Source organism: Emys orbicularis, chromosome 21, assembly GCF_028017835.1.
Source record: "Emys orbicularis isolate rEmyOrb1 chromosome 21, rEmyOrb1.hap1, whole genome shotgun sequence".
NCBI classification, from domain to species: domain Eukaryota; kingdom Metazoa; phylum Chordata; order Testudines; family Emydidae; genus Emys; species Emys orbicularis.
The window spans coordinates 16,439,426-16,583,604 of NC_088703.1; positions in this window are offsets into that span (position 1 = coordinate 16,439,426).

Here is a 144,179-nt window from a genome sequence, read left to right on the forward strand (position 1 = left end):
TGATAGGGTGACCAGATGTCCTGATTTTATAGGGACAGTCCTGATTTTTGAGTCTTTTTCTTATATAGGCTCCTATTACCCCCCACCCCCTGTCTAGATTTTTCACACTTGCTGTCTGGTCACCCTAATATATGAGTAGCCTCAGTAGTTATGTAGAAAACCCTACAAGAACAATCCCACATGGAAAGTGGGACAGTGTTCATGGATGCACCTACAAAAATAAATCAAAATGCAACCCCAACTGTCACAGGCCTTCAAACAAACCTCTTTGTGTATAGTCCTAGCACTCACAAACAATCCCACAACAAACCAGTTTGTGTTCTCACAAGCAGAGCTGGGCAAAAATTTCTGGATGAATAGTTTACTTGCCAAAAAATGCAGTTTTGGCCAATGCAAAACTATTCACAAATTTAACCTGATCAGTTTTAGCTGGGCAAAAGTTCTTAATACATTATTCAGGCCAGCTTCAGAAGTGTATGTCTGATCCCTAAACAGCAGCCAATAATTTGCTATTCTTTAGACCACAGAGCATGAAAATAACTCTCCAACCCAGGGATTAAGGCACACAGGAGGTAGGAGACGCTGACCCAAATCTACTCTCTTTCTCGTTCAGAGTGAGAAGGGATTTGAATCCATAGCTCCTACTGCGCAGGTGAGCTCCTCAATCCTCAGCCTATAGAGTCTTTCTCACTTGCTTGCTCTTTGGCCAATTAATATTTAAGTAGTTATGCAAAGTGGAACAGCCTCCACTGGAGAACACCTCACCCCAGAGTGGCCTGTGCCCTGGGGGATAGGATGCTCATGCTGAGTTCAAGACCCTGATCCAAAGTGGGTTTGCAAATGTGGGTCTCCCACATCCCAGGAAAGTGCCCTCACCTGGGGCAAAGGTTGGAAGGGGCAGACACTATTAGGAAGCTGCCATGAAAGAAACATTTTTACTACTCAAAGCAGACTTTCCTGATTTACTGAGAAATTCCAAATGCATTTGGAACTGACCCAAATACCTGCTCTGAGTTTTCAGGTTGCAGCTGGCCTGAAACAGCAACTATTCACCCAGCTCCACCCACTGGTGACCTGCAATAACACACAGATGCAGTGACATCGCAGAAGTCTGTAAACTCAGCAACGACATCCACAAAATACACCCCTCAGAAATGGATGAACCCCCCAGACACTGACCCTGTGGCAGATGCTCAGCTCCAGGATATGCCCTGTAGCTTCAGTGTTGGGGGTCACCTCTTCTGAAGGCAGCATGGAGGGGGGTCTCTGCTGTACACATCTCAGTAGCTTCCCCTGGCCTCTGCTACTTGGAGGTCCCAGCATATCGCATGTGACATGAGAGACCTCCTGACATGGCCACCTCTCCCTACCAACAGATCCCTGCCCCACTTTATTTATGTGTAACCCTTCTGACTGTCTGAGTTGTCTGAGTTGGCAGCAACAAGGGCCAGGTTCAGTATCTAGGGGTTGCGTTTCAATAACACAATGCAAAACCTTCTCAAGCCCCCACCCAGTGACCTGGAACAATTACATGCCACCCCCCGGGTGCCTCTAAGAGATTATACTGCCCCTCTCCCAAGCACGGAGTCCAAGTGTAGCAAAATCCTTTTAATAAAGGAGGGAATCAATGAAGCATTATGTTGGGAAAACAGGATTCATAACACAAACAATGAGCAAAAGACCCACCCCCAAGTAAGTTTGGCAGTGTCCTTTTCCCCTCAGGGTCTTAAGTCCAGCAACCCAAAAAATCACCCAAAGTCCCAAAAGTCCAACACCCCAAAAGTCTGTCCCTGGTCAGTGCAGCCCCAGAGTTCAAAAGTGTATCTGCAGCGTTCCCCCCCCCCCCCCCCTCACAGCCTGGGTGGAAATGGCGGGGGGCATAGGGGTGTTAAGGGGCACCTTACGTGGTCCAAGGCCAACTGCCCTGCCTCTCCGTGGGGTTCTGCTGCAGTCTTCTGCTGCAGACACTCTGCTCCACCAGCCATCCCATGAGCCACTCCATGACTGCTCTACTCACCATCCCATGAGCTGCTCTAGCCATCCTGTGAACTGCTCTGCCAGCCACTCAACAATATATCTTCAGCCCCCCGCCACACTCAGTGATTTCAGCTTGTAGTAGGGGAGCCCCTGAGATGGTGTATTATTAGCTCAAAATGAATTCAGATCAGCACCCTCTAATTAGACTCCTAATGGAATCAAAATTAGCTCCAATATTCTATAGTAGAGAGAAGATAGTGCAATTTGTGTTTCAGGCCCTCAAACAGGACCAGTCCTATCATGCCCATGCCCAGCCTCTCTTAATTCACTGGGTTTTGGAACCCATGTCCCTTGTCTAGCGAGTGCTACTTAGTTGATGGCGAGTCCCTCTGTCATAAAACAGTTCCACTGTCCTTGAGTCATATAATCAGGGTAACAATTCTTTATTCTTCCTGCCCCAATAACAGAGAAATTGGGGATCCCACAGCAGCCAAAGTGACCATTTGGGCTGCTGTGGGCTCATGCTATGCGGGTGGGTGTGCTATGCAAACAAGATCGGCCCTTGAAGTTCTTTTCCACAACTCACCATAATTCACCACCAGATGTCAGGGTAGAGCTCATCCTGACTCTGCTTACACTTACAATAATGAGACTCAAGCATGAAGCCTCTACACCACTGGTCTGCTTGCAGGCATCCCCTGCTATGTCTTCTCTACCCTGGCTTGGGTGCCTGGCCTTGGCTGACCAAGGGACAACTGGTGGGGAAGGAGCCTTTTGGCTGATAAAGTGAATGAGTGCTGGATTGTTAAAGTGCCGGATTGCCAATCTGTTGTGCTCTGCATGCCTGGTTTCAAAGGGTATCAAGAGCGTCACAGTGGATCACAAATTGAATGTGAATCAACAATTTGATGCAGTCACAAAAAAGGCTAATGTCATTCTGGGAAGTATTAACAGGAGTGTCGTATATGAGATAAAAGTAATCACTGTCCCATTCTTCTTTAGAAAACCTGACCTACGAGGAAAGGTTAAAAACACTGGGCATGTTTAGTCTTGAGAAAAGAAGACTGAGGGGAGACATGATACCAGTCTCCAAATACATGTAGTGCTGTTATAAAGAGGACAGTGATCAATTTCTCTCAGTACCCACTGCAGGTAGGACAAGAAGTAATGGGCTTAATCTGCTTCAATGGAGGTTTCAGGTAGCAAGTAGGAAAAACTTTCTAATGATAAGGGAAGTTAAGCTCTGGAATAGGCTTCCAAGGCAGGTTGTGGAATCCACATTGTTGGAGGTTCTTAAGAACAGGTCGGACAAACCCACTGCCAGTGATAGTCTAGGTACACTTGATCCTGCCATCATCACATGATGATTTCTTGAGGTCCCTTCCAGCCTGACATTTCTATGACTGTACAATTACCAACTGTTCGTTTTGCTAAGTGCTGCTGGTGCTGCAGGATTGACAATGCTACTAGTGTTGCTGTTCTCAGAGCTCCAACGTCAGCTGCACTAGCAGACGGTGCAGCATGATGACTCAGCAGTCTTCGATGTTACTCGAAGTAAAAACCACAGGCTCGGTTCCATGGCGAAGATGCTCGGCCAGGTTTATTGTTGACAAAGCATGGTGTTACGAAGTGGGGGCGTTTCTTGTTTTTCCTTGTTTCCTATGGGGGATTTTCTTGGTTTACCTATGGTTTGCATGCAGAGGGGTTCGGACTCAGTTTCCCTAGGTGCTACGGGTTTAACGAGGTGATGGGAGAGGCAATTTGTTGTTCCAGAGGTCCGGCGAGGGAACTTGGGACCCCAACCACTGGCGTGGAGAATGGAGATCCCAGCGACTGGTGACCGGGTGACCCAGAGGCCCAGCTCAGGCGTCACAGCCAGTTCTGGTCAGTGGAAGGACAATGGGCTGCCAAGAGAGGAGAGGAGGCCCAGGCGAACCTGTTTACCTGGAGAGAAGTCAATGGACAGAGGCGGCGGCTTGGGTCCGGTGATGTCAGATGCCAAGCTGGGAAGCAGGGGGGCTCGGGACTGGAGAGAAGGAGCAGGCAGAGCCCACCTGGATGCTGGGGAGACTTGGATGTGCTGTGCTGAGGGAGGCCAGGCCTGAGGCCCTGAGAGTTTCCTGTCCTGTGTTCAATGCTGTTTTATGCTCACTGAGAGTCACTCTGATCTAGAGAACAGGGTTGCATCATCCCCTTCGGGGGGGTGGAGGCCCCGGAGGTCCAGAGTGAGTGGACTCCCTGAGGGGACCCACGACGAGAAACAGGATACTGGGCCGGATGGACCTTTGGTCTGACCGAGTATGGCCATTCTTATGTTCTTATGTTCAATCAGCACATCAGAGTGCTGTGTATAGACTACTACAAAGATGCCTCTCCTATGACTTCTCCTTTTACACACTGATATAAATAAGTCACATATTCCACTTAAGATCTTATCAGTTACTACCCTTATCACCACTGTTTCTTATCCATTATTGTGTCATCCCCTCTTTATCCTTAGGAGCAGTAGGTGTGTTTCTGTGCCATCTCTTAATCCTGAACTTATGAAGTTACTTGAGAACTCTGTGTGTCTCTGTACCATCCTCTCAGGTCAAAAGTGTGATTACTTGGTCAGCCAATACCCAGTGTGTTACTATTCTGTCAAGGCCAGGCCTGCTTTGGTTAGCAGCCTTTGGTTCATACTGTTAGTTATGCCTAGGGCTCCAGCATGGGCAGCATGTAATGGAGGTTGCGGGAGGCTAAGCCACCAGAAACCTCTACTAATGGTTCCCGCCACGGCCCCAGGGCTGGGCCACAGTGGGGCTCATAGCTCCTCCAGGCAGCCGGGGCTTGCGGCTCCTCCGGTTGGCCGGGATGGCTCACGTGGGGCAGCTGGGGAGGCTCAGGCAGGCAGGCTGAGGCACTGCCCATGGGCTCCAGCAAGACCTGTACCCACATGCCTCCCCCAGCTTCTATTAAAGAGGCCTGCTAACCAAAGCAGGATAACTAACCTCTCAGAGATCACAGGGGAGTCCTGTGGGCATAGGGCTGAACAGAGCATTGGCAGAGTCCACCTGCAACCCTTGAGGGCTTAAGCATAGTGCACGCTGGGGCGGGGTGGAAAATGGACATTTTTTTCCTGTGCAAAATTTACATGAATTTCCCTGGAATTTTTCAGCAATAAAATTTTAACTTAATTAAAAATCTAATCACCTGAGAACTGGCAGGCTGCAGGGAATATTAGGTTTTGGCCACTTCCAAAATATTTTGGGCTTTTGGTTTTCCAACAGAAAATCAAAAATGTTCAAAGAGAGGAGAGACTTCCACAAATAAAAAAGTAACATAAAAAAATATAATTTAGTCAAAATTTAGTTTTCTAGCCCAAAAAAACCCCTTGATGTCAAATTCTCAGCTGGACCCGGTGCAGTCGTCATTATGAATGAGTTCTTTCTTCAGTGCTATTGGTGTGCTGGTGCTGTACAGTTAGGTATCGTATAGCATGGGCCCTGCCCTGGTAATCTGCCGTGGGTTATATTCTGAACTGGAACATTAAACTTCCCACTATCATTTGTTACAGTCGATCCTGGTCATGTCTGGGGCCTGGCCTAGCTGCCCAGTCAGTCTGTCAGTGTTGGGCCTTGGGTACAAACCAGATCTGCACACTCCACTGAACTACCTGAAATCTCTGCCAAGACCAACAGCTCCACCTCATCCCTCTTGCCCATTTACTCTTAGGTAGTTCAGCCATCCCAGATTGAGCATCTTCTTACCCTCCTCAGTCAGACTCTGGATCGCCATCTCTGGTACCTATTGCTCAGAGGGAGAGTCCCCACACCCAGACTTTGGGGCTGTCTCTACAATAAACTCAAACAAGAAGCCCAGGTCCACACCCCCAAACTCTGGGGAAAATCAGATTAAGACCCACATATGGAGCTAAACCTCAGGGCCCATCTCCAGTTGTTCTATCCCAGTCCAGCATCTCCCTTATCCCTGGTCTCTTCTTGCACTGATGAGCCACAACCATCTTAGTGTTTAGAAATATGAGCCGGCTTGGAGTCTTTAATCCGAGAGGGGACGTCTCTTTCTACCAGACAGGCTCTAGCTCAGCCAGAAGTTAGCAGCTCAATGCAGGGATCCCTGGGGGAGGCTCTCTGGCCTGGGCTGTGCAGGTGCATTGACTAGATGGCCCCATTTGTCCTTTCTGGCCTTTAAATGTACGACTCTGAAAATAAACTGCCCTGGAAACCTCATGAGAACAGACTAAATGGAGAGCGAGAGAGAATGAGGCAGGTTAAAGTGTGGGGACAAAAATAACATTGAGTGAGCAGGTTCCTCAATCCCACATCACAGCATTTGATACACCCCCGCCCTGCTGGGCTGCTAGCTCGGGGTCAGGCTGGGGAGAGCTCACTGCTGGGTGGGGGAAGAAGAGTCTGCACAGGAGACTCTGCAGATCCTCAGGGTGCTGTCGGCTCAGCCTGCAGTGCCCACCCTATGCGGCTGCGTGGAGCAACTGGACTGGGTGTGCAGAGAGTCACTGAGCAGGAGCTGCTACTCATGGCACCAGCTCTCCTCTCCCTTCCCTCTTCTGAGCAGCAGCTGATCGCTCTCTAGTCCCGCAGCTTCTGGCTCCATTAATATCCCCTGCAGAGTTGGGGAACTGGGTCTAATTCTGCCCTGCCTGCCCTGGGGTTTGGGCCAGGGGAGGGAGGCAGGATCTAGCCCAGAAGCAACAGGGAATGGGACTGTCTGTGAGATCAATTAAATCCCCTGGGGCAGATTTCCCAGCTTGGGTCTCTGACATTTTCCCTGTTTCCCAGTCCCATCCCATCCAGGCTCTTCCCCTCTTTGGATGAAATAGCCCATGGTCATTGGCCTTCTAGGCAGGTACCCAGCTGGTCATTTTCACTCAGACTTTTGGGACGGCCGGGGGCTGAGGGGAGGAAGAACAATCTTGTGCCTACGGCAGTGGACTGGTGCTTAAGAGCCCTGGGTTCAACCCCTGACTCAGCTGCAGACTCCTGTGTGCCCTGCGCTCAGTCAGTGTCTCTCTGTTCCTCGGTCTCCCCTTCTATGAAAGGAGGATGGACTTCAGGAGTGTCTGAGGATAAACCCATTAGTGATTATGAGGGGCTCAGATACTCCAGTGACAGGGGATGTAGAAGGAGAGGCAGAGCATTCATGGGAAGAGCTGTTTATCCCAGGGCTTCTCTATACACAGGGAAATTTGCCAGTATAATTAAACGGCTATCCCTTTGCTGGTGTAACTCTCACGGGGACTCTCTTATTGTGGAATCAGAGCCTTTGTCAGGTGTATTCATAGATTCTAAAGCCAGAAGGGGCCACTGTGATCTTCTAGTCTGACCTCCTCCTGTATCACACAGGCCGGGAGAACTGCCCCCAAATAATTCCTGTTTGAACTTGAGCTTCTGTTTAAGAATAAAATCCACCCTTGATTTAAAATTGTCGGTAATGGAGAATGAAAAATTAAAACTATTTTTTTGGGGGGGTTGTAAAAACAAATCTGGAAAATTAAAAGGAAAAAATAAAAATGTACATTTAAATAACCCTCCATTTTTATCATTTTGCAACCAAGAGATGGGAAAACATATTTTTCACAAAAGATTTGAAACAATCATTTCAAAAAACTTGCCACAAATATTTACCCTTTTTCACACTGGCATTTTCTGGGCACTGCTTATGACAGGTAGTGTCAAACTCTGCTCCTCTGACCCTCACCTGAGCATCTGAGCTCCCCCCGTACAGCCCTGTCCAGCTGCTCTGCAGAGCTGACTCCATCCCAGGGGTGAAATGTGCCCAGCCACCATCCAACGACAATCTGTTTCTGCATCAATTACTATGAAAAGTTGCTCTGCAAAACTGCTCTGCCTTGTGCTCCTGACAGATTTCCCTTGAGGCCCTCTGGTGGTTTGGCTCCACAAGACTTTCTTTCTGTAAGTGGTGGAATGGTCCCACTATTGTGGGGAACTTTCTTGGCATAAACAACAAGGAGTCTGGTGGCACCTTGTTGGCACCAAGTGAGGTGGCACCAATATATTATATTATTTTATTATATTTATATTATTCACCTTAAAGACTAACAGATTTATTTGGGCATAAGCTTTCGTGGGTAAAAACCTCCCTTCTTCAGATGCACAGAGTGAAAGTTACAGATGCAGGCATTATATACTGACACATGGAGAGAAGGGAGTTACTTCGCAAGTGGAGAACCAGTGTTGACAGGGCCAATTCAATCAGGGTGGATGTAGTCCACTCCCAATAACAGATGAGGAGGTGTCAATTCCAGGAGAGGAAAAGCTGCTTCTTTAATGAGCCAGCCACTCCCAGTCCCTATTCAAGCCCAGATTAATGGTATTAAATTTGCAAATGAATTTTAGTTCTGCTGTTTCTCTTTGAAGTCTGTTTCTGAAGTTTTTTTGTTCAATGATAGTGACTTTTAAATCTGTAATAGAATGACCAGGGAGATTGAAGTGTTCACTTACTGGCTTTTGTATGTTACCATTCCTGATGTCCGATTTGTGTCCATTTATTCTTTTGCGGAGGGATTGTCCGGTTTGGCCAATGTACATGGCAGAGGGGCATTGCTGGCACATGATGGCATATATTACATTAGTGGATGTGCAGGTGAATGAGCCCTTGATGGTGTGGCTGATGTGGTTGGGTCCTCTGATGGTGTCGCCAGAGTAGATATGGGGACAGAGTAGGCAACGAGGTTTGCTACAGGGATTGGTCCCTGAGTTGGTGTTTCTGTGGTGTGGTGTGTAGTTGCTGGTGAGTATTTACTTCAGGTTGGGAGGTTGTCTGTAAGCGAGGACTGGCCTGCCTCCCAAGGTCTGTGAGAGTGAGGGATCATTTTCCAGGATAGGTTGTAGATCGTGGATAATGCGCTGGAGAGGTTTTAGCTGGGGGCTGTATGTGATGGCCAGTGGTATTCTGTTATTGTCCTTGTTGGGCCTGTCCTGTAGTAGGTGATTTCTGGGTACCCGTCTTGCTCTGTCAATCTGTTTCCTCACTTCCGCAGGTGGGTATTGTAGTTTTAAGAATGCTTGATAAAGATCTTGTAGGTGTTTGTCTCTGTCTGAGGGGTTGGAGCAAATTCAGTTGCATCTTAGGGCTTGGCTGTAGACTATGGATCGCGTGATGTGTCTTGGATGGAAACTGGAGGCATGTAGGTACGTATAGCGGTCAGTAGGTTTCTGGTATAGGGTGGTGTTTATGTGACCATCACTTATTTGCACTGTAGTGTCCAGGAAGTGGATCACTTGTGTGGACTGGTCCAGGCCGAGGTTGATGGTGGGGTGGAAATTGTTGAAGTCCAGGTGGAATTCTTCAAGGGCCTCCTTTCCGTGGGTCCATATGATGAAGATGTCATCAATGTAGCGCAAGTAGAGGAGGGGCACTACGGGACGAGAGCTGAGGAACCGTTGTTCTAAGTCAGCCATTAAAATGTTTTCATACTGTGGGGCCATGTGGGTACCCATAGCAGTGCCACTGACTTGAAGGTATAAGTTGTCCCCAAATCTGAAGTGGTTGTGGGTGAGGACAAAGTCACAAAGCTCAGCCACCAGGAGTGCTGTGGCCTCATCAGGGATACTGTTCCTGACAGCTTGTAGTCCATCCTCATGTGGAATATTGGTGTAAAGTGCTTCTACATCCATGGTGGCCAGGATGGTGTTTTCAGGAAGAACACCAATGCATTGTAGTTTCCTCAGGAAGTCGGTGATGTCTCGAAGATAGTTGGGAGTGCTGGTAGCGTAGGGTCTGAGGAGAGAGTCCAAATAGCCAGATAATCCTGCTGTAAGTGTGCCAATGCCTGAGATGATGGGGCGTCCAGGGTTTCCAGGTTTATGGATCTTGGGTAGCAGATAGAATACCCCTGGTCGGGGTTCTGGGGGGGTGTCCATGTAGATTTGTTCCCGTACTGTAGCCGGGAATTTCTTGAGCAGATGGTGTAGTTTCTTTTGTTATTCCTCAGTGGGATCAGAGGATAGTGGCCTGTAGAATGTGGTTTGGAGAGTTGCCTGGCAGCCTCCTGTTCATAATCCGACCTGTTCATTATGACTACAGCACCTCCTTTGTCAGCCCCTTTGATGATAATGTCAGAGTTGTTTCTGAGGCTGTGGATGGCATTGTGTTCTGTACGGCTGAGTTTATGGGACAAGTGATGTTGTTTGTCCACAATTTCAGCCTGTGCACATCTGCAGAAGCACTCTATGTAGAGGTCCAGTCTGTCATTTCGACTGTCAGGAGGAGTCCACGCAGAGTTCTTCTTCTTGTAGTGTTGGTAGGAGGGTTCCTGTGGGTCAGTGCACTGTTCAGTGGTGCATGTTCTTGGCATACACATTACCCCGGTGGAATTGGCTAGTGAAAGGATCTGAGTCCTCGCTCCCACTCCCTTTACCCAGAGGCCTCCCTGCCCTCGAGGTCTCCCCTTCCACTCTCCTGCATGGCAGAGTCCTTGTAATCCCAACAGGTCTGGGCCCAGGATTCCTGGGGGGCTCCTGCCCAGGCCCTGGCTGTGCTGCAGGGATGCTGCAGTTTGGACACTTGCTCTGGCTGTGGCCACACGCCCTGAGACTCTAAGTGGCAGGATCCTTCCTACCAGTGTCAACCCCCCTATCACGGTCGTGATTCCCCTCCCAAGTCTGGACTACAAGGCTGCTCGACTGGTAGCATCTCCCTGCACTGGGTCCTCTGCCCAAGGGTCCCCCTTGCTCTCCCTAGCTGCTCACCGCACCCGGCACTGGACAGCTGCAGCCCCAACTCCAGCCCCAGCGCTGCTGCTGCTCTACCTCCCCTGGCCTCTCTGGCCCTGGTTGCTGCCCTGTCCTCTGTGCACGGATCTACTCCCTGGGCTGCTTGTCTGGCTCTTCTCCCAGCACAGTTTTGCTCCCTCAGCTACTTCTCTGGTTCTCTCTGGCTCCGGTTGGTGTGGCTCTGCCCCCAGCTCAGCTCGGGCTCCTGCTCTCTCCTTAGCTCTGCCCCTCTCTGACCTCACATGGAGGACAGGAAGAGTGCAGACCCATGGTAGGTGTTCTCTGGGGGTGAAATTAACTCCTGTGCAGAAGGTCAAGCATGAGGCCAGACCCCATTTATGTTCCTGTTAAGCCCAGATGGTCAATTTCCCCCTGGGGGAGCTGGGTCCTTCTCACCAGGGACTGGAGGCAAAAGATTCAAACTCATCCAACATTTCAGGCCCCCCAGTCACCCAGAGACCTTTCACCCTGGCCCAGGTGTGCCTTTAGCCAGGGGGCTGTCTTGGTCCCCAGGCAGTGAGATGGGATGGGAGTTGTTTCCTCTGTGATATGTTTAGACTCAACTAAGCAAACCAGGCCCCTTCGGTTCGCAATCTTGCAGCCCTAAATAGAGACGCTGTGGCCGGAGCACAGAAGGGGGGCGGCGCAGGGCAGGAAATGGGGAGCGATGATTATCAGACCCAAGGAGGAGACAGAGCAGGCCAGAGAAAGGCTGCAGCATCTCTGCTGCCTGAGCCCTGCAAACCCCAGGGTGTCTGGGAGCAGGGAGAGGGGCTGGCTGGAGCATCCAACCCCGGGGAGCAGACGGGGCAGATCGGAGCAGAGAGAGAGACCGGAGCTTCCCTTCTGCTCTAGTCAGACAGAGCAGAGGGGGCAGGTGGGAGCAGGGAGCACCTGTGGATTGTTCCCTCCAGACCCCATCAAAAGCAGAAGCTGCTGGGCTGTTTCCATCCCGATTGGTTCCCACCTCTGCCCTGATGATCCTGTCTCTGTGCCTCTTGCTTCCCTGTGAGTATCCGGGAATCCTGTGCTAATTTGCAGCAGGCTGGGGGGAAACAGAACCAAGAGCAGCCCCTGGCCCAGACTGTCGGCAAATCCTCTTCAGTGGGAGAGAAATGGGAACCAGTGTAAACACTGAGTGTGAGAACTACTGGGCCAGATCCCCAGTTGGTGTAAATCAGTGTAGCTCCACTGGAGTCAGTGCCATTTTACGCCAGCTGAGGATCGGGCCCTCTAGAGAGCTGAAGGGAAAGGTGGTCCCAGCTCAGCATTAGATCTGCCCTGCCCCAGATCTAATGTCCTACCTGGTTTGCTTCTTCACTGAAACAGAAATCAGGAATTTTTTCCTATTAAAGACAGTTTTTGTCCCTGAAGAGGGACCTCAGAAAAAGGGGGATGTTATCTCCAGCACTAACCACACGGCACCTTTCTGTTCCCAGCGCTGAGTCCCAGCAGCCAGATCTGTTCAGCTCCCGGTGAGTCCATCTGTCTGTCTGTCCCCAATCTACCCATGGCATTTACCCCTCCCCCTCCATAGCATACAGCCACCACCACTTGGGTCGCTCCCTGCTCACTGTGGTGTCAAGGGAAATGGCACGGGAAGGCAGACGGGGCTGTGTGGGATCTGACCAGGGTGAGCAGATCTCCTGGTCAACCCCTCCCTGTCCTGCTACCTCTCAGCTCTGCTCTGATCCAAGGCCAATGTGACACACCGGTCAGAGAGTCACATCCACAGCCCGTCCCACCCCCGGGGCACTGGCCCTGGGAAGCAGAGAATGCTACGGCTCTGATCTCAAGGGATTTACCTTCCCATGGCACCAGCTCCCATCCCTTTGCGGGCACAGGTCTCTCCCCTGGAGCTCATCCCACACATGGACTCAGCCTGCACCTCATCCTTAAATGTCAGCAGTACTGTAAATAGTCAGCCCTGGATAGGCAGGTGGTGCTTGAGAGGGTACGGACAAAAGGGACCATTATATAACCCAGATTGAGCTCATGTATGACCCGGGCCAGGGAACCACATCCAGTGACCCTGTGCCCAGCCCAGCAGGGGCTGGTGGAGCCATTTCTTTGCTGGCTGCCTGGGAAAGGCAGCAGCAGGGGGCACCATTGGGGTGGGGAAGGTGGTGGGCAGGTATTGACCTACCCAGAGACAGCAGCAATTATCCTGCAAGTTCAGAGCTAGGTCCCATCGCCCTGGCGATTCCTGGGAAAGGGGGATACGGTCCCTGCCGCTGCTCGAGGACCTTCCCTTAACCAGGGCCTGGAATTGCTCCTGGTGCCTCCTGTGCCAGCCGGGGACTGGGGACAGGAGGGGCACAGGGACAGGGAGGATGTTAGAGCAGACATCGGAGGGGTTAGGGACTGGACACAGCTCCTTGGCTGTCAGCTGGTGAGCTCCATGGGGCAGCAAGTGACCTTCACTGCATGGGCTGCTGGGGTAGGCTGAGGTCCCTGCCTAGTCAGCCCTCAATGGCCAGGGGATGGCCACGCTGAGGGGTTGCCTCTCTCCCAGCCATACTGCCCCAGCTGGGTCAACTGGGTTCCAGCACCAGGGCCCCTTATTCTAAAAAAGAGTTCACAGCGCCAGACAATGGGAACCAAGCTGGGAGCCTCCAGGCTCTTCCATAACCCAAATGATCCCAGGGACTAAAGCTTCCAGTCACCAGAGAGCGTTTGTGCCCCAGTCTGCCCAGCTGGCTATAATCAGAGCCTCCATCTGAGATGTGGCACAGACCCACCCGCCATTTATCTCCTGCGCCATTTACCTCCTGCCCCATCAACAGTGCTGGGCATCATCAATTCCCCACCTACAGCTCTGACCCATTCCCCTTCCCAGGCGCTCTACGTGCCCCCACCCTCCACCTGAAGCAGACGTCCGCCCGGCCAGGGGACTCCGTGCGGCTCCAGTGCTCCGTGTTCTCCCAGTTCCTGGTCACCCGCATCGTCTTCTGCAAGAACTGGGAGGAGGTTTCATCCCAGAGGGGCTTGGAGAAGAAGGCCATCTACGACTATGACCACGTGGTGTCTGGAGTCAGCCCTGGGAATTACACTTGTGGGTATGAGATCAAGGACAGTGACAACCGGGTGAACAGATCCCAGCTCAGCCCTGCCCTGCAGCTCAGCGTCAGTGGTGAGGCGTGTGTGTGTGAGTGTTTCTGTGTGTGTGTGTGTGTGTCCATATCCTCGCTCAGTCCTGCCCAGCAACTCAGCATCACATGAATTGGGGGGTGAATGGAAGAGTGAGAACAACAATTCAATAAGGGTCTGTCTTCTCTAGCAACGTTAAAGCGCTGGCTGCGACAGTGCTTTAATGTGGCTGTGTAGTCACGGCATAGCGCTGGGAGACAGCAGCGCTCGGGGGGTGTTTTTTCACACCCCTGAGCGAGAAAGTTGCTGCACTGTAAAGTGCCAGTGTAGACAAGCCCTAAGTGGGGAGCGGGTAAATGGCAGAGCAAGAACAATTCAGTAAGAAACCCCTGAAAATTCAAATGCTGAAATTCATCAAAATCTGAAACGAAAAATTTCTAACAAAAAATCTTTCTTCAAAATTTGACACAGGGAACCCAGGCCCCAATTTTCACCATCTCAGCGCAGATGGCCCAACACAGACAGGTGGGGGTCAGGGACATCATAGAAATGTTGGGCTGGAAGGGATCTCAAGATGTCATTAAGTCCAGCCCCCTGCCCTGAGGCAGGGCCAAGTAAACCTGGACCATCCCTGTCCAATCTGTTTTCAAAAACCTCCAATGACAGGGATTCCACAACCTCCCTTGGAAGCCTATTCCAGAGCTTCACTAGCCCTATAGTTAGAAAGCTTTTCCTACTGTCTAACCTAATCCTCACTTGCTGCAGATTAAGCCCATTACTGCTTCTCCTACCTTCAGTGGGACTGAGAATTGATCATCGTCCTCTTTATAACAGCCCTGAACAGACCTGTCTGTTATCAGGTCCCCCCTCAGCCTTCTTTTCTCAAGCTTAAACATGCCCAGTGTTTTTAACCTTTCCTGCTAAGTCAGGCTTTCTAAACCTTTCATCATTTTTGTTGTTCTCCTCTGGACTCTCTCCAATTTGTCCACAACTTTCCTAAAGTGTCACACCCAGAACTGGACCCTGTACTACAGCTGAGGCCTCACCAGCGCCAAGCAGAGTGGAACAATGACCTCCCGTGTCTTACATACAACATTAGCCCTTTTCACAACTACCTCGCACTGCTGACTCAGATTCAGTTTCTGATCCACTCTAACCCCAGGCTCATTTCAGCAGCACGTCCACCAGCCAGTTATTGCCCATGGTGTCACTTTGCTAGGGCAGTGTATGGGCCTGGAGTGGGGCCATGCTCTGCTCTGATCTCTTGTGTATTTATTGCCTAGGTGATGATTCCAGCAGCGGCAGTGTCGGGGGTTCCTCCCCACAAGGTAAATGATTCTGAATCATTTCTTTATTCTGGGGACTTTATTTAGGGAAAAGTGGGTCCTGGGCTGGGCAACCACCAGTCTGAGTGTGATCGCTGTGACAATGACTCTTGTGTATTTATTGTCTAGGTGATGACTCCAGCAGCAGCGGTGGCAGGGGGTTCTCCCTACAAGGTAAATGCTTCTGAAGTGTTTCTTTATTCTGGGGACTCTACTTAGGGAGAGGTGGATCCTGGGTTTGGCAACCCCCAGTCTGGATGTGATCGCCATGACGATGGATGTAGAGGAAACACACAACCACACAACAGGGTGACAAGCTCATCCAATGCGGCACGTTCTCCCTGCAGCTCTCCCAGGCTTTAACCAGCATTGCTGAGCTGGGCAACATCTTTGCAGGACAGGAAAATGCTCTTTCAAAGGGGGAATCCCAAAACCTTCTGATGGGAAAGAGTTTCATCTGGAGTTCACTGACCCCCTCTGCTAAACCGGCAGTCAGTGAATTATTTCTTCCCTCTTCACTCACTGTATTTAGTGTTGCTCTGGCAGGAGGCACCAGAGGCAACATCACACCTGTGCTCATAAGGTCTGTCTCTCAGTGTAATTAATTATTTACGCTCTGTGCTCCAGTCCTGAAACAGAGGTGTTACAAACAGTATGCAGGCAAACCCCTGGTTCAGGAATCTCAGCCCAGCATCTGTGCCCGGTTCCCAGGTTGCAAAAGTGTCCCAGGAACCGACGTTAGCATAACCCCAACCTGGCTATTTGCCTCAGCTTCCCACAAAGCATTTGTATCAGCAAACTAACCCACTCTCTCCTGAGGACACAGCTGGAGAGGGACAATAGGGCCTGGGCTGCTGTGTCTGTCACTGGCTCTTGTGAGGCCTTTACACAGAATCCTGGTGCAGCCTGAGCAAACTGGGGCAAGAGTGACCCTGTGCTGGGGGGAAAGAAGGAGCCTCCCCAACAACCTCCCATCAGGGGAAGGTGCCCCCCTGCAGCATGATCCCCCCTGTTAGATGTAGGCCTCTGGGAGCTCACATGGGGTCCCCATTACAGAGCTGGTGCTCTGTGTCTAGTGTTGGCACTGCAGTCCCACACGTTGCTTTGCACATGGCCACCACCATGTCCCTTTCCATGTTGCAGGGCCAGACATGTTGTCCATCACCATCTGGGTCAGTCGCTGCACCCTGGTTTTGCTCCTCCTGATGTCTGCACCCGTCATCACCTTCATACTGGAAAAATGGGACCTGGGACCCCAGCCTGCAGGACTGGAGAAGACTCGTGGGGGGAGCACCAGCATTTTGCGGGGAGGGGGGGCAGGGAGTAATGGGGGATCCCCATTGAGCAACTGTGAGCATGAGGAAGTGTGAGGAGGGGGCTGGGGAGATACCAGTGACCAGCTCTGAGCAAGTGTTGGGGAGACACCATTGGTCAGTGCTGCAGAATAGGCCCCTGCGGTAACAGTTTTTGCCCAGGTAACAAATCCAGTCTCCTTTAGTCCCCCTCCCTTCCCCCATCTGTGCCCACTATTTGTGATCCTAAGTCCCTCAGGTACTTTTGAAAATTCTCCCTTAGCCTGTGAACTCTTCCATCCGGAGGCTGTCTCTCACAAAGGGTTTGTCTGCACAAGGAAATCGACCAGCAGAACTACACTGTAAATAATCTCTGCAGTTATCTCGGGATAAGCACCTGTGGGGACACCTTGAGGTGAAGATGGTGTAAATTAATTGCATTCTCCCTGCAGCTCTCCCAGGCTTTAACCAGCATTGCTGAGCTTGGAAACATCTTTGCAGGGCAGGAAAATGGCTCTTTCAAAGGGGGAATCCCAAACCCTTCTGATGGGAAAGAGTTTCATCTGGAGTTCATGGACCCCCTCTGCTAAACCAGCAGTCAGTGAATTATTTCCTCCCTCCGCACTCACTGTATTTGGTGTTGTTCTGGAAGGAGTCACCAGATGCATCATCATACCTGGGCTCACAAGTTCTTTCTCTCCATATAATTAGTTATTTACACAATGTGCTCCAGTCCTGGAACAGAGGTGTCACAAACAGCATGTGGGAAAACCCCTCTTTAAGGAATCTCAGCCCAGCACCAGTGCCTGGTTCCCAGGCAGCAACTGTGTCCCAGGAACTGACTTTAGCAGAGCCCGAACCTGGCTGTTTGCCCCAGCTCCCCCCAAAGTGCCTGCATCAACAGACCAACACCCAAGGAGTATGCCTGCAAAGGCTGCATGCAGAGCTTCAAGGGCAAGGAAAACATGATGTCAGACTTTGTGTAACAGCGTCACCTAGTGACTCTTGCCAGAGTGATACTAATGTTATTTGTGCCTCAAGAGATCCTGGGGACACAACATTTCTGTCCTGTGAGAAATCCTGAATTAGGATGAAAAGTCAAAATTTCAGATTTTGCATGGAACAGAAATTCAGGAACATTTCGATTCCGAAAGACTGAAGAGCCTTTTCAAAAGGTTTTGATTTTGAAGAAACAGCATTTTCTGATGGAAAACTCTTCTGCACATGTCTCTGCATGCTGTACAGATCTCTGGCCCTCACTCAGGAAAGCTCTCAAGCGTGTGCTCCAGTCCATCCCTATCCAGGACAGCACCTATGTAGGTGCTTAACTTTAAGCACCTGCTACAGTCCTTAAAATGGGTGTTTGAAGTTAAGTTTGTTCCTGGGCGCTGTCCCGAATAGTGATGCTTCCCTGAAGCAGGGCAGTTCCCACAGGAATGTTTCCTGCCTTGAGGAGCTCACCCTTAGAGCTGGGGGGAAATCCAGATTTGTTGTCACAAAAAAATTGTGAAGAAAACTATTTCATTCAAAATGTGTGATGGGAAATTTCAGTGTTTTGATGAAAAAATATTCATGAAGCTAAACACACATTTTTCATTTGGCCTCATTTTAACTTGACAGTTTCCTTTTCTGGAAGGTTTCGGAACCAAAAGGAGACAAAACTGTCAATTCAAAACTAAACAAAATGCTGTCTTTCATTTCAAAATTATTTTTGTAGAAAGACTAAGATGGTCCTTGCACGTGAATTGTTTTGCCGAAAGTTTTTGATTTCAGTTAAACTGCATTTTGATTTTTAAAAAAAGTTTGGCAAAAAAAAATTTTTTGGAAAAACTTCACGAACTTTACTCACAAAGAACAGCCAATAAACTTGCCCTGCAGATAACTGTGGGGTGAGATCCCCGAGTATGTTCATGAGGACATTAGCGGTCACTTACCACGGGATTCAGCCAGCTCCAGCCCATGGGGACTTGCTGGTGGCTGCTTGGAGAGGCCATTCACAGCAAGGTTCTTTCCTAGGGCCGGATCTGAAGCTCCTGTTGGGAATTACAATCCCTGCCGTCCTGGTTCTGGCTGTGGTGCTTTATCTTCTGGGAAAGAAAGGTGGGTATGAGAGTGAGGCTAAGCAATGTCAGCAAATGTACAGACAGACGTGGCAGAGACAACCCCTTCGATCCCCTGTACCCAGAGAGATGATCAAAGACACAGTGAAACTGTGGTTTTGGGAGGCTGGCTGGGGAGAAAGATCAAAGAGATAATGAAAGGGATTATCATTGTGAACAATTATTTCTATTGCAATAGGACCCTGGAGCCTCAGTCATGGATCAGAGCCCCACTGTGCTAGGTGCTGTACATTATTTATTAGGTGTGTTACTGTAGTGCCCTGGAGCCTTAACCAGAGATCAGGACCCAACTGTGCCAGGCGATGCACAGATCAGTAATGAAGGGGACAGTCCCTGCCCCCTAGATGGTCACAATCTAGGACTCAGTCAGGGGCATGTGTATGGCTGGAATATCGACACGCAGGTAGCTAAGGCTGCAGTTCAGGAAGGCATCCCCTAGTCAGGAAGGGCCCTTACACCTGTGCCCATGTGTAAGTGGTTTCCTGAATCAGGATCTAACAACTCTGAAAATAGAGCTCTGGACACAGCTCTGCCCTGCCAACCTTTCCTCACACAGCGTCCCCAGCCCCAAGCGTTCACAGCACTCGAGTCACCCCAACAATCTCGAGATTGGCTTAAAACTTGGGATATCCAAGAAGTCACCAGTGTGAGGTCTTTGTATTTGCCTGGGGGATTTGATCTTTGGTGACCTTTGAAGGGGTCAACAAACATGTGGACAAGGGGGATCCGTTGGAAAATAGTGTACTTAGATTTCCAGAAAGCCTTTGACAAGGTCCCTCACCAAAGGCTCTTACGTAAATTAAGCTGTCATGGGATAAAAGGGAAGGTCCTTTCATGGATTGAGAACTGGTTAAAGGACAGGGAACAAAGGGTAGGAATTAATGGTAAATTCTCAGAATGGAGAGGGGTAACTAGTGGTGTTCCCCAAGGGTCAGTCCTAGGACCAATCCTATTCAATTTATTCATAAATGATCTGGAGAAAGGGGTAAACAGTGAGGTGGCAAAGTTTGCAGATGATACTAAACTACTCAAGATAGTTAAGACCAAAGCAGATTGTGAAGAACTTCAAAAAGATCTCACAAAACTAAGTGATTGGGCAGCAAAATGGCAAATGAAATTTAATGTGGATAAATGTAAAGTAATGCACATTGGAAAAAATAACCCCAACTATACATACAACATGATGGGGGCTAATTTAGCTACAACGAGTCAGGAAAAAGATCTTGGCGTCATCGTGGATAGTTCTCTAAAGATGTCCACGCAGTGTGCAGAGGCGGTCAAAAAAGCAAACAGGATGTTAGGAATCATTAAAAAGGGGATAGAGAATAAGACTGAGAATATATTATTGCCCTTATATAAATCCATGGTACGCTCACATCTCGAATACTGTGTACAGATGTGGTCTCCTCACCTCAAAAAAGATATTCTAGCACTAGAAAAGGTTCAGAAAAGAGCAACTAAACTGATTAAGGGTTTAGAGAGGGTCCCATATGAGGAAAGATTAAAGAGGCTAGGACTCTTCAGTTTGGAAAAGAGAAGACTAAGGGGGGACATGATAGAGGTATATAAAATCATGAGTGATGTTGAGAAAGTGGATAAGGAAAAGTTATTTACTTATTCCCATAATACAAGAACTAGGGGTCACCAAATGAAATTAATAGGCAGCAGGTTTAAAACAAATAAAAGGAAGTTCTTCGTCACGCAGCGCACAGTCAACTTGTGGAACTCCTTACCTGAGGAGGTTGTGAAGGCTAGAACTATAACAATGTTTAAAAGGGGACTGGATAAATTCATGGTGGCTAAGTCCATAAATGGCTATTAGCCAGGATGGGTAAGAATGGTGTCCCTAGCCTCTGTTCGTCAGAGGATGGAGATGGATGGCAGGAGAGAGATCACTTGATCATTGCCTGTTAGGTTCACTCCCTCTGGGGCACCTGGCATTGGCCACTGTCGGTAGACAGATACTGGGCTAGATGGACCTTTGGTCTGACCCAGTACGGCCTTTCTCATGTTCTTATGTTCTTATGACCTTTGGGTCACATCTTCAGACTTTTCTCCTCAAACACACGGGTTATAAACTTACTTTTTTTTTTTTTAATGGAAGCTGAGATTCTCACTGAAGCCCCTGACTCTCAGACCTGGAGATTTACGTAGAACATGAAATGCCATGAGATTGCCACTAAAATCATCAGACTTGGCCACACTGCTCCCAGGGGCAGTCAGTGGGGCTGGCACAGGAGAGAGCTGGGCTGGGTCATGGGGACAGGCTCAGCATCAATATGATGATGAATTTGGGCCCTGTCACTCAATTTCAATCTCTCTCTCTCTGCCCATGAGGAAACGTGGCCACATCTCTGATCACATCGTCTCATTGCTTCCAGTTGTGTCTCTACCAAGGGATCAAAGGTAGGAGGAGATTATTTCCTCTCCCATCTCATTTTCTTTCTGGGTCTGTTCTCTCTGCGTTAAGTAAGGGCCAGCAGCTCTCCTTCTGCGGGGGGGGTAGTTCAGTCTGGTTGTTGTGCAGGAGTTTTTGAAAAGGCCAGAGAAGGGTGGATTTTACCTAGGGAGGTGGTGGAATCTCCATCCTTAGAGATTATTAAGGCCCGGGGTAGCGGGGTGCTTACCCCGCTCCTGCCCTGAAGGGCTTAAAACAGCCCTGGGAGAGGGCTGTGGCAGGGGAGAGGCTGGGCTGATGGGGAAAGCAGCACAGCTGCAGCCAGTGCAATCAGGGCCCAGCTGGCCCTTATAAGAGGGCGGTGGGCCAGAAGCATGAAGAGACTCTCTCGTTTCAGAGAGAGAAGGACCTGGCTGTCTGGGAAGCTGAGGAGGGTACCTAGGGTGGAGCAGTGCTGGGGAAGGGCAGAGGGAGCTGGGGAGCTCCAGCCTAGCAAAGCCCCAGGCTGCAGGCCTAGTTAAGGGCCCGCAAAAGGTACTGGGGCTGCAGAGGGGCAGCCCAGAGATAGGCAGAGGCAGCTGGTCCAACCCACCCTTGCAAATGATGAGTGGTTTATAGACTGCAGTCTGCCCCAGTGAGTGGGGCTAGATGGAGACTGGCAGTAGCCACTAAGGCAAGGTGGGTTTAGAGGGTTGGGGGTTCCACTGGGTGGGGAGACCCAGATTGTGGGTTACTGCGGGGGCAGAACTCTGACATTGAAGGGCACCGGGGTGCGGGAGGGATATGGGGGCCAGCGGCAGGCGAGACACCGGCCTGCAGAGGGAGCTCCTGTCTGGAAGAGCTAATTCCCTGGATGACCAACAGAAGGTGCCATGCCAGTGAGTCATCACCCCGCCACACCCGGCTTGATAAAGTCCTTGCTGGGATGATTTAGTTGGGTTTGGTCGTACTTGGAGCAGGGGTTGGACTAGATGACCTCCTGAGGTCTCTTCCTTCCTTAATCTTCTATGATTCCCTGGTCGGGGTGGGCTCAGGAGGTTAGATTCATAGATTCATAGATTCTAGGACTGGAAGGGACCCCGAGAGGTCATCGAGTCCAGTCCCCTGCCCGCATGGCAGGACCAAATACAGTCTAGACCATCCCTGATAGACATTTATCTAACCTACTCTTAAATATCTCCAGAGATGGAGATTCCACAACCTCCCTAGGCAATTTATTCCAGTGTTTAACCACCCTGACAGTTAGGAACTTTTTCCTAATGTCCAACCTAGACCTCCCTTGCTGCAGTTTAAGCCCATTGCTTCTTGTTCTATCCTTAGAGGCTAAGGTGAACAAGTTTTCTCCCTCCTCCTTATGACACCCTTTTAGATACCTGAAAACTGCTATCATGTCCCCTCTCAGTCTTCTCTTTTCCAAACTAAACAAACGCAATTCTTTCAGTCTTCCTTCATAGGTCATGTTCTCAAGACCTTTAATCATTCTTGTTGCTCTTCTCTGGACCCTTTCCAATTTCTCCACATCTTTCTTGAAATGCGGTGCCCAAAACTGGACACAATACTCCAGCTGAGGCCTAACCAGAGCAGAGTAGAGTCGAAGAATGACTTCTCGTGTCTTGCTCACAACACACCTGTTAATACATCCCAGAATCATGTTTGCTTTTTTTGCAACAGCATCACACTGTTGACTCATATTTAGCTTGTGGTCCACTATAACCCCTAGATCCCTTTCTGCCGTACTCCTTCCTAGACAGTCTCTTCCCATTCTGTATGTGTGAAACTGATTTTTTCTTCCTAAGTGGAGCACTTTGCATTTGTCTTTGTTAAACTTCATCCTGTTTAACTCAGACCATTTCTCCAATTTGTCCAGATCATTTTGAATTATGACCCTGTCCTCCAAAGCAGTTGCAATCCCTCCCAGTTTGGTATCATCCGCAAACTTAATAAGCGTACTTTCTATGCCAATATCTAAGTCGTTAATGAAGATATTGAACAGAGCCGGTCCCAAAACAGACCCCTGCGGAACCCCACTCGTTATGCCTTTCCAGCAGGATTGGGAACCATTAATAACAACTCTCTGAGTACGGTTATCCAGCCAGTTATGCACCCACCTTATAGTAGCCCCATCTAAATTGTATTTGCCTAGTTTATCGATAAGAATATCATGCGAGACCGTATCAAATGCCTTACTAAAGTCTAGGTATACCACATCCACAGCTTCTCCCTTATCCACAAGACTCGTTATCCTATCGAAGAAAGCTATCAGATTGGTTTGACATGATTTGTTCTTTACAAATCCATGCTGGCTGTTCCCTATCACCTTACCACCTTCCAAGTGTTTGCAGATGATTTCCTTAATTACTTGCTCCATTATCTTCCCTGGCACAGAAGTTAAACTAACTGGTCTGTAGTTTCCTGGGTTGTTTTTATTTCCCTTTTTATAGATGGGCACTATATTTGCCCTTTTCCAGTCTTCTGGAATCTCTCCCGTCTCCCATGATTTTCCAAAGATAATAGCTAGAGGCTCAGATACCTCCTCTATTAGCTCCTTGAGTATTCTAGGATGCATTTCATCAGGCCCTGGTGACTTGCAGGCATCTAACTTTTCTAAGTGATTTTTAACTTGTTCTTTTTATATTTTATCTGCTAAACCTACCCCCTTCCCATTAGCATTCACTATGTTAGGCATTCCTTCAGACTTCTCGGTGAAGACCGAAACAAAGAAGTCATTAAGCATCTCTGCCATTTCCAAGTTTCCTGTTACTGTTTCTCCCTCTTCACTAAGCAGTGGGCCTACCCTGTCTTTGGTCTTCCTCTTGCTTCTAATGTATTGATAAAAAGTCTTCTTGTTTCCCTTTATTCCCGTAGCTAGTTTGAGCTCATTTTGTGCCTTTGCCTTTCTAATCTTGCCCCTGCATTCCTGTGTTGTTTGCCTATATTCATCCTTTGTAATCTGTCCTAGTTTCCATTTTTTATATGACTCCTTTTTATTTTTTAGATCATGCAAGATCTCGTGGTTAAGCCAAGGTGGTCTTTTGCCACATTTTCTATCTTTCCTAACCAGCAGAATAGCTTGCTTTTGGGCCCTTAATAGTGTCCCTTTGAAAAACTGCCAACTCTCCTCAGTTGTTTTTCCCCTCAGTCTTGATTCCCATGGGACCTTACCTATCAGCTCTCTGAGCTTACCAAAATCCGCCTTCCTGAAATCCATTGTCTCTATTTTGCTGTTCTCCCTTCTACCCTTCCTTAGAATTGCAAACTCTATGATTTCATGATCACTTTCACCCAAGCTGCCTTCTACTTTCAAATTCTCAACGAGTTCCTCCCTATTTGTTAAAATCAAGTCTAGAACAGCTTCCCCCCTAGTAGCTTTTTCAACCTTCTGAAATAAAAAGTTGTCTGCAATGCAGTCCAAGAATTTGTTGGATAGTCTGTGCCCCGCTGTGTTATTTTCCCAACATATTTCCGGATAGTTGAAGTCCCCCATCACCACCAAATCTTGGGCTTTGGATGATTTTGTTAGTTGTTTAAAAAAAGCCTCATCCACCTCTTCCACCTGGTTAGGTGGCCTGTAGTAGACTCCTAGCATGACATCACCCTTGTTTTTTACCCCTTTTAGCCTAACCCAGAGACTCTCAACACTTCCATCTCCTATGTCCATCTCTACCTCAGTCCAAGTGTGTACATTTTTAATATATAAGGCAACACCTCCTCCCTTTTTCCCCTGTCTATCCTTCCTGAGCAAGCTGTATCCATCCACACCAACATTCCAATCATGTGTATTATCCCACCAAGTTTCAGTGATGCCAACAATGTCATAGTTGTATTTATTTATTAGCACTTCCACTTCTTCCTGCTTATTACCCATACTTCTCGCATTTGTATATAGGCATCTAAGATACTGGTTTGATCTTTCCTCTCAGTTTTGTCCTGACCCTCCTTTCTCTCTGCCAATATAGCCCACACTCCCTCTCGTTTCCGACCCATCTCCCAGGTCTCCATGTTCCCCACTTACCTGTGGGCTTTGCTCACCTGTCCCCGTTGAACCTAGTTTAAAGCCCTCCTCACTAGGTTAGCCAGTCTGTGTCCAAATAGGGTCTTTCCCCTCCTCGAAAGGTGAACGCCATCTCTGCCTAGCAGTCCTTCCTCAAATAGCATCCCGTGGTCTAGGAAGCCAAAGCCCTCCTGGTGACACCATCTTCGCAGCCAGGCATTCACCTCCAGGATGCATCTGTCTCTGCCCGGACCCCTACCTTTGACAGGAAGAATCGAAGAGAATACCACCTGCGCTCCAAACTCCTTCACCCGTACTCCCAGAGCCCTGTAGTCACTCTTGATCCGCTCAGTGTCACACCACGCAGTATCATTTGTGCCCACATGGATGAGTAGCATGGGGTAGTAGTCAGAGGGCTGGATAATCCTCGACAATGCCTCCGTAACATCTCGGATACGGGCTCCCGGCAGGCAGCATACCTCCCGAGATGAAATGTCAGGGTGACAGATGGGCGCCTCCGTCCCCCTCAGCAGAGAGTCTCCGACCACCACTACCCTACGTTTCCTATTCGCAGTGGTGGCAGCAGACCTCCCAGCCTTAGGGGTACGAGGCTTCTCCTCCTTTACTGTAGGGGGTGATGCCTTCTCTCCTGTATCAAGATGAGCATAATGGTTACCTATTACCACAGCGGGAGGGTTCGGAGCAGGGGTGGAGCACTGCCTGCTGCCAGAAGAAACCAGCTGCCAGTGTCCACCCTGAGCCATCTCCTCCTCCACCAGTGGTGTATCAGCAGTCCTGTGTACTGGGACAGCTACCTCAGCTGTCTCCACATGGACACTGTCCAGGAATTGCTCGTGGATTCGGATGCTTCTCAACCTAGCCACCTCCTCCTGTAGCTCTCCCACCTGCTGCCTGAGAGTTTCCACCAGCAGGCACCTTTCACATTGGATGGTCCCCCCAGCCTGGATATCAGTAAGTGGAAATTGCAAGTTACAGTCTCTGCAAAACCACACCAGGATCTGGGTAGAAGCATCCATGCTCAGGCACTCTGTCTGGCTACAGGCGCAGGTGGAGGAGACAGAAGCAGTGCTGGCACAGGTGTTGCGGGTCTTCCTAACCATCGTAAGCCTCCTTCTGTCAAACTCCCGTCTGCAGCTGAAAGGGTTGTTTAAGCAAGAAGTTTAAAGTTTTAAGGGGAATAAAGGGAAAACAGATAGAACCGGCAAGGGACCCTCGCCCCTTCCCACTCCCCTTCCAAACTCCCTTGCGAAACTCCCTGTTAGCAGCCCCTGTTTGGAAAAGCTCCCTGGTCGCTTGTGCGCTGCTTTATAAAGCCTTGGCCTGTATGAATGCCCCGCCCACTGATTAAGGCTCAGCCAGTTACCAGAGGCTTCTAGGTTTCAAACCTTCCTTTGAAGCTCACAGCTTCCAACTGCCAGCCACAGCACACGGTCCTTCAAACAACCAAACAAACAGACTGACAAACACAAGCTCAGCACACAGCAAGTAACCCCCAAACACAAACAAACACACTACAGACAGTCACTTACCCCAAAAGGGTGCTGTATTGCTCCTCCTTCACCTGGAGAACTCCCTTGCGAAACTCCCTGTTAGCAGCCCCTGTTCGCAAAAAAGGTAGGAGGAGACTCTTTAAGGAAGGAGTTTGCCAAAGAAGCGTGCTCTCATCGAATTCACCTGCAGCAGAATGAGCGTGTTTGAAAATCACCCTGAGGTGTTTGAAAGAATGAAAGTGACCCTGTTTTACACTCAGGGGGTGTCAGTGCTACTCACTCACAAAGCCACACCGACCGACCCAGCCAGTTCCCTAGAACTGGGTCTGTTCTTCCAGGTTGGGGCTAGGAGTGGCCAGGCCTGGCTGGGAACCAAGGGTTTCCAGTCCATCTAGCTGCAGTGGGTAACATGAAATGTTAACTCCATTGGCTACAGCTGCATGGGCAGCATGTGAGTCCCCCGTTCAGGGAGACTAGCCCTGGCCCCACCCCTTCCTCCCAAGACCACACCCCTCCCCTCCCTTTGTCCCCCCCCTCCCCAGCCAGAGCCTTGAGCCCCCCACCATGGCCAGAGGAACCCCGTCTCAACCGTCCTGAGTCCAGACCACCGGCCGACCCACACCAGCTGCCCTGGGCTGCCAGCTGGCCCACCCGCCCTGCCTGCCCTAGCCTCAACCCCATCTGGGTTCGGGGGAGAGGCTGAGCAAGGGCGGGAAGAGGAGCAGCGTGGGTGGGGCCATGGGGGAGGAGCAGGATGTGGGAAAGGGGCCTCGGGGAAGAGTGTGGGTGGGGCCATGCCTGGCTGTTTGGGGAGGCTTAGCCTCCCTGGCCTATGATACCCGCCACCCATGTGCAGCTGGTTTAGTGCCAGGCAAGGCACATCCACACATGGACTCACCCATAAACACCCACAGTGGGTTCACTCACAGCATTCATGAATTTGGTGCAGGTCTGTGTGTGGGGTGGCTGAGGCGCTGTTCCTCCCCCCCCCCCCCCCCGCCACGCCATGCCACGCCTGCTGGGGAGAGCCAGGAGGCAGGGATGCTTGTGGGGATTCAGAGCGCACTGTACACGTGAATAACACACTGGGCAGAGAGGGAGCTTCCAAGTGCTCCTGGCTCCCTGTCTGCCCACCACCACACACAGAGACCCTGCAAGGACCCTACAGAGAGTCTCTAAGGGTTGTTGCCCATTGTTCTGCAGCCAGCACCTGCCGCTCAGGGCTCCCCTCGACTACTGCTGCCTTCCCCCTCTGTCCCTTCTGCAGCCCGCCGGGCTCACTGCAGCCCTTCTGAGAGCCACGGGGCCCATACGCTCATTCTAAGCCATGTGGGTGGGGCAGAAAGAGGCAGGTGGGAGACCAGGGAGTCCATGGGGTGACCAGGTGGACACAGAGAGGGAAAGGTGCATGGGGAGACTAGAGGCAGTTTCCAGTCTCTGCCAGTGTCCTGCCCATCCTGGGTTCCCAGTGCAGTAAAACTGGTGGGGGTAAGGGGGGGACGAAGCACAGACCCTCAGTACCGGGAGTCCTCTCCCCTGACTCCCAGCAGTGTATGTTCCCTGCCTGCCTCCTGCACCCCCCATCCATAGGGCTTTGTAGCTGCCTCTCCCCAAACATTCCTTCACTCTCTGATCCTCCCATATGACCAGTCTATCCTTCCAAACTCCCCCACCCTGCCCTCCTGGGTCATGGGAGCTGATTAGCAGATTGAGCAAGAAAGGGGGCTCGGAAGCTTCAATTCCAGATTATGCAAAGACATTAAAGTCAAGCTTTAAGGATGAACATTCAGCCTTTTTACACTGTGAGCAGTCATGGGCCAAAAATCCAGTTTTATTTGGGTGAAAAAATTTCAAATAAAAATTTTTGTTTGAAATTTTTCACAGCAAATGTGGGGGTTTTAACAAAAGAATTTTTTTGACAACAGAATTCAAAATGTCCATTCAAAAGAAAACAAAATAAACATTTTCTTTAAGTATTTTTTTCACTTAAAATTTCATTACATCAAGCAATTTTGGCCAAACATTTGACTTTGGTTAAAATATTGTTCATGAAATAAATTCCTGTTGAAAAGGTCACCCAGTTGTAACTTTGTGAAAACGACAGTGTTCTCTTCAACTTCTGTCCTGAGATGTCAGGGATTTTCAGTTCCCCCCCAATCTTAACTCCACGCTGACCTAGTGGGGTTTTGAGTGGTTGGTTTCTTGGCCATTTTGCTGAAGTAGAACGGGATGTTCAAGTCTCATCTTTATTAGACAGGTTTCAGAGTAGCAGCCGGGTTAGTCTGTATCCGCAAAAAGAACAGGAGTACTTGTGGCACCTTAGAGACTAACAAATTTATTTGAGCATAAGCTTTCGTGGGAGACAGCCCACATCATCGGATGCATAGACTGGAACATTCAGCAAAAAGATATTTATACATACTGTGACAAAGTTCCTCCTCTATCTTGGTGGGTCCTGCGCTTATTGGTGGATTTTCTTGCCTCAGAGATTCACCATGTGGGTTGGGGAACAGCCCAGAGACCTTCCCCTCTGGAAGAACCCACAGTCCAGGTCAATTGGGAGGTTTGGGGGGAACCTGGGCCCGCCCTCTACTCCGGGTTCCAGCCCAGGGCCCTGTGGACTGCAGCTGTCTCCTGTAACAGCTGCATGACAGCTACAACTCCCTGGCCTACTTCCCCATGGCCTCCTCCAAACACCTTCCTTATTCTCACCACAGGACCTTCCTCCTGGTGTCTGATAACGCTTGTGCTCCTCAGTCCTCCAACAGCACACCCTCTCACTCTCAGCTCCTTGCGCCTCTTGCTCCCAGCTCCTCACACTCGCACCACAAACTGAAGTGAGCTCCTTTTTAAAACCTAGGTGCCCTGATTAGCCTGCCTTAATTGATTCTAGAAGCTTCTTCTTAATTGGCTCCAGGTGTCCTAATTAGCCTGCCTGCCTTAACTGGTTCTAGCAGGTTCCTGATTACTCTAGTGCAGCCCCTGCTCTGGTCACTCAGGGAACAGAAAACTACTCATCCAGTGACCAGTATATTTGCCCTCTACCAGACTCCTGTACCCCACTGGTCTGGGTCTGTCACAATACGGAGAACATGAAAAGGTGGAAGTAGCCATACCAACTGTAAGAAGCCAATCAATTGAGATGAGCTATCATCAGCAGGAGAAAAAAAACTTTTGAAGTGATAATCAAGATGACCCATAGAAGGTGTGAGGATACTTAACACGGGACCTCTCCTTTTGTCCCTCCAGGCCCACAAACATGTTACAGTTCTGCAGTGACCTAGAATCCTACTTTCGCCATCTCCGACTCAAAGAATATTTCCAATACACCTCTGAACAACATACTAACCCACAGAATCCTTCCTACCAACACTACAAAAAGAAGGATTCTGTGTGGACTCCTCCTGAAGGTCGAAACAACAGACTGGACTTCTACATAGATTGCTTCCATCGACATGCACGGGCTGAAATAGTGGAAAAGCAGCATCACTTGCCCCATAAACTCAGCCATGCTGAACACAACGCCATCAACAGCCTCAGGAACAACTCTGACATCATAATCAAAAAGGCTGACAAAGGAGGTGCTGCCATCATCATGAATAAGTTGGAATACGAACAAGAGGCTGCTAGGCAGCTCTCTAACACCACATTCTATAGGCCATTATCCTCTGATCCCACTGATGATTACCCAAAGAAACTACACCATCTGCTCAAAAAACTCCCTGAAAAAGCACAGGAACAGATCTGTACAGACACATGCCTAGAACCCCGATCAGGGGTATTCTATTTGCTACCCAAGATCCATAAACCTGGAAATCCTGGACGCCCCATCATCTCAAGCATTGGCACCCTAACAGTCGGATTGTCTGGCTATGTGGACTCCCTCCTCAGGCCTTACGCTACCAGCACTCCCAGCTATCTTCGAGACACCACTGAGTTCCTGAAGAAACTACAAACCATCGGTGATCTTCCAGAAAACACCATCCTAGCCACTATGGATGTAGAATCCCTCTACACCAACATTCCACACAAAGGTGGACTACATGCCATCAGGAATAGTATCCCTGATAATATCACGGCAAACCTGGTGGCTGAACTTTGTGACTTTGTCCTCACCCATAACTATTTCACATTTGGGGACAATATATACCTTCAAGTCAGCGGCACTGCTATGGGTACCTGCATGGCCTCACAGTATGCCAACATTTTTATGGCTGACTTAGAACAACGCTTCCTTAGCTCTCATCCCCTAATGCCCCTACTCTACTTGCGCTACATTGATGACATCTTCAGCATCTGGATCCATGGAAAAGAAGTCCTCAAGGAATTCCACCATGATTTTAACAATTTCCATCCCACCATCAACCTCAGCCTAGACCAATCCACACAAGCAGTCCATTTCCTAGACACTACTGTGCTAATAAGTGATGGTCACATAAACACCACCCTATACCGGAAACCAACTGACCGCTATACATACCTACATGCCTCCAGCTTCCATCCAGGACACACCACATGATCCATTGTCTACAGTCAAGCTCTAAGATACAACCACATTTGCTCCAATCCCTCAGACAGAGACAAACACCTACAAGATCTCTATCAAGCATTCTTAAAACCCACCTACTGAAGTGAAAAAACAGATTGACAGAGCCAGAAAAGTACCCAGAAGTCACCTACTACAGGCCCAACAAAGAAAATAACAGAACGCCACTAGCCGTCACCTTCAGCCCCCAACTAAAACCTCTCCAGTGCATCATCAAAGATCTACAACCTATCCTGAAAGATGATCCCTCACTCTCACAGTTCTTGGGAGACAGACCAGTCCTCGCTTACAGACAGCCCCCCAACCTAAAGCAAATACTCACCAGCAACCGCACACCATACAACATAAACACTAACCCAGGAACCTATCCTTGCAACAAAGCCCGATGCCAACTCTGTCCACATATCTATTCAAGGGACACCATCATAGGACCTAATCACATCAGCCACGCCATCAGGGGCTTGTTCACCTGCACATCTACCAACGTGATATATGCCATCATGTGCCAGCAATGCCACTCTGCCATATACATTGACCAAACCGGACAGTCTCTACACAAAAGAATAAATGGACACAAATCTGAGATCAGGAATCATAACATTCAAAAACCAGTGGGAGAACACTTCAACCTCTCTAACCACTCAGTGACAGACCTGAAGGTGGCAATTTTGCAACAAAAAAACTTCAAAAACAGACTCCAAAGAGAGACTGCTGAACATGAATTAATAGTCAAATTAGATATAATTAACTTAGGTTTGAACAGAGACTGGGAATGGTTGGGTCATTACACTAATTGACTCTATTTCCCCATGTTAAGTATCCTCACACCTTCTATGGGTCATCTCGATTATCACTTCAAACGTTTTTTTTCTCCTGCTGATGATAGCTCATCTCAATTGATTGGCCTCTTACAGTTGGTATGGCTACGTCCACCTTTTCATGTTCTCTGTATGTATAAATATCTTCTTGCTGTATGTTCTAGTCTATGCATCCGATGAAGTGGGCTGTAGCCCACGAATGCTTATGCTCAAATAGATTTGTTAGTCTCTAAGGTGCCACAAGTACTCCTGTCTTTATTAGACTTTCCCTTCATAAATGGTGAAGCTGCTACCTTCCCTGATTATCCAGAAGTAGAGTTTGCTGCCTTTCCCCTGAGTGTGAGCTGAATGGAGATGTAAGGTTCTAGCAGGAGAACCAGCCATGGGAAGAAATCTCCTCACAGCTGGATCTCTGAAAACAGACTCAGTGTCACCAAGGTGACACACAGAGAGCACACGGCATCACTGATACCCCCTGTACTTATTACTCCCCACAGGGAACAAGTCCAGCATGACACCAGCAACACTCACGAAGATCATATTGAATGTAAGAGATTTTGGAGAGTATTGGGATTACTGGGGTCACCTGCACATGAGGAAGAAATGCAGGGGCTGGGAGTAAATGTGTTAATTGGTGGGGGATGGACAGATCCCAGCTCAGACTGTCTGGCCAAAAGTTAGAACAACAAACTGCCTGTGATCAAAGTGAATGAGGAGAAAAAGTTCTCGGGCTCCCAGGGCTCGTGCATCTGAGTCCCTGAGGTTCCTTTGTCCCACCCTTTGGCTGTAATCCCCAGTCCTGCATTGCCATGGTTTAGGGGACTGAGCCAAAGTGTTACCAAGACCCATCCTTCATGGAAAGGACACATCCTGGGGAAAGCTCCCATTGGAAAGTGTTCCACCCCCTTCATTGGGAGCTGGGTACAAGAGTGCCTCATAGGTATAGTTTAGGTGCCTCATGCTCCTGGTCTCTTCTTTGAGCCGGGCTCTCTGACTCTCCCATGATGCACCACTTTCTCTCCTCTTGGTGATGGGAAGTAGTACATCATGGGAGTCCCTGGTTGCAGTGCATCATGAGAGATGAAGCCCAGCCAGCCAGTCCAGCCTGTAGAGGAGAATATGAGCATGAGTCAACTGAATTACAAGTCCCATGCGGAACCATGCTGGTATTCTGAACCAGAATATTTCTGGGTTTGGGCAAAATAGTTCAGTTTTGGGGCACTCATTTTTTGAACAAAATGTTGAAATTTTCTGCTGAAAGCCACCTCTGTTTGTGACAAAATAGCTCTGTGGAAACCCAGACAGACAGTTTCCACTGAACATCTTCAACAGCCGCATTAAATCCTTCTGTTCCTGTATCCCCTAGCGACCCTGATCAGGGCCAGACTCCATTGTGCTCGGTGCTGCCTATAGAGGAGCCCTGCCCTGGCTGGGGGAGAGGTGGGAACTGGGGCGTTATAATTCGTGCCCAGCGAGGTGCCTTCCCTTAAAGGCATTTACACCCAAGTGACAAAGTGTAACTGTCATTCTCTCCCCAGATGCCTCCGTGAATTGGGTGGGAAGCATCAGGGTGAGTCTCAGCTTTTATTAACAAGAAAGTGAAGTGAAAGAAAAGAGCGATTCGTTTGCCTGTTCTAGCTCGGCAGTGACCCGTGGGCTTGGGACATGGATTTACTCAGGATTCCCAGGCTTCTGGTTGTGTCTGTTACCCTGGTCTCACTACTGCTGCCCCAGATCTCCACCCAGGAGCAGGTAGCTGCCTCCCACATCTACTGTTAGCCTGGCCAGTCAGTGGTGCACACACCCTGGGTATCATGTTAGTGGCAGGGAAAGCTGCTAACACAGAGCTTCCTTCCTCCAACTGCTTCCTTATGATAATTATTTGTCCATACTCCAGCTGATACTGGCAATGAATAATAACCGTGGATTTTTATTTCTCCTCCTCTAAAGATGCATGGGAGGAGTTTGGGTGACTCAAGTGATCTCAGAGAGTTGGAGTCTCATTCACTTTTCAGAGATTTTCCTAGTATTACTTTGGCTGTTCTTATACTAACAAATGCTGATTTATCCTTTAGAGCTTTTAGTAAATGATTGTCGGACAGGGTACTACTTACAGAGATATTTATGATTCTTGTGAATTCAGAAGCTGGTTTAATCCTATCAAAATTATATATATAGGTTTCCCTTTGAGCCAAGCAGTTAGTCAATATTCTGGGTCTTGTGCATACTTACACTGAGAGGAAAAAGTGATGACAGAGTCAGGTATGTTTGTTGATGCAACCCCATTTATTTACATAACATCTAAAAAGTCCTGTTTCCCTGAACACAACAGGAACCAAACAACAGGAGGCACTGTCTTTGATCCCAGCTTCAAGCCTCTTTCCAGCCAGCACTCTGCCCAAAAGCTCTCGCTCGCTCGCTCTCTCTCTCAGCTTTCAGGGTCCTGCTACAAGTTCTCCTCTGTCTGTGTCTGGTTTTCTTGTTGCTTCCTCTGGTTGTTTCTGAGATGTTTCTGCTACTTTTCTCACACAGCCTGACCCTGAGGAACCCTGACCACACGCCCCTGCCATGCCCAGGCTTTTCTGTGGTCTACTCCTTGGGCGGTGGTTTTCCATTGCTTCAGCTGAAACCAAATAAAGGAACATTTAGTGGTTCCCTTATTTAGCTTGAATAGAAGGTGGTTATCACAGCCAACAATTTCAGCAAGGTGCTGCGATTGCCCATCGATCAAAGACACGCTTGTTGGGAGTCACACAATCTCCAGCATAATAAAATAATAAAAAGTGCTTGGAACCATTATAAATATCGCCATTCATAACATCAATTATTAAGATATCAAACTGGACAGGAAAAAAGGACACTGTCTGCAGCACAGAAGAATCCTTATTAAAGATAAGATAAACTGTGAAAAAGGCTAATGCAGTCCTAGGATGCATCAGGCGAGGTATTTCCAGTAGAGACAGGGAAGTGTTATTACCATTATACAAGGCACTGGTGAGACCTCATCTGGAATGCTGTGTGCAATTCTGGTCTCCCACATTTAAGAAAGATGAATTCAAACTGCAGGGCTGGCTCCAGGCACCAGCGCAGCAAGCAGGTGCTTGGGGCGGCCAACGAAAAGGGGCAGCACGTCCGGCTCTTTGGCAGCAATTCGGCGGCGGGTCCCTCAGTCCCTCTTGGAGGGAAGGACCTGCCACCGAATTGCCACCGAAGAATGAAGCAGCGGTGGTAGAGCTGCCGCTGAAGTGCTGCCGATGGCGGCTTTTTTTTTCTTCTGCCGCTTGGGGTGGCAAAAGCGCTGGAGCCGGCCCTGTCAAACTGGAACAGCTGCAGAGAACCCACCTTATGAGAGAAGACTCAAAAAGCTTGGCTTGTTTAGCCTAACCAAACACAGGCTGAGGGGAGATATGATCGCTCTCTATAAATACATCAGCAGGATAAATACCAGGGAGAGAGAGGGATTATTTATGGGAAGCAAATGTGAACACAAGAACAATGGATATAAACTGGCCATCAACAAGTTTAGGCTTGAAATTAGATGAAAGTTTCTAACCATTAGAGGAGAGGGTGGGTGAATTTCTGTGGAATGCAATATGCAGGAGGTCAGACTAGAGGATCATGGTGGTCCCTCCTGACCTTAAAATCTATGAGTCTATAAGAGCCCATCGCAGGGAGAATCTGGCACTACCTCAATGGGGCGGCTGGCATGGAGAGAGGGAGAAGGGCTCCTCTGCCCAGCTGGCAGGTGTCAGGGCTAAGCATAGCTGTCCTAACTGGGGGGCAGAAAAGGGCCAGTCCAAGGCTGGGGAGGGGGAAATCTGAGCTGCCTGCCTCAGAGGGGGTTATGTAGGAAGTGAGGTCGTTGGTGTTTCCCAGCCTAGATGCCCATTAGAACAGCCCCTGATGTGTGTACAGCAGTGCTGTCAGACGGACATTTTCTGGCTTCATTTCTCTGGCTTTAGGCTGGCTTAGCAGAAAAGTAACATTACTGTGTTTTATCTCAAAGCATCCACGGCCCCAGAGAGAAGAGACGCCGACATATGCGACCATTGGTCTGCAGCGGGACAGATGTCATTAATGCTCCACTTGCTGAAATGCAGGACTCGTCAGTGCACAGCCGCATCACAGAACCTCCAAAGGGGCCATGCAGCAAAGACTTGTGGGACCTTCTCAGGTACCACAGCAGGACAATGCACAGCACCCAAAGTGTTGTAGGACGTTGGAATATTCTCAGGGCAAATGCTGCCTGTTTGCCTTTTGGAAAAAAAGTTTCTTCTGAATAAAATTGGAAAAAATACCCAAACTCTGTATTCCTACCCTCTGACTCTTTATATCGACAGTTCAGCTCCCAAGTCCTCTCAGCTCTGTTCAGAGATTCCATTGCCAACCCAAAGTATACAAAAATCATGAGGCAGACACCCCAAAATCCCAATATTGCCTTAAGAATTCATGAGATTTTTTAAAAAAATTCTGCAATTTGCTTGCATCTATTTGACTTCTGGTATTTGACCTTTTGGAGGTCAGGTTTTCCAGGTGTTCTTCGCAACCAGGAGGGCTAGAAACGTACGCATTTCAACAAAACCCAAGATTCTCACATAATCCCAGCACTTCAGCAGCTGGTCTTTAAAAAAGCAGTCAATGTTATGAGATGTGCTGTGAATGATGAGAACTGACAACAGCATCAGGGTCCCCTTTGAATTTGCAGGTCTGTTTAATGTCATGTAGGTTTGTAGGGATTTGATGAAATATAAATGTCAAGCAAAAAATATTAGTCACAAGGTATTGCTTTGTGAAACTTTGTTAGCCTCCTCCAGAGAGTGCAGCCATGTGGATGCAAGAGAACATCATGCCTGTATTTGGCTCCCTGGAAAGCAGTCACTGCATGAAGCAATTACATCGCTTTGGTGTCTGGGTTTGAGCTGATGTTTGGCAGGAATTCTAGACTGATGGCCAGGTTTCTAAGTGCCAGCACCCAGCAGCTGATAAAAAGTCGCATTTGAGAACAATGATTTGACAGCTGCTGGGTCCTGGGTGCTTTGGAAAATCTAACCACTGCATTTAGGTGCCTGAGAGCCCAACTCTGGAAAATCTGGCCATGTTGTGAGCTTTGAAATGAGTGATATTGGCCCTGCTGCTGGTAGGGTGAGCAGATGTCACGATTTTATAGGGACAGTCCCGATTTTTGGATCTTTTTCTTATATAGGCTCCTATTACCCCCCACCCCCTGTACCGATTTTTCACATTTGCTATCTGGTCACCCTAGCTGCTGGTACAATCACACCTGAGTGATGTCTCTGGATCATGCTGCAGACACTGGTGGATTTGGGAATCGTTCTTTTCCCCTTGTACCTTTGTTTTTTGTTGCTAGTTCAAGCTCTTTGAACCATTGTGAGTGTGTTTAACTATCCAGAGAAGCACTTTTCTGCAGGGCTTTGAGCTCCCTGGCACATTTCCATAGCGACTCGGGCAGCTTTCAACTTTCAGGTAATTAAGAAAATGAATTGTGTCATGGGAAAAAGCATCATCTTCTTTGTGATCGGACTTTTCTGCTTCAGGTTCATGCAGATGAGAACCCACCTGCTTTCCTCCCTGTCAGCTGGCTTTAATTTAGCTTTGCCACCTCCAGAAGTCAGGCCACCCAAATCATGAGATTGGCTTAAAAAACAAGAGACTCTCAGAAATAATTAGTGTTGGGTTTTATATTTGCTTCCTGGTGTTGGAGCCTTTAAAGGTTTATCTACACAGTGATGCTCAGGAACATTAATCTGAATTAACTAAAGATATGCATTGGCCATGTCTACACTACAAAATTAGGTCGGATTTATAGAAGCCGGTTTTATAGAAACCGGTTTTATGCAGCCGATTGTGTGTGTCCCCACATAAAATGCTCTAAGTGCATGAAGTCGGCGGACCGCGTCCACAGTACCGAGGCTAGCGTCGACTTCCGGTGCATTGCACTATGGGTACCTATCCCACAGTTCCCGCAGTCTCCGGCAGTCTCCGGCGCCCATTGGAATTATGGGTTGAGATCGCAATGCCCGAATGATGCAAAACAGTGCCGCGGGGGGTTCTGGGTACATTGCGTCAGGCCCCTCCCCCGCCGTCACAGCAACGGCAGACAATAGATTCGCGCCTTTTTACCTGGGTTACCTGTGCAGACAACATACCACGCCAAGCATGGAGCCCGCTCAGCTCAGCTCACCGTCACCATATGTCTTCCGGGTGCCGGCAGACGTGGGACTGCATTGCTACACAGCAGCAGCAGATAACTGCCTTTTGGCGGTAGACGGTGCAGCATGAGTGGTAGCCTTCATCGGCGATCGGGATGCTGGTAGCTGTGGGGCTGGCAGCCGTAGGGCTGCATTGCACCAGCCCCTTCCCTTTTGGCAGTAGATGGTTTATTACGACTGGTAACCGTCCTCGTCGGACAATCATGGATATCAGTCATAGTATATTATTTTCTGCCAAGTATTCTCTGCTGAGCACCCAGAAGAGGCCGAGGGCGATCTGGGTGCTCAGCAGATCTGCAAGAAGAGCTTTCCTCAGGTCTGAAAGCAAGTAAATTTACAGGTTGCCTGAAATGCTCATAGATTATTGTAGCCTGAGCGCCTTTACCGATCCTTCTGGCTACTGTACAGCAGCAACCCCTTGCCTTTAACCGTCCTCGTTGGACAATGATGGCTACCAGTCGTAGTATACTATTTTCTGCCAAGTATTGTCTGCTAAGCACCCAGAAAAGGCCGAGGGCGATCTGGGTGCTGGCAGAGACGTGGCTGGCACACGTGGGGCTACACTGCTACAAAGCAGCAACCCTTTGCCTTTTGGCAATAAATAGTATATTATGATTGGTATCCATCATCGTCATACTGGTACGCGCCCAGTATTTGCTGCCAAGCACCCAGAAAATGCCGAGGGCTATCAGTCATGCTGCACTGTCGTCTTAAGATGTAAAAAATAGATTTGTTCTGTATTCATTTCCTTCCCCCCTCCCTCCATCAAATCAACGGCCCACTAAACCCAGGTTTAGGAGTTCAATCTCTGGGGGGGGGGGGGCATTCTGTGTGATAGTTGTTTGTATTTCTCCCTGATGCACAGCCACCTTTCTTGATTTTAATTCCTTGTACCTGTACGCCATGTCGTCACTCGCCCCTCCCTCCCTCCCTCCCTCCCTCCCTTCTTCCCCTGGTCTTTAGATACTAGTTTCGCGCCTTTTTTCAGACCAGACGCCATAGCTATCACTGGGATCATGGATCCCGCTCAGATCACCGCGGCAATTATGAGCACTATGAACACCACGCGCATTGTCCTGGAGTATATGCAGAGCCTGGACATGCCAAAGCAAAACCAGGACCAGCTGAGGAGGAGGCGATTGCAGCGCGGCGACGATAGTGATGAGGAAATTGACATGGACCTCTCACAAGGCACAGGCCCCAGCAATGTGGAAATCATGGTGTTACTGGGGCAGGTTCATGCCGTGGAACGCCGATTCTGGGCCCGGGAAACAAGCACAGACTGGTGGGACCGCATCGTGTTGCAGGTCTGGGACGATGCCCAGTGGCTGCAAAACTTTCGCATGTGTAAGGGCACTTTCATGGAACGTTGTGACTTGCTTTCCCCTGCCCTGAAGCGCCAGAATACCAGGATGAGAGCAGCCCTCACAGTTGAGAAGCGAGTGGCGATAGCCCTGTGGAAGCTTGCAACGCCAGACAGCTACCGGTCAGTCGGGAATCAATTTGGAGTGGGCAAATCTACTGTGGGGGCTGCTGTGATCCAAGTTGCCAGGGCAATGAGAGACCTGGTGATATCAAGGGTAGTGACTCTGGGAAATGTGCAGGACATAGTGGATGGCTTTGCTGCAATGGGATTCCCAAACTGTGGTGGGGCGATAGACGGAACCCATATCCCTATCTTGGCACCGGCGCACCAAGCCACCGAGTACATAAACCGCAAGGGGTACTTTTCAATGCTGCTGCAAGCCCTGGTGGATCACAAGGGACGTTTCACCGACATCAACGTGGGCTGGCCGGGAAGGGCACATGATGCTCGCGTCTTCAGGCACTCTCTTCTGTTTCGAAAGCTGGAGGAAGGGACTTTCTTCCCGGACCAGAAAATAACCGTTGGGGATGTTGAAATGCCTATCGTTATCCTTGGGGACCCAGCCTACCCCTTAATGCCATGGCTCATGAAGCCGTACACAGGCAGCCTGGACAGGAGTCAGGACCTGTTCAACTACAGGCTGAGCAAGTGCCGAATGGTGGTGGAATGTGCATTTGGGCGTTTAAAAGCGCGCTGGCGCAGCTTACTGACTCGCTCAGACCTTAGCGAAAAGAATATCCCCATTGTTATTGCTGCTTGCTGTGCGCTCCACAATATCTGTGAGAGTAAGGGGGAGACATTTATGGCGGGGTGGGAGGTAGAGGCAAATCGCCTGGCCGCTGATTACGCGCAGCCAGACACCAGGTCGGTTAGAGCAGCACAGCAGGGCGCGGTGCGCATCAGAGAGGCTTTGAAAACTAGTTTTGTGACTGGCCAGGCTACGGTGTGAAACTTCTGTTTGTTTCTCCTTGATGAAATCGCAGCCCCCCCACCCACCCGGTTAACTCTACTACCCTGTAAACCAAGCACCCCACCCTCCCCTACCCTCCCCTCTTCAAGCACCACTTGCAGAGGCAATAAAGTTATTGTTACTTCACATTCATGCATTCTTTATTAATTCAGCACACAACTAGGGGGATAATTGCAAAGGTAGCCCGGGATGGGTGGGGGAGGAGGGAAGGAAAAGGACACACTGCACTTTAAAACTTTAAAACTTATTGCACTGGAAATCATCTAGGCTGGAGTGATTGGGTGGCTGGAGGCCCCCCCACCGTGTTCTTGGGCGTCTGGGTGAGGAGGCAATGGGACTTGGGGAGAAGGGCTGTTGGTTACAGAGGGGCTGTAGCGGCGGTCTCTGCTCCTGCTGCCTTTCCTGCAGCTCAACCATACGCAGGAGCATATCACTTTGATGCTCCAGCAGCCGGAGCATCGACTCTTGCTTTCTGAGTACAAGTTGATGCCACTTCTCCTCTTCAGCCCGCGTTTCAGCACGCAACTTCTCCTCTTGAGCACGCAACTTCTCCTCTTCAGCCCGTGATTCAGCACGCCACCTCTCCTCTCGCTCATATTGGGCTTTTTTAAAATCAGTCATTGACTGCCTCCACGCATTCTGCTGTGCTCTGTCAGCGTGGGAGGCAGTCTGTAGTTCAGTGAACATTTCGTCACGCGTCCTTCGCTTCCTTCTTCGAATATTCACTAGCCTCTGTGAAGGTGAAACATTTGCAGCTGGTGGAGGAGAAGGGAGAGTTGTTTAAAAAAGATACATTTTAGAGAACAATGGGTACACTCTTTCACGTTAGATTTTGCTGTTCACATCACACAGCACATGTGCTTTCGTTACAAGGTCGCATTTTTCCTCTTATATTGAGGGCCTGCCGGTTTGGTGTGAGAGATCACTCACGCAGTGCCAGGCCACAGATTTCAGCTTGCAGGCAGCCATGGTAAGACACAGTCTTTTGGCTTTTTTAACCTTGTTAACAAGTGGGGATGGTTTAAAACAGTACTGCTCTCATTAACCATACCAAGCACCCATTGGGTTGGCCATTTAAAATGGGTTTGCAATGTAAAAGGAGGGGCTGCGGTTTCAGGTTTAACATGCAGCACAAACCCAACTAACTCCCCTCCCCCACACACCCAATTCTCTGGGATGGTCACTTCACCCCTCCCCCCCACCGCGTGGTTAACAGCAGGGAATATTTCTGTTCAGCAGAGCAGGAAGGGGCACCTCTGAATGTCCCCTTAATAAAATTGCCCCATTTCAACCAGGTGACCGTGAATGATATCACTCTCCTGAGGATAACAAAGAGCGATAAGGAATGGATGTTGTCTGCATGCCAACAAACACCGGGACCATACGCTGCCATGCTTTGTTATGCAATGATTCCAGACTACGTGCTACTTGCCTGGCGTGGTAAAGTGTCCTACTATGGCGGACGGGATAAGGCAGCCCTCCCCAGAAACCTTTTGCAAAGGCTTTGGGAGTACATGAAGGAGAGCTTTCTGGAGATGTCCCTGGAGGATTTCTGCTCCATCCCCATACACGTTAACAGACTTTTCCAGTAGCTGTACTGGCCGCGATTGCCAGGGCAAATTAATCATTAATCATTAAACACGCTTGTTTTTAAACCATGTGTAATATTTACAAATGTACACTCACCAGAGGTCCCCTGTGTGCCCACAGGGTCTTGGGTGAGTTCGGGGGTTACTGGTTCCAGGTCCAGGGTGACAAACATATCCTGGCTGTTGGGGAAACTGGTTTCTCCGCTTCCTTGCTGCTGTGAGCTATCTATGTTCTCTCCATCCTCATCTTCCTCATCCGCCGAACCCGCTTCCCTGTTTCCAGCAAGGGACTCATAGCACATGCTTGGGCTAGTGGTGGCTGCACCCCCTAGAATGGCATGCAGCTCCGCGTAGTAGCGGCATGTTTGCGGCTCAGCCCCGGACCTTCCGTTTGCGTCTCTGGCTTTGTGGTAGGCTTGCCTTAGCTCCTTAATTTTCACGCGGCACTGCTGTGCGTCCCTGTTATGGCCTCTGTCCTTCATGGCCTTGGAGACCTTTTCTAATATTTTGCCATTTCTTTTACTGCTTCGGAGTTCGGCCAGCACTGATTCATCTCCCCAGATGGCGATCAGATCCCGTACCTCCCGTTCGGTCCATGCTGGAGCTCTTTTGCGATCCTGGGACTGGGACTGGGACTCCATCACGGTTACCTGTGCTGATGAGCTCTGCATGGTCACCTGTGCTCTCCACGCTGAGCAAACAGGAAATGAAATTCAAACGTTCGCGGGGCTTTTCCTGTCTACCTGGCCAGTGCATCTGAGATGAGAGTGCTGTCCAGAGCGGTCACAATGAAGCACTGTGGGATAGCTCCCGGAGGCCAATAATGTCGAATTCCGTCCACACTAACCCAATTCCGACCCCCTAAGGGCGATTTTATCGCTAATCCCCTCGTCGAGGTGGTGTAAAGAAACTGGTTTAAAGGGCCCTTTAAGTCGAAAGAAAGGGCTTTGTCGTGTAAACGTGTCCAGGCTTAAGTCGATTTAACGCGGCTAAAGTCAACCTAAACTCGTAGTGTAGACCAGGCCATTGAAAGTGGATTGGTTAAACTGCATTAAATTCCTGTGTGGACACTCTTACTCAAAATTAAACTCTGAATTCAACTGGTAGCTAAACTCACTTCCAAAGTGAACTAAACTGTGAGTGGGAGAGTGAAAAGGGGCCTGGGGAGATACTATTGAGCAGCTCAGAGCAGGATGTTAAGGAGATACCATTGCTCAGTGCTGCACAATAGGCCCCTGATGTAATAGGTAACTCCTGCAACCTTCTTAGTTTCCCCCTTCCTTCCCCGGATGGACGGTGATGCTGTCAGTCACTCTGCCCTGCAGCCTGCAGAGCTCTGCTCACTCCCAGCCAGGCCAGGGCCAAGCTGAGCTCTGTCAGATTTTAGCCCCCATGAATGCCCCAGCCAGACAGCCCAGCCCAGCCCAGCCCAGCCCAGCTCCTTCCTTCTGAGAATGGGCTCATGGTTAAGGCACCAGCATGGGACTTCTGGTAGACAGGGATTGAATTCCCAGCTCGGCTACATGTAAGGAGACTTTTGGTTCCCTAATAAAACTCAGTGGAGATTTTTTGGTTGGGTAGCTCCCAGTACCAAGTGGAAGGGTCAATGGGAAATCAGGACCCTGAGACTGACAGTCCCCAGGGGCAATGGACAGAGGCCAGTGCTCCAGGTCAGCCTGATTGACAGCGCAAGCAGGCCGATGAGGGAGTCAGGAGGCCAGGGGGTCCCATCCTCCGTGTGAGCTGGAGCTACCTGGGCCAGAGTGGGGCAGAGCTAAGGAGAGAGCAAGGAGCCATGGTCGGTGGGTGACCAAGGTCTTGGGGGGGCTAGCCCCGGCCAGCCCACCCCTTCTGCCTGGGGCTCTGCCACTCCCCCTCTTCCCCCGCCAGAGCCCAGAGGTCTCCCTGTCAGCCTCAGGCTGCCCGAGCACCGGCCCTCAGCCTGAGCCCCAGAGCGGCGGGAAGGCAGGCAGATGGGCACGGCCCCCACTCCTGTGGGCAGGTGGGCAGCACGGCCCCCAGCCCTGAAGCGCCGTGTGGTCGGGTGGCTCCAGCCGCCCGGCGTCTCTGGCTGCAGGCCGGCCCCCAGTAGCCCCAGCCTGGGGCAAGGGTGCCAGAGCCCTCCCAAAAGTGGAGGGGGGCCGGGGGCCCTCGCCTGAGGTGGAGGCAAAGGTAGGCAGCCCCCTGCCTTTGTCCCAGGCCCCCCCGCCCGGGGCAGGTGGAGGGACCGAAGGTCCCCACAGCTGCCTGTGCAGCTCTCCCTGACCTGGCTCTGGCCAGGGGGTGGGGGGTCTCAGATCTGCAGCCCAGCCATGATAAGAGCCAGTCGGGCAGCCGTGGGGAGCCTTGGCAGCCCCTCCACCTGCCCGGTGTGCGGGCTGAGAGCAGCCCCCAGCCTGTGTCCCCACCACCCGGGCTCCCCACCCGCCTGGCAGGTGGCAGGAGGAGGGTCCACGACTCCACAGCTGCCCGTGCATGACTCTTACCGTGGCCGGGCTGCAGCTCCAAAGCCCCAACCCCGTCCGGAGCCGGGTCAGGGAGAGCCGCACGGGCAGCTGTGGGAGCGGTTGTGAAGTTGTGGATCCTCCTCCTGTCCCGGGCGGCCAGGGAGCCCAGGGGGCAGGGACACAGGCTGGGGGCTGCTCTCAGACCCCTCACACCCCGGGCAGGTGGAAGGACTGCCACGGCTCCCCACAGCTGCCCGACTGGCTCTTATCATGGCCAGGCTGCAGATCTGAGACCCCCCTCCCCCTGGCCAGAGCCAGGTCCCGCGCATTCAGCGGCATGCCTGCAAGAGTTCCGCCAGTCCCGCGGCTTCGGCGTACCCGCCGCCGAATTGCCGCCGAATCCGCGGTATCGGCAGACTTCCCGCAGGCTTGCCGCCGAAGGCTGCCTGACTGTCGCCCTCGCTTGGAGCGCTGGTGCCTGGAGCTGCCGCTGGCTTGAGGGTGTGTGGCCAGAGTAAGTGTCTAACTTGCTGCATCTCTACAGTACAGCCAGGGCCTGGGCGGGAGGCCTGGCACATGTGAGGAACAGACTGTGAACTGCCCATACACTTCTGTGATGGCTGTTTGTGATGTTCCCATACCACAGAGCGGGGTGATGTGTTTTCCTTTAACCTTTCCCATTTTTCTTTATTTTTAAATTGGTGGCTGTTTAATAAATTGTATTTGCTTGAACTATATGTAATGATCAGTGGGTCAGGGAAGCGTCCAGAGCAGAGAGAGTACTCCAGAGTGGGGACACCCTAGCCCCTGTCCTAAGTAACCACGACAAGATTGGGGGTTGATCCCCCCAGGAATCCTGGGCCCAGCCTTGTCGGTGTTACGAGGACTCTGCCAGACAGGAGAGTGGAAGGGGAGTCCTCAGTGTCAGGCAGGTCTCTGGGTAAAGGGAGTGGGAGTGAGGACTCAGATCCTTTCACTAGCCCATTTCACCGGGGTAGTGTATACACTAGGAAAGTTCCCCACAATAGCAGGACCATTCTTCCACTTACATACAGAGTCCTCGGGCCTGCCACTTCATCTCTCTGGGCCTCAGCTCCCCATCTGTGAAATGGGGATAATAATTCTGCCTTGTCTAAGGGGACAATTTTCAAAGCTCACCAGGGATTCAGGAGCACAAGTGTGTGACTGTGCTCTGTGCCCACTGCCTTGTGCTCCTAAGTCCCACAGGTGCTTTTGAAAATCTCCCCCTTAGATTGTGAACTCTTCTGGGCAGGGGCTGTCTCTTATTAAGGATTCATCTGCACAGGAAAATCAGTGTTAGTCACTCTGAAAAGTGGTGTGGTGCAGTAAATGACCAGAATGGGATTTCTCCTTAGAGACCTGGGTCCTAGGCAGAGCCATAACTAGGAATTTTAGAACCTGGGGTGAGCATAGCCCCTCCCGCAAATTTTTTGGTTGCGCCCCCAACCCAGACAGGCTGGGTGGCCTGCTGAGGTGAGTCAGGAGGTGGAGGTGGTGCTCCCTCCTTTAGCCTGACCACATGAGGCTGGCCTGACCGACCCCTGTCGCACGGAGGTTTACATGTCACCTCTATTTCTGCCCCTTTTTCCCGCCCCCGTGGCTTTGTGCCCTGGGTGACCACCCCACTCTCACTGCCCTGGTTATGGCCCTGGTCCTAGATCTCTCTCTCTCTCTTTCTCATTTTATAGTCCTTTTTGCCGTACCACATTTTTTGTCATCAAATTAAAACTCGGCAGCTTCAGATTGGCACACAAATTTAACGTTACCGTTTTAAAGTACATTTTATATGCCATGCATTAACCTAAAATTGGTACTCTTGGAATTCCCATTATAAAGCAATGATATAGTCAAATGTGGGCCATATTTGTGACTGGATCTTTCTGCTAGAGGAATATATAGACAAGTGAGACATTCCCCAGGAAAAAAAATCACTAAAACAACCATTTTCAATGGCATCTCATACTTTCCAGAACCTCTAATTGCACAATCAATACACCAAACAGTCCATCACTGACTAAAGATTTTAACCCAAGTTTTGTTTCATTAAAACTTATTCAAAACACACAATATTCACCGTACTTTCCACTGTCAAAACACCAATATCTTTAACACAACCCTAGCTATGGTGTAACTACCGGTGCACCCTAATCCAGACAGATTCCAGCCCCCAGTTATGTTTTGCTTCCATGGCCAATGGTGTCGGTTCCATACTCTGACAAGACATGAGACTTGCCATTGTACAGGGTGGGAAGAAGGATCTTGGGGCTAACGCCCAGGGCTTGGTGTGTTCCTGGGTTCTATTCCCAGCTGTGGCACTGACTCACAGTATAAGCTTGGTAAGTCCCCTCCTGTCTGGGTGCCTCAGTTTGCCCCTCTAAAACCAGGGCAAATAACATCTGTGTGCTTCACAAAGGCATCAATAACCAGCAAACATATGAAATAAGACATGGAAATCAGAACAAACCAGTGTGTGCACAGACCCAGTGTCTGACACTACAATAGCAAAGTAGCATGTGCAGCAACCAAAAGAAAACCACAACCTAAACAAGCCAGTGTACAGAAAAAGCAACATTGATGCAAAAAAAAAATTAAAGCAGCACTGATACCCAGAATTGGACAAAGTCCAGTTCCAAGGAGAGCGGGACAATGACCTCCCATATCTGACATACGACACTCCTGTTAATCCCCAGAATGGCATTAGCCTTTTTTGTGACCTCATCACATTGTTGACTCACATTCAATTTGTGATCCACTGTGGCGCTCTTAGTACCCTTTGAACCCAGGCATGCAGAGCACAACAGATTGGTAATCCAGCACCTTAACCGCTTGGTCACTTTATCAACCAAAAGGGCCCCTTTCCACCAGCTGTTCCTTGGTCAGCCAATGACAGGCACCCAAGCCACGGTAGAGCAGACATAGCAGGGGAGGCCTGCAAGCAGACCAGTGGTGTAGAGGCTTCATGCTTGATTCCCATTACTTTAAGATGGTTTTGAGTCCTAGCCGCTGTAGGAAGTGCTTTGGCACCCAATTTGTGGGGATCTTTTAGTCTTCTTTTGGTGACCGTACGGCTTCGCTAGGTGAAGAGGTTCAGAAGAGTGACTCAGTGACTGCCTCCACAAAAAGAAGACATGATGGCTCACAACCAAAGGGGACAGCAGCGCACAATAGATTAGTAGTCTGGGGCCTTAACCACTTGGCCATCTTGCATGATGTGGCTATGGGCTTGGTATGCTTGCAGGCCTCCCCTGCTATGTCTGCTCTACCGTGGCTTGGGTGTGTGGTCTCAGGTGATGAAATGACAGCTCATGTGAAAGATGCCCCAGTAGGTAAAATGGTGGCTGAGGAGTTAAGGCTGATCCTTTGTATTGGGCATGGGTGGGTTTCAATCCCACCTTTGTTGCTAGCCAGCCTTTTCTTTGGCAGTGGTGGCCACTGGTTCTTCCTCTTCAGGCCCTCGCTACCCCAGCATCCCTTACCACAAAAATAAAAATTGTTGTACCCATGTAGGTCCCAGGATAGCAGAGCTGTGTATCTGGAAAGTGTCTCTCTCACCAGAAGTTGGTGCAATAGAAGGTTTTACCTCACCCGCCTTGTCTGGCTAACAAAAAACAGACACACCCTACAAACTGGGGCCCCACAGTCCCTGGGCCAGCTGGACTCCAGGCCAGCTCACAAAGGTGGGAATTTTGCATGGTGCCTCTCCAGCGCTGACACCTCAGCAGGCAGAGCCTGTTTGTTCCCCACGCTCGCTCGGGCGTCTGGCCGTGACTGAGCAATGCCAGAATAACCACCGTGTTTGCATTTCAGGGCATGGTGACGTCACTAGGGGTATGTCTACACTATGAGAGTAGTTCGATTTTACTTAAATCGAATTTGTGGAATCGATATTACAAAGTTGAACGTGTGTATCCACACTAAGGACAGTAATTCGACTTTGTGAGTCCACACTAATGGGGCAAGCGTCGACATTGGAAGTGGTGCACTGTGGGCAGCTATCCCACAGTTCCCGCTGCCCATTGGAATTCTGGGTCGAGCCCCCAATGCCTGCTGGGGCAAAAAATGTGTTGAGGGTGATTTTGGGTAACTGTCGTCATTCAACCGTTACTCCCTCCCTCCCTCCCTGAAAGCGCCGGCGGGCAATCAGTTTGCGCACTTTTCTGGTGAGTGCCAGCGCGGACGCCACAGCACTGCGAGCATGGAGCCCGCTGTGATCATCGCTGCAGTTATGGCTGTTGTCAACACCTCGCACCTTATCGTCCACATTTTTCAGAGTCAGATGCTGAGAAATCGGGCGAGGAGGCTACGGCAGCGCAGTGAGGACATTAAGTCTGAGGGTACGTCCATAGTTATCCGCTGGTTCGGCGGTAAGCAATCGAACTTCTGGGTTCGATTTATCGCGTCTTGTCTGGACGCGATAAATCGAACCCGGAAGTGCTCGCCATCGACTCCGATACTCCTGCTCGACAAGAGGAGTACGCGGAGTCTACAGGGGAGCCTGCCTGCCGCGTCTGGACCGAGGTAAGTTCAAACTAAGGTACTTCGAACTTCAGCTACGTTATTCACGTAGCTGAAGTTGCGTACCTTAGTTTTAATTGGGGGGTTAGTGTAGACCAGGCCTCATAGGGGCACAGACCTCTCACAAAGCACAGGACCCCACGCCGTGAACATCATGGTGGCAATGGGTCATGTTGATGCCGTGGAACGGTGATTCTGGGCCCAGGAAACAAGCACGGACTGGTGGGACCACATAGTGCTGCAGGTCTGGGATGAATCACAGTGGCTGCGAAACTTTCCTTGAACTTTGTGAGTTGCTGTCCCCTGCCCTGAAGCGCAAGGACAGCTGGATGGGAGCAGCCCTGACTGTCCAGAAGCGAGTGGCCATAGCCCTCTGGAAGCTTGCAATGCCAGACAGCTACCGGTCAGTCGCGAATCACTTTGGTGTGGGCAAATCTACCGTGGGGGTTCGTTCTGTGGATGGGTGCAGGGTTAATTCGACTTAACGCTGCTAAATTCGACATAACCTCCTAGTGTGGACCAGGCCTAGGGGAGCAAACAGTCAGGGGCCCTTTGGCCTGTGGGTTGGAGAGTTGCTAGAGCCTGGCGGGTCCCTGCTGGGACGGGCCGAACCCTCCAGCCCTGGGTGCGGCAAGCTTGGGGGATGTCCGGAGTCGCCTGCAGCGACTTGGGAAATGCCTGTGGGGGGAGGGGCCTGGCGAGCAGAGTCAGCGACGGGACCGTCAAGGGGGGGAATGGCCAACTGTCACCTGGGGGAGATGGGGGGAGCCAAACTGTCACCTTGGGGGGGGGGAGCCCAACTGTCACCTGAGGGGGGAATCTCAATAGGTGGGGGAGTCAGGAAAAGCCCTCAGATAAGAAGGGGGCAGTGGGATGGAGGGAGGGGGGGGGTTGGGCAGAGGAAAAGGGGGTAGAAATGTGGATGGGGGAGGAGAAGGGAATGGGGTGGAGATGGGGGAGGAGAACAGGGGATGGAAACAGGATGAGGGGAGGGGAGGGGAGGGGAGAGGAGCAGGGTAGAAGCAGTATGTGTGTGTGTGTGTGGGTGAGAGCCTAGACAGGGGCCAGGGGAACTGCCCTTTTTTGTCCCTGAGCACCCTGGGGTCTCTACCAAATGCAAGAGCATAATTAAAGCCCTGTCTTTCCCAGCTTCTCCCATAGTATGGCAGGGATCTGCTGACAGGGAGGGGGCAGCTTTGTCAGGAGATCCCTCATGTCTCATGGGATATGTTGGGACCACCAAGTGACAGAGGCCACGGGAAGCTGCTGGGAGCCATGGGGCACACAGTCCCCCGTCCCCATGTCCCCACTGTTTTCAGAGGAGGTGACCCCCCACCCAGAAGCTACAGGGCACGTCTTGGAGCCGGGTGGCCACTCCAGGGTCTGCATCTGGGGGTTTCATCAGTGTCCAATGGGTGTGTTTTGAAGATGTCTGGGGTGGATTTACAGGCTTCTGCAATGTCTCTGCATCTGTGTGTTATTGCAGGTCACTTGTGAGTGGAGCTAGGTGACGAATTGATGTTTTGGGTGGCAACAAACTGAAAAATCAGAGCAGATGTTCGGGTCGGTTCCAAACATGTTTGGAATTTGTTAGTAAATCGGGAAAGGCTGTTTCTAGTCATAGAAAATGTTTCATTCAGAGCAGCTTCCTAAAAGTGCCTGCCCGTCTCAACCTTTGGCCAGTGGTTCAAAATTTGCCTGGGATGTGGGAGACCCACATTTGGAACCCCACTTTGGAGCAGGGTTTTGAACTCAGCATTTAAGAAAGATGTGAACAAATTAGAGAAAATCCGGAGAAGAACAACAAAAATGATGAAAGGTTTAAAAACCTGAACTATGAAGAAAGGTTAAAAAAACTTGGCATCTTAAGGTTTGAGAAAAATAGACCGAAGGGGAACCTGATAACCATCTTCAAATCTGTTAAGGAAGGAGTGTTATAGAGAGGATGGGGATCAATTGTTCTCAGTTCCTCTGAAGGTAGGACAAGAACTAATGGGCTTAATCTGCAGCAAGGGAAGTTTAGGTTCGATACTAGGAAAAACTTTCTAAGGAAAAGGGAAGTTAAGCTCTGGAATAGTTTTCAAGGGAGGTTGTGGAATCCCCATCCTCGGAGGTTATTGACAACAGGTTGGACAAACCCCTGTCAGGGATGCTCTAGGTCAGGAATTCTCAAGGGGGTCCCCGGCCCCCTGGGGGTCCGTGAGGCCTTTCAGGGGGGCTGCGGGACCCCGCAGATGAAACCAGCGCCCGAGCCCTGGCCCCCCACATCGCAGGGCTGAAACCCCAAACACCTCGTGTCCCCTTGTATAATGAGTGGCAGTCCCCAGGGCAGCTCCATCCCTCCCCCACTTTCTCCTCTCCCCGCCCCCGAGCCCCACCCCCTGGCCAGGTCGGAGGCAGGACGCTGGAGTCCCGCAGTACAAGAAGCTGCTGCTGCAGCTGGTGTCATGGAGCGGAGCAGTCAGGGCGTCCCCAGTATGCTGCTGCTGCCCGGGGATGCGGCTGTTCCTCAGCTCCTGCAGCCGGTAAGAGCCGCCCAGGCAGGGGGACCCCGGTCTGTCGCTGGCAGGGGACTCTTCCTGGCACATGGCCCCAGCTAATCCCTCCATGCACCCTGAGCTACCCCCTCCCTGCAGCCACAGCTACCCCCCTGCCCACAAGAAGCCCCTAGCTACCTCCTCCCTGAACCCTGAGCTACCCTCTGCCTCTACCCTGACCTACCCCCTCCCTGTACCTTGACCTACCCCTCCCTGTACCCTGACCTACCCCATCCCTGCACCCTCAGCTACCCCCCTGCCCACAAACAGCCCCTAGCTATCCCCTCCCTGTACCCTGACCTACCCTTCCCTGCACCCTCAGCTACCCCCTCCCTGCACCCTGAGCTACCCCCTGCCTCCACCCTGACTTACCCCTCCCTGCACCCACAGCTACCCCATGCCCGCACACAGCTCCTAGCTACCCCCTCCCTGCACCCTGACCTACCCCCTCCCTGTACCTTGACCTATCCCCTCCCTGCACCCTCAGCTACCCCCTGCCCGCACACAGCCCCTAGCTACCCCCTCCCTGCACCCTGACCTACCCCCTCCCTCCACCCTCAGCTACCCCCTGGCCACAAACAGCCCCTAGCTGCCACATCCCTGCACCCTGACCTCTCCCCTCCCTGCACCCTGACCTACCCCCTCCCTGCACCCTGACCTACCCCCTCCCTGCACCCCCTGGCCACAAAGAGCCCCTAGCTGCCACATCCCTGCACCCTGACCTCTCCCCTCCCTGCACCCTGACCTACCCCCTCCCTGCACCCTCAGCTACCCCCTGCCAGCACACAGCACCTAGCTACCCCCTCCCTGCACCCTGAGCTAACCCCTCCCTGCAGCCTCAGCTACCCCCTACCCACACACAGACCCTAGCCACCCCCTCCCTGCACCCTCACCTACCCCCTGCCTGCACCAACAGCTACCCCCTGCCCGTACACAGCACCTAGCTACCCCCCCTACACCCTCAGCTACCCCCTCCCTGCACCCTGACCTACCCCCTTCCTGCACCCTGACCTACCCCCTCCCTGCACCCCCTGGCCACAAAGAGCCCCTAGCTGCCACATCCCTGCACCCTGACCTCTCCCCTCCCTGCACCCTGACCTACCCCCTCCCTGCACCCTCAGCTACCCCCTGCCCGCACACAGCACCTAGCTACCCCCTCCCTGCACCCTGAGCTAACCCCTCCCTGCAGCCTCAGCTACCCCCTACCCACACACAGACCCTAGCCACCCCCTCCCTGCACCCTCACCTACCCCCTGCCTGCACCAACAGCTACCCCCTGCCCGTACACAGCACCTAGCTACCCCCCCTACACCCTCAGCTACCCCCTGCCCGCACACAGCCACTAGCTACCCCCTCCCTGCACCCTGACCTACCCCCTGCCTGCACCAACAACTACCCCCTGCCCGTACACAGCACCTAGCTACCCCCTCCCTGCAACCTCAGCTATCCCCTGCCGACAAACAGCCCCTAGCTACTCCCACCCTGCACCCTGACCTACCCCCTCCCTACATCCTCAGCTACTCCCTGCCCGCACCCTCAGCTAACCCCCTGCCCGCACACAGCCCCTAGCTACCCCCCTGCACCCTGACCTACACCCTCCCAGCACCCTCAACTACCCCCAGCCTGCACCCTCAGCTGCCCCATGCCTACAAACTACCCCTAGTTACCCCCTCCCTGCACCCTGACCTACCCCCTCCCGGCAACCTGACCTACCCCCTCCCTGCACCCTTAGCTACCCCCTGCCCACACACAGACCCTAGCTACCCCGCTCTGCATCCTGAGCTACCCGCTCCCTACACCCTCAGCTACCCCATGCCAGCACAAAGCCCCTAGCTACCCCTCCCTGCACCCTGAGCTACCCCGTGCCTGCACCCTGACCTACCCCCTCCCTACCCCCTCAGCTACCCCCTGCCTGCACGCTCTGCTACCCTCCTGCCCACACAAAGCCCCTAGCTACTCTCCCGCACCCTGGGCTACCCCATCCCTGCACCCTGACCTACCCTCTCCCTGCACCCTCAGCTACCCCCTGCCTACACTCTCAGTTACCCCTTGCCCACAAACAGCCCCTAGCTACCCTCTCCCTGCACCCTGACCTACCGCCTCCCTGCACCCTGACCAACCGCCTCCCTGAACCCTCAGCTACACCCCTGCATGCACACAGCCCCTATCTACCCCCTCCCTGCACCCTGACCTACCCCCTCCCTGTATCCTCTGCTACCCCCCTGCCCGCACAAAGGCCCTAGCTATCCCCTCCCTGCACTCCGAGCTACTCCCCTGAGACCACCCTGAGCTGCCCTCTCCCTGCACCCTCAGCTTCCCCCTGGCTGCACCCTGAGCTACCCCCTGCCTACAACCTGAGCTACCCCATGCCTGCAACATGAGCTACCCCTGCCCCCACACCCGGAACTACCCCCTGCCTCCACCCTCACCTACCCCCTCCCTACACTCTAAGCTACCCCTCCCTGCACCCTCAGTTACCCTCCTGCCCTCACACAGCCCTTAGCTACTCCCTCCCTGCACCCTGAGCTACCACATGCCTGCAACCTGAGCTACTCCCTCCCTGCACCCTGAGCTACCCCTCCCTGCACCCTCAGCTACCCCCTGCCCGTACACAACCCCTAGCCACCCCATCCCACCACCCTGAGCTACCCCCTCCTTGCACCCGGACCTACCCACTCCCTGCACCCTCAGCTACCCCCTCTCTGCACCCTCATCTACCCCTCCATGCACCCACAGCTACCCCCTGCCCGCACAGAGCCCCTAGCTACCCCCTCCCTGCACCCTGAGCTACCACCTGCCTGCAACCTGAGCTACCCCTCCCTGCACCCTCAGCTACCCCCTGCCCACACTCAGCCCCTAGCTACTCCATCCCACCACCCTGAGCTACCCCCTCCTTGCACCCTGACATACCACCTCCCTGTACCCTGAGCTACCCCACTCCCTGCACCATCAACTTCCCTCTGCCTACACCCTCAGCTTTCCCCTCCCTGCAGCCTGAGCTACCCCCTCCCTGCACCCTGAGCTACCCCCTCCTTGCACCCTCAGCTTTCCCCTGCCTGCGCCCTCAGCCACCCCCTGCCCACACCCTGACTTACCCCCTGCCCGCACCCTGAGCTACACCCTCCAGGCACCCTGAGCTACCCCCTTCCCTCACACCGCCCTTAACTACCCCTGGTCTGCACTCTGTGCTACCCCCTCCCTTCACCCTCAGCTACTCCCTGCCTGTGCCCCGAGCTAACTCCCTGCACCCTGAGCTACGCCCTTCCCTCACACAGCCCTTAGCTACCCCATGCCTACTGAGCTCCCCGCTCCCCGAACTACCCCCTGCCTGCACCCTCAGCTACCCCCTCCCTACTCCCTGACCTACCCCTCCCTGCACTCTCAGCTACCCCCTACCCGCACACAGCCCGTATCTGCCCCCTCCCTGGACCCTAACCTATCGCCTGCCTGCACACAGCCCCCAGCTATCTCCTGCCTGCACACTGAGCTTCCCCCTTGCCTGTACACAGCCACTAACTATCCCTCTGTCTGCACCCTGAGCACCCCCCCTGCCCACACATAACCCCTAGTTACCTCTTCCCTGCACCTTCAGGTACCCCCTGCCCGCACACAGTCCCTAGCTAGCCCCCAGCCTGCACCCTGTGCTACTCCCAACCTGCGCCCTCAGCTACCCACCTCCCTGTGCCCTCAGATACCCCCTCCCTGCACACAGCCCCTTCCTACTCCCTCCCTGCACCCTCAGGTACCCCCTGCCCGCACACAGTCCCTAGCTAGCCCCCAGCCTGCACCCTGCGCTACACCCAGCCTGCACCCTCAGCTACCCACCTCCCTCTGCCCTCAGTTACCCCCTCCCTGCACATAGCCCCCTGCTATTCCCTCCCTGCACCCTCAGCTACCCCCCTGTCCTCACACAGCCCCTAACTACACCTGTCTCTGCACCCTGAGCTACCCTACCTGCAGCCTGACCTACCCCTCTGCCTGCACAAAGCCCCTAGATACCCCCTGCCTGCATCCTGAGCTACCCCCCTGCCCTCACACAGCTCCTAGCTATCCTATCCCCGCACTCTGAGCTACCTCCTGCCTGTACACAGCCCCTAACTACCCCCTCCCTGCACCCTCAGCTACCCCCTGCCCCCACACAGCCCCCAGCTACCCCCACCCCACACCCTGAGCTACCCTAACATAGAAGCATAGAATATCAGGGTTGGAAGGGACCTCAGGAGGTCATCTAGTCCAACCCCCTGCTCAAAGCAGGACCAATCCCCAGCGAAATCATCCCAGCCAGGACTTTGTCAATCCTGACCTTATAAACCTCTAAGGAAGGAGATTCCACCACCTCCCTAGGTAACCCATTCCAGTGCTTCACCACCCAACTAGTGAAAAAGTTTTTCCTTGACCCTTAGCACACAGCCCCTAGCTACCCCCTTCTTGCATCCTGATCTACCCCCATTCCCACGCACAGCCCCTAGCTATCTCTCTCCGTTCGTGGTGAGATTCCCCCCTGCCTCTATACAGTTCCTAAATGCCCCTCTCCCTGCACCCTGAGCTACCCCCCTGCCTGGACACTGTCCCTAGCTACTCCATCCCTGCACCCTGAGCTACCCCCCTGCCTGCCCCTTGAGTTACACCCTCCCTGCACCCTGAGCTACAGTCCTAGTGCCCCATAGGATCTGTAGATCTACTAAGACATGTATTCCTGTGACAAGGTACCAGTTCAATCAGCACACCAGAGTGGTTTGTCTAGACTAGTACAAAGATGCCTCTCCTAGGACTTCTCCTTTTATGCACCGATATAAAGAAGTCACTTATTCCACTTTAGATCTTGTCACTTACTACCCTTATCATAACCCTTATCCTTGTTCCTGCTAGTTCAAACAAACATCCTTATCCATTATCTTGTCAGCCCCTCTTTATCCTTAGGAGCAGTCGGTGTGTTCCTGAACCATCTCTTAAGCCTATATTTATGGAGTTACTTGAGAACTCTGTGTGTCTCTGTACCATCCTCTCAGGTCAGGAGTGTGATTACTTGGTTAGCCAATACCCAGTGTGTTACTATTCTCTTGAGGCCAGGCGTAATTTCAGTTCACAGCCTTTGGTTCATACTGGTAGTTATGCCAAGAGCTCCAGCAAGGCCTGTACCCACATTCCCACACTTGTCACACAGAACTTCACACAAATGTGCATTAACCTCTAGGAGATCACAGGGGAGTCCTGTGGGCATAGGGCAGAACAAAGCATTGGCAGATTCCACAAGCTTAAACATGGTGCACTCTGGGGCAGGGCAGAAAATGGATTTTTTCCCCCTGTGGAAACTTTAAATGAATTTCCATTGAAATTTTCAGCAATAAAATTTTAACTTTTCATTGAAAAGCTGATAACCTGAAAAGTGTGTGTGAGGGGGAGGGGAATATTAGGTTTCAGCCACTGAAAGCTGAAGATTTTCAGCTGAAAACTTCCAAAACCAAAAATATTTTGGGGTTTTTGGTTTTCCAACGAAAAATAAAAAATGTTCAAAGAAAGCAGAGACTCCACAAATAAATAAATAAACAAATAAAATACATTGTTTAGTCAAAATCTACATTTCTATTGAAAATCGGTCTTGATTTAAAATTCTCAGCAGGCCCCAGTGTACTCATCATTATGAATGTGTTGTTTCCTCAGTACTATTGGTGGGCTGGCGCTGTACAGTCAGGTATCATACAGCACAATCCCTGCCCTGACAATCTCCCGTGGGTTATACTCTGAACGGGAGTGTTAAACTTTCCAATTTCCTTTGCAACAGTCTGTCCTGCTTATGTCTGTGGCTGGCCTAGCTGCCCAGTCAGTCTGTCAGTGTCAGGCCTTAGGTACACACCAGATCTACGCACCCCTTGCCCATTCACCATTAGGTGGCTCAGGCACCCCAGATAGAGCATCTTCTTCCCTCTTTAGTCAGACACCGGATCATCGTATCTGGTACCTATTGCACTTTTGCTCAGAGGGAGACTCCCCACACCTAGATTTTGGGGCTGTCTCTATCATAGGTCCAAACCAGAACTCCAAGTCCACACCCCCAAACTCTGGGGAAGGTCAGATGAAGATCCGCAGCTGGAGCGAAACCTCAGGGCCCATCTCCAGTTGCTCTGTCCCAGTCCAACATCTTCCTTCCCCCGGTCCCCTCTTGCACTGATCAACCACAGTCATAGAATCATAGAATATCAGGGTTAGCAGGGACCTCAGGAGGTCATCTAGTCCAACCCCCTGCTCAAAACAGGAGCAATCCCCAGACAGATTTTTGCCTCAGATCCCTAGGTGGCCCCCTTAAGGATAGAACTTACAACACTGGGTTTAGCAGGCCAATTCTCAAACCACTGAACTAGCCCTTAGTGTTTAGAAATGTGAGCCGGTTTGGAGTCTTTAAATCGAGAGGGGACGTCTCTTTCTACCAGACAGGCTCTAGCACAGCCAGAAGTTAGCAGCTCAATGCAGGGATCCCTGGGGGAGGCTCTCTGGCCTGGGCTGTGAAACTGCTCTGACTAGTTAAATTGGTCTCTTCTGGCCTTTAAGTGTACAACTATGAAAATAAACTGCCCTGGAAACCTCATGAGAACAGACTAAATGGAGAGAAAAACAGAATGAGGCAGGTTAAAGTGTGAGGACAAAAATAACACCATGTGAGCAGGTTATTCAATCCCACATCACAGCGTGTGATACGCTCCCGCTCTGCTGGGCTGCTAGCTCGTGGTCAGGCTGGGGAGAGCTCATTGCTGGGCGGGGGAAGTAGTGTCTGCTCAGGCGACTCTGCAGATGCTCAGGGCGCTGTCGGCTCATCCAGCGGTTTCCTCCCCGTGCTGCTGCACAAAGCAGCTGGACTGGGTAAGCAGAGAATCACTGAGCAGGAGCCATTGTTTAGGGCACCAACACTCCTCTCTGTTCCCTCTTCTGAGCAGCAACCGATTGCTCTGTAATCCCGCAGCATCTGTTTCCATTAACATCCCCACCAGGTCTGGAGAGTCGGGTCTAATTCTGCCCTGCCTGCCCTGGGGTTCAGGCCCTTGGGAGGGAGGCAGGATCTAGCCCAGAAACAACAGGGGGTGGGATACTCTGTGAGATCAGTTAATTCCCCTGCGGCAGATTTCACAGCTCCTGTCTCTGAGGATTTCCCTGTTTTCTAGTCTCCAGGCGCTTCCCCTCTTTGGACCACAGAGGGCTGGTCTCCTTCTCCTCATACTGTGCTGCCCAGTGCAGCAGTCTGGGAGCTGACCTTGTTCGTGAAGACAGAGGCAAAAAAATCATTGAGTACATTAGCTTTTTTCACATCCTCTGTTACTAGTTTGCCTTCCTCATTCAGTAAGGGGCCCACACTTTCCTTGACTTTCTTCTTGTTGCTAACATACCTGAAGAAGCCCTTCTTGTTACTCTTAACATCTCTTGCTAGCTGCAACTCCAAGTGTGATTTGGCCTTCCTGATTTCACTCCTGCATGCCTGAGCAATAGTTTTATACTCCTCCCTGGTCATTTGTCCCATCTTCCACTTCTTGTAAGCCTCTTTTTTGCATTTAAGGTCAGCAAGGATTTCACTGTTAAGCCAAGCTGATCGCCTGCCATATTCACTGTTCTGTGCAGTGAGGCAGCTGCAGGGTCTGTGCAGCAGGAGGAACTCACTGTGCGGATGCTCTTGCTTCACGCACTTGCAGCTCTGGCTGGAGGTTGGGGTGAATTCTCCTTCTTCACATCCCCTTATGCACAGTTCATGAGCCTGTCATCAACCTCCCCTTCACCCTCCCATGGTGGAGACGTTCCCTGTTTCTGTTCCTGTGGCTGGTCTGGGTTGGGGTCTGTCCAAGTGAAAGCTCCGGAGCCATTTCTCTGTCACAAGAGAACTGACCCTCTTACACAGGGGCCTGATCCCCAGGCCAGTGAAGTCAGTGGAGGGTTTCCATTGACACCAAGGGGCTTTGGATCAGCCCCTTTCTGGGCAGCATTGTGTGAGCTCCAAGCAGGGCCCGGCTGCCATCCAAGGGTGCCAGCACCTCAGCCTGACCCACAGCCCCGGGGATCACTCTGGGCAGAGCCACCACAATGCTGTGATCTAAAAATGACAGATTTTTGAAAATGAGAGTTTTTGTCAAACGTCATTTTTCCTAAAGTTCACAATTTTTCAAACACAAAAATAACATTGTTTTTTGGAGTTTTTTAAAAACGAAACTTAAAAGAAAAAAAATTACATTTAAAAAACATGTGTGCAGAGAAGTTTTTTTTTTAAGTTTCATCTTTTTGATTTCCCCTCCCTCCATTTTTACCATTTTGGCAAAAAAAAAAATGGGGGGAAATGTAAAAAAAAAAAATCTTCACAAATGGTCTTGAAACAATGATATTTTTAAAAATGCAAAACATATTTACCCTTTTTTACCCTGTCGCCTTCTACGCTCTGCTAAGAACAGATAGTGTCACAGTGTGTTCCACTGACTCTCACCCGAGCATCTGAGCTCCCCCAAACATCCCCTGTCCAGCTGCTCTGCAGAGCTGACTCCATCCCAGGGGTGAAATGTGCCCAGCCACCATCCCAGGACAATCTGCTTCTGCATCAAATACTATGAAAAGTTGCTGTGCAAAACTTGTGCTCCTGACATGTTTCCCTTGAGACCCTCGGCTGTCTGGCTTCCCGCAGAGGTGTTATCGTATATTCACAAGACTCCCACATGTTTCTTTGGCCTTTTTCCCTGGTTCCCCCACTTGCTGAGTCACACTGATTTTGGCTGCCACCTGCTCAGAGGTCACTTCTGGATGCTCTTTCGCAACTGCCTTGTGTTCTTCCCCATCCGGCAGCGCCCTGGTACCCGTCCCAGCAGGGACAGCAGACCCCTCAGGAGCCCAGAATGGGAGTGGGGGCAGTCAGGGCAGAAGTGGCTGGAGCTGGGTGTGGAGGACGGGGTGGAGAAGACTAAGCTGTCTCATGGTAGGTTTTCTCTGCGGGAGCAGGGAATTCACCCCTATGCAGAGGGTCCCAAAGGAGGCCCAGGCCCCATTTATGTCCCTCTTAAGCCGAGAGGGTGAATTTCCCCCTGGGGGAGCTGGGTCCTTCTCACCAGGGACTGGCGACGAGGGTGGAGACAAAAGATTCAGGCTCATCCAACATCCCAGGCCCAGCAATCACCCGGTGACCTTCCCCCTGACCCAGCTGTGCCTTTAGCCAGGGGGCGGTCTCTGGCCCCAGGCAGTGAGATGGGACAGGAGGCATTTCCTCAGTGATATGTTTAGACAAACAAGTAAACCAGGCCCCCTCAGTTCTCAGTCCTCCAGCCATAAATAGAGACTCTGTGGCCAGGGTGGGGAAGGGGGGTGGTGCAGGGCAGGAAATGGGGAGCAGTGACAAATATCAGATTGAGGAAGGGACAGAGGCTGCAGGTCAGACAGAAGCTGTGACGTCTCTGCTGCCTTTGTGTTACAGACTCCAGGGGTGCTGGGAGCAGGGAGCCTCTAAGGATAGAACAAGAAGCAATGGGCTTAAACTGCAGCAAGGGAGGTTTAGGTTGGACATTAGGAAAAAGTTCCTAACTGTCAGGGTGGTTAAACACTGGAATAAATTGCCTAGGGAGGTTGTGGAATCTCCATCTCTGGAGATATTTAAGAGTAGGTTAGATAAATGTCTATCAGGGATGGTCTAGACAGTATTTAGTCCTGCCATGCGGGCAGGGGACTGGACTCGATGACCTCTCGAGGTCCCTTCCAGTCCTAGAATCTAGAATCTATGAATTGGGTTTGTTTAGTTTGGAAAAGAGAAGACTGGTAGGGGACATGATAGCAGTTTTCAGGTATCTAAAAGGGTGTCATAAGGAGGAGGGAGAAAACTTGTTCACCTTAGCCTCTAAAGATAGAACAAGAAGCAATGGGCTTAAACTGCAGCAAGGGAGGTCTAGGTTGGACATTAGGAAAAAGTTCCTAACTGTCAGGGTGGTTAAACACTGGAATAAATTGCCTAGGGAGGTTGTGGAATCTCCATCACTGGAGATATTTAAGAGTAGGTTAGATAAATGTCTATCAGGAATGGTCTAGACAATATTTGGTCCTGCCATGTGGGCAGGGGACTGGACTCGATGACCTCTCGAGGTCCCTTCCAGTCCTAGAATCTATGAATCTATGAATCTATAAGAGGCGGAAGCGGAGTCGACGGCGGAGCATCAGCGGTCGACTCGCCGCCGTCCTCACGGCCAGGTAAGTCGACCTAAAATACACAACTTCAGCTACGCTATTCACTTAGCTGAAGTTGCGTATCTTAGGTCGACTCCCCTAGGTAGTGTAGACCTAGCCTTAGACACCATGACCAGCCCAGCTGTCTGACCAGCTCCACACACGGAGCTCCCTGGCCTCTCCTGGGAGGCCTCTTCTCCAGCCATCTCAGCGTTTTTCTGTCTCTGCCCTACACTTGCTGCACTTTTCCAACAGCCTGTTAAACTGGGGCCCCAGAAGTGGACATAGGATCCAGTATCCGCCTCACCAAGGCCGCAGGCCGGGGGAAATCCCCTCCCAGCTCCTGTTCCCTGCTCCTCTTGTTCCCCAGCCCAGGAGTGCATCAGCCCTAAGCTTGCCAACTTTCTAATTGAACAAAACCAAACACAGTTGCCCAGACCCCTGCCCCACCCCTTCCCCGAGGCCCCATCCTACCCCACCCTTTCCCTGAGGCTGTACCCTCCGGTCACTCCACCCCCCCTCCCTCCTTTGCTAGCTCTCCTCCACCCTCACTCACTCACTCACTCACTCATTTTCACTGAGCCGGGGCAGGGGATTGGGGTGTTGGAGGGGGTGAGGGCTCTGGCTTGGGGTACAAGCTCTGGGGTGGAGACGGGCCTGAGGGGGTTGGGTGCAGGAGGGGGCGCCGGGCTGGGTCAGGGGTTGGGGCATGGGAGGGGGTGTGGATTGCAGGCTCTGGGACGGAGTTTGGGTGTGGCAGGGGAGTTAGGGGTGCAGGCTCCAGCCAGTGCTAACCTCAGGTGGCTCCTTGGAAGCTGATGGCATGTCCCTCCAGCTGCTGATCTCCCTGTCTGAGCTACTGAGTAACTCTCCCCTTCCTCACACAGCACCGGATTTCACCCATGCCAACATTGCCCGCCTGGGACTGGGTGCCGTGGTCCTGCTCATCCTGGGTCTGATCCTGGCTGAGGCCTATTGCAGCTGCCCAAAGGGGGAGCTCTAGGTGAGGTGACCCCCCCTTCTGTACCCTTTGCTCCCCCAGGGGCTGGTCCCAGAGCGACATGGGCCCCTCTAACCCACCGTCTCTCTGTGCCCTCAGGAGCCTGGACCGGCCATGTGAAGAAGAGAATCTCCCCAGGGGATGAGCTGCTTCCCCTCGGGGGACTGAGATGCTGGGACAAAACCCCCTGCCCACAAACAACCCTGCCTCAGAGATCCCCACCATCACCACTCCCAACCTGATAGCCGCACCCCAATATCGAACCCCTGATTCCTGGCCCCGCAGCACCAGCCCCTGTGCTGGGCTCCCCACAGAGCAGTCCCTAGAAGGTCTTACTCTCTGGTCCAGTTGGGCCGGTTCTGCCCCGGGGTTGACTGAGGGGTCCAGGGGGCAGATCAGGGCTGCGGCTGGGGCAGAGGGTTCAGGCACGGGAGGGGTCGGGTTTCAGGGTCCGGGTGGTGCTTAACTCAAACAGCTCCCAGAAGCAGCAGCATGTCCTCCATCCAGCTCCTAAGCGGAGGAGCGGGCAGGCAGCTCTGTGCATTGTCCCATCCGCAGGCACCGCCTCTGCAGCTCCCATTAGCTATGGTTCCCAGCCAATGGGAGCTGCAGGGGTGGCGCTTGGGGAAGCTTGCGGAGCCCCCTGGATGCCCCTACACGTAGGAGCTTGAGGGGGGACATGCCGGCTGCTTCCCGGGAGCCATGTGGTACGGAGGCTAGCAGGGAGCCTGCCAGCCCCACTGTGCAGTGCCGCCAACCGGATAGTTAATGGCCTGGTCAGTGATGCTGACCGGAGCTGCCAGGATCCCTTGTCGACCAGGTGTTTTGGTCGAAAACCAGACACCCGGTCACCCTACCTAGCGTTTTCCCAACTGGCGGCTGGGTAGTTAAATCCCTCAGTACCAGCAGGGCTCATTGCCCAGGCCCGATCTGGGCCCCCACATCCTGCAGAATCCCAGCACCCCAAGAGAGAGCCCACTGTAAGGATAAGGCCTTGGCCTGTAGCCATATTTTTTGACCTGTAGCCATATTGGAAGGCCTAAAGCCTAAGGCCTTCGTCTGCAGCCACATTAAAAGAGCAGCAGCCATTAGCTAAGAAGCAGGAAGTCACATCCTCACATTCCATCTAAATGATATGTAATGACAATGTAATATCAGGCTGTTAAGAAGGGGACCCCGTCCTAATGGCCCCCACTATCACCAGATAAAGAAACAGATCTTAAGATGGTTATAGAAAACTTACTTTGATAGTATCCTGTCTGGCAAGAAATCTCTTATCAATAGCTAACAAATTTATTTGGGGACTAACAAATTTATTTGAGCATAAGCTTTCGTGGGAGTGGGAAATACAGTAAGCAGGTGTAAATATACAGCATATGAAAAGATGGGAGTTGCCTTACCAAGTGGGGGGTCAATGCTAATGAATCAACTCAATTAAGGTGGAAGTGGGCTATTCTCAACAGTTGTCAAGAAGGGAGGAAAAATCACTTTTGTAGTGCTAATGAGTTCAATGTAATCAAGGTCTCTGTTAGTCTCTAAGGTGCCACAAGGACTCCTAGTTGTTTTTGCTGATACAGACTAACAGGGCTACCCCTCTGAAACTTATCAATAGCTGTGGTTGTGGACTTCTCATTTCTTTATTCTTCTGTCATTATGGTCCCCACTTCCCTATTGTTTTTCTGGATGAGCTCTATCTGGTTCTTTGATTATTTCTGTTTGTTACATAATTAATTTTGCTAGTTGTAAATTAATTAAGATGGTGGGGTATGATTGGTTAGAGAATTTTGTTAGGCTTGGTCAGTAAAATTTTAGTATAATGATTGGTTAAGGTACAGCTAAGCAGGACTCAAGTTTCACTATATAAACTGGGGTCCAAAAGGAAATTCTTTAGGAACCAGCTCCAGGACACAGCATCAAGAACAGAGCTGTCAGACCTCAACACTCTGCCAATGACACTGTGCAGAAACTGGAATCCCCCAGATGGACCCGATCCTGACTGACCATCAAGAAAAGTTCATCTGTCTTATTGGGAGTGGCGAGCATTGTTGTATGCTTAGCATGTGCAGTCTGTTTTTCGTGATTGTCAATAAATAGAGAATAAGGCTATTACTGTGTAAGGCTACGCCCTGAGTCCTAGGAATTGGGTACAGGTGGGTACTTAAATTGACATGGTTACACCTGAGCCCTAGGAACAGGGTAAGGGTGGGTGCCCTAGAGTGTGAGTAACAGACAATTTTGTGTGGGTAACACCTAGCCCCCTGTGTGTGGGGATGCTGCATCTGGCCCTGGCACTGGAATAACAGCACTTACTGCCCCCCAGGTGTCTGTCCCCCTGGTCTCTCTGCAACAGGGTTCCCCAGCCCCTTTTCTCTCTCCCTTTCTCCCTAGACCTCCCCCTGCCTCTGTTTCCATTGCACAAACCCCCAGAGCTTCCTTCTCCCCTGCCCCCCCATCTCCCCACCCCAGGGGGCATCTGTGATAACAGAGCCTCCAAATTTCCACTCATGGTGGGTTCAGCTGAGGAAGGTGAGTGAGAATTTTTGGGCAGAGTCACCAGAACCTGGAAGAATGAAATAAGAATTGTCTGTAGCATGTATTTGGATAAGATCTGGAATATTCAATAACCTGGGAGATAATGTGTCCGATCCTTTGGGATTGGAAGAACCTTTTCTTTTATATGATGAAATAAGATTTTCAGAAATCATCATATTTGACTTAGGTGCCTGGATGGAGGCCTGAGGCTGGATCACTTTGAGGGAACTGTGTTGTTTGGACTTCTGAGTAACCAGTACGGTAATAAAGAAGCTGTTTTATGCTGGCTTGGGAAATCTAAGTATTGGAATATCCACCAGCTTTTTGGGGATTGTCCACCCCATTCTTTGCAGTTCACCATAATTGGGTGACCACAGATGGCTCCCTACTAGGATCCCGGTCACACCTTGTCAAAAGGTTTTAATTTTGAAGAAATAGCATTTTCTGATTGAAAACTCTTCCACTGGGTATTTTTTGGCAAGCTCAGCACACATCTCTTCATGCCATACAGACCTCTGGCCCTGACTCATGAAAGCTCAAGTGCCTGCCACCCCCCCCCCCCCCAACCTTTGCCCAGGAATTCAGTATTTGCCTAGGATGTGGGAGACTCATATTTGGAACCCCATTTTGGAGCAGGGTTTTGAACTCAGCATTTAAGAAAGATGTGAACAAATTAGAGAATATCCAGAGAAGAACAACCTGCCTCAGTGCAGGGTGCTGGACTTGATGAGTTCTTGAGGTCCCTTTGTAACGATGCTGGTTCTGGCGGGACCCAACTGAGAGTGCCAATTCAGGACAAATTGCTTAAAGCAGGGCCGTTACAGCCCAAGATGGGTTTTTCCACTTCTAAGGCAAACCAAACCAGCCAGCCAGAGAGGATTTTGGTTTCACCCCACTGGCTACCCACAAGTCACACAAGCAATTCCCTTAGACACCCCAGTTTCCCAGTATCACCACCAGTGCCACTCATTATGGGGATGAATGGTTATGAAAACCAAAACCCCAGTAAAAGAAAAAAGGTTCTCTCGATCCCAAAGGACCAAGCCTGAGACCCAGGTCAATATACAAATCAGATCTTACCCACAAATCACGCTGTTGCCAATCCTTTAGAATCTAAAATATAAAGGTTTATTCACAAAAGGAAAAAGATATAGATGAGAGCTAGAATTGGTTAAATTGAATCAATTACATACAGTAATGGCAAACTTTTTGGTTCAGGATTGCAGCAGTGATAGAATAAACTGCAGGTTCAAATCAAGTCACTGGAGTACATCCACAGCTGGGATGGGTCATCAGTCCTTTGTGTAGAGCTTCCTTTTGTAGCAAAGTCCCTCCAGTCCTATGAAGCAGGATTGGAGACAAGATGGAGGAGCTGCAACAGCTTTTTATAGTCTCTTGCCATGTGGTCTCTGCTTTCTTTGTCCCCAAAACAAGCTGTCCAGCACATGGCATGGAAAAACCTCAGAGTACTGTCCATAGGCATGTCCCTGCATACCTTGCTGAGTCACAAGGCATATCTGCCTTCTGTCAATGGGTCAATTGTATAGCTGATGGTCCTTAATGGGCCATCAAGCAGGCTAGGCAGAGCTGACACCAACTTGTCTGGGGTGTGACCCAGAAGCATAGCACAAGTTTGAAATACAGACAGTATAGAGCCAATACTTCTAACTTTAAATACAAAAATGATACATGCATACAGATCACATAATCATAACCAGCAAACCATCACCTTGTCTCAGACACCTTTTTTGACCCCCTTTATGCAAGATTTGGTGCCACTACAGGACTTTGGTTGCAACCATATTCTATATGGTCCCAGTTCAAGTCAATAACGTGACACCCTTCCAGCCTGACATGTCTATGAGTGTACGATTACCAACTGTTGTTCGTGTTGCAAACGGCTGCTGGTGCTGCAGCACTGGTAATGCTACTAGAATTGCTGTTCTCTGATGTCAGCTGCACTAGCAGACGGTGCAGTGTGTTGATTCAGCAGACCTCGATGTTACTCCAAAGAAAGACCACAGGCTCGGTTCAGTGGTGAAGGCGCGTGGCCAGGTTGATTGTCAACAAAGCACAGTCCGAGTGCCCTCTAGGAGCTACAGATCCACTAACACATGTATGCCTGTGACAAGGTACCAGTTCAATCAGCACACCAGAGTGCTGTGTCTAGACTAGTACAAAGATGCCTCTCCTATGAGTTCTTCTTTCATACATTGATAGAAAGAAGTCTTGTATTCCACTTTAGATCTTGTCAGTTACTACCCTTTGTGATGGGTTCGGTCACAGAGACCCCCTTCAGGCTGTCACCTGATGTGCTGGAATTACCTCTAAGCCAGTTTTCTCTGATGCCTTGGGAATCCAGAACTCTACCTTGTTGAGCCAGACATGCTAGTCTGCTGCAAAACAGACCCAGGTCTGGTCCACACTCCCAAAGCTGCAGACTTTAACCAAAAACTGCTCAGCAAGTCACCCATCTCCAGCACCCAGACACACAGTTCCCAATGGGATCCAAACCCCAAATAAATCCGTTTTACTCTGTATAAAGCTTATACAGGGTAAACTCATAAATTGTCCGCCCTCTATAACACTGATAGAGAGTTATACACAGCTGTTTGCTCCCCCAGGTATTCATCACTTACTCTGGGTTAATTAATAAACAGAAGTAATTTTATTAAGTATAAAAAGTAGAATTTAAGTGGTTTCAAGTAATAACAGACAGAACAAGGTAAGTTACCAAGCAAAATTAAACAAAACACGCAAATCTAAGCCTAACACATTAAGAAACTGAATACAGGTAAATCTCACACTTAGAGATGTTCCAATAAACTTCTTTCACAGACTGGACTCCTTCCTAGTCTGGGCCCAATCCTTTCCCCTGGTACAGTTCTTGTTAGTTCCAGCTCAGATGGTAACTCAGAGATTTCTCATGACTGGCAGCCCCTTTTGTTCTGTTCCACGCCCTTTTATATCTTTGGCGGAAAGCGGGAATCCTTTGTCTCTCTCTGGGTTCCCACCCTTCCTTCTAAATGGAAAAGCACCAGGTTTATGATGGATTCCAGTACCAGGTGGCATGGTCACATGTCCTGTGAGACCCCAAGCCTCCATTCTTCCTGGCCTGACTCACAGGAACACAGGAAAGCTTACAAGTAAACAGAGCCATTTACAACCAGTTGTCCTAGTTAGTGGAGCCATCAAGATCCTGAGCCACCATTAATGGCCCACACTTTGCATAATTACAATAGGACCTCAGAGTAATACTTCATATTTCTAGTATCAAGAATGATACATACATACAAATAGGATGAACCAACTCAATCAATTATAAGCTTACAAGAGGCCTTTTGCGTAAAGCATACCGCAATCTACATGAACTGGAACAATGAGGTGAAGTAACTTGCTCGCAAATCGCCAGCTTGGAACCTATCCCTACATCTTTGATATGAGGAAAGAATCTAATCCAGAAGGGGGATCTGCTAGAGATTTGGACCGAGAGATCAGAAATTTCTCAAGTCCAATTGCTTTTGTGAAATTTGTGCCATTTTGGACCAAATTCTTGTGAGAACAGCTGATGAAATTTTGGCACTGCAAACTCACATTGATATCTGGAGTGACCTGCAACTTCCACCCTCGGTTCTAGCCTAAACCTAATTCAGATCACAACGCCAGACCCCGCCTCCTCACCCCATACTTAGTTTGCTTTATGTTCCCCTTTTTCTTTACTAATGTTGTGGCGAGTCATTTAGAATGTTTCACTAAGACTTTCTGTCTTTTCAGCTACACGTCAATGTAAACACCAAAGGTAAGAGGAGATCACGTCTTAGTAGCTACAGGAATATAGTATTTGATTTAGAATTACCCTAATGAAGATGCTGTTTTAGCAAAAACTGATTATGACTGAAAAGCAAAGAAGATAGGTTATTAATCAAGTCAGGGATTAACCCCACTGTCAATCTGGTGGCCATAACATATGAATCCCTCTGTGAAGGTCTCTTACCCAGATAGAGTGCCCTCAGAAATAGTGGTCTTTGCTCATGTAGCTCTGTGCTAGTGAGAGGCACTATGGCCTGATGGATAGCACACTGGCTGGCTCTGCTGCTGGGTGACCGTTGGTGAGTCATTTCCCTCTATGTGCCTCAGTTTCCCCATCTGTATAATGGGGATAATGATGCTGACATCCTTGGTAAAGCACTTTGAGATCTACTGAAGAAAAGTGCTTTATAAGCATTAGGTGTTATTAGCTGCTTGGGAAGATGGCTCTAAAATTTCCAGGTTTCAGGAAGGTACTTGAGACCCAACCCTGATTGTGCAAAGTAGTTCCTTTTCAGTCCCATTGGCAATTGGGGGAGAAAATGTTCTTACATTCTGTGTCACAATCCAGCTGCCAGAAGGGATGACTCCATTTGAATTTCTATATGTGGCCACTAACTCGGGTAAATCATTTTCTTTTTTTCCCCACATGGATTCCAGGTTCATCCCCCACCAAAGATAAGAGGCATTTTGTGTAACCTGCTGTAGACACATGGCCATACCATGGTCACCAGTGGGTTTTGCACCCTGCGATGTCAGTGAAGAAATCCTCTCCAATTGAGCTAAATGAAAATCCATTATCTTAAGTAGCAAGCTGCTGTAATTGCTGGGAGCAACCATTAGAGGGAGACATAATCACATTCACTAAGCCAGAGTATCACATTGGTTGATGGGACGCTAGCCCAGACCTCTCTTGTTTGAACACAGTAAATATAGTTGACGTTCCACATTCACTCATTTAGGTTTTCTCTCATTTTCTATAGGGAGCAAAATGCAAAGGAGAGCACAGACGAAACTTCAGCAGGGAAGCTTATTGGTATGAAGTTCAAACATATTATTACCTTACTCCTGTGATCTACTGACTCACCTAGTATATATGGATTTTCAAGGCAAAGCATTGAGAAAATGAGTACAGTCTGTTAATTAATTCACAGTCTCAGGACACTGTAATATCAGCCTGCAGTAGAAACTATTTTTCTCATAATCAACACATTTCTAACCACTGATCAGAGGATGAATATATTCTGCGAGTCACAGTTCGATGCAATTGTAGGACCAGGGGCTGGAGGCTGGGATTTCTGCTGAAAAGCAGGTGGCACAATAGCTCCTTACCGGGGCCTATTCTGTTCCATTGCAATGAGTCACAGATTTATAGATTCCAAGGCCAGAAGGGACCATTGTGATCATCTAGTTTGACCTCCTGCATAACACAAGCCAGAGAACTGCCATGAAGTAATTCCTAGAGTGGGTCATTTAGGATAAACTTCCAATCTTGATTTTAAAATTGCCGGTGATGGAGAATCCACCATGACCCAAAATCCAAATCCATGATCCCAGGTTCCATTTTTCATGAAATGGGTGCCCTCCTAATAAAGATCCCAAAGTCATCCCAAATCATCTCTCCCATATATGTGCTTCAAATGGTAGATTTATTGTTTGAATTGCTATTTATTCCTCTTAGCGCTTAAGTACCGAAAAGCAGTTTTTAGAAATATCATCCCCATGATGTCTGAATCCTTCAGTACTACTCACACCTATAACAGGGAAATTCAGATACTATTTGACTTGAAAAATTACTAAGAAAAATGGCTATAAATGTAGTATGTATTTTTCAGATGCCTCATCTGCTGGATGTTCCCATTACACAGTAAGTAAAAAGAGATGACTAAGAGGGGAAATAGGATAGAGAGCTATAAAATCATGAATGGTGTGGGAAAAGAGAATCAAGAAGTGTTATTTGCCCTTTCACACAATACAAAAACCAGAGAAGACCCAATGAAATGAATAGGCAGGAGGTTTAATACAAACAAACAGAAGTACTTTTTCACACAACACACACCTAACCTGTGGAACTCATTGCCATGGGATGTTGTGGGGGCCAAAAAATATAAATGAGTTCAAAATAGAATTAGATAAATTTATGGAGGATAGCCCATCAATGGCTATTAGTCAAGATGGTCAAGGATACAACCCCATATTTGAATTGATCCTAAACCTCTCTCCAAAATTGCCCTGTTCTGTACACTCCCCTGGAAGCTCTGGTACTGGCCACTATCCAAGACAGGCTATTGGGCTAGATGGACCCTTGGTCTGACCCAGCACGGCAGTACTTATGTTCTTCTTCCATATTAGCCTCTGGTCTCTGGTAAGAATTTTCAGGATTTGGGGCTGGTTCTGGAGCTCATTTTGTCAGTGGATAACACCCAAACAAACTAACTAACTAAAAAAAAAAAAAAAAAAAAAAGACTCATGTGAGAGATCTCGCAAGCGTTTGTTCCTGCCATGGGCTCATCATCACGATACAAACTGTGCATTCACAGTTCAACAACTTTACCTTTACAAGGTGGGTGAACTAATATGGCTATGAGGACACTGGAAACATTTACCTGCCTAAAGTAATCCTACTCCCATTGAGATGCATGGTCAACTCCAACACACTTCAGAGTTGCAGGACCTTAAGCTAAACGTTGTGTCAGGTTAAAGTCTAAGTTAGAGGGGTTTTAGTAGCAGTGTTTATGAAAATTTGGGGTGGGAAAATTACTGAGTAAATTTTTGTTTATTAAAAGTCCTCATCCAATATCTGTTCCCACGTATTAAAGACTTGGGGAGACCCCACTCCCTTACAATACCGGAGTGCTAGTAAAATAAAAATCTTTAAATTGGTCCCTTATTGTATCATTTCTGACTTAGGGTCTGATCCAAAGTCCAATGAAGTCAATGGAAAAACTCCCTTTGACCTGAATTCAGGTAGTCCTTGTGCAATAGATTCACTGGTGCGGGGGCTAGTGGCTACAGTGGGGGTTGGGACAGAGAGACAGAACTCCTGGGTTCTGTGCTTAGCTCTGGGATGGGAGTGGTCAGAGCCAGGTGGACATGATGAAAATGTTTTGACTTGGAAGTTTTTTCAACTTTTCCATTTTCCAAAAAATTCCTTGCAAAAAGAGCATTTTTGTTTCAACCTGAAACTAAATTATTTTTTGATTTTTCAGAATTGCCAATGAAGTGAAAAATCCATTATACATCTAGCTCTGCTCCTGGGATCTGTTCCCAGCTCTGGGAGGGGAGTGGGGTCTAATGGTTAGAGCAGAAGGGGCTCGGCACCAGGACTCCTGGGTTAGAGCAGGAGGGGCAGGCAATCAGGATTCATGGGGTCTGATGATTAGATCAACGGGAGCAGGATTCTACATGAAAATGTGGTCTAGGAATTACTACAGGGATTGGGTATGTGTCCCATTTATGGCTTTGCTATTAAATTGCTGTGTGATATGGAACAGGTCACCTTTCTATGTCTCAGTTCACGTATTTTATAGTGTGTATAACAACACTGCTCTACAGCCAAAATGCTTCTGAAATAAATGTAGTCAAACTTTACTAATTCTGGGTCACTGAGAACAAAAATGATGCTTAAAATTGTTGATTGGCTCTAGTTTTCAAGATATGCTATTCGGTCAGTATATACGACCCTTGACTTGGGAATGGCGGAGGATAAGTGAGTTATAAAGGGAAGGGATCTCAATTTAAACCAGAAATGACTAAAATACATCTTTGACTGGATCTATGAATAAATCTATGACTGGGTTTGGACAGTACTTGCTTTTTAGGCAAAACAATGAATGATGCAATCTGAAGCTGGTATTGCATCATACATGATATGAATTGCATCATGTTATTCCTAGAAATCATGGATGATGCAATCATAACGAAGCTTACATCACTCTGCTGAACAAATTGCCCTATATCAGCTCTAGAAATCATACAGTGTCGTGCTCTCTTATTTGTCAGTGTTTGATTTTGCAAAGGGACACATTTCTGTTTAGCCAAAGTGAGCAGAGATGCCTCGTACTTGTGTGAACAGTGCAGATAACTTCTGCTATGTTTGTGGTGAAGTGACTTTTGCATCACAAAAGCGCAGTATAACCACTATGGTTAAGAAAGCCTATCACCTTTATTTTGGCTGCAAAACTGGAGATCAGGACAAGAGGTGGGCCCCACACATATGCTGCAACACTTGTGCAACAAATCTTCACCAGTGGTTGAACAGGAAAAGGAAATCTATGCCTTTTGCAGTGCCAATGATTTGGAGAGAGCCAACAGATCATACCAGCAATTGTTACTTCTGCATAGTGCCTCCAGTTGGGAAAGGTGTGTCAAAGAAGAAAAAGTGGACTGTGCATTATCCAAACGTTCCATCAGCTATACGCCCAGTACCCCACGGAGAAGGACTGCCGGTTCCTGATGCACCAGAATAATTCTCACTTGAGTCAGACGAGGAAGAGAAAGAGGATGAGACTTCTGGTCCTGAACCATCAATGTCACAGGACCCACATTTTCCCCCATCCTCCTCCTCTGAACCACACCTCATAACACAAGGTGAACTGAATGACCTTGTCAGGGATTTGGAACTACCCAAGAGTAAGGCAGAGCTGTTGGGCTCCAGACTACAGCAGTGGAATCTCCTGGCAGGTGATGTTAGGGTTTCCATGTTCCGTGACCGTCAAAAGGATCTTGTCCCATTCTTCTTCATGGAAGGTGATCTTGTAGCCTGCAACAACATCGATGGTGTGATGGCAGCCCTCAACATCGTTCACAATCCAGATGAGTGGAGACTGTTCATTGATTCATCGAAGACGAGTCTTAACGCTGTTTTACTACATAATGGCAATGTTTTGCCATCAATTCCAGTTGGTCATGCAGTCCATATGAAGGAAACCTCTGACAACATGAAACAACTTTTGAAGTGCATAAACTATGACCAACATCAGTGGCAGCTTGGTGGCGATTTGAAGGTTGTTGCTCTCTTTCTTGGTCTGCAGACTGGATACACAAAGTACTGCTGTTTTCTCTGCGAATGGGATAGTCGTGCAAGAGATTCCCACTACATCAAGAAAGATTGGCCACTCCTACAGTCATTGGAGCCTGGGAGGAAAAGTGTTCAGCATCCACCACTTGTTGAATCAAGGAAGATTTTGTTACCACCCTTACACATCAAGCTGGGTCTGATGAAGAACTTTGTCAAGGCCATTGACAAAACACAAGCAGCTTTCAAGTACCTCTGTGGAAAATTTCCAAGGTTAAGTGAAGCTAAGATAAAGGAAGGTGTCTTTGTTGGTCCTCAGATTCGTGAACTTCTTCGAGATGATGCATTTGACCATGCACTGCTTGGCAAGGAAAAGAACATAAGAACATAAGAAAGGCCGTACCGGGTCAGACCAAAGGTCCATCTAGCCCAGTATCCTGTCTACCGACAGTGGCCAATGCCAGGTGCCCCAGAGGGAGTGAACCTAACAGGCAATGATCAAGTGATCTCTCTCCTGCCATCCATCTCCACCCTCTGACAGACAGAGGCTAGGGACACCATTCCTTACCCGTCCTGGCTAATAGCCATTAATGGATTTAACCACCATGAATTTATCCAGTTCTCTTTTAAACTCTGTAATAGTCCTAGCCTTCACAACCTCCTCAGGTAAGGAGTTCCACAAGTTGACTGTGCGCTGCGTGAAGAACTTCCTTTTATTTGTTTTAAACCTGCTGCCTATTAATTCCATTTGATGACCCCTAATTCTTGTATTATGGGAATAAGTAAATAACTTTTCCTTATCCACTTTCTCCACATCACTCATGATTTTATATACCTCTATCATATCCCCCCTTAGTCTCCTCTTTTCCAAGCTGAAGAGTCCTAGCCTCTTTAATCTCCCCTTATATGGGACCCGTTCCAAACCCTTAATCATTTTAGTTGCCCTTTTCTGAACCTTTTCTAGTGCCAGTATATCTTTTTTGAGATGACGTACCATTGATTTATATAAGGGCAATAATATATTCTCAGTCTTATTCTCTATCCCCTTTTTAATGATTCCTAACATCCTGTTTGCTTTATTGACCGCCTCTGCACACTGCGTGGACATTTTCAGAGAGCTATCCACGATGACTCCAAGATCTTTTTCCTTACTTGTTGTAGCTAAATTAGCCCCCATCATATTGTATGTATAGTTGGGGTTATTTTTTCCGATGTGCATTAATTTACATTTATCCACATTAAATTTCATTTGCCATTTTGTTGCCCAATCACTTAGTTTTGTGAGATCTTTTTGAAGTTCTTCACAGTCTGCTTTGGTCTGAACTCTCTTTAGCAGTTTAGTATCATCTGCAAACTTTGCCACTTCACTGTTTACCCCTTTCTCCAGATCATTTATGAATAAGTTGAATAGGATCAGTCCGAGGACTGACCCTTGGGGAACACCACTAGTTACCCCTCTCCAGTCTGAGAATTTACCATGGCATGGAAAGCCTTCCAGTTAGTGGCAATAAATTTTCTCGGCAACAACAAGGCAGACAACTACAGGTTGTTGGTGGAAAAGCTCCTCAAGGCATACAAAAGCCTTGGTTGCAACATGTCACTAAAGATACATTTTTTGCACTCTCATCTAGATTTTTTTCCACCGAACTGCGGAGCAGTGAGCGACGAGCATGGTGAGCGATTTCACCAGGACATTGCAACAATGGAGAAATGCTATCAGGGAAAATGGAGCCCATCAATGCTTGCAGACTATTGCTGGACAGTGACAAGAGATGCTCCATTTAATGAATACAAGAGACAAGCCAAGAAGCGCCGAGTAGACACTGAATAGGACTAAACTATGTACATAATAGTTTTTTGCCTTTTGTTTCATAATACATTTTATTTATATAACCCTTTTGCTGATTGTTAAAGTGTTACATAAACAGGACAGGTGAAATATTATCATGTAAAGCAACCATAAACACATGAAAAGACCTAGGTTTACAATTTATGATTAAAACTCTACTATCTACACAATATACATAGACATAAAATGTAAAAATTTAAATATGTTAGAAACAGTAGCCAATCAGTTGTTTTAATTGTCATATTTGAATTCACACATCAAAATACATAATAAATAGCACATTTTATCTCTGAAGCAGACAACGTCTCAAAAACTGTAGACCAGTGTAATATACTACAGCATAGATTCATAGATTCATAGATTCTAGGACTGGAAGGGACCTCGAGAGGTCATCGAGTCCAGTTCCCTGCCCGCATGGCAGGACCAAATACTATCTAGACCATCCCTGATAGACATTTATCTAACCTACTCTTAAATATCTCCAGTGATGGAGATTCCACAACCTCTCTAGGCAATTTATTCCAGTGTTTAACCACCCTGACAGTTAGGAACTTTTTCCTAATGTCCATCCTAAACCTCCCTTGCTGCAGTTTAAGCCCATTGCTTCTTGTTCTATCCTTAGAGGCTAAGGTGAACACGTTTTCTCCCTCCTCCTTATGACACCCTTTTAGATACCTGAAAACTGCTATCATGTCCCCTCTCAGTCTTCTCTTTTCCAAACTAAACAAACCCAATTATTTCAGCCTTCCTTTATAGGTCAAGTTCTCAAGACCTTTAATCATTCTTGTTGCTCTTCTCTGGACCCTCTCCAATTTCTCCACATCTTTCTTGAAATGCGGTGCCAAGAACTGGACACAATACTCCAGCTGAGGCCTAACCAGAGCAGAGTAGGGCGGAAGAATGACTTCTCGTGTCTTGCTCACAACACACCTGTTAATACATCCCAGAATCATGTTTGCTTTTTTTGCAACAGCATCACACTGTTGACTCATATTTAGCTTGTGGTCCACTATAACCCCTAGATCCCTTTCTGCCATACTCCTTCCTAGACAGTCTCTTCCCATTCTGTATGTGTGAAACTGATTGTTCCTTCCTAGGTGGATCACTTTGCATTTGTCTTTGTTAAACTTCATCCTGTTTAACTCAGACCATTTCTCCAATTTGTCCAGATCATTTTGAATTATGACCCTGTCCTCCAAAGCAGTTGCAATCCCTCCCAGTTTGGTATCATCCGCAAACTTAATAAGCATACTTTCTATGCCAATATATAAGTCGTTAATGAAGATATTGAACAGAGCCAGTCCCAAAACAGACCCCTGCGGAACCCCACTTGTTATGCCTTTCCAGCAGGATTGGGAACCATTAACAACAACTCTCTGAGTACGGTTATCCAGCCAGTTATGCACCCACCTTATAGTAGCCCCATCTACATTGTATTTGCCTAGTTTATCGATAAGAATATCATGCGAGACCGTATCAAATGCCTTACTAAAGTCTAGGTATACCACATCCACAGCTTCTCCCTTATCCACAAGACTCGTTATCCTATCAAAGAAAGCTATCAGATTGGTTTGACATGATTTGTTCTTTACAAATCCATGCTGGCTATTCCCTATCACCTTATCACCTTCCAAGTGTTTGCAGATGATTTCCTTAATTACTTGCTCCATTATCTTCCCTGGCACAGAAGTTAAACTAACTGGTCTGTAGTTTCCCGGGTTGTTTTTATTTCCCTTTTTATAGATGGGCACTATATTTGCCCTTTTCCAGTCTTCTGGAATCTCTCCCGTCTCCCATGATTTTCCAAAGATAATAGCTAGAGGCTCAGATACCTCCTCTATTAGCTGCTTGAGTATTCTAGGATGCATTTCATCAGGCCCTGGTGACTTGCAGGCATCTAACTTTTCTAAGTGATTTTTAACTTGTTCTTGTTTAACTTGCATCTGATAATGACCTCAGGGATATTTGGACTCAATTAATTCTGGTTCAGATAGTGCTGTGAGATCCTCTGATAGAAACTGCAATATACAGTAGAGCTGGGAAAATACTGGGGAAATAAAGATGAATGTGTCAGGAGTTTGGTTCATTTTGACTATGTTCATGCCCTTTCATATCCCTGAATCCCACAGCTCTGACGCTGGCCTACATGAGTCTCTCAGACTATGGATAAAGTCACAAATACACTTGTTCCATGTTGAATACTCATGTTGGATGCTGAAAATGGATTATAACAATAATAACAATTTGTAAGTCTTATATTGTGCTTTTCTCCAGTAGCTCTCAATGCGCTTCACAGTCTTTAATGTTTTTGTCCTGATAAACCCCACTGTGAGGTAAGGCAATGCTGTTATCTCCATTGTACAAATGGGCACCTGAAGCAGAGACACACTAAGCAACATGCCCAAGGTCATAAGAACATAAGAACGGCCATAATGGGTCAGACCAAAGGTCCATCTAGCCCAGTATCCTGTCTTCTGACACAGGGCCAGCTCCAGCTTTTTTGCTATCCCAAGTGGCGAAGTGGATGGGGGGGGGGAAGATAAAGCCGATCGGCGGCACTTCAGTGGCAGCTCAATCGCGCCGCTTCATTCTTCTGCGGCAATTCGGCGGCGGGTCCTTTGCTCCCTCTCTTCCTCTTTGGTGGCACTTTGGCAGCAGATCAAAGAGGAAGAGAGGGACTGAGGGACCTGCTGCCGAATTGCCGCCGAAGACCCAGATGTGCCACCCTTCCATTGGCCGCCCCAAGCACCTGCTTCCTTCATTCGAGCCTGGAGCCGGCCCTGTCCTGACAGTAGCCAATGCCAGGTGCTCCAGAGGGAATGAACAGAACACTGCAATTTTCAAGTCATCCATTCCCTGTCATCCAGTCCAGCATCTGGCAGTCAGAGGTTTATGGACATCGAGGGCAGACCCAGGTCACACAGGAAGTTTGTGTATTCAACCTAGCAGTGATGTGGGGTGACCAGTTGTGAAGCTTGAAGGTCAAACCCCAACTCTGGATGGCTCTTGCCAGCACCCCAAAGACTGCCCTTCGCTCACCTGTGAAATCTCCTGAATGTTTCATAATATTGAATCAATTTGTAAATGACAGGAGTAGTTTGTGAGCACTCTGCCAGGCACAGAAAGAAAAGCCAAAAATGCACTGGGCAGATATGATTTGCCCCGCACTACTGTACAATCAGTGGGTTAGTTAGTTATTAGAGCAGTTTGGAAAGTCACCTGTTGTGTTTATTAATGATGAATTATTATTGGTCTCTCCTCAGAACAGCTGGGTTCTGCCATTAAATCTCAGCTTTCTCAGAAAGACACCAGCCCCTTTGCTTCATGTTAATATGCACATGTTTTATTTCCAGGAACCCCGGGGACAAGACAAGGATACAGAGAACTATGAATCTCTGAACATCAGAGCCCTGGAGATCTCTCCTGATGCTAAACTTCATCTGTAACTGAAGAGCGAACCTGCCGTCTCTGCACCTCACCTCAGTAAGTGACCCACGGCCCTCTGCACTGAAACCCTAGGCTGGGATTACCAAAGGAGCATAAGGGACATAGGCCCAGGTGTTTAAAGCTATTGAGGCATTGCTGTGCTCAGTGTCACAGCACCCTGCAGATTTCACATCTCATCTTCACAAGGGATTCAGGCCCTGAAGAGTCGAAGTTCCATTGACAGTGAATCTAACTCCCTAAGATTCTTTACAAATTCCAGCCAGGTCATTTACCCTCATTTCCCAGCTTGACTAACCTTATCCAGTCACTGGTGACACTGGACCATGTCTATTTCTTCCTGTCACATGGACACTGTGGTACAGATTGTCAGAGTGTGAATCAGCAAAGTGCCATTGACTCCAGGGGTGTGGGGCTGATTTACACCAGCTGGGGATCGGGCCCTATAACTTTACTTTGCATTATCTGTAATCTCTGAAATCCCATCTGGCAGAGACTTTTCCCCCCCTCTGCCCTGTTTCCCTGGACCACAATCCAATAAGTCTCTACAAGCTTCGCCTCTTACGTCACTTTGTTTAAAGCTGGAATCATCAGGCTTGTTCTGTGACATTGCAGCTCTGGGGGCTCAGTGACACGCCCAGGTGAGGAAGTGACAGGATCTAAAGCAGCCATTACTCCATGGTGTGTTCTACTGCCAGCATCCCCGGGAGAGAGCAGCTGCTACTTACTCTCCTGTGTGGGAGGGTGTCTGGGAAGTGGTCAGGGCATAGTCCGGGAGTGGGCGGAGCCGTGGCCCCCCTGGCCAGCACAGCTGAGCCAGTTCACGTGGGGAAGTACCCTGCCCCAGCAACCACTGATTACTTCCCCACCCTGGAACAGAGGGAATCTACAAAGCAGAATGCGCCCAGTGCTCAGGGTTTGTGGCAATGCCACAATGGAGCCATCTTTACTTGTATAGCCATCTCTTCCTGCTCTTGTTCTCCTACTGATGGTGGCTCTGGTCTCTTCTGAAATTACCCTTCTGCTCGGAAAAGCAACTGTGCCTGGGGAATTCTCAGCCTGGCGCCTGCATCCAGCTCCTGCCTGCTTTGCTCTGCTGAGGCAGTACAAAGGGGTTAGTGCAGCAGGGGCAGAGAATCTGCCCATATCACTGTGTTTGGGATGTAGCATAAGACGGGCTCACCTCACTTAGACACCTTAAGATAGAGACATTCCCAGGCACAGAGAGTTTTCATTGGAGTTGGGTTCAGAGTCTCTTCAGCGAGTCTGAGTCTCTTTCATTTACTCTAGTGTAACCCAGTGTAGCATTACTGAAATCAGTGTTTACCCCAGAGCAAACGAGAGCAAAGCACGTCCACTGCCTGGTACTTAAATACAAAGTTTGGAAATGCACAGTCCAGGCATGAAAACAACCTTAACTCACCAGCCTGCAGCCTGCCTGTATTTGTTCCTTTCACATGTACTTGGTAAGATGTTTTGGTTTTGGATCAAGGCCTTTTTCCAAGGGCTTTTGTCAAGGCTGCTTTCCCACTCTGAACTTTAGGGTACAGATGTGGGGGCCTGCATGAAAACTTCTAAGCTTAACTACAAGCTTAGATCTGGTCCGCTGCCACCACTCCCGATGCTAGTCCCTTCCCTGGGTAGCCTTGAGAGACTCTTCACCGATTCCCTGGTGAATACAGATCCAAACCCCTTGGATCTTAAAACAAGGAGAAATTAACTATCCCCCCTCCTCCCTTCCACCAACTCCTGGTGGATCAAGATCCAACCCCCTTGGATCTAAAAAACAGGAAAAATCAATCAGGTTCTTAAAAAGAAGGCTTTTAATTAAAGAAAAAGGTAAAAATCATCTCTGTAAAATCAGGATGGAAAATAACTTTACAGGGTAATCAAACTTAAAGAGCCCAGAGGAATCCCCTCTAGCCTTAGGTTCAAAGTTACAGCAAACAGAGGTAAACACTCTAGCAAAAGGTACATTTACAAGTTGAGAAAACAAAGAGAACTAACACGCCTTGCCTGGCTGTTTACTTACAAGTTTGGAATATGAGAGACTTGTTCAGAAAGATTTGGAGAGCCTGGATTGATGTCTGGTCCCTCTTAGTCCCAAGAGCGAACAACCCCCAAACAAAGAGCACAAACAAAAGGCTTCCCCCCACCAAGATTTGAAAGTATCTTGTCCCCTTATTGGTCCTTTGGGTCAGGTGTCAGCCAGGTTACCTGAGCTTCTTAACCCTTTACAGGTAAAAGGATTTTGGAGTCTCTGGCCAGGAGGGATTTTTACTACTGTACACAGGAGAGCTGTTACCCTTCCCTTTATAGTTATGACACGCCCCCCAAATCACAGATAGTGTTGGACAGCCAGTTCCACACTAGCTGTGATTTCTTCCTGGAGCTCTAGGAGAAAACAGAGTTAATAAGACACATGCACCTTTAGACATACTACTGATTATATAAAAACTAACAATATGTTCCACATTCCAAGAACAATTTTTAACCAGTTGATTCTGGGAAACTTTCCCGGGAGAGTGCATCAGCCACTTTGTTAGAAGCCCCTGAAATGTGTTGTATTTCAAAATCAAAATCTTGGAGAGCTAATCTCCACAGAAGAAGTTTTTTGTTATTTCCCTTGGCGGTATGAAGCCACTGTAGCGCAGCATGGTCTGTTCGTAGTTGGAAACGCTGTCCCCAAACATATGGGCGTAGCTTTTCCAGCACGTACACAATGGCGTAGCATTCCTTTTCGCTGATTGACCAGTGGCTTTCCCTCTCAGACAGTTTCTTGCTGAGAAACATGACAGGATGGAATTCTTGATCCGGTCCTTCCTGCATTAAAACTGCTCCCACGCCCCGCTCGGACGCATCTGTGGTTACTAGGAACGGTTTGTCAAAGTCTGGGGCCCTTAGCACAGGGTCAGACATGAGTGTCGCCTTAAGCTGGTTAAAGGCCTTTTGACACTCATCAGTCCACTGAACTGCATTTGGCTGTTTCTTTCTGGTTAGGTCTGTCAGCGGGGCGGTGATTTGGCTGTAGTGTGGTACAAATCGACTATAATATCTGGCCAAGCCTAAGAAGGATTGGACCTGTTTCTTTGACTTTGGAACCGGCCACTTTTGGATAGCATCCACTTTGGCCTGTAGGGGATTTATAGTTCCTTGACCCACCTGGTGCCCCAGGTAAGTCACTCTGTTTTGGCCTATTTTACACTTTTTAGCCTTAACAGTAATTCCTGCCTGCCGGATACGCTCAAAGACTTTTTCCAGGTGCTCCAGGTGTTCTGCCCATGAATCAGAAAAAATGGCCACATCATCGAGGTAGGCAACTGCAGATTCTCCCAATCCCGCAAGGAGACCATCTACAAGTCTTTGGAAGGTGGCGGGTGCATTTCTCAGCCCAAAAGGGAGTAAATTGAATTCATACACCCCTGCCTGTGTGATGAAGGCTGACCTTTCCTTGGCGGGTTCATCTAGTGGTACTTGCCAGTACCCTTTGGTTAAGTCTAAAGTAGAGATGAATTGGGCATGTCCCAATTTCTCCAATAGCTCATCTGTGCGTGGCATTGGATAGTTGTCAGGACGAGTTACAGCATTTAGCTTACGGTAGTCCACGCAAAAGCGTATTTCCCCATCTGGTTTGGGAACTAGAACCACTGGAGATGCCCATGCACTGTTAGAGGGGCGGATTATACCCATCTGTAGCATGTCCTGGATCTCCCTTTGTATAGCAGTTTGGGCATGAGGTGACTCCCAGTAGGGTGGGGTTCTAATTGAGTGAGCATTACCTGTGTCAATGGAGTGGTATGCCTGTTCGGTCCATCCTGGTGTGGCTGAGAACATTGGCGCGAAGCTTGTGCACAGCTCCTTGATCTGCTGTCGCTGCAGATGTCCAAGGGTCGCTGAGAGGTTCACCTCTTCCACGCCACCATTACTTTTTCCTTCGTAGTAGACACCTTCAGGTCACTAAGCGTCATCTGTTTCCTGGGCTGTAAACTGGGAAACCTTTAATTCTCTCGAATAAAAGGGCTTAAGAGAATTAACATGGTATACCTTAGGCTTTATGTTGGAGGTGGGGGAGGCTATGAGATAGTTAACAGCTCCTAGGCGCTCCTGGACCGTGAATGGTCCTTCCCACGACGCTTCCATTTTATGGGCCTGGAGCGCCTTTAAGACCATGACTTGGTCTCCTACATTGAAGGACCGTTCTCTGGAATGCTTATCATACCAGGCCTTTTGCTCTTCCTGAGCATCCTTTAGGTTTTCTTTAGCAAGGGCTAAAGAGTGTCGGAGGGTGCTTTGTAGGTTGCTTACAAAGTCTAGAATGTTAGTTCCTGGAGAAGGCGTAAACCCCTCCCATTGTTGCTTCACCAACTGCAATGGCCCCTTAACCTCGCGGCCATACACAAGTTCAAATGGTGAAAACCCTAAACTTGGATGTGGTACAGCCCTGTAGGCAAAAAGCAACTGCTGCAACACTAGGTCCCAATCATTGAAGTGTTCATTTACAAATTTACGTATCATGGCCCCCAAAGTTCCATTAAACCTCTCCACCAGGCCATTGGTTTGATGGTGGTAAGGGGTGGTAACCAAGTGATTCACCCCATGAGCTTACCACAGGTTTTTCATGTTCCCTGCCAGGAAATTAGTTCCCGAATCTGTAAGGATGTCGGAGGGCCAACCTACCCTGGCAAAAATGTCTGCTAATGCCTGGCACACACTTTTAGCCCTGGTGTGGCTTAAGGGTACTGCTTCCGGCCACCGGGTAGCAAAATCCATGAAAGTCAGTATGTACTGCTTTCCTCTGGGTGTCTTCTTTGGGAAAGGACCCAGAATATCCACACCTGCTCGCTGAAATGGGACCTCAATTATGGGTAGTGGCTGGAGAGGGGCTTTAACCTGGTCTTGGGGCTTTCCCACTCGTTGGCACACCTCACAAGACCTGACATAATTAGCAACGTCCTTGCCCATTCCCTCCCAGTGGAAGGACTTCCCCAACTGGTCTTTGGTTCTGTTCACCCCAGAATGGCCACTGGGATGATCATGGGCTAAGCTCAAGAGCTTTACTCAATACTTAGTGGGAACTACCAACTGTCTTTGAGGATGCCAGTCTTCCTGGTGCCCACCAGAAAGAGTCTCCTTGTGTAAAAGTCCTTGTTCTACAACAAACCGGGATCGGTTAGAAGAGCTGAGAGGCGGTGGGGTGCTCCGTGCCGCCGCCCAAGCTTTCTGAAGGCTGTCATCTGCTTCCTGCTCGGCCTGGAACTGGTCCCTTGATGCTGGAGATATCAGTTCCTCTTTGGACTGTGGACTTGGGCTTGGTCCCTCTGGAAGCGATGCAGGTGCTGGGGCTTTTTCCATTGACTGTGAACCACTGTCCGCTGGTGCACTATGTGGTATTTCAGGCTCTGGCTGAGCCTCTTGGGTAGGGTTATCTGCTGCTTCTACCAGTTCAGGCTCGCTGGTGCCCTCTGGCGTTGGAGTTGTAGACGGGTTTGCAAGCGCTGGACTCAGTGCTGGCAATGGTTCTGGTGCTGGTTGCGTTGCCAGTTCCGGTTCTGGGACGGGCTTTGGCTGGGTCTCTGGGATTGGATCCACTATGGCTGTTTCAGTCATTGGCAGGGGATCCGGTTCCACCACCTTTGTCTTGGTCTCTGGTAACACAGACGGGGCCCTGGTGGATGGCTCAGGAACAGGGATGGGTGTGAAAGCTTGCTTAGCCTGGCTGCGGGTGACTATTCCCACCCTCTTGGCTAGCTTCACATGGTTGGCCAAGTCTTCTCCCAGAAGCATGGGAATGGGATAATTGTCAGAGAGTGCAAAAGTCCACATTCCTGACCAGCCCTTGTACTTGACATGTAACTTGGCTGTAGGCAAGGATACAGAGTGTGATATGAAGGGTTGAATTGTCACCGGAGCCTCCGGGTTGATGAGTTTGGGGTCCACTAAGGATTGGCGGATAGTCGACACTTGTGCCCCAGTGTCCCTCCACGCAATAACCTTCTTTCCGCCCACTCTCAAGGTTTCCCTTCACTCCGAGGGTATGAGAGGCATCTGGGCCTGGAGATCTTTGGTGTGATTGTGGTGTAATGAACTATAATCAGTTGGGGTTCTTGGGGCAGTGGGCCTTTATATGTCCCAGTTCATTACATTTAAAACATCGCCCTGCTAAGGTATCACCGGGTTGGTTGGTGGAGACTGGTGTGGTGGGGTGAAAAGGCATCTGGGGTTTCCCTTGGGAGGTAGGTGGGGCCTTGGGTTGTCCCCGGTGGTAAGGTTTGGTTTCGGGTTGCCCCTTCTGATATTCGCTCCAACTGCTACTAGTTTTTTTCTTTTCTGCCACCTCCACCCATTTGGCTCGAATCTCCCCCGCCTCGGTTACAGTTTTGGGCTTCCCATCTAGGACGTACCTTTCTATTTCCTCAGGAACACCCTCTAAAAACTGTTCTATTTGCATTAGGAAGGGCAACTCTTCTGTAGATTTAACATTTGCTCCTGATATCCAGGCATCCCAATTTTTCCCAATGTGGTAGGCATGTCGGGCAAATGACATGTCTGGTTTCCACCTTAGGGCTCTGAATCACCGACGGGCATGCTCAGGTGTTAGCCCCATTCTGATTCTGGCCTTGTTTTTAAAAAGTTCATAACTGTTCATGTGTTTCTTAGGCATTTCAGCCGCCACCTCTGCTAAGAGTCCACTTGAGCTCCGGCCTCAGCTCTACCATGTACTGGTCTGTAGTGATGCTGTACCCAAGGCAGGCCCTTTCAAAATTTTCTAAGAAGGCCTCAGTATCATCGCCTGCCTTGTAGGTGGGGAATTTTCTGGGATGGGAAGCGGTACCTGGAGAGGGGTTGTTAGCGTTAGCTGGTATATCCTGCCTAGCCCTTACCAATTCCAGTTCATGCTTCCTCTCTTTTTCTCTCTCCTCCATAGCTCTTTTGTGGGCATCCTCTTTGGCTTTCTCTTCTCTTTCAGTAGCTGCTTTCTCGAGTTCTTTTATTTCGAGCAGTCTCTTATGTTTTTTTTTCATTTTCTTCTGCTTCTCGTCTGGCCAGTTCTAGTTTGTTAGCTGCTTCACTGGTATTCATTTTCCTGCTTTCTTGTGCTGGGCCACACCCCTCTGCAATTCACTGAAACTGGGATGCACTCAGCTCAGGGTTGCTGAGGTAACAGAGACTTTCTAACTAGCTATCCCCGAGAGGTAGAAAGAAAAAAAAAACAATTCAGGTTGTAAATTCCTTTCACCAGCTGTTTGCTCACTGATTGAACCCTTCTCTTAACAAAGGCCCTTGTTAAAAAAACTTAACACCTCTGCCTTCAGGCAAGGAGAGATAAAATATGCATCTACCTTCAGCTCTGCTTTCCAAGCAGCTAGAAAGGAGAAAAAAAAATCTTACTGGCTTTTGGTTTTAAATTATCCCACCTCTGCCACCATGTCAAGGCTGCTTCCCCACTCTGAACTTTAGGGTACAGATGTGGGGGCCTGCATGAAAACGTCTAAGCTTAACTACCAGCTTAGATCTGGTCCGCTGCCACCACTCCTGATGCTAGTCCCTTCCCTGGGTAGCCTTGAGAGACTCTTCACCGATTCCCTGGTGAATACAGATCCAAACCCCTTGGATCTTAAAACAAGGAGAAATTAACCATCCCCCCTCCTCCCTTCTACCAACTCCTGGTGGATCAAGATCCAACCCCCTTGCATCTAAAAAACAGGAAAAATCAATCAGGTTCTTAAAAATAAGGCTTTTAATTTAAAAAAAAGGTAAAAATCATCTCTGTAAAATCAGGATGGAAATAACTTTACAGGGTAATCAAACTTAAAGAGCCCAGAGGACCCCCCTCTAGCCTTAGGTTCAAAGTTACAGCAAACAGAGGTAAACACCCTAGTAAAAAGGTACATTTACAAGTTGAGAAAACGAAGAGAAACTAACACGCCTTGCCTGGCTGTTTACTTACAAGTTTGAAATATGAGAGACTTGTTCAGAAAGATTTGGAGAGCCTGGATGTCTGGTCCCTCTTTACCTCGGTATTGTTCAAAAAGGCAGTAAAAAACGTTTAGCTTTACAAATCCCATAGCCTATGAGATCACAACTGATTTCAGAATCCGATAAAGAGTTGATTGTTCAAAGAGCACCTATGTGATTTAAGAGGTTAATTCCCACTGAGAGTGAATGGGACATAGGTGCCTAACTGACTTGGATGCCTTTGAATATTTGAGCTTTATGATTTTGAATCTAGCAAAAATCAGGCTTGATGTACAAACTGATTCTAAGAAGCCCTGACTGTATTTACAGCACAGAGGGGGTGGGTATTGATTCAACTGTTATTTAGTCAACTTTCCATTTAAATACTGAAAAAAACTCTTTAGAAATATTTCTTGCCTTTTATGTGTCAAAAAATGGTGGGAAAATTTCTTCTTCTTCTTTATGACAAATTTTGGGGATATTGTTAAAAAAATGAGTCTTTTTTCAGTTTTCTGGTTTTCGGTTAAAACCAACATTTTTCCACAGAGAGAAAAAAAGAAACATTTCCCAGCCAGCACTGTGTGACAGTGAAGTGTAAGTTAGAGCAACCCTCAGGCTACTTTAAATAATTTAATTTATTAAGGATCCACATGGTCTGTGTGACACTCCAGCTTTTAAACAGTCCCTTGGAGGAATCCCTTCAGTGTTCCAGACCTCCAAACAATTCCTCTTTTCCTTTAGGGTAGGACCCACAGTCTCACTGCCTGTGAGCCCCTGGGCTCTAGCATGAGCTCTGCCCAGTGACTCCAACTGAGATAAACTCCTTGTACAGAGACTTGTACACTTCTAAGGGACTAATGCACCTCAGCACGTGTTTACAGTGATATCCAGCCACCTTTTCAAAACAGAGCAGGCTGTATTATTCATCTGGATCACAGCATTGAAATTCCTTATGATAGCATAGAGAAAGAAAGGTGAAGACATAGTCCACCTGGCCAATGCAGTGCCATCAGCCAACCAAGCTGCTATGGACTCCATTTCAGGCTCTGTCTTTTTCCCTTTTTCAGTCCAGGGTGAGAGCCTTGTCTCTCTCCAGAGGGCAGGACTTAACCCTGTGGCTGGACACCTTTCTCTTTGTTCTCGAGCTGGGACCATTGCTCCGCTTCCCTGCAGAGGGGATGGAAAACCTCCTTCCTCTGGGTCTCTGGTTGCAAGGTGTGAATGTTCTGGGGGGTTTCCCATTGTCTCTTTCAGATTCTCCACAGATCCGGGTAAGTTTGAACAGGTTCCAGCCATTTCCTTAATAATCCATTCATTCTGCCCCACGCAGCAGGGTGACACACACACCTCATGTCTCCTGCTCTGCCCCAAGGGCAGACTTAACCCTTTAGTCTCCACTGGACAGCAATGCAAAATACAGAGCGTAACTGAGGCACACATAGCATTCTTAACATTATTACAGAAAATTCCCACTTTGTCACAGTGCCAGGGTTGGCCATTGATTGACCCCAGGATCATGGCGCCTAAAGATACCTCAGAGCCACCTTTGCACTCCCCTCTGGTCCTGTGCCAAGCACAGCTTACTGTGAGCAGAGAATCAGTCTCACTGGATTCCCTTGATTGTGTTAACAATCCGTCTGGGTTACTGTTTGCTAACATTCCAGAGAATGCATTTAGGGTGGGACATTCAAAGGACTTCAGGGGTGTTCCGCAGTGAAATTCAATGGGATTTGGGCACTTAACTTCTTTAAACTCTTTTGAAAATCCCAAACTTCCCGTTTGCAAAACCGGAGAATTTTCAGCTGCTGTCAGGGAATGGCACAGAAAACAAATTTTGGAATCAGTGCAAGTATTTGAACCAGAAACTTGATTCAAAACATACTCATTTAGGCCTTGCATTGGCAAAGTTCTTAAACATGTGCTTAGATTTAAGCACATGGATAGTCCCATTAAAGTCAATGGGATTACTCACATGCTTAACTTTAAGAGCTTTACTGAATGAGGGTCCCAATCAGGGAACAGAAATTATACCATGTGACCTGCGTGTCCAATCAACATGAACCAACACTGCCGAAATTTCAAATAGCTGAAATCTGTGAGCAGGTCATTCCTTTGTTTTAATCTCTCTTCCAACCCTGCAAACTCAGACTGGGATCTGAAAGTCTAGCCGGTGTCCCTCAAACTGATGCCTCATCACCAATAATAAACTGTCTGAGATATCTGTACAGGCTTCATTATGAAATGCTAAATGCAGCTGGTATTGTGTTGGCTGATTCCCTCTGATTTTCCCACAGAGCAACATTGTCCTTAAATGAAGAGTTTGGAAGAAAAGTGTTTCAGAGATTGAGTTAAATATGTGGGTCCCTGCACTACAGGAAAGAGGACCCAGAGATAATGGAGAAATGTTTGAAAATATACAGAACAACAGAACTTCTCCATTTGTGGATTGAATGGAGAAATAAAGATTTAACCTGTCTGATTTCTTGAATGGCAGTGAGATACCAGACCCACGTAGAAAGAACATGTTGGTTCATATGCATAGATAATGTAATTTTTTTTTTAAATATGGTATGTATATATGGACTGGAGCATATGTAAAGGACACTATCAGTTTATTTGAAATAATAGGTTAATTCATTATGTAAAACATGTAATCTGCATGTTAATGTTACAAATATCTTTGCTTCATAGACTAATAGGAATTGCCAGACCAGGCATTAGAAATGGTAAAAAAAAAAAAAAAAAAAAAAAAAAAACCTGTTGTTTCCCTCCACAAAAAATTCAAACAAAAAATGTTCATTTGAAATTTTTCATTTTAAATGTTTTATGGGAAAATTTCAAAATTAAACAAAATAAAATTTTCATTTCAAGTCAAAGAGGCATATGTTTCAATTCATCTTGAATCATTTTTTAATTTGTTTTGAATCAGAAGTTTCATTTCAGTTTCCAAATCCTGGAGTTTTCAAAATGTTGATGTTTTTGTTTTTGTTTTTTCCTCTTTCTCCATTTTACCCAACAAAATACAATAAAATGAAAGCTTTCCAGGGTTCTGTTTTTTCCCTTGTTTCTATTTTTTTTCCTTTTTCCACTCTTAGGTTCTCAAAACATCTCCAACTCTGGAAAAGTTACAGAAGCAAAAGACAAAATGAAACTTCATGACTCTACCACTTCTTAACTTTTCCAAAATTGAAGACATTTTGAAAAGTTGGAGTTGTGAAAAAATGGAAAAACCGGGAAGTGGGGGTGAGGGGGGAGGAACTAGATGTCATTCATTCTGTTTATTCAGTTGCTAAAAAGGAAGAAGGAAAAATGTCTGAAATCTCAAAAATTCTTCAGCTTTCAAAAACTGGAAAAAAACAACTTTCAATTGAAAAGTAAATGAAACAAAAATGTTTGCCGTTGAGATGCTGGCAAAGTATTTCAGCCAAACTAACACCCTGAGTGACAGGACAATATTAATGAGTTCTGGGGCACTCACAGGACTCATCCTATATGATATGCAGGAAAATGATCCTGGGTAATTACACATATACACACTGTTTAGACCAGGTGCCTGCCTGTAGGAGATGACAATGTAATTCTCTGATTCTGCAAACACACCACCTAACAAGTTCATGCTTAACTTTACTACAGGAAATATTTCCACTGAAATCAACTTCACAGTGGTAAAATTAAGCACATTTGCCAGACTGGAGACTGAGCAGACAGGGCCAGCTCCCGAGCCGGTGTAAATCCAGGTTCGCTCTGTGGCCTTCAGTGGCACTGCAGCCAATTACACTAGCTGAGGATCTGGACCCCCCTGGAGAGGTGATGGTTCAGGGGTGATCGGATCAGCACCAATATCAGAGTGATGGGGCAGTGAAATTTAGAGTGAAGTTTGCTTCTCTAGGGGAGGTGGGGTTATGTGTATATCCTCTGGTGACTATTTTATTCAACCCGCTCTTGATGAGAGGCCAACATTTTAAAGGGTTCTGGCAGAGGTGTGTTCAATGAGGGACTTGAAGACAAAATTGGCTTTCCCTGTAGTATTGAAGAAAGGGCTTGTTCACACAGGGACTGTAACTATTGCAGAATTACTACATGTGTGGTCTCTCTTATTCCAGAATGAATGTCTTTTTCCAAATTAGCAAAATGTCTGGATTAAGTTAATTCAGAAAAAGGAACTCTTATTTTGGAACGAAAGGGTCTATGTTAGAATATAGATATTCAGACCTGCCTGTAAAGACCTATACTTTAAGAACTTAGGTGTATTTTTATCACTTAGCTAGTTATAGTGGTATAAAAACAAAGAATCAAAATCACAGTCCGCCTGGGGAGTTTGAGTGGGACGTCTGCTGGAGGAGAAGGTATTTTCTCACTAGGATAGTCAGAGGCCTTGTTCTTAGGCTAAGGCCTTTGGCTAAGCAGCAGGGGCAGCCATAATCTGGGAAGTCTATGGTCACCTCCTCACGTCCCAAACTAGTCACAGTGAAATAAGGTGGTTTGGGGCTGTTAGGAAGATGATCCTGTCCTGATAGTGCCCATCACCACCAGATAAAGAAACAGATCTTAAGATGGTTAAAGAAAACTTAGTTTGATAGCATCCTGTCTGGCAAGAAATCACTTATCAATGGTTGTGGTGGTGAAACCCTCACTTCTGTATTGTTTTGTCTTTATGGCCCCCACTTTTCTATTGTTAATCTGTCTGGTTCTCTAACTGTTTCTCTCGGCTGTATAATTAACTTTGCTAGGTGTAAGTTAATTAGGGTAGTGGGATACAATTGGTTAGAGAATTATGTTACAGTATGTTAGGATTGGTTAGTTAAATTTCAGTAAAATGATTGGTTAAGGTATAGCTGAGAATATTACTATATAAACTGGAGTCAAAAAGGAAGTGGGGGGGAAGGGAAATTGGAATCATGTTTGCTAAGGTGGGAAATGGGAAAAGGGAATAGGGAACGGGGAACAGGGACACAGGCAAGCTCTGTGGTGTCAGAGCTGGGAAGGGGGATGCAGGGTAAATGTTCTGCGGCGTCAGAGCTGAGAAGGGGGACACTGGGGAACAGACTCTATCGGACTATAGAGATAAGTCTGACTGGTGTGAAGGGCTTTGGAATATGCTTGCTTGGAAACTAACCGCAATAAACATCGCATTGTCTGAGCTTCGGACTTCTGGTCTTCTGCTTTCTGTCTACGTGACAAGAACCATGGGAGGGGGTGAAGGGAAAGCCCTCTAACAACTTAGTGGCATGACTTAGATGCATCACGTCAGACAGGTGAGTGGCAGCCAGGTAAGTGGGGTCAACCTGGGATGAGATTAAGAAGGAACTGGGAGCAGCGTTAGGGGACCCAGAGGTATGGGGTCTAGCTGAGGAGCCCACCCTCCTTGGTAAATGGGTAGCGGAAGGAGGTCTGTGCCCATGGGGACAGGATGCCTTCCAGGGAAAGGAGGCACTTAAGTCCACTTGTAAGAGGTGTGAAGCAAAGGCAGCATTATGGGAAGCTGCCAGTAATCTTTCAAGTTTGGTGCTACTCCAGCAAAGGTTACTGGAGGATTGTCAATTAGAGTTACGGGTGGTTAAAGATGATTTGGCACAACAGGGTTTGGCGTCAAAAGCAGAGTTAACAGACCACCTTAAGAGACAGGAGCTGGGACTTAGTCCTAGGGGAGTGGAGAAAAAAGTTTCTAAGTGAAACATGGCAGGGTTTCCAGGAGTGGGTAATAACCCCCACTCTTCCCCCCGAGCCAGGATAAAAACCTGGGGGTTCGGGTTCCCAACTGTTTAAACTTAGGGAGTCCTACTCTTTGCTCAGAGCTAACTATATCCTTTTCTTCTTCTTCTTCTTCTTCTTCTTCTTCTTCTTCTTCTTCTTCTCCTCCTCCTCCTCCTCCTCCTCCTCAGTTTCCTTAGTTTGCTGCTGTTAGCCTGTACTTTAAAATAACTGCACAGAGTTAATTGGCTGCTTTCCAGCCCCACCCCCTCTCTCACAATTTTAGTTTTTCTGAAGTTTTATTCGAGGGTATTTTAGATATTCATGTGACATATTGGGGGAGAGGAGGGTTGAACAAAGCATGACGAAAGTCTGCTGGATTCCTTTGACATTTTTAGAGTAAAAGATCCAGGGGTGACCATGGAGATAAACGTTTTTTACTGCCTTTTTGAACAATACCGAGGTAAAGACAGCACAGGGTAAAAGGCAGTTGTTTGAAGAAATTAATACTACAGAGTTTGGGGGGGATTTGGAGGGAAGTAAATGGTTGGGAGTTGTGGAAATGTTAAAAGTTCATGGTTGTGAAGATGTTGGTTTTTGAGATGGTACTAGTGTAATCATCTGACCTCCTGTATAAAGCAGGCTAGAGAATTTCCCTGAATTCCCAGAGCAGATCTTTTAGAAAAACATCCAATCTCAATTTAAAAATTGTCAGTCATGGCGAATCCACCACTGCCCATGGAAAATGTTTCCAGTGGTTAATTACCCTAATCTTTAAACATTTATGCTTTATCTCCAGTCTGAATTTGTCTAGCTTTAGCTTCCAGCCATTAGATCATGTTATCTCTTTCTCGGCTAGATTGAAGACCCCATTGTTAAATATTTGTTCCCTATGTAGCTACTTAATGATTGGGATCGTTATCCGTTAACCTTCTCCTTGTTATACCAAATAGATTGAGCTCCTTGAGTGCATCAAGATAAGGCAGGTTTTCTAATCCTTTAATCATTCTCCTGGCTCTTCTCTGAACCCTCTCCTATTTATCAACATCCTTCTTGGAATTGTGGGCACCAGAACTGGACACAGCAGCAGTCTCACCAATGCCAAATAAAGAGGTAAAATAACCTCTCTACTGCTATTCAGAATTCCCCTGCTAATGCATCCCAGGAACACATTGGCTCTTTTGAACATAGTATCACATTGGGAGCTCATGTTCAAATGATTATTCACCCTCTTTCTCCCCTCCCCCAATTTTTTTCAGAGTCACTGCTTCCCAGGATAGAGTCCGGTCATCTAGTCTGACCTCCTGTATAACACAAGCCATAGAACTTCCCTGAATTAATTCCTATATGAACTAGAGCGCCTGTTAGCAAAACATCCAAGCTTGATTTCAAGCTACTCCTGATTTGCATCAGGACAAGCGAAAGGAGGCCAAAGCCCAGCATGTGCAAAGCATTCAGGTGTGAGAAAGTCCACATGCATCTCATGGAGTGAAAGGCAGTAAGTGTCTTTCTATTCTTAGTCTGAGTGGGGGACGTAGGCCACAGACAATACAGGCTGGCAGCAGAAGTGGACTCACCTGTGCAGAGAGAGACTGAAGCCTCTTTTCTCATGACAACCTAAAGGTGTAGAAATAGCCTCTAAGTGGATAGCTCGCCACTGCATCCATCCAGCACAGAGAGGGATTGAGAGAGAAACTGCACATTCTCCTCCCAAACAGCTATAAGCAAGAGCAGGCTTAGAGCTCAGGCCTGCAGCAGCATCCCGCTGCCTCACCCCAAGGAGAAGGAGAGAGATCAGCGTGGGAAGAAACTGTGGGTTTTCTTGCACCTACTCAGGGAGCAGGGCAGAGAGGCTGCTGCTGAGCTGCACAAGCCTTAGCCTACAGGAGAACAGGGAAGTGCAGAGCAGAGAGCTGACGTGCACCTTATCCACCCATGACCGGAAGAGCAGAGGCGGGTCAGAGCAAGGCTCAGAGCAGCAGCAGTTTCTCCACAACCTGATGCTCTGGAGGAGCCGGAGCAGGACGCAGGCCCTGCCGTAGGGAGCAGAGACCACTCCAGAGTTCTCAGTCTGGGCAGCCGATGGCGAATCCTGCAGGGCTTCTCTCACCATGTCTGTGGCTTCTCTGTGAGTATCGTGACACTTGGCTGTGTTGTGTGCGTGTGGAGCTCTGAGAAATGATGCATGGTGAGTTTCAGCCTGGTTCCCCTCTCCTTTGCCCCACCGATAACCAGGAGTAGCAGTTGCCTCGCCCCTTTGTGGGATTATTTACACCGAATCGGGACGGGAACCCCTCCAGGTGCAGGGTGATGAAGGATCGGGCCCAGTGGAATTAAACTAGAGCAGAACTGCTGTGAGTGAGAGCAGACTCAGGCCCTTTTTCAGATTGCCATAGCCTGGATTCTGCTTTACACTAATGCCCCTTTACACCGCTCTGGAGTGCAAAGAGCCTGTGAAGTGGGAGTAGGTGCATCTCTCCCTGTGCCCTGCCAGAGGGCCGTAGTGTAAATGAGAGGTTAGTCCTGCACCCTGGACTGGGACGCTCTGTGATGCAGAGTTTAAAGAGTCACCAGTTAGAAGTGAAGTGAGGCTTGAACAGGCTGGATGCAGCTGCTCACATGGGCCTGGCTCAGTCTATTTATTCCATTGACCCTCAAGCCAAATGCAAAGGCTCCAGCTTGGGCAGAATAGAACATCTGCCTCCTCTGTGGGATGGGCTGTCCTGAGCACATCACCTCTGTTCCAATCCCCCCAGCTCCCAACCTGCATTCAGTGCCTGCCACGGGCTTGTCTTCAAAGCCACTAATGGAGCAGGTCCCAGCTACATCCTCGGCTGCTTCTCCATCCATCTTCCTCCAGGGGAGCCAGGCTTCCTGGGACAACTAGCCCAGGGCAGGGTGTAGGAGAGCTGGAGACATGGCATAGTCTGGCGATGGGACTCTGTGGGATGAGATCAGAGAAATTCGAAGTCTGATAACCTTTGGACCCCTCCCCTTTGGTAAACTTTCCCACCATAACCAAAATGAAGGAGAAAAATGTCTTATACTCCCAGCAGAGCTCCCTAGAGCAAGGGAAGGAAAAAGACCAGAGGCTACACAACAATTCTTCCCTTCCTTAAAAGGGTGCTTTTGGTGGATGTGAAGCAATCGAGTACCATGGTGATTAGCACTATATAAGTACAAGAGCTGGGGGGTTGTTTAGGTTTTTTGTGGGAAATTCCACACAAAATGAAACTCTGTGTGTGTGTGTGTGTGTGTGTGTGTGTATTTTTTGTCAAAAGTTTCCATGTAAAATGTCACCTTTTCATTGTAAAACAAAACACCGACACCAAAAAGGTTTATCTGAAAGACTTTGGGTTTTCAGGTTTTTGGGTTTTTCATGAAAGTCAAAAATTTCCACCAAAAGGACACATTTTCGGAAGAAAAGTCTACTGAGCTAAAATCCCAACTTTCCATTGAATAGTTTTGATGGAAATTTTTCAACCTAAGTACCTACACAGATGTGGTATCATTCTTATTCAGTTAAAGTCTTTTCGGTTTAACTGACAGTATGATTAGCTTATTGGACATTATCACGAGAAATTTGCTGTTGACAAGGATGAGGAGAAATGTTGCATTTCTCTTTCTAAAAAACAAGACCGAACATTTAATTTAAAAGATCATGTATAAAATGTGACCAATTCTAGATGTAGTTTAATAGCTACACTTCCTAAAGAGCAGCCAATGGGGGGGAAATATCTTCGTGAATCTTAGTTTCAATCATAAACTTCATTTCATTTGCACTTCAGGGAAGTTCTACTTTGCAAAATAAAAGAAAATGTTTATTCTTTTATTTCATTTCTTTTCCCTAAAATACATTTGCTTTTCTTTCCCAAGCTCTGGGCTTTGCCTCGCAGCAACAGCAGGATTCCAGCTGCACTTCTTCTGGTGAGTGCTTGCTCAAAGCAGGGGCAGAAGTAAAACCAACTAATGAAGCTCAGTTAACCTCAGTGAGGTTTCTCCAGTGTGAGAGCAAAATTTGACTGAGGGGCAGGCAAGCTCCGGATCCTGCAGTGAACTCTGTGTAGTTCATGGAGTCCCATTAATGTCAATGGACTCCACACGGGTGCAGAAGGCTGCCCCTGCACAGCTCATTGCAAGATCAGGACATAAAACTAAAGTAGAATATTGCATTTCCCAAAGAACCTAAGGGCCCGATTTGCAAAGGTATTTAGTAACACTGGACATACGACTGGAAAGATCCTCCTGGGTCATGGCCTCCAATCCCCTGCTATCAAAAGAAACCCCATTAAAGGGTCCTTGGGGGTTCAGGCCCCTCGATTTCCAGTCCGTTTGAAGGCAATTTGAGCCATTAGGCAATTTGAGCCGTTAGGCTACTTTGAAAATCTCAGTCTAAAAATGTTCTCTCTGACAATTGGTTCAGTAATTCTAGCAGAGTCTCATCCTCCACTCACTCATGTCAATGGGTCCTTGATGATGTGAAAATGAGCCACTTAAGCACAATGAATCACTGAGTTTTTATTTTTCCAGGCACACTTCCTGCTGCTGAGATATTCCTGGGGACAGTCTCTGCTAATGAGGGGGACACTGTCAGTGGCAGATGTTTAATCCCTGCAGGATCCGCGGTCACCATTGTTTTCTTTTGTAAGGATGGGATGGAAATTTCAAGGCTGGAAGCCAGGAGAGGAAAATTCTCTTATGATTTAGCTTACAGTGTGGCTGGCAGCTCAGGCAATATTTCCTGTGGATATATGTACAGAATTGACAATAACCAGGTGTTAAATTCTCTGCTGAGCATCGCTCGGTACCTGAAGGTCACAGGTAAGAGGGTGCTAACTACTTAAAGGATAAAACATTGCACTTGTTTATTAGAAATTAAAATGACAAGAGACAAAAAACGGTGGACTATTTTTTTACAGGCAGTTTTGAATACTTTGCAGTTCTTTCAAAATTTCCTGTGAAACTTTTCCACTTTTTTGATGAAAAAACAGAAATCAAAGATTTTGTTAGTAACATTTTTTTGTTTCAGTTTTTTTTTTTACCAAATAATGACAGTTTCTACCAAAACTCAAACATGATTACAGAAATTTTCATTGGAAAACCAAGAAATAATTCACTTTCAAAATGTTCGCTTTGGTCGCAAAGGTATTTTTCATGAAGAAAAACATTTTCAGGGAAAAAACATTAGAGCAGCTCTAACATCTTGTCAATGTGGATGTTTAGGAACATACGTTAGTAACATGGGGAACACCAGTGTGCTCCCAATAAGCTTCAGTCTTTTGGTAAATAGGCCACTTATTACTGTGTCTAAACGGGAGCTGTGCTGTTTTGAAAATCTAGCCCATTCCAGCAACCCTGACTCTCCTGACTTGAGGGGGCAGTTCCCCCTGTTGCTCTGAGCCCTGTGGCAAATCCAGTATAAAGTTAATATGGTCTGAGGCTACAAAACATTTCTCCAGTTCCCAGGAGCGCCGCCAGCTTTTTTGCCCCCTAGGCGGCGGAAGGTCCCGCCCCCAAAATGCCACCCCCGACAGAGGCGGCGGAAGGTCCTGCACCCGAAATACCGACAACGACCGGGGTGGCCAAAGATCCAGCCACCGCGGTCGCCACCCCCCAAATGTTAGCGCCCTAGGCGACCGCTTACGTCGCCTAATGGGTTGCACCGGCCCTGCTAGTTCCTCTGCCTCACCCGGAAACACCCTCATTAAACCGAGGAGAGGATTAAGGGGCTGGATCAGCATTTCCAAGGAGGGTCACTCATAGGAACATGGGGCACAGGACTAGAAGGGGCCTCCTTCCAGAGCAAATCTAGCTCCTGCTATTGCAGGTAACCCCATTTTATCATCCCCTTCATAAAGTTACCAAGCTCTGTCTTTGAACTAGTGACCGTGTTTGCCCCCCACTCTTCTCATTGGGAGGCTCCCTCCTCTGATGGTTAGAAACCTTCTTCACATTTCCAGCCTGAATTTGTTCCTGGCTACTTTATCCCCATTTGTTCTTGTGCCAACTATTTTCCACTTTTGCATTATCTGCGCAGGTGCCAATTCCAGGAGCAGCACGACCGAGAATCTGCCTTATCAAGGTAACTGATTTGTATTTGCTCTGACACAGTCGGTAATTTTTATTGTGGGCTAAGAGGCTGCAGCCCATTCTGGGGCTTAGTGTACACTACAAAGGTCTGAGGGCACAGCCATCTCAGCTAGGAAAGTGAAAAATTCACACACCCCAGTCAACATAGTTATGCTGCATAGGCGCAGACTACATGCATGCTCCGGGGCTGGAGCACCCATGGGGAAAAATTAGTCGGCGCTCTGCACCATGCTCCCTGCCCTGCCCCCACCTCACCTCCGCTACCGCCATGCCTCCACCTCCTCTCCTGAGCGCGCTATGTACCCAGTATAAAGCTTATTCAGGGCAAAATCATAAATTGTCTATCCTGTATAACACTGGTAGAGAGATATTCACAGCTGTTTGCTCCCCCAGGTATTAATCACTTACTCTGGGTTTACTAATAAACAAAAGTGATTTTATTAAGTATAAAAAGTATGATTTAAATGGTTTCATGTAATGACAGACAGAACACAGTAAATCATTGTAGCGGGGTGAACGCCCGCTCCAGCCCTGAAGGGGTTGGAAAAGCCCTGCAGAGGGCTGGGGCTGTGTAAAGGGGCAAAACCCCGGCTGATTGGGGAAGTGGCTGCAGCTGGGGCCACGCCCCAAACTGAGCCACTCAGCCTTATAAGAAGGCCAGGGCAGCCAGAGCAGAGCAGTCTCTCTCTGATAGGAGAGAGAGACAGGCCTGGCTGCAGGGAGCTCACCGAGGGACCTAGAGTGAGGCAGGGCTGGGGAAAGGCCTTGGGGGCTGGGAATAAGGGGTGGGGGTTCCCCTGGGTGGGGAGACCCAGAGAGAGAGTGGGGTACTGCCAGGGGGGGCAGCACCTAAGCCAAGGGCACCGGGGTCTGGGAGGGACACGGGGGCCAAAGACAGGCGGGACACCTGGCCTGCAGAGGGTGCTCCGGAGGCTGGTGAGCTAATTCCCGACATGACCAGCAGGAGGCACCGCGGGGTGAGTCCGCGCCTGCTTACAATCATCAATCAAAGTAAAGCAAAAACACGCAAGTCTAAGCCTAATACATTAAGAAACTGTTTACAGGTAAAATCTCACCCTTAGAGATTTTCCAATAAGCTTCTTTCACAGACTAGACTCCTTCATAGTCTGGGCCCAATCCTTTCCCTGGGTACAGTACTTGTTAGCAGACATCTTAGGTGGAAACTAGGGGTGTTCTCATGACTGGCAGCTCCCTTTGTTCTGTTCCACCCCCTTTTATATCTTTGGCACAAGGCGGGAATCTTTTGTCGCTCTGGATCCCCACCCTTCTAAATAGAAAAGCACCAGGTTTAAGATGGATTCCAGTTCAGGTGACATGATCACATGTCACTGTAAGACCTCCTTCTTCATTACCTAGGAGCTGGACAGAATGTACGTACACAGAATGTCTTGGGGGAAACAAACCCATTCACAGTTCATTGATTCTGAAGCACTCTTAATGGCTTCCACTCAACATGTTTACATCAGTAATACAAGTTTATATCTTATTTTCCTAACTCCCGACATAGAAATAATACATGCAAACAAATAGGATGAACACACTCAGTAGATCATAAGCTTTGTAATGATACCTTACAAGAGACCTTTTGCATGAAGCATATTCCTGTTACATTATATTCACACTCATCAGCATATTTCCATAAACATATGGAGGGCAACAAAACACCCTTATCACCACTGTTTCTACTTGTTCCTGCTAGTTCGAACAAACATTCTTATCCATTATCTTGTCATCCCTCTTTATCCTTAGGAGCGGTCGGTGTGTTCCAGTACCATCTCTTAAGTCTGTATTTATGGTGTTACTTGAGAACTCTGTGTGTCCCTGAACCATTCTCTCAGGTCAGGAATGAGCCTACTTGGTTAGCCAATACCCAATGTGTTACTATTCTGCCAAGGCCAGTCCTACTTCAGTTCACAGCCTTTGGTTCATACTGGTAGTTATGCCTAGAGCTCCAGCAAGGCCTGCACCCTCATTCCCACACTAGTCACAGAGGCCTTCAGGCTAATCTGAATTAATGTTTAGAACTTCACAGGGAAGTCATGTGGACATAGGGCAGAACAGAGCATTGGCAGATTCCACCTGCGACCCTGGAGGGCTTAAACATGGTGCACTTTAGAGCAGGGAATAGAATGGAATTATTTTCCTTGTGGAAAATTTAAATGAATTTCCATTGATATTTTCAGCAATACAATTTTAACTTTTCATTGAAAAACTGATAACCTGAAACATGGGGACGAGGGGAATATTAGGTTTCGACAAATGAACGATGAAAATTTTCAGCTGAAAACTTCCAAAAACAAAAATATTTGGGGGCTTTTGGTTTTCCAACAAAAAATTAAAAATGTTCAAAGAAAGAAGAGACTGCCACAAATAAAAATAAAAAAATCGTTTAGTCAAAATCTAGTTTTCTATCAACAAAAGATCTTGATGTAAAATTCTCAGCAGGCCCTGGTGCAGGCATCATTACGAATGTTGTTGTTTCTTCAGTACCCTTGGTTGGCTGGCGCAGTACAGTCAAGTTTCATACAGCACAATCCTTGCCCTGAGAATCTGCCGTGGATTATACTCTGAACTGGAGTGTTAAATTTCCAGTATCCTTTCTTACAATCTATCTCGTGTATGTCTGTCCTGGGCATGTCTGTGGCCTGGCCTAGCTGCCCAGTCAGTCTCTCAGTGTCGGGCCTTAGCTACATACCAGATCTGGATGCTCCATTGAGTTACCTGAAATCTCTGCCAAGACCAACAGTCCTGCCTCATCCCTCTTGCCCATTTACCCTTAAGTGCCTCAGCTACCCGAAATTGAGCATCTTCTTCCCCTCTTCAGTCAGACTGTGGATCATCTTATCTGGTACTATTGCACTTCTGCTCAGAGAGAGACTCCCCACACCCAGACTTTGGGGCTGTCTCTATAATAGGCCCAAACCAGAACCCCAAGTCCACACCCCCAAACTCTGGGGAAGGTCAGATTAGGATCTGCAGCTGGAGCTAAACCTCAGGGCCTATCTCCAGTTGCGCTGTCCCAGTCCAGCATCTCCCTTGCCCCTGGTCCCCTCTTCACTGATCAGCCACAACCATCTCAGTGTTTAGAAATGAGAGCCAGCTTGGAGTCTTTAAACTGACAGGGGACGTCTCTTTCTACCAGACATGCTCTAGCTCAGCCAGAAGTTAGCAGCTCAATGCAGGGATCCCTGCAGGAGATTTTCTGGCCTGGGCTGTGCAGATGCTCTGACTAGATGGTCCTATTGGTCCCTTCTGACCTTTAAATGCACGACTATGAAAATAAATTCCCCTGGAAACCACATGAGAACAGACTAAATGGAGAGAGAGAGAGAGCGAATGAGGCAGGTTAGCATGTGAAGACAAAAATAACATTGTAAATGGGTTATTCAATCCCACATCAGAGCGTGTGATACGCCCCCACCCCGCTGGGCTGGTAGCTCAGGGTCAGGCCTGGGGAGAGCTCACTGCTGGAAGGGGGAAGATGTGTCTGCACAGAGGATATGCAGATGCTCAGGGAGTTGCAGCCCTGTGGTTCCCTCGCTGCACAGAGCAGCTGGACTATGTTTGCAGAGAGTCGCTGAGCAGGAGCCACTGCTCCCGGCACCTTCCAAAAAGGCCAGTGCTTTTGAGAGCCCAGCATGAGACACCTTAAGTAGGGTTACCATTCGTCCGGATTTACCCGGACATGTCCTCCTTTTTGTGTTAAAAATAGCGTCCGGGGGGAATTTGTAAATCACTAAAAATGTCCGGGATTTCCCCCCCATGCAGAGCGAGGTGCGGCTGGGAGGGCTGCAGGAAAGTCAGCCGCTCGCATGGGGCTCTGACAGCCAGAGCCCTTCCCCCGCAGCTTGCCGGGCTGGACTCCGGAGCAGCTGTAGAGCTCCTCCTCCCCCGCATTCTGAGCCGGCCGGCCTGCCAGGCCATTTGCATCGGGCCTCGGCAGCTCCTCCTCCCCCCACTTCTCCTTCTCCCCTGCTCCCTCGCTCCGGCAGCACTGTGCGGGGGCAGGGACCGGGTTGTGTGTTGCGCTGGGGAGCGCAGCCACGTGTCCGGCTCCGCACAGAGCCCAACACCATGTTCTGAGCGCCGGGGTAAGGGGGCCAGGGGGCAGAAGGGGCAGGGAGATTCTGGAGGAGGCAGTCAAGAAATGGGGGGTCGGGAGTTCGGGGGGGGGGGTGGAGAAGGTTTTGGGCAGTCAGGGTACAGGTAGGGGGTGGAGTCCTGGGGGGCAGTTAGGGGCAGGGGTCCCAGGAGGGGGCAGTCAGGGGACAAGGAACGGGGGGAGGGTTGGGGGTTCTGAGGGGGCGGGAAGTGGGAGGGGCAGGGGCGGGGCTAGGGCGCGGCTCCTCCCGTCCTCTTTTTTGCTTGCTGAAATATGGTAACCCTACCTTAAGGGATAACAGACAGACTGCACTGAGTCCCAGCCCCTGCTGGAAATCATCCTCTAAGGTGGCTTAAATGGGGCCCCCAAAATCACTAATAGTTTTTGAAAGCCTTGGTCTCTGTGCTTAACAATGTGATAAGCCAAGCACAGTAGTTAAAAACAATATTATATCTATCTACCCCCATATACATCCTCTATCTCCCTCTCTCTATCCACATACATAGGTTGATATATAGATAAATGGCTATCTATCAATCTTTGTATTGCCGGCTCTGTGCAGCTGACGCCTTCAAGTCTCTGTTGAAGCACTAGCGTAGAGAGGAGCCCTGGTCATTTCTTCCCTGTGTGGAGCCGTCTCTCTGCTCCTTTCAGGGTCTGTGCAGTGAGGCAGCTGCAGGGTCTGTGCAGCAGGAGGAACACACTCTGCGGATGCTCTTACTTCACTGCTTAGCTGCACTTGCAGCTCTCGCTGGGGGATGGGTGAATTCCCCTTCTTCACATCCTGCTGTGCTGCACTGTTCGTGATCCTGTCATCAACCTCCCGTTCACCCTCCCTTGGTGGAGACTTTCCCTGTTCCTGTTCCTGTGGCCGGTCTGGGTTGGGGTCACTCCCAGGGAAAGCTCCGGAGCCATTTCTCTGTCACAAGAGAACCAACCCTCTTACACGGCGGCCTGATCCCCAGGCCAGTGAAGTCAGTGGAGTCTTTCCATTGACACTAATGGGCTTTGGATCAGGCCTTTTCTGGGCAGCATTGTCAGAGCTACAAACAGTGAATACCTGCCATCCTTTGCTGCCAGGTTTCAGGTTTTGGTTTCCTCTCCCTCCCTTTTTACCATTTTGCCACCAAGAGAGGGGGAAAAATGGGGAAACAATATTTTTCACATACATTTTTTGAACAATATTTTTTTTTAAAACTGCAACAAATATTTACCCTTTTTCACTCTGTCGTCTTCTGGGCACTGCTTATAACTGGGAGTCTCACACTGTGCTCCTCTGACCCTCACCTGAGCAGCTGAGCTCCCCCAAACCTCCCCTGTCCAGCTGCTCTACAGAGCTGACTCCATCCCAGGGGTGAAATGTGCCCAGCCACCATCCCAGGACAATCCACTTGTGCCATTACTATGAAAGGTTGGTCTGCAAAACTAGTGCTCCTGACACATTTCCGTTGAGGCCCTCGGCTGTTTGGCTTCCCGCAGAGATGTTAATGTCTGTTCACAAGACTCCCACATGTTTCTTTGGCCTTTTGCCCTGGTTCCCCCACTTGCTTAGTCACACTGATTCCAGGTCCCCAGCTGTTCAGAGGTGACTTCTGGATGCTCTTTCTCAACTCCATTGTGTTCTTCCCCATTCGGCTGTGCACTGGTTCCTGTCTCTCAGCAGGGACAGCAGAACCCTCGGGAGCCCAGAATGGGGAGCAGGAGAAGGCCTGGCTTGAGTATCCATCCCTGGGAGCAGACAGGGGCAGATCGGAGCAGAGAGACACCAGAACTTCCCTTCTCCTGAAATTTGACAGGGCAGAGGGGGCAGGTGGGATCTGGGTGCCACTGGGGATTGTGCCTCGCTGATCGAGAGCAGCCCCTGGCCCAGGGAGTCGGCAAATCCCCTTTAGCAGCAGACAGGGTTGTGCTGTTGTGATGTGCGAGAGAGTAGGACTGTCCCAAACCAGCACAGGGCCAGCGCGCGGTGCTGGAGATGGGCCAGGGCTAGCAGTCGGCCCAGGCTGGGGTTACAGGCCCAGCTTCACAGAGTTCAGGCCAGGAGGGACCATTCGCTCATCCAGTGTCTGACCCCCTGATAGCCCAGAGCAGAGAACTTCCCCCAGCTCCCTTGCACTGAGCCCAGTCACTTGTGTTTTGACTAAAGCATCCCCCAGAAAGGCCTCTGGCCTGGCTGTGACTCCCCCACTTCCCTGGGGAGCTGGCACCGGGGGTTAATCCCTTGCACGGGGAGAAACTGCTGTCTCCTTTCTCACTAGAGTTTGCCCAGACTCTGTGTCCAGCCCTTGGGTCTGGTTCTGCCTGTCTCTGATGCACTGAGGAACCCATCAGCACCTGGGGTTTCTCCTCAGGAAGGAGCTTGGACACCGTGACCAGCCCAGCTGTCTGACCAGCTCCACACACGGAGCTCCCCCTGCCTCTCCTGTGAGACCTCTTCTCCAGCCCTCACAGTGTTTTTCTGGCTCTGCTCTGCACCTGCTGCACTTTTCCAACAGCCTTTTAAACTGGAGCCCCAGAACTGGACATAGGATCCAGTATCGGCCTCACCAAGGCCACATGCCAGGGGAAATCCCCTCCCTGCTCCCCTCATTACACAGCCCAGGAGAGCATCAGCCCTAGGCTTGCCAACTTTCTAATTGCACAAAACCAAACACCCTTGCCTGGACCCCTGCCCCACCCCTTCCCCAAAGCTCCACCCCTTCCCCGAGACCCCACCCTCCGGTCACTCCATCCCCCCCTCCTTCACTCGCTCTCCCCCACCCTCACTCACTTGCTCATTTTCACCGGGCTGGGGCAGGGGATTGGGGTGCGGGAGAGGGTGAGTGCTCTGTCTGGAGATGGGGACTCCAGGGTGGGGCCAGAAATGATGGATTCAGGGTGAGGGAGGGGCTACAGGCTGGGGCAGGTGGGTGGCTGCAGAAGGGGTGTGGAGTGCAGGCTCCGGACAGTGCTGACCTCAGGTGGCTTCCAGGAAGTGGCCGGCATGTCTCTCCAGGTCCTAGACAAAGGTTTGGCTGGGGGTTCCGTGTGCTGCCCCGGCCCGCAGGTGCCGCCCCGAGCGCCGGCTCCATAGCTTCCACCGGCCGCGGTTCCCTATGCCTAGGAGCTGGATGGATATGTCAGCTGCTTCCCAAGAGTTGCACCGAGCTGAGTAGGGAACCTTCCAGCCCTGCGCCAACCAGACTTTTAACAGCTCAGTCAGTGGTGCTGACTGGCGCTGCCAGAGTCCCTTTTTGACCGGCTGCTCAGGTTGAAAATCAGACACATGGCAACCCTACTCCCCACTCAGATGCCCAAGGGGCCATTCAAGACGTTTGGAGGGGAATGGTTCCTGCAGACAGAACTGATGGGTTCAATTCTTCTACACAGAGGATGATGGATAGATCCATGGAAACCTACAGCCACGGGTCCGTAGGAATGTGGGTCCGTGGGAACGTAGGGTGGTGGGCAGATGGGAGCGAGTCTGGTGAGGGATAGAAAGATGGACTAAGACCTTGTCTATATGAAAACTGGACTGGAAATGATGAATCTCGTGTAGTTCCCCGCTGGTGATCTCAGAGCGAGTCTGGGCTGTCACAATTCACGCCTCCTGTTTAGATACAGTCCCGTTTGGCAGAAAATCTCTCCTTTAACTCTATAGACACAGGGGCATACTCCTCCGAAATAGGAATAGCCGTGCCCAGACCTGCTCTGCAAATCACACTTGGAGTTGCAGCTAGCAAAAGATGTTAAGAGTAACAAGAAGGGTTTCTTCAGGTAGGTTAGCAACAAGAAGAAAGTCAAGGAAAGTGTGGGCCCCTTACTGAATGAGGAAGGCAAACTAGTAACAGAGGATGTGAAAAAAGCTAATGTACTCAATGATTTTTTTGCCTCTGTCTTCACGAACAAGGTCAGCTCCCAGACTGCTGCACTGGGCAGCACAGTATGGGGAGAAGGTGACCAGCCCTCTGTGGAGAAAGAAGTGGTTTGGTACTATTTAGAAAAACTGGACGAGCACAAGTCCATGGGGCCGGATGTGCTACATCCGAGGGTGCTAAAGGAGTTGGCGGATGTGATTGCAGAGCCATTGGCCATTATCTTTGAAAACTCATGGCGATCGGGTAAGGTCCCGGATGACTGGAAAAAGGCTAATGTAGTGCCCATCTTTAAAAAAGGGAAGAAGGAGGATCCTGGGAACTACAGGCCAGTCAGCCTCACCTCAGTCCCTGGAAAAATCATGGAGCAGGTCCTCAAGGAATCAATTCTGAAGCACTTAGAGGAGAGGAAAGTGATCAGGAACAGTCAGCATGGATTCACCAAGGGCAAGTCATGCCTGACTAACCTAATTGCCTTCTATGAGGAGATACCTTGGTCTGTGGATGAGGGGAAAGCAGTGGATGTGTTATTCCTTGACTTTAGCAAAGCTTTTGATACAGTATCCCACAGTATTCTTGCCAGCAAGTTAAAGAAGTATGGATTGGATGAATGGACTATAAGGTGGATAGAAAGCTGGCTAGATCATCGGGCTCAACGGGTAGTGATCAACGGCTCCATGTCTAGTTGGCAGCCGGTTTCAAGTGGAGTGCCCCAGGGGTTGGTCCTGGGGCCAGTTTTGTTCAATATCTTCATTAATGATCTGGAGGATGGCGTGGACTGCACTCTCAGCAAGTTTGCAGATGACACTAAACTGGGAGGAGTGGTAGATACACTGGAGGGTAGGGACAGGATACAGAGGGACCTAGACAAATTAGAGGATTGGGCCAAAAGAAACCTGATGAGGTTCAACAAGGACAAATGCAGAGTCCTGCACTTAGGACAGAAGAATCCCATGCACTGTTACAGACTAAGGACCGAATGGCTAGGAAGCAGTTCTGCAGAAAAGGACCTAGGGGTTATAGTGGACGAGAAGCTGAATATGAGTCAACAGTGTGCCCTTGTTGCCAAGAAGGCTAACTACATTCTGGGCTGTATAAGTAGGGGCATTGCCAGCAGATTGAGGGACGTGATCGTTCCCCTCTATTCGACATTGATGAGGCCTCATCTGGAGTACTGTGTCCAGTTTTGGGCCCCACACTACAAGAAGGATGTGGAGAAATTGGAAAGAGTCCAGCAGAGAGCAACAAAAATGATTAGGGGGCTGGAGCACATGACTTAGGAGGAGAGGCTGAGGGAACTGGGATTGCTTAGTCTACAGAAGAGAAGAATGAGGGGGGATTTGATAGCTGTTTTCAACTACCTGAAAGGGGGTTCCAAAGAGGATGGATCTAGACTGTTCTCAGATGATAGAACAAGGAGTAATGGTCTCAAGTTGCAGTTGGAGCACGTAGGAGGCGGAGGGGGGACATGCTGGCTGCTTCCCGGGAGCCATGTGGTGCAGAGGCTAGCAGGGAGCCTGCCAGCCCCACTGTGCAGCACTGCCAACCCAACAGTCAATGGCCTGGTCAGTGGTGCTGATCAGTCACCAGGATCCCTTTTTGACAGGGTGTTCTGGTCAAAAACCGGACACTTGGTCACCCAACCTAGCATTTTCCCAACTGGCAGCTGGGTAGTTAAATCCCTCAGTACCAGCAGGGCTCATCGCCCCCCATACCGCAGAATCCCAGCACCCTGAGAGAGCCCACTGTAAGGATAAGGCCTTGTCCTGTAGCCACTTTTTTTGGCCTGTAGCCTAAGTCCTTCGTCTGCAGCCAGATTAAAAGAGCAGCTGAGCAGCAGCCATTAGTTGAGTAGCAGAAGTCACATCCTCACATTCCATCTATCTATCTATCCAGGGGTGGTTCTACCTATTTTGCTGCCCCAAGCATGGCAAGCAGGCTGCCTTCAGCGGCATGCCTGCGGGAGGTCCGCCAGTCCAGCGGCTTCGGCGTACCCACCGCCGAATTGCCGCCGAAAGCGGGAGCGACGGACCTCCCACAGGCAAGCTGCCAAAGGCAGCCTGCCTGCCGCCATCGTGCCGACTGGCAGGCCACCCCCGCGGCTTGCTACCCCAGGTACGCGCTTGGCATGCTGGAGCCTGGAACCGCCCCTACACTATCACCAGATAAAGAAACAGATCTTAAGATGGTTAAAGAAAACTTACTTTGATAGCTTCCTGTCTGGCAAGAAATCACTTATCAATAGTTGTGGTTGTGAAATCCTCATTTCTTTATTGTTCTGTCATTATGGTCCCCACTTCCCTATTGTTTGTCTGGATAAGCTCTGTCTGGTTCTTCCATTTTTTCTGTTTGTTACATAATTAATTTTGCTAAGTGTAAATTAATTAAGGTGGTGGGGTATGATTGGTTAGAGAATTTTGTTAGGATTGGTTAGTAAAATTTCAGTATAATGATTGGTTCAGGTATAGCTAAGCAGGACTCAAGTTTCACTATATAAACTGGGGTCCAAAAGGAAGTTCTTTGGGAACCAGCTCCAGGACACAGCACCAAGCTCAGAGCTGCCAGACCTCGACACTCTGCCAATGACACCATGCAGAAACTGGAGTCCCCCAGATGGACCCAATCCTGACTGACCATCAAGAAATGTTCATCTGTCTTATTGAAAGTTGTGAGTGTTGTTGTATGCTTAGCGTGTGCAGTCTGTTTTTCATGATTGTGAATAAATAGAGAATAAGGATATAACTGTGTAAGGCTCTGTCACTGGTAAAAGGTCCTGCAAACCTACATAAAATTACACCCTGAGCCCTAGGACTTGGGTACAGGTGGGTACTTAAATTGACAGGGTTACGCCTGAGCCCTAGGAATTTGGTGCCCCTAGAGTGTGAGTAATAGAGAATTTTGTGCTGGTAACACCCAGTCCCCTGTGTGTGGGGACACTGCATCTGGCCCTGGAATAATGGCACTTACTGCCCCCCGGGTGTCTGTCCCCCTCCCAGGGCTGGCTGCAGCATTTTTGCCGCCCCAAACAAAACAAAAAAAGCCGCGATCGTGATTGGCAGCGGCAATTCGGCGGCAGGCCCTTCACTCCCAAAGGGAGTGAGGGACCCGCCGCCGAATTGCCGCCGAAGACCTAGACGTGCCGCCCCCTCTTCATTGGTTGCCCCAAGCACCTGCTTGTTAAGCTGGTGCCTGGAGCCGGCCTTTCCCCCTCATCTCTCTCTAGTGGGGTCCCCCAGCCCCTTTTCTCTCCCCCTTTCTCCCTAGACCTCCCTTTGCCTCTATTTCTATTGTACAAACCCCCAGAGCTTCCTACTCCCCTGCCCCCCAAATCTCCTCACCTCAGGGGGCGTCTGTGATAACGGAGCCTCCAAATTTCCCCTCGTGGTAGGTTCAGCCGAAGAAGGTGAGTGAGAAGTTCAGGCAGCGTCATGAGAACTGGATGAATGAACGTTGGGGGGAAACTTGCAAAAGCAGGACAGAAAGACGGGATTAGTCCAGTCCAAGTATCTGCCGGACAGAACCCACGTTGGGGTGACGGTAAGGAGGCCTCATTGGTGGACAAAATATTGTGGGGACAGGCTGTGCCGCCCACCACCCTTTGGGGGCCTTAAAGAGACTCGCTTCACTTTCGTGGTTGCCACCCCCCATCTCCTGGGCCCCCTTGACCATCCGGAGAGGGACCCTGTCATAACTATAAAGGGAAGGGTAACAGCTCTCCTGTGTACAGTACTAAAATCCCTCCTAGCCAGAGACTCCAAATCCTTTTACCTGTAAAGGGTTAAGAAGCTCGGGTAACCTGGCTGACACCTGACCCCAAGGACCAATAAGGGGACAAGATACTTTCAAATCTTGGGGGGGGAAAGGCTTTTGTGTGTGTCCTTTGTTTAAGGGGTTGTTCGCTCTTGGGACTGAGAGGGACCAGACATCAATCCAGGTTCTCCCCATCTTTCTAAACAAGTCTCTTTTATTTCAAAATTGTAAGTAAAAGCCAGGCAAGGCGTCTTAGATTTACTTTGTTTTTCTCAACTTGTAAATGTACCTTTTACTAGAGTGCTTATCTTTGTTTGCTATACTTTGAACCTAAGACAGAGGGGGTTCCTCTAAGCTCTTTAAGTTTGATTATCCTGTAAAGTTATTTTCCATACTGATTTTACAGAGATGATTTTTACCTTTTTCTTTAATTAAAAGCCTTCTTTTTAAGAACCTGATTGATTTCTCCTTGTTTTAAGATCCAAAAGGGGTTTGGATCTGTATTCACCAGGAGTTGGTGAAAGGAAGGAGGGGGGAAGGGTCAATTTCTCCTTATTTAAGATCCAAGGAGTTTGGATCTGTATTCACCAGGGAATTGGTGAAGGTCTCTCAAGGCTACCCAGGAAAGGGAATTAGCTTTGGGATGGTGGCAGCGGACCAGAACTAAGCTGGTAGTTAAGCTTAGAAGTCTTCATGCAGGCCCCTACATTTGTACCCTAAAGTTCAAAGTAGGGATACAGCCTTGACATGGTGGCACAGCGGTGGGATCGTTTTAAACCCAAAAGCCAGTAAGAAATTTTTTTTTCCTTCTAGCTGCTTGGAGAGCAGAGCTGAAGGTAAATGCATATCTTATCTCTCCTTGCCTGAAGGCAGAGGTGTTAAGTTTTTTTAACAAGGGGCTTTGTTAAGAAAAGGGTTCAATCAGTGAGCAAACTTTGATCTGGTAAAGGTAATTTACAAGCTGAATTGTTTTTTTTTTCTTTTTACATCCTCGGAAGTAGCTAGTTAGAAAGTCTCTGTTAACTCAGCAGCACTCAGCAGGAGCCTAAGCTAAATACATCCCAGTTTCAGTCAACTGCAGAGGGTGTGACCCAGCACAAGAAAACAGGAAAATGACTACCAAAGACGCAGCTAACAAAATAGAACTGGCCAGACTAGAAGCAGAAGAAAATGAGAGAAAACATCAGAGACTGCTTGAAATTAAAAAACTCAAGAAAGAAGCTGAAGAGGAGGCCCATAAAAGAGAAGAAAAAGCCAAACAGGAGGCCCACAAGAGAGAAATGGAGCTGGAAAAAGCCAAACAGGAGGCCCACAAGAGAGAAATGGAGCTGGAAAAAGCCAAACATGAAAGAGAAGAGAAAGCCAAACAGGAGGCCCATGAAAGAGAGATGGAGCTGAAAAAAAAAGAGATGGAACTGGAAGCAGCAAGGACTAGGCAGGGTGCATCAGACCATCCTAACAACTCCTCTCCAGGTACCACTTCCCATCCCAGGAAATTCCCCACCCCAGGCGATGATACTGAGGCCTTCTCAGAAAATTTTGAAAGGGCCTGCCTTGGATACAACATCACTCCAACCCAGTACATGGTAGAGCAGAGGCCGCAGCTCAGTGGACCCTTAGCAGAGGTGGCGGCTGAAATGCCTAAGGAACACATGAACAGTTATGAACTTTTTAAAAACAAGGCCAGAATCAGAATGGGGTTAACACCTGAGCATGCCCGTCGGCGGTTCAGAGCCCTAAGGTGGAAACCTGATGTGTCATTTACCCGACATGCCTACCACATTGGGAAAAATTGGGATGCCTGGATATCAGGAGCAAATGTTAAATCTACGGAAGAGTTGCCCTTCCTATTGCAAATGGAGCAGTTTTTAGAGGGTGTTCCTGAGGAAATAGAAAGGTACATCCTAGATGGGAAGCCCAAAACTGTAACCGAGGCGGGGGAGATTGGAGCCAAATGGGTGGAGGTGACAGAAAAGAAAAAAGCTAGTAGCAGTTGGAGTGAATATCAGAAGGGGCAAGCCGAAACAAAACCTTATCACCGGGGACAACCCAAGGCCCCACCCACATCCCAAGGGAAACCCCAGACGCCTTCACACCCCACCACACCAGTCTCCATCAACCAACATCGCCCCGGTGATACCTTAGCAGGGCGATGTTTTAAATGTAATGAACTGGGGCATATAAAGGCTCACTGCCCCAAGAACCCCAACCGATTACAGTTCATTATACCCCAATCACACCAAAGAACCCCAGACCCAGATGCCTCTCTCATACCCTCGGAGCGAAGGGAAACCTTGAGAGTGGGCGGAAAGAAGGTTATCGCTTGGAGGGACACTGGGGCACAAGTGTCAACTATTCACCAATCCCTAGTGGACCCCAAACTCATCAACCCGGAGGCTACAGTGACAATTCAACCCTTCGTGTCACAGTCTGTAACCTTGCCTACAGCCAAGTTGCATGTCCAGTACAAGGGCTGGTCAGGAATGTGGACTTTTGCAGTCTATGACAATTATCCCATTCCCATGCTACTGGGGGAAGACTTGGCCAACCATGTGAAGCTAGCCAAGAGGGTGGGAATAGTCACCCGCAGCCAGGCTAAGCAAGCTTCCACCCCCATCCCTGTTCCTGAGCCGTCCACCAGGACCCCGTCTGTGTTACCAGAGACCCAAACAAAGGTGGTGGAACCGGATCCCCTGCCAACGACTGCAACAGCCGTAGTGGATCCAATCCCAGAGACCCAGCCAAAGCCAGTCCCAGAACCGGAACTGGCAATGCAACCAGCACCAGAACCATTGTCAGCACTGAGTCCAGCGCTTGCAAGCCCGTCTACAACGCCAATGCCAGAGGACACCAGCAAGCCTGAACTGGCGGAAGCAGCAGATAACCCTACCCAAGAGGCTCAGCCAGAGCCTGAGATACCACATAGTGCACCAGCGAACAGCGGTTCACAGTCAATGGAAACAGCCCCAGCACCTGCATCGCTTCCAGAGGGACCAAGCCCCAGTCCACAGTCCAAGGAGGAACTGATGTCTCCAGCATCAAGGGAACAGTTCCAGGCCGAGCAGGAAGCAGATGACAGGCTTCAGAAAGCTTGGGCGGCGGCGCGGAGCACCCCACCGCCTCTCAGCTCTTCTAACCGATCCCGGTTTGTTGTAGAAAAAGGACTTTTATACAAGGAGACTCTTTCTGGTGGGCACCAGAAAGACTGGCATCCTCAAAGACAGCTGGTAGTTCCCACTAAGTATCGGGTAAAGCTCTTGAGCTTAGCCCATGATCATCCCAGTGGCCATTCTGGGGTGAACAGAACCAAAGACCGGTTGGGGAAGTCCTTCCACTGGGAGGGAATGGGCAAGAACGTTGCTAATTATGTCCGGTCTTGTGAGGTGTGCCAACGAGTGGGAAAATCCCAAGACCAGGTTAAAGCCCCTCTCCAGCCACTACCCATAATTGAGGTCCCATTTCAGCGACTAGCTGTGGATATTCTGGGTCCTTTCCCAATGAAGACACCCAGAGGAAAGCAATACATACTGACTTTCATGGATTTTGCTACCCGATGGCCGGAAGCTGTACCCTTAAGCAACACCAAGACTAAAAGTGTGTGCCAGGCATTAGCAGACATTTTTGCCAGGGTAAGTTGGCCCTCCGACATCCTTACAGATTCGGGAACTAATTTCCTGGCAGGGAACATGAAAAACCTGTGGGAAGCTCATGGGGTGAATCACTTGGTTGCCACCCCTCATCACCATCAAACCAATGGTCTGGTGGAGAGGTTTAATGGAACTTTGGGGGCCATGATACGTAAATTCATAAATGAACACTCCAATGATTGGGACCTAGTGTTGCAGCAGTTGCTTTTTGTCTACAGGGCTGTACCACATCCCAGTTTAGGGTTTTCACCATTTGAACTTGTGTATGGCCGCGAGGTTAAGGGGCCATTACAGTTGGTGAAGCAGCAATGGGAGGGGTTTACGCCTTCTCCAGGAACTAACATTCTAGACTTTGTAAGCAACCTACAAAACACCCTCCGACACTCTTTAGCCCTTGCTAAAGAAAACCTAAAGGATGCTCAGGAAGAGCAAAAGGCCTGGTATGATAAACATTCCAGAGAACGGTCCTTCAATGTAGGAGACCAAGTCATGGTCTTAAAGGCGCTCCAGGCCCATAAAATGGAAGCGTCGTGGGAAGGACCATTCACGGTCCAGGAGCGCCTAGGAGCTGTTAACTATCTCATAGCCTCCCCCACCTCCAACATAAAGCCTAAGGTATACCATGTTAATTCTCTTAAGCCCTTTTATTCTAGAGAATTAAACGTTTGCCAGTTTACAGCCCAGGAAACTGATGACGCGGAGTGGCCTGCAGGTGTCTACTATGAAGGAAAAAGGAATGGTGGCGTGGAAGAGGTGAACCTCTCCACGACCCTGGGACGTCTGCAGCGACAGCAGATAAAGGAGCTGTGCACAAGCTTTGCACTGATTTTCTCAGCCACTCCAGGACGGACCGAACGGGCATACCACTCCATTGACACAGGTAATGCTCACCCAATTAGAACCCCACCCTACCGGGAGTCACCTCATGCCCAAGCGGCTATACAAAGGGAGATCCAGGACATGCTACAGATGGGTATATTCCGCCCCTCTAACAGTGCATGGGCATCTCCAGTGGTTCTAGTTCCCAAACCAGATGGGGAAATACGCTTTTGCGTGGACTACCGTAAGCTAAATGCTGTAACTCGTCCTGACAACTATCCAATGCCACGCACAGATGAGCTATTGGAGAAATTGGGACATGCCCAATTCATCTCTACTTTAGACTTAACCAAGGGGTACTGGCAAGTACCACTAGATGAACCCGCTAAGGAAAGGTCCGCCTTCGTCACCCAGGCAGGGGTGTATGAATTCAATGTACTCCCTTTCGGGTTGCGAAATGCACCCGCCACCTTCCAAAGACTTGTAGATGGTCTCTTAGCGGGATTGGGAGAATCTGCAGTTGCCTATCTCGATGATGTGGCCATTTTTTCTGATTCATGGACAGAACACCTGGAGCACCTGAAAAAAGTCTTTGAGCGCATCCGGCAGGCAGGACTAACTGTTAAGGCTAAAAAGTGTCAAATAGGCCAAAACAGAGTGACATACCTGGGGCACCAGGTGGGTCAAGGAACTATAAATCCCCTACAGGCCAAAGTGGATGCTATCCAAAAGTGGCCGGTTCCAAAGTCAAAGAAACAGGTCCAATCCTTCTTAGGCTTGGCCAGATATTATAGGCGATTTGTACCACACTACAGCCAAATCGCCGCCCCGCTGACAGACCTAACCAGAAAGAAACAGCCAAATGCAGTTCAGTGGACTGATAAGTGTCAAAAGGCCTTTAACCAGCTTAAGGTGACACTCATGTCTGACCCTGTGCTAAGGGCCCCAGACTTTGACAAACCGTTCCTAGTAACCACAGATGCTTCCGAGCGAGGCGTGGGAGCAGTTTTAATGCAGGAAGGACCGGATCAAGAATTCCATCCTGTCGTGTTTCTCAGCAAGAAACTGTCTGAGAGGGAAAGCCACTGGTCAATCAGCGAAAAGGAATGCTACGCCATTGTATACGCGCTGAAAAAGTTACGCCCATATGTTTGGGGACGGCGTTTCCAACTACAAACAGACCATGCTGCGCTACAGTGGCTTCATACCGCCAAGGGAAATAACAAAAAACTTCTTCGGTGGAGTTTAGCTCTCCAAGATTTTGATTTTAAAATACAACACATTTCGGGAGCTTCTAACAAAGTGGCTGATGCACTCTCCCGGGAAAATTTCCCAGAGTTAACTGGTTAACAATTGTTCTTGGAATGAAACATATTGTTAGTTTTTATATAATCAGTAGTATGTCTAAAGGTACATGTGTCTTATTAACTCTGTTTTCTCCTAGAGCTCCAGGAAAGAAATCACAGCCAGTGTGGAACCAAACGTCCAACACTATCTGTGATTTGGGGGGCGTGTCATAACTATAAAGGGAAGGGTAACAGCTCTCCTGTGTACAGTACTAAAATCCCTCCTAGCCAGAGACTCCAAATCCTTTTACCTGTAAAGGGTTAAGAAGCTCGGGTAACCTGGCTGACACCTGACCCCAAGGACCAATAAGGGGACAAGATACTTTCAAATCTTGGGGGGGGGGGGAAGGCTTTTGTGTGTGTCCTTTGTTTAAGGGGTTGTTCGCTCTTGGGACTGAGAGGGACCAGACATCAATCCAGGTTCTCCCCATCTTTCTAAACAAGTCTCTCTTATTTCAAAATTGTAAGTAAAAGCCAGGCAAGGCGTCTTAGATTTACTTTGTTTTTCTCAACTTGTAAATGTACCTTTTACTAGAGTGCTTATCTTTGTTTGCTATACTTTGAACCTAAGACAGAGGGGGTTCCTCTAAGCTCTTTAAGTTTGATTATCCTGTAAAGTTATTTTCCATACTGATTTTACAGAGATGATTTTTACCTTTTTCTTTAATTAAAAGCCTTCTTTTTAAGAACCTGATTGATTTCTCCTTGTTTTAAGATCCAAAAGGGGTTTGGATCTGTATTCACCAGCAGTTGGTGAAAGGAAGGAGGGGGGAAGGGTCAATTTCTCCTTATTTAAGGTCCAAGGAGTTTGGATCTGTATTCACCAGGGAATTGGTGAAGGTCTCTCAAGGCTACCCAGGAAAGGGAATTAGCTTTGGGATGGTGGCAGCGGACCAGAACTAAGCTGGTAGTTAAGCTTAGAAGTCTTCATGCAGGCCCCTACATTTGTACCCTAAAGTTCAAAGTAGGGATACAGCCTTGACAGACCCCGATGCCATTTCCCCTCCCCTGCCTGAACCCCCAACCCATGAGGAAACCCATGAGGTTTGCCATGGCGCTGAGTGGGCTCCGGACCCCACCCACAGCCTGTGTTTAACCCTGTTCAGTGTCGGGCAGGGGCTGGGGCATTTCCATGAACACAGCAGGGCATAGAGTGATTTAGCTGCCAGCTCTTCTGGGCCCCCCATGGCAGACGTTTGTGGGGAGTGGGATGGGAGTAGTCAGGAGTTTGGGGGAAGTAGGTTGGGGGTGGCGGGAGGGGAGTTGAGAGCAGAGGGGCCGGGATGGGAGACAGGAGTTTGAGGGCATCAGGCTCCTCCCCCCAGAAGGTCAGCGCCGGGGGGCAGGATTGTTGGGGGGTTTGAGGGGCGATCAGGGAGTTGGCATCCATGAGTGCCCCCCTGGGATGCCATTTCTACCCCCAGCAGCCGCCCCTCTCACTGCCCCCCATCATCACCCCCCTCAGCTCCAGCCCCCCCAGCCTCAGCGTCCCCCATTTTGTTTTCTATCTGCTCAGTTTCCCTCCTACAGCCCCCTACCTCACATACCCTGCCCCATAATGGCCCCAACCCCACAGTCACCCCCCTCTCCCTGCCCCTCTATACAGTCTGGGGGAGCAGGATTGTTAACTCCCCCCCCCCCAGCTGAGGTGTCCATCATAGCCAGGGAGCCGCGTGTGAGGGTTGCAGGGGACGACAGGGCGGCCATCGTAACTGAGGGCAGCTGGGGGCTTCCTTCCCTTGGGGAGCAATGGGAGATGGCAGTCATGGCTACTGGGGAGGCTGTGTGGGGGACAGGACAGAGGTGCTGGGGGCAGAACGGGGGTGGGGCCGGAGGTTTGTGAGGGGACACAGGCTGGGGGTGCAATGGGGGAGGGGCTGGAGCGTGTCTGAGGGGACACTGGGGGGGCTGTGAGGGTGGACAGGCCGGGTCAGCCCTGCTGCCCCCACGGCGTCCTAGGAGCTCAAGCTGAGTTACTTGTCCCCTAGGGCCCCTAAATCCTTCCCCAGGTCCCTTCTGTCCCGGCCCAGGCCCCAGGCTGCAGGTCTGGCCGGCGTTCCTTGTTAGGAGCTGTGACCTGGCATTGGGCTGTATTCAAGCCCCTGGTATGTCACTGGGACCAGCTCCCCACACCAGGCACATGGAGTCAGGACGGGCTGGGCTTGGGGCAGGATGCTCATGGGGTGTCAGCTGAGCCTGGAGGCAGAGAGAGCAGGGAGGCCGTTGTCATTGAACTGTGGGGGATTATTGGCGTCCAGTCCCAGGGTTCCCTGTTACCGACCGGATGGGGTTGGGATCGTGGGTTCTGCTTTGGGCCTATCTCTCAAACATCTGCATCAGGTCTGGTCCCGACCCTCTGTCTATCTGTAGCATGTTCCCTGCTGCAGGTTCTGCTGGGCAAGTGAGGGGCTGAGCTCAGCTAACGGGTCTGGAGATGAACATAGGCGCTGCCAGGCTGTTAGCAGAGTCCTGTACAGAGATGCTCAGTGCTGATCCCCCGGGGGCATGGGAACCCTCCAGGTCGCCCCCATTGGAGTCACTGGCCCAGTGGGGACTCAGAGGTCAGGGCTCTGCACAATGCCTGGCACAGCATCATGGAGCAGGCGGGGATGCCCCTGGTGCTACAGGTGGGGCTGGGACTGGGCACGTCACCTTTCTGTTCCCAGTGCTAAGTCCATCTGTCTGTCTGTCCCCAATCTACCCATGGCATTTACCCTTCCAGGGCATCCAGCCACCACCCCTGGGCCACACCCTGCTCAGTGCAGCAGCAATGGCACGGGAAGGCGGACAGGGCTGTGTGGGATCTGAGCAGGACTCACGGGTCTCCCGGCAGACCCCTCCCTGCCCCGATGCCTCACTCCTGTGACCTGGGGCCAGTGTGAAATGCAGATACAGAGTCACATCCATGGCCCATCCCACCCCCAGGGCACTGGCCCTGGAAAGCAGAGAACACCATGGCTCTGACCTCAAGGGATTTACCTTCCCATGGTCCATCCAAAAGTTGACACATTCACACCTGATATTTTCTTCCTGTCCCATTGACAGCTGTGACCCATTTTCCTTCCAAGGTGCTCTCCCTGCCCCCATCCTCTACCTGAGCCAGACATCCACCCAGCTGGGGGACTCCGTGCGGCTCCAGTGCTCCTTGATCTCCCAGCTCCTGGCCACCTGCATCATCTTCTATCAGGACGGAGAGGAGGTTTCGTCCCAGAGGGGCTTATTGGGGAAACTTACCTACGACTCTGACCATGCAGTACCTGGGGGCAGCTCCAGGAATTATTCCTGCACGTACGAGATCAAGGACAGTGACAACCAGGTGTTCAGATCCCAGATCAACCCTCCCCAGCACCTCATTGGCACCAGTAAGGCCAGGGTATTTGGGTGTGTGTGTGTGTGTGCTTGCGCGTTTGACCATATCCCAGCTCACCCCTGCCCAGCAACTCAGCATCCCAGGACTGTGAATTGGGGTGAACAGCAGAGCAAGGATAAGGGATTGGCCAAAAGGGACCATTAGATCACCCAGGCTGCGCTCCCGTATGAGCCGGGCTAGGGAGCCCCGCTCAGCGACCCTGCGCCCAGTCCAGCAAGGGCTGGTGGAGCCAGGATTTGGCTTTCGGTCATGGCCACAGTTCTTTGCTGGCTGTCTGAGCAGCAGTGGCAGGGGATACTGCCGGCCAAGGCACCAGCAGGTGGCACCTCTGGGGTAGGGAAGGTGGATCCGCTCCCTGCCACTGCTCTGGGACATTCCCTTAGCCTGGGCCTGAAATTGCTCCCGGTGCCCCCTGTGACAGCTGGGGGGTGGGAGGGGCACAAGGATGGGGAGGGACAGGGTTGACAAAGCCCTGGCTGGGATGATTTAGTTGGGAATTGGTCCTGCTTTGAGCAGGGGGTTGGACTAGATGACCTCCTGAGGTCCCTTCCAACCCTGATATTCTATGTTCTATGATTCTATTATGTTAGAGTGGATTTCAGAGGGGTTAGGGACTGGACACAGCTCCTTGGCTGTTGGCTGGTGAGCTCCCTGGGGCAGTGACTGGACTTCACTGCATGGGCTGAAGGTACAGGCCAAGTTGTTGGCCAGGCCCTAGACAGCCCCCAGTGGCCGCCCTGGGTCAGTGGGGTGCCTGCTCAGGGCCCCCTCTTCCAGGACAGTGCGCAGCCCCAGACAATGGGAGCCCAGCCCGGCCGAGCCCTTAGGCTCTTACGCAATCACACTGATCCCAGGGAATAAAGCTCCTGGGCACTGGAGAGAGCTCGTCCCACCGTCTGCCCAGCTGGGCTGGAATCAGAGCCTCCAGTCCGGACATAACACAGACCCACCCGCTGTTCACCTCCAGCCCCACCAACAATGCTGGGCACCACCAATGCCCCACTGACAGCTCTGACCCATTCCCCTTCCCAGGCTCACTCCCTACCCCCGCCCTGTACCTGAGCCAGACGTCTGCCCGGCCAGGGGACTCCTTTTGACTCCAGTGCTCCATGTTCTCCTGTCAGGACAGGGAGAAGGTTTCATCCCAGAGGAACTTATTGGGGAAGCTCACCTACAACTTTCACCATGTGGTGTCCGGGGGTAGCTCTGGGAATTACTCCTGTGGGTACGAGATCAAGGACAGCAAAAACCAGGTGACCAGATCCCAGCTCAGCTCTGCCCAGCACCTCGGCGTCACCAGTAAGGTGTTTGTCTGTGTCCCCGTGTGTGTGTGTCCATATCCCATCTCAGTGCTGTCCAGCCAATCAGCATAACGGAAAAGGGGCATGAACAGACAATTAGATAACAACCCCCTGAAAATTCAAACACTGAAATTCATCAATTTTCAAAATTTGAAATGAAAATTTTTTCACATGACACCTTTGTTCTAAATTTGTCACAGGGAACCTTCCACCCCCCATTTTCACCCCTCTTAGCTCAGACGGCCCAGCCCAGGCAGGTGGGGGACGGGGACATCATAGGAAGGTCTCACTGGAAGGGACCTCAAGTTGTCATTAAGTCCAACCCCTGCACTGAGGCAGGACCAAGTAAACTTAGACCATCCCTGACAGGGGTTTGTCCAACCTGTTCTTAATAACCTTTGAAGACGGGGATTCCACAACCTGCCTTGGAAGCTGTTCCACTGATTAACTACCCTTATCGCTAAAGTTTTCCCCAACATCTAACCTAAGTCTTCCATTCTGCAGATTAAGCCCATTACTTTCTGTCCTAACTTCTGTGGACATGGAGAACAATTGATCCTTTCCTCATCCTCTTTATGGGCCAGGAGTGGGGCCGTGGTCTGGCTCTGGTCTCTTATGTATTTATTGCCGGGGTAGTAGCAGTGGTGGTATCAGGGGTTCCCCCTCCCCCTAGGTAAATAATTCTGAAGTGTTTCTTTATTCATGGGACTATATTTGGGGAAAGACGCATCCTAGGCTGGGCAACCCCCAGTCTGAGTGTGATCACCAGGACAATGGACGTAGAGGAAACACACGAAGCAACAGAGTGACGGGCTCCTCCAATGCGGCGCTCTGTCTCCCTGCAGCTCTCCTGGCCTTTAACCAGCATTGCTGAGCTGGACAACATCTTTGCAGGGCAGGAAAATGGCTCTTTTAAAGAGGGAATCCAAAAACCCTTCTGATGGGCAAGTTTCATGTGGAGTTCACTGACCCCCCTCTGTTAAACTGGCAGTCAGTAAATTATTTCCTCCCTCTCCACTCACTGTATTTGTTGTTGCTCTGGCAGGAGGCACCGGACACATAATCACACCTGGGCTCACAAGTTCTTTCTCTCTGTGTAATTAGTTATTTACGCTCTGTGCTCCTGTCTTGGAACAAAGATGTCAGAAACAGCATGTGGGCAAACCCCTCGTTCAGAAATCTCACCCCAGCACCAGTGCCCAGTTCCCAGGAAGCAACGAAGCCCCAGGAATGGACCTTAGCAGAACCCAAACCTGGCTGTTTGTGCCAGCTCCTCACAAAGCGTCTGTATCAGTAACCAACCCCTACATGGTATGTCTGCAAAGGCTGTGTGCACTGCTTACAGGGCAAGGAAAAGATTGTGCAATACTTTGTGTAACAGCGCCACCTACTGACGCCTGCCAGGGCGACACTAATGATATAGAATCATAGAATATCAGGGTTGGAAGGGACCTCAGGAGGTCATCTAGTCCAACCACCTGCTCAAAGCAGGACCAATCCCCAACTAAATCATCCTAGTCAGGGCTTTGTGAAGACTGACCTTAAAAAGTGTAGGACTGGAAGGGACCTTAAAAGACAATAGAGTTGAGTCCAGTCCCCTGACTTGACAGCAGGACCAAGTACTGTCCCTGACAAATTTTTGCTTGGGATCCCTAAATTGCCCCCTTAAGAATTGAACTCATAACCCTAGGTTTAGCAGGCCAATGCTCAAATCAATGAGCTATCCCTCCCCCCCCCCCCATACCTGTTCCACTAAAGTGCCTGGGAACATGGCATTTCTGTCCTGTGAGCCATTCTGACCTTTCACATCCAGAATCAGGATGAAAAGTCAAAATTTCACATTTTGCAAGATTTCAGAAATTCAGCAACATTTCAATTCCGAAACACTGAAGAGCCATGTTGAAAGGTTTTGATTTTGAACAAACAACATTTCAACAAAAAACTCTTCCACTGGGTATTTTTCGACAAGCTCTGCACACATCCCTGTATGCTGTATAGATCTCTGGCCCTGACTCAGAAAAGCTCAGGTTCCTTCCTCTCCCAACATTTGATCCGGGGTTCAATATTTGCCTGGGATGTGGGAGACCCACATTTCAAACCCCACTTTGGAGCAGGGTTTTGAACTCAGCATTTAAGAAAGATGTGAACAAATTACAGAAAATCCAGAGGAGAACAAAAATGATTAAAGATTTAAAAAACCTGAACTATGATAGGTTAAAAAAGCTTGGCATGTTAAGGCTTGGGAAAAAAAGACCAAAGGGGAAGATGATAACCATCTTCAAATCTGTTAAGGACTGTTATAGAGAGGATGGTGATGAAATGTTCTCAGTGCCCTTTGAAGTAGGACAAGAAGTAATGGACTTAATCTGCAGCAAGGGAGGTTTAGATTTGATAGTAGGCAAAACTTTCTAACGATAAGGGAATTTAAGCTCTGGAACAGGCTTCCAAGGCAGGTTGTGGAATCCCCATTATTGGAGGTTATTAAGAACAGGTTGAACAACCCCCCATCAGGGATGGTCTAGGTTCACTTGTCCTACCTCAGTGCAGGGGGCTGGACGCGATGACTTCTTGAGGTCCCTTCCAGCCTGACATGTCTATGAGTGTACGATTACCAACTGTTGTTCGTGTTGCAAACGGCTGCTGGTGCTGCAGCATTGGTAATGCTGCTAGAATTGCTGTTCTCTGATGTCCGCTGCACTAGCAGATGGTGCAGTGTGTTGATCCGCAGACCTCAATGTTACTACAAAGAAAGACCCCAGGCTCAGTTCAGTGGTGAAGAACCTTGGCCAGGCATCAAAGCACAGTCCTAGTGCCCTCTAGGAGCTACAAATACACTAACGTATGTATGCCTGTGACAAGGTACCAGTTCAATCAGCAGATCAGAGTGCTGTCTCTAGACTAGCACAAAGATGCCTCTCCTAGGACTTCTTCTTTCATACATTGATATAAAGAAGCCACATATTCCACTTTAGATCTTGTCAGTTATTACCCTTATCACCACTGTTTCTCCTTGTTCCTGCTAGTTTGAACAAACATCCTTATCCCGTATCTTGTCATCCCCTCTTCATCCTCAGGAGCGGTCCGAGTATTCCTGTACAATCTCTTAAGTCTGTATTTATGGTGTAACTTGAGAACTCTGTGTGTCTCTGTACAATTCTGTCAGGTCAGGAATGAGTTTACTTGGTTAGCCAATACCCAACGTGTTACTATTCTCCCGAGGCCAGGCCTACTTCGGTTCACTGTCTTTACTTCATACTGGTAGTTATGCCTAGAGCTCCAGCAAGGCCTGCACCCACATTCCCACAGTCGTCACACAGGCCTTCAGGCTAATCTGAATTAACCTTTAGAATGATACAGGTGAGTCAAGTGAACATAGGGCAGAACAAAGAATTGTGACCATGGAGAGCTTAAATATCGTGCATTCTGGGGCAGGGAAGAGAATGGAATTATTTTCCCTGTGGAAAAGTTAAATGAATTTCCACTGATATATTCAGCAATAAAATGTTAACTTTTCATCAAAAAAATGATAACCTGAAACATGGGGGTGAGGGGAATATTTGGTCTCGGCAAATGAACGATGAAGATTTTCAGCTGAAAACTTCCAAAAACAAAAATATTTTGGGGCTTTTGGTTTTCCAATGAAAAATTTAAAATATTCAAACATAAGAACATAAGAAAGGCCGTACCGGGTCAGACCAAAGGTCCATCTAGCCCAGTATCCTGTCTACCGACAGTGGCCAAAGAAAGTAGAGACTCCACAAATAAATAAAATAAAATAAACCATTTAGTCAAAATCTAGTTTTCTATCAAAAAAAGGTTTTGATGTAAAATTCTCAGCAGGCCCTGGTCAGGCGTCATTACAAATGTTTTGTTTCCTCAGTACCCTTGGTGGGTTGGCGCTGTACAGTCAGGTATCATAAAGCACAATCCCTGCCCTGACAATCTGCCGTGGGTTATACTCTGAACTGGAGTGTTAAACTTTCCAGTATCCTTTGTTACAGTCTATCCTGGGCATGTCTGTGGCCTGGTCTAGCTGCACAGTAAGTCTGTCAGTGTTGGGCCTTAGGTACAAACTAGATCTGGATACTCCACTGAGCTACCTGAAATCTCTGCCAAGACCAACAGCTTGCCCATTTACTCTTAGGTGGCTCAGCTACCCGAAATTCAGCATCTTCTTCCCCTCTTCAGTTAGACTCTGGATCATCTTATCTGGTACCTATTGCACTTTTGCTCAGAGGGAGACTCCCCACACCCAGACTTTGGGGCTGTCTCTATAATAGGTCCAAACCAGAACCCAAATCCACACCCTGAAACTCTGGGGAAGGTCAGATTAGGATCCACAGCTGGAGCTAAACCTCAGGGTCCATCTCTAGTTGCTCTGCCCCAGTCCAGCATCTCCCTTCCACCTGGTCCCCTCTTCACTGATCAGCCACAACCATCTCAGTGTTTAGAAATGTGAGCTGGCTTGGAGTCTTTAAATCGAGAGGGGACGTCTCTTTCTACCAGACTTGCTCTAGCTCAGCCAGAAGTTAGCAGCTCAATGCAGAGATTCCTGGGGGAGACTCTCTGGCCTGGGCTGTGCAGATGCTCTGACTAGATGGTCCCATTGGTCCCTTCTGGCCTTTAAATGTCTGACTATGAAAATAAACTGCCCTGGAAACTTCGTAAGAACAGACTAAATGGAAAGAGCGAGAATGAGGCAGGTTAATGTGTGAGGATAAAAATAACACTGTGTGAGTGGGTTATTCAATCCCACATCATACAGTGTGATATGCCCCCACCTCGCTGGGCTGCTAGCTCAGGGTCAGGCCTGGGGAGAGCTCACTGCTGTTCGGGGGAAGAGGCATCTGCACAAGGGACTCTGCAGATGCTCAGGGCGTTGTCGGCTCATCCTGTGGTTCCCTCTCTGCACAGAGCAGCTGGACTGTGTTTGCAGAGAGTCACTGAGGAGGAGCCGCTGCTCCCGGCACTGACTCCCCTCTCTTTTCCCTCTTCTGAGCAGCAGCCAGTCACTCTCTAATACTGCAGTGTCTGCCTCCATTAATATTCCCACCAGGGCAGGACAGATGGGCCTAATTCTGCACTACCTGCCCTATGGTTTGGGCTGGTGGGAGAGAGGCAGGATCTAGCCCAGAAGCAATAGCGGGTGGAACGCTCTGAGAGATCAATTAAATCCTCTGCAGAAGAGTTCCCAGCTCGTGTCGCTGACATTTCCCCTTTCCCAGTCTTCAGGCACTTCCCCTCTTTGGACAAAATAGCCTGGAGTCGTTGGGCCTCAAGACAGGTACCAGGTTTGTCATTGTCACTCAGGATTTTGGACAGGCTGGGGGCAGCAGGGAGGAAGGACGATCTTGTGGCAAGGGCAGTGGCCTGGTGCTCAAGATTGAGTTCAGTCCCTGACTCAGCTGCACATTCCTGTGTGACCTGCGCTCAGTCACTCAGTCTCTGTCTGTGCCTCAGTTTCCCCATCTGTGAAATGAGAATGAACTTCCCTACCTCTCAGGTGTGGGTGAGGATAAACCCCATTAATGATTGTGCGGGGCTCAGATACTCCAGTGACAGGGGATGTACCAGGAGAGGGAGAGCACTGATGGGAAGAGCTGTTTATCTCAGGGCTTTGCTATATGCTGGGATGTTTACCAGTATAATTAAACTGCTCTAGCTTTGCTGGTGTCACTCCCCCGGGGACACTCTTATTCTCGAATCAGAACCTTTATCAGGTTTATTCATAGATTCTAAAGCCAGAAAGGGCCACTGTGATCATCTAGTCTGACCTCCTGTATAAGACAGGCCAGAGAACTGCCCCCAAATAATTCCCTTTTGAACTGAAACTTCTCTTTTAGAAAAAATAATCCACACTTGATTTAAAAAATGACTAATGGAGAATCCACCACAGCCCGTGGTAATTTTTCCCATGGTTAATTATCCTCACTGTCAAAAATATATGCTGTATAATTTATATTGCTTCTAAAACAACATAAGATAAACCAGAAAAAGTTTCTCTTATACCACAGTCTGAGTGTGCACTGGGATTTATACTGTTGTAATTGGAACAGTATACATTGGAGCTGGTACCAGTTAACTTCCCGGGAAGTACTATAGTTTGAGAACCCCTGCTATAGCGGCTGGGGTTGGGTGATTCATGGGAAGGTGCTGGGTCGAGTCCATCTGCTTTGGGAACATGTCAGGGTCCCCACAGCTTTCACACAGCTGCCTCTGTTGCCTCAGCAGGAAATGATCAATGTTCACCCTGCCGGGAAGGCTGGGACAGCTGAGAACTGGACTGGCCGCTCCACGTCCGCGCAGTGTGGTTGTGCCAGAGGAGCTTTATCACAAAATCCCCATCACAGCTGTCACTGATCGCCCTCAAATGCAGTCTCACCCGAGGGCCAAGGATAGAATGGGCCATGGGGACGCAGCCCCTTGCTCCCATACAGCTGGTCTCACACACAGATTTGGCACATGTGTAATTAGCATGAACACTTCTGGCCAAACCTTCCAAAAAGGCCAGTGATTTTGGGAGCCCAGCGTGAGACACCTTAAGGGATAACAGACAAACTGCACTGAGCCCCTGCCCCCTGCTTGAAATCAGCCACATGTAGGTGGCTTAAATGGGGCCCCCAAAATCACTAATAGTTTTTGAAAGACTTGGTCAATGTGATAAGCCAAGCACAGTATTTAAAAACAATATTGTATCTATCTACCCCCATATACATCCTCTGACTGTCTCCCTCCCTCTATCCCCTTACATAGACATCTATCTATATATCGATCTATCTATCAACCTCTCCAGTGCCGGCTCTGTGCAACTGACTCCTTTCAAGTCTCTGTTGAAGCACTAGCGTAGAGAGGAGCCCTGGTCATTTCTTCCCTGTGTGGAGCCGTCTCTCTGCTCCTTTCAGGGTCTGTGTGAATGAGGCAGCTGCAGGGTCTGTGCAGCAGGAGAAACTCACTCTGCAGATGTTCTTGCTTCTCATCTCAGCTGCACTTGCAGCTCTCGCTGGGGGATGGGGGTAAGTAAGTTCCCCTTCTTCACATCCTGCTATGCACGGAGATCCCCTACCAACCCTCCCAAGGCGGTAACCCGGACCGTGAATCAGGGGAAGGATCAGTAGGTAAGTGTTTTAAACATTTATTTTGAATAGAATAGGCATGGTATGTTAGCAATGGGTTTTTAATGATTAGTTTGCCCTAGGTGCTTTACTTTTTAGTCTTTAGAAATCTTCCTGGGACATCTCCATAAAGCTCTCCTGGAGGTAATGTGAAAGCCTTTGCATCAGGTTCCTGGGGAGAGCGGCCTTATTGCCTCCTCCATGGTAGGAAACTGTTCTCCGCCAGGCTAGCAGCAGGTACTCCGGTATCATTGCCTGGCAAAGCATGGCGGCATATGGCCCTGGTGTTTGCTGGCATTCACACAGCATGTGGTCTTTCTCTGTCTCCGTAATCCTCATCAGAGTGATATCACTCATGGTGACCTGCTTTGAATTAGGGGAATGTTAGTATTGGGACTGATTGCCTATTCCTTTACATAATTGTAACCTGCGGTTTACAGCCACGCTGTGGGGGTGGGACAGGGGCAGCATGCAGGAATCTTTCCCAGGGACAGCTGTGACAGGGGTTGAACAGGGGCAGAGTTCATGCTGGCCGGATCGCCAGCAGCAGGAACTGGCCAACGCTAGGAGCATTGCTTGGAACGTGAAAGGAGGGCACTGCTGTAAATTAAGCTTTAAGCAGCCAAAAGTCTACGGCTTACCATGGCCTCCTGCTAGCCGAATTCCGTTGTCCAGCCCCACTTGTGTGATCTGTACAGCAAGACCCCAGGCACTCAATGTGAAGACAGAAAATTCGACCTTGTACTGAGTGCGCATGTGATAGGTACTGTGCATGGTCTTGTTCACGGAGAAAGACTATATTAATTGTTCACAAAAATGTATCTTTGTGAGGCATTCACTCCCTTTTTCCCACCACAGCTGCGAGTGTCTCCCGAGCTACCCCGGCATCCCCCTCCCAGAGGCTGGTGCAGATCAGGCAGTGAAAGAAAAGGACACGGGACGAGATGTTCTCAGAACTTATGGTCTGTTCCCGAGGCGAGGCGGCACAGCAGACCCAGTGGAGGGAGAGCATGTCGCAATACCAGCAATCACACAGCGAACGGGAGGATAGGTGGTTGCAGGAAGACCAGCAGGCGACTCAAACGCTGCTTGGACTAATGAGGGAGCAAACGGACACGCTCCGGCACCTTGTAGATGTTCTGCAGGACCAGAGGCAGGAGGACAGAGCCCCGCTGCAGTCTATCTCTAACTGCCCTCCCCTGCCACAAAGTCCCATACCCCCCTCACCAAAAGTCCCAAGAAGGAGGGGCGGCAGAGGCCGTGAAAACAGTCACTTCACCCCTGCAGACTGCTCAAGTAGCAGAAGGCTCTCATTCCCAAAGATTTGATAAGTCCTTTCCTTCACTCCAAATGCACCTCATCCAAGCCTCCATCCCAGTTTCATCCCCTAACTGTGTAGTTCTTAATAAAAAATATGTTTCTGTTAATTACTGTTTCCGTCATGTTCTTTTAGAGGACAGTGTGTTTGAAGGGGGGGAAGGGGGTTGGTAATTGGAGAGGACAGTCACCTTTACCAGGGTACAGACACGGGGGCAGGTTCAGCAGAAGGTCACACACACATTGCAGTCACTTGGCACCCTGGTCAGTCTGGGAGGTGGTTTTCATGTTCTGTGTGGAGGGGCTATGTGAATTTGTGGCGGGGGAGGGTGGTTACAAATCTTATGCAGCGGTCCTTAGCCTGGATGACAGAGCCACGCAGCAGAGGATCTGTAACCACCCTCCCCTGCCACAAAGTCACATAGCCCCCACACACAGAGTCCTGAAAAGGAGGGGTGGCAGGCTCCATTGAAACAACCAGTCCAGCACTGCGGACCACTCTAGGAGAAGAAGCCTGTCATTCCTCGAGTTTAGAAGCGTCCTTTCCATCACTACACCCGCTCCCCACCACAGTCTGTGTCCCACTTTCAACCCTTTACCGCAAAATCCTTAATAAAGAAAACGGTGTTAATGAACAAAGTTTCCTTTATTTTATTTTTAAAGGTGTGTTGGAAGGGGGGGAAGGGGGTTGGTAACTGGAAAGGATAGTCAACTGGGTAAAGAAACGGGGGCAGGTTCAGCTTCTCTTTAAACAAACGTAATAGTCACAAGTTACCCTGGTCACTCTGGAACCTAGCTTTCAAAGCTTCCCGGATGCACAGCACGTCCCTCTGGGCTCTTCTAATCACCCGGCTGTCTGGCTGGGCGTAATCAGCAGCCAGGGGATTTGCCTCAACCTCCCACCCTGCCATAAACGTCTCCCCCTTGCTCTCACAGAGATTGTGGAGCACACAGCAAGCTGCAATAACAATGGGGATATTGGTTTCGCTGAGATCAGAGCGAGTCAGTAAGCTTCTCCATCTCCCCTCCAAAAGCACACTCCACCACCATTCTGCACTTGCTCAGCCGGTAGTTGAAGAGTTCTTTTTCACTGTCCAGGGCGCCTGTATAGGGCTTCATGAGCCAGGGCATTAGCGGGTAGGCTGGGTCCCCGAGGATCACTATAGGCATCTCCACATCCCCAACAGTTATTTTGTGGTCCGGGAAGTAAATACCTTCCTGCAGCCATCTAAACAGACCAGAGTTCCTGAAAACGCCAGCGTCATGAACCTTGCCAGGCCACCCAACGTTGATGTTGGTAAAATGTCCCCTATGGTCCACTAGTGCTTGCAGCACCATTGAAAAGTAGTCCTTTCGGTTAATGTACTGGCTGGCCTGGAGGTCCGGTACCAGGATAGGGATGTGAGTTCCATCCATAGCCCCACCGCAGTTTGGGAATCCCATCGCAGCAAAGCCATCTATGATCACCTGCACGTTTCCCACGGTCACTACCTTTGAGAGCAGTAGCTCAATGATTGCGTTGGCTACTTGCATCACAGCAACCCCCACGGTAGATTTGCCCACTCCAAAGTGATTTGCGACTGACCGGTAGCTGTCTGGCATTGCAAGTTTCCAGAGGGCTATGGCCACTCGCTTCTGGACAGTCAGGGCTGCTCGCATCTGGGTGTCCTTGCACTTCAGGGCAGGGGACAGCAACTCACAAAGTTCCAGGAAAGTTCCCTTATGCATCCGAAAGTTTCGCAGCCACTGTGATTTATCCCAGACCTGCAGCACTATGCGGTCCCACCAGTCCGTGCTTGTTTCCCGGGCCCAGAATCGCCGTTCCACAGCATCAACATGACCCATTGCCACCATGATGTGCACGGCGCAGGGTCCCGTGCTTTGTGAGAGGTCTGTGCCCCTCTCAGACTTAATGTCCTCACTGCGCTGCCGTAGCCTATTCGCCCGATTTCTCAGCATCTGCCTCTGAAAAAGGTGGATGATAAGGTGCGAGGTGTTGACAACGGCCATAACTGCAGCGATGATCGCAGCGGGCTCCATGCTCGCGGTGCTGTGGCGTCCACGCTGTCAATCACCAGAAAAGTGCGTGAACTGATTGCCCGCTGGCGCTTTCACGGAGGGAGGGCGGGAGTGAGGGTTGAATGACGACAGTTACCCAAAACCACCCTCGACACATTTTTTGCCCAAGCAGGCATAGGGGGCTCGACCCAGAATTCCAATGGGCAGCGGGGACTGCGGGAAATGTGGGATAGCTACCCACAGTGCACCGCTTCCAATGTCGACGCTTGCCCCGTTAGTGTGGACTCACAAAGTCAAATTACTGTTCTTAGTGTGGATACACATGTTCGACTTTGTAATATCGGTTCCACAAATTCGCTTTAAGTAAAATCGAACTACTCTCATAGTGTAGACATACCCTTACTCACATGTTCCTTTGGCCTTTTGGCCTGGTTCCCCCACTTGCTTACATTGGCAAGTGAAAGACAAAACTTTTGTTGTTTAAATTTTGGTGACGACAACCATCCCCTCCCCCAACCGCCCCCCCCCTCCCAAAAGACAACATTTTGGTGACAACAAGCGCTGCTCGTTGGGGGTGGAAGCTTTTTATTGGCAGGAGAGCCGACAGACGGTGGCGACACTGCGCGCCTTTTAGCAGCATGGCTGTAGCGGCGCAGCTGTGTAACTAAAAGTTGTGTAATGTAGACATAGTCTAAGTCTCACTGATTCTGGCTCCCACCTGCTCAGAGGTCACTTCTGGATGTTCTTTCTCAACTGCCTTGTGTTCTTCCCCATCCGGCAATGCCCTGTTGCCCATCTCTCAGCAGGGACAGCAGACCCCTCAGCAGCCCAGAATGGGAGTGGGGGCAGTCAGGGCTGGACGGGCAGAAGTGGCTGGAGCTGGGTGTGGAGGACAGGGCAGGTGGAGACTAAGCATGTAGGGAAACCGGTGCAGACCCGTGGTAGGTGTTCTCTAGGGGTGAAATCACCGCTATGCAGTGAGTCCTATACAAGGCCCAGGCCCCATTTATGTCCCTCTTAATCCTAGAAGGTGAATTTCCCCCTGGGGGAGCTGGGTCCCTCTTGCCAGGGACAGGAGACTAGGGTGAAGGTACAAGATTCAGGCTCATCCAACATCCCAGGCCCCCAATCACCCAGTGACCTTTCACCCTGGCCCCAAGCAGTGAGATTGGATAGGGGATGTTTCCTCAGTGATATGTTTAGACTCAAGCAAGCACAACAGGCCCCTTCAGTTCTCAGTCCTCCAGCCCTAAATAGAGATGCTGTGGCCAGAGCGGGGAAGGGAGGTGGCGCAGGGCAGGAAACAGGGAGCGGTGACGAATATCAGACCTGAGGAGGGACAGAGCAGGTCAAACAGAGACTGTGACATCTCTGCTGCCTGAGCCCTACAGACCGCAGGGGGGCTGGGAGCAGGGAGAGGTCCTGGCTGGAGTATCCAACCCTGGGGAACGGACGTGGGAAGATCGATGCAGAGAGACACCAGAGCTTCCCTTCTCCTTAAGTTGGACCGGACAGAGGGGGCAGGTGGGATCTGGGTGCAACTGTGGATTGTGCCCTGCTGACCCCATCAGGAGGAGACGCTGCTGAGCTGTTTCTATCCCGATTGGTTCCCCCCACCACCCCGATGCTCCTGTCTCTGTGCCTCTTGCTGTCCGGTGAGTATGTGGGAATCCTGCGCTAATTTGTAGCAGGCTGGGAGGAAACAGAACCGAGAGCAGCCCCTGGCCCAGACTGTCGGCAAATCCTCTTTTGTGGGAGAGAAATGGGAACCAGTAGAAGCACTGAGTGTGAGAGCTACTGGGCCAGATCCCCAGCTGGTGTAAATCAGTGTAGCTCCACTGGACTCAATGCCGGTTTACACCAGCTGAGGATCTGGCCCTCTAGAGAGCTGAAGGGAAAGTTGGTCCCAGCTCAGCCAAGGTCTGTGTGTGCGAGGAACCTGCTATGCCCCAGATCTAACGTCCTGCCTGGTTTGCTTCTTCAGCAACACACAAATCAGGATTTTTTTCCTATTAAAGGCAGTTTTTGTCCCTGAAGAGAGACCTCAGACAAGGGGGAGATTTTATCTCCAGCACTAACCACACATCACCTTTCTGTTCCCAGTGCTGAATCCCAGCAGCCAGGAGACCTGCTCAGCTCCCGGTGAGTCCCTGTGTCTGTCTGTCCGTCCCCAGACACACTCACCCCTCTATCTATCTATCATGCCAGAGGGGTTTGTATTGACAGAAAAGGCTTCTAATTATAGATTATTATTCATTATTATTATTACTGTGGCCCCCAGGCTCCCATCTGAGGGATAAGGACCCAGTTGTGCCAGGTGTTGCACACCCATTCCCTGCCACCGAAGAGCTGACAGTCTCAGATCTCACATTATCCCCACAGTACCGAGCTGTGCTGAAATCAGAGGCTGCTCCAGAGACTTTGCGCAGACCCCGCAGCCCTTGAGCAGGCAGAGCTCCTCCTGCCCTGCCCCATGGAGAGGTGTTAGCACTACGGAGCTACCCGCTCTGAGCTCCATGCACATGGGCTATCCCGGCTGTCGCTCGCTCGGGTCCATTGATCCCATATGGCGTTCACACCCCACTCAGCATGGTCCCTGCTACCCAACTCCTGCACTCAGTTACGTTTGCAGCTGTGCCATCCCAAAATTGTGGGTGATTGCACAGTGACCTCACGGTGCCCAGGGGGATTGTTGGAAGAGAGGTCAAACTCTCCAGACTCCCACAATCCCCACTTGGAACATCCCAGGCTCCCGGGGGGGCTATTCCACAACTCCTCCGCAGCTCAGGATCCACCTAGCAGCTGCGAACTGCTTCCACGGCAACAAACTTCCTTTGGCAAGGGGCTTTCTTTTCCCTGAAATGGGCCCCACTGACAGCCCCATTGACAGCTCTGACCCATTCCCCTTCCCAGGCACTCTTCCTGCCCCCACCCTCTACCTGAGCCCGACGTCCGCCCAACAGGGGGATTCTGTCTTGCTCCAGTGCTCTGTGTTCTCCCAGCTCCTGGCCACCCGCATCGTCTTCTGTAAGGACGGGGAGGAGGTTTCGTCCCAGAGGGGCTTGGAGGATAAGATCACCTATGACTATGTCCATGTGGTGTCCATGGGCAGCTCTGGGAATTACTCCTGCGGGTACGAGATCAAGGACATTGATAACCGGGTGAACGGATCCCAGCTCAGCCCTGCCCAGCACCTCAGCATCACCGGTAAGGCGGATGAATGGCACAGTGAGTACAATAGTCCATGCAATGGCAGAGAGAGAATCCAGATGCAGATAGCTGAGCGACAGCGGTGTCAGGCAGAAGCAGTAGGCTGTTGTACTCCATGTGGATCAGACCCTAGTTGGAGACATGACACCTGCTTTGTCAGTGCGTCATGCAACTGTTAGTGAGACAGCAGGGGGATGTTGTTTCCCAGGACTCCTGGGTTCTGTTCCTGGTTCCGGGAGCAGACTGTGGGTAGTGGTAGAGGCAGCACAGCCAAGCACATAAATCTGGCACATCCCCTCTGAAAGGCAGTGAGACAAAGTGGATGAGACTGGGGTTTGCTGTATTAGTCCTCTGCTCTAGTCCCAGCTGTGCCTCATGTGAGTTTATGCAACCCTTCATTATCTGTTCAAGGGGTAGTGTGACTTCTATATTTGGGGGGGGGGAGCTCCAGTCAAGCCAATGGGGCCACACATAACCTGGAGGACAAATTCTATGCCTGTCTGAGGCTTCCAAATGATGTTCACGACAAGGGGTGAATGACAGCTGTCACCTATACCGTAGGGGCATGAGCTCTTGGCTAGCACTAGGAGTGCATTAGTGGATAGCACAGAGAAGTTAATAACATTCAGTGGAAGAGCTGGGCCTAGAGCACAGGGTCTCCTGGCTTGTAGCTGAGTGGCACCCCAGGCTCCAGGACACCGCGTGGGGAGTCCAGGCCCACACCCACAGCTCCTACACAGGGTGATAGGGCTGCCAAATGCCCATAATGTGTGTGACACTTGGCAGGTATAACAGAGCCAGGCTGAGCCCCTTTGGGGAGGTTCCCAGTTAGGGAACAGCCATGTCCCATTTGACTGGTGTAAGGGGCTGAGCTCAGCCATCGCAGCCGCGTTTCTCACACACTGAGTGTCACCGGGAGGCAGGGCCGGTGCTACCATTAAGGCGAACTAGGCAGTTGCCTAGGGCGCCAAGATCTGGGGTCACCAAAAGCGGTGCTCCCAATTTCCCCCCCACATCAGCTCCCCAACCCCTGGCCCAGGGAGCAGTGCGGCAGCTCCCCACCCCAGCTCACCTCTGCTCTGCCTCCTCCCCGAGCATGCCGCCCCCACTCTAATTCTCCTCCCCTCCCAGGCTTGCGGCGCCAAACAGCTGATTGGTGCTGCAAGCCTGGGAGGCGGGAGAAGTGGAGCAGCAACGGCGTGCTTGATGAGGGGACGTAGCAGAGGTGAGCAGGGGTGGGGAGCTGCTGCACTGCTCCCTGGGCCGGGGGGGAGCTGCCACGGGGGGGGCGCAAGGTGGAAGTTTTGCCTAGGGCACGAAACTTTCTTGCACCGGCCCTGCCTGGAGGCACTGACAGGCCCAGATTCTCCTTGTCCCCATTGCACAGGCCAGGCGAGCAGCAGGGGAGAGGAGTCAGACCCCACAGCTCACGGAGACGCTCTTGGGCCAGACCCCGGGGATCCGAGCCCGGCTCCATCCCCTCAGCTCTTCCCTCGCTGCATAGAGACTTTGGGCCAAACTCACCCTGGGGTAACTCCTCTGCCTGCAACACTTACACCAGGGGGAGACCCAGCTCTCTGCAGTGAAACCCGGCCTGTGCAGAGGGGCCAGCCCCAGGGCCAGGCAGCACTTAACTCTCCTGAACCCTCAGCACTGGGCATGAGCAGGGCCTAGGCCTGGTGCTGCTCCAGGCACAGGGGCGGCTGGGGAATGTCGCCCGTGCACACAGCCTATCACACATCCCGCTCTGTCCACCAGGTGAGCCCCAGGCTGTCTGAAGGGTGCAGGGGTCTCCCGCACATTCAGGTCCCCGAGGGTGCTCCACAGACAAGAGTGTCTGATTGGGGGGCAGGGAAACCCTGGCTCAGGGCTTCCTGGGGCATTTTCACCCCCATGGAGCTTCGACTTCAGTGACAGGTGCCAGGGATCAGTGAAATGATGGTTTGTTAAATGGACAGTGAAGTTCTCACTGAGTCTGCAGTGGGGAATCTCAGTGTGACGCTCAGAGCAAGAGAGAGAGTCCAGGGACTGGTTCCTCGGCTGGTGTAACCTGGCAGAGCCCTATGGACTCCAATGGAGGGGCGCCAATTTACACCAACTGGGGATCTGTCCCCAGTGACTCCAGCAGAGTGATCCTGATTTACATCCATGGAGGATCTGTCCCCAGTAGCTGGCAGAACGGCTCTGTCTGTCGCTGGTAGGCGCATCCCTGTGGAGGCTGCAGGCATCTCTCCCACACCGTGCGATTCTCTTTGCCCTTGTCCCACAGGCAGCGCGAGCAGTAGCGGAGGAGGGGAGGAGCCGACCCACACAGGTAACAGGCTATTGCTCTGTCACACCCTGATTATCAGAGCCCGGCTCTGTGCCCCCAGCTCTGACCTCAGGGCATAAAGCCTGGGACAAACTCACCCCGGGGTGGGTAACTCCTCGGCCTGCATCGCAGGCACCCCTAGTACGAACTGGGCTCTGCTGGTACAATTCTCCCAGGAGAGAAAGGTAGGACAGCCCCGTGGCATTGGTTACATCCCACTTTCACCCTTTTCTGAGGACACAGCTGGTGCCAAGGCCTCGTGCTGCCCTCTGCCCAGGGTGGGGCCGAGCTCGTGGTGAACTGCCAGCCACACTGGAGAGGGGCGATAGGGTCTGGGCTGTTGTGTCTGTTGCTGGCTCTTGTGAGGCCTTTTAACAGAATACAGGTGTAGCCTGAGCAAACTGCGGCAAGAGTGACCCAGTGCTGGGGCAAAGGGTGGACCCTCCCCAAGAAGCACTATCACTTAGGGCTCCCGTTGGGGGAACGTGCCCCCTGCAGCATGATACCGCCTTAGATCTAGGCCTCCTCGAGCTCACACGGGGTCTCCATTACAGAGCTGCTCCTCTGTGTCCAGTACTGGCATTGCAGTCCCACACGCTGCTTTGCAAATCGCCATCACCATGTCCCTTTCCATGTTGCAGTGCTGCCCATGTCCCTCACCATCTGGGCTGCCCGCTGCACCCTGGTCCTGCTTCTTCTGGTGTCTGCGCCCATCATCACCTTCGTGATGGAGAAACGGGGCCTGCCCCAGCCTGCAGAGGTGGAGGAGACTTGTGGCAGGAGCGCCAGCATTTTGCGGGAGGAGGCAAAGGGAGATCTCCACTGAGCAGCTGTGAGCAGGAGGGAGGGTGGGGAGGGGTCTGAGTTGTTTGTCCAATAAAAGACATTACCTCCCCTACCACGGCTCACTATTTTTTCTAGTCACCCATTAATGCCACCATCTTCTGGCCAAAGCTGTAATTGCAACTGTGAGAAAATTGTCTTGTTTTTTTCTCTACACCAGAGTTTCATGAACGTCTCCATTGTGAGGAGCTGACTGTAACAGACAGACTGTCTAGCAGACAACTCCCCTGCCATTAGCACCCACGTAACATCCCTGTGGCCACCCCCACAACAGCTTCTCCAGAAATTCAGCATTTGGAAAGGGCTGGTTTCTCAACAGGAAAATTTCTCTCTCTGACCCCATCCTCTCTCTCACACACACACACACACCACCCACCACCATCACCCCCCAGCAGGAAATCTCATGCCAGCTTCAGCTAAAAACAAAGATCAGAGAACCAGGGCTTCAACCCTCCAGTGTCAGCCAGAAATGAAATAGGATATGGGGCCTTTACAATAGAGAGGACTCAGGCTCTGATCCAGTCCCAGGTTGGGGGAACTGGCTGACCCAGTGGGATATGGAATGAGACACAAATTGTACAATCAATACCGCAAACTGTCCATCACTGACTAAAGATTATAACTAAGGTTTTGTTTCATTAAAACTCATTCAAAACCACAGTATTTGCATCATCCCTTCCATTGTCAAAACACAAATATCTTTAACACAACCCTAGCTATGGTGTAACTACCACTGCACCATAATCCAGACAGATTCCAGCCACTGGTTATGTTTTGCTTCCATGGCCAATGGTGGCAGTTCCATGCACTGACAATACATGAGACTTTCTATTGCAGAGGGCGGGAAGAAGGCTCTTGGGGCTAGTGCTCAGGGCTTCGTGGATTCCTGGGTTCTATTCCCAGCTGTGTCACTGACTCACCGTGTGAGCTTTGGTAAGTCCCCTCCTGTCTGGGTGCCTCAGTTTTCCTCTCTAAAGCCAGGGCAAGTAACATCTGTGTGCTTAATATGGGTATTAGCAAGGAGGGCAAATCTGAAAGCAGACATGGAAATAACAACACACCAGTGTGTGCACAGACTCAGTGTCTGACCCTACAATAACAAAGCAGCATGTGCATGCAGACCCAGCATCTGAAAGATTTATCAGAGCTGCATATTTTCAACATTATTTTATAATGCAGAATGCTGGGGAATGAGAATGTATGACACGTCCAAACTGTCTTCATTCCATACAACCTGCCTCAGAAAAATCCTCCATATCTTTTGGCCCAGAACAATCTCAGACCAAAATCCATTCACACAGTGCAGCCAAGAGGATCTGAGCACCATCATTACCAAGAGGTGTTGGAGATGGATTGGCCATGTGCTTTGGATGGAAACTGATTCCATCACCAGAGTAGCAATAAGATGGACACCTGAAGGCAAGTGAAAACGAGGCTGCCCGAAAACAACATGGTGAAGAGCTGTGGAAGCCGAGCTGAAACACCTGGGGAGCAGCTGGGGAATCATTGCAAGACTTGCCAGAAACAGACAGGAGTGGAGGAGCTTCGTCACTGCCCTAAGTGCCAGAGGTGTAATGGGAACAGGATGATGATCTAGGAAATCACAGAGACATAGGGCAGAACAGAGCATTGGCAGATTCCACCTGGAACCAGTGAGGGCTTAAACATGGTGCACTCTGGGGCGGGGCGGAAAATGGATTTTCCTGGGGGAAATTTAGATGAATTTCCCTCAAAATTTTCAGCAATAAAAGTTTAATTTTTCATCACAAACGGAAAACATGAAAACTGGGAGGGAAATGTCAGTTTTGGCATCTGAAAACTGAATATCATCCTTTCTGGTACCTATTGCGCTTTTGGTCTCAGAGGGACAGTCCCCAAACCATGACTTTGGGGAGTTTAGATCCTAACTGTGTGGCCTGGGGCTGTCTCTATGATAGGCCCAAACCGGAATCCCAAGTCCACACCCACAAACTTTGGGGAAGTTCAGATTAGGAACAACAGCTGGAGCGAAACCTCAGAGCCCATATCCAGTTGCTCTGTCCCAGTCCAGCATCTCCTTTCCCCTGGTCCCCTCTTGCACTGATCAGCAACAATCGTCTTAGTGTTTAGAAATGGGAGCCAGTTTGGAGTCGTTAAAGGAGAGGGGACGTCTCTTTCTACCAGACAGGCTCTAGCTCAGCCAGAAGTTAGCAGCTCAATGCACGGATCCCTGCGGGAGGCTCTCTGGCTTGTGCGGTGCAGACGCACTGACTAGATGGTCCCATTGGTCCCTTCTGGCCTTTAAATGTGCGACTATGAAAATAAACTGCCCTGGAAACCTCATGAGAACAGACTAACTGTAGAGAGAGAGCAAGAATAAGGCAGGTTAACGTGTGAGGATAAAAATAACACTGTGTGAGCGGGTTCTTCAATCCCACATCACAGCATGTGACACCCACCCACCCCACTGGGCTGCTAGCTCGTGGTCAGGCCGGGGAGAGCTCACTGCTGGTCGGGGGAAGAGGTGTCTGCACGGGAGTCTCTGCAGATGCTCTAGGCCCTGTTGGCTCGTGCTGTGGTTTCCTCCCTGCGCGGCTGCACAGAGCAGCTGGACTGTGTGTGCAGAGAGTTCCCGAGCAGCAGCCAGTCACTCTCTAGTCCTCCAGTATCTGGCTCCATCAATATCCCCTGCAGGGCTGGGGAGAGGGGTCTAATTCTATGCTGGCTGCCCTGGGGTTTGGGCCAGTGGAGGGAGGCAGGATCTAGCCCAGAAGCAACAGGGGGTGGGATGCTCTGTGAGATCAATTAAATCCCCTGGGGCACATTTCCCAGCAAGTCTTGTGTCTGATGAAGTGGGCATTTACCCATGAAAGCTTATGCTCCAATACTTCTGTTAGTCTTAAAGGTGCCACAGGACCCTCTGTTGCTTTTTACAGATTCAGACTAACACGGCTACCCCTCTGATACTTGACAGTATAATTAAACTGCTCTAGCTTTGCTAGTGTAACTCCCATGGGGACACTCTTATTGTGGTTTCAGAGCCTTTGTCAGGTTCATTCATAGAGTCTAAGGCCAGAAGGAACCATTGTGATCACATAGTCTGACCTCCTGTATAACACAGGCCAGAGAACTGCCCCCAAATAATTCCCGTTTGAACTGGAGCTTCCCTTTTAGAAAAACATCCACCCTTGATTTAAAAATTGCCTGTAATGGAGAATCCACCACAGCCCTTGGTAAGTTTTCCCATGATTAATTATCCTCACAGTTATCACACTGTATTCCCAACATCATAGAGTCTCAGGGTTGGAAGGGACCTCAGGAGGTTCTAGTCCAACCCTCGGCTCAAAGCAGGCCCAATCCCCAACTAAATCATCCCAGCCAGGGCTTTGTCAAGCCTGACCTTAAAAACCTCTAAGGAAGGAGATTCCACCACCTTCCTAGGTAACCCATTCCCGTGCTTCACCAACCTCCTAGTGAAAAAGTTTTTCCTAATATCCAACCTAAACCTCCCCACTGCAATGTATGGCTTATAGTTAATATTGCTTTCAAAACAAGATAAGATAACCCAGAAAAAGGCTCTTATACCAGACCCAGGTGTGCACAGGGACTTACACTGGTGTGACTGGACAGTATAAATTCCCCCCTTAGCTGATACCAGATAACTTCTCATGCAGTACTATAGCCCAGTGGTTCTCAAACTTTTGTACTGGTGACCCCTTTCACATAGCAAGCCTCTGAGTGTGATCCCCTGTACCTATTAGGCTTCAGGAAGTGGGCAGGCATAAGCCCGCCCACTGCTAAAGGATCCCCCCCCCAGCCTAAGGGGAGGACCCACAGGGCCTGAAACTCAAATGATTACGGGGGACAACTAATGTAAAAACAGGGACAGGAGTGCGGTCAAAGGGTCAAAAGAAGGGAACCTGATGGGGACACCGAGCAGAGAACTCCGGACAGCGCCCACTGCTCCTCAAAGGTGTCAAGGGAGCCAGTGGACGCCGCCCAGAGGAACTCTGCCCGGATACATGAACGGACAGAGGACTGGAAACAGGCCCCACAGTCACAGGAACCGCCAGCAGCCAACCTCCTCTCCCTGGTTTTATAGATGGCCAGTTTAGCCAGGGCCACGAGGAAGTTGACCAGGAGGTCCCGCGACTTTGTGGGGCCACAGATAGGGAGTGCGTAAATGAGAAGGTGAGGGGAAAAGTGCAACCAAAACCGCAACAGAATATTGGTGAGGAGCCGGTGAAGGGGCTGCAACCTGGCGCACTCTAAATAAACGCGAGCCAGGGTTTCCCTCACGCCGCAGAAAGGACAGGTGTCTGAGACAGGGGTAAACCGCGCCAAGTACACGCCCGTGCTCACGGCCCCATGAAGGAGCCGCCAGCTGATATCCCCGGCGGGCCTCGGAACCAGGGTGGAATATAGGCTGGCCCACCGGGGCTTCTCACCCTCAACAGATGGTAGGAGGTCCCGCCATTTTGTATCGGGGCGGGACACGAGGGTGAGAAAGTGAAGGGTGTGGAGCACGAGCGTGTAGAGATGCTTCCTTGGCGCGGTCAGGAAACGAACCGGCTGCAAGTCGTGCAGCCGGCTCACGGAGAAGGGGCGGGGGGGCCGGTTGGGTCCATGGGACAGGGGCCCGATGAAAAGGTCCGGAGGGCCAGGGGTGGAGGGTGGGCGGGGCGTGCCCTCGTGCAGGACCCGGTCGAGGTAAACCCGAGCAGCGGGCGGCAAATCGGCCCTCACCTCCTGAAGTACGCGCCGGGGAGTACAAGGTCTGGAGAGCCCCATGCACCGAGCAAGCGTCAGGGGATCCAGCCAGTCTCCCCGGTCGTAGTCCAGGAGGTCTCCGACTCTGGTGACTTCCGCCAGGACCAACCTCCGGCGCACCGCGGGGGACTCCGCCACCTGCACATGCAGCTGGGGGTTGTGTAGCAGAGGCTCCGCGAGGAGATCTGCCCCCCCGGTGGCCGCCACGGACCTGGTCACTGAGAACAGTGTGACCCCCTGTACCTATTGGGCTTCAGGAAGTGGGCGGGCGTAAGCCCACCCACCGCTAAAGGATCCCCCCCAGCCTAAGGGGAGGACCCACAGGGCCTGAAACTCAAATGATTACGGGGGACAACTGATGTAAAAACAGGGACAGGAGTGCGGTCAAAGGGTCAAAAGAAGGGAACCTGATGGGGACACCGAGCAGAGAACCCCGGACAGCGCCCACTGCTCCTCAAAGGTGTCAAGGGAGCCAGTGGACGCCGCCCAGAGGAACTCTGCCCGGATACGTGAACGGACAGAGGATCGGAAACAGGCCCCACAGTCACAGGAGCCTCCATCGGCCAACCTCCTCTCCCTGGTTTTATAGATGGCCTGTTTAGCCATGGCCAAAAGGAAGTTGACCAGGAGGTCCCGCGACTTTGTGGGGCCACGGATGGGGAGTGCGTAAATGAGAAGGTGAGGGGAAAAGTGCAACCAAAACCGCAACAGAATATTGGTCAGGAGCCGGTGAAGGGGCTGCAACCTGGTGCACTCTAAGTAAATGTGAGCCAGGGTCTCCCTCACGCCGCAGAAAGGACAGGTGTCTGGGACAGGGGTAAACCACGCCAAGTACACGCCCGTGCTCACGGCCCCATGAAGGAGCTGCCAGCTGATATCCCCGGCGGGCCTCGGAACCAGGGTGGAATATAGGCTGGCCCACCGGGGCTTCTCACCCTCAACAGATGGTAGGAGGTCCCGCCATTTTGTATCGGGGCGGGACACGAGGGTGAGAAAGTGAAGGGTGTGGAGCACGAGCGTGTAGAGATGCTTCCTTGGCGCGGTCAGGAAACGAACCGGCTGCAAGTCGTGCAGCCGGCTCACGGAGAAGGGGCGGGGGGGCCGGTTGGGTCCACGGGGCAGGGGCCCGATGAAAAGGTCCGGAGGGCCAGGGGTGGAGGGTGGGCGGGGCGTGCCCTCGTGCAGGACCCGGTCGAGGTAAACCCGAGCAGCGGGCGGCAAATCGGCCCTCACCTCCTGAAGTACGCGCCGGGGAGTACAAGGTCTGGAGAGCCCCATGCACCGAGCAAGCGTCAAGGGATCCAGCCAGTCTCCCCGGTCGTAGTCCAGGAGGTCTCCGACTCTGGTGACTTC